Source organism: Eutrigla gurnardus (genome assembly GCF_963514095.1).
Source record: "Eutrigla gurnardus genome assembly, chromosome: 1".
Classification (NCBI taxonomy): Eukaryota; Metazoa; Chordata; class Actinopteri; order Perciformes; family Triglidae; genus Eutrigla; species Eutrigla gurnardus.
This window is the reverse complement of record NC_139915.1, coordinates 12,604,982-12,749,160: the sequence shown is the minus strand read 5'-3', so window position 1 is coordinate 12,749,160 and position 144,179 is coordinate 12,604,982. Positions and strand designations below refer to the sequence as shown.

Sequence of the window (144,179 nt, the reverse complement as noted above, 5' to 3'; positions counted from 1 at the left end):
GTTCAGAAATATAAAGGAAGTTATGATTGGCTGTTTGTTTGGGGCGCCCTCACCAATGGTAACCATAGCAACAGTTGTCAGTTGACAGTTGCTATGGTTTCCATTGTATTTCATGGGGTCTTTTGAACCATTCTTAGTCTGGCCCCTCGCCTGAGACCAATTTGCCATAGGAAACCATACCAGGAGCACAAAGTTCCAGACAACAGCCCTCAGGGTCATAGGGACACACAAACCTCTCCACCACGTTAAGGTGATGGTTCCCGGAGAGGTTTTTTGTTTTTAGTTGTGGGAAACCGGAGCACCCGGTGAAAAACCCACGTGGATGGGGAGAATATATTAATATATAATTTGGGGCCAAATTGGTTTGTTATAGTGGGGTAACCCGGAGCTGCCGGCGAAAAACCCACGCGACACAGTACAATTCACTGTGCCGCCCTTTTTTTTGGTGAATTTAGGATAAATCTACAGACCTAAAAATAAACAAAGTAGTAAAATAAAATGTTTTCCCTCCACAAGTCTGAAAGAAGACATGTTATGGAAGCAAGCTGTAGCGTTTCACCTCAGTTAAGTTTAGGTTAAGGTCAGGGGTTTGGGAAAATCATTTCTCAATTAGGGTCCTCATAACCAAATTGTTTAGTGTGTGTGTTTTAGAAAGCGAGTAGATATAAATTTAGGCCACGTCGGCCTCAAACAGCTACTGGGCGAGCGTCTTGTACTGGGACACCAGTGAGGGATCCTGCGGGGTCGACGAGCGTTCGGCTATTCCAGGTCGAACCACTTCCCTCCAGGATTGATCAGCAGCACATGCCTCTGCTGAAACGCAAACACACAACGCGATCTGTAGGCTATCTGTAGTTTGCAACCGCATTCGCATTTATTTATATTTGTTCAGAAATATCTGTGGAACTCAGAATACTTTAGTAAAACCTCGGGAAAATGTACACTTGCAGTTGCTTTATAAACATAAAGTATAAAATAATGCCAATATGTATATATATATATATAGAGAGAGAGAGAGAGCCAGGCGCCGCCGTTGCGCTCAACCGACTGCAAGCCCCGGGGCATGATGGGAAACGCCTGCCTCTCGCCTCATCTAAGAGCTGATTGGGTCTTATGACAACAAACAGCACGTTAAGTAGAAAATGCAAATTTCCTGTGTGAGTCGAATATTTAACGCTAGATCGTGGGCTGTTAGTCTCATGTTGTGCAATAAAAGTTCAGTCTGTTAACAAACATATCTCATGTGGTTGGTAATATTAATAATAATCATAATAACTATAATAAAATAGGTTATTGATATAGCCCATATCAAAAATACCCAGATACACATTTAATACAGTATACTTCGACAGCAGATACACTACTATAGTGTATAGTGTTTTATATGTATACATGAATTATATGTATACATTACTATTGGTATTTTTTTATACTTTATATTTTTATCCAGCTGTACATTTTCCAGAGGGGTTTCTAAATTATTCTGATTCTGATTTCTACAGATATTTATGAACAAATATAATTAAATGCGAATGTAGTCGTAAACTACAGATAGCCTACAGATCGCGTCTAACAGGATCACATGCCTCTGCTGAAACGCAAACACACAACGCGATCTGTAGGCTATCTGTAGTTTGCAACCGCATTCGCATTTATTTATATTTGTTCAGAAATATTTGTGGAACTCAGAATACTTTAGTAAAACCTCGGGAAAATGTACACTTGCAGGTTGCTTTATAAGTATAAAAATATAAAGTATAAAATAATGCCAATATGTATATATATATATATATATATATATATATATATATAGAGAGAGAGAGAGAGAGAGAGAGAGAGAGAGAGAGAGAGAGAGAGAGAGAGAGAGAGAGAGCCAGGCGCCGCCGTTGCGCTCAACCGACTGCAAGCCCCGGGGCATGATGGGAAACGCCTGCCTCTCGCCTCATCTAAGAGCTGATTGGGTCTTATGACAACAAACAGCACGTTAAGTAGAAAATGCAAATTTCCTGTGTGAGTCGAATATTTAACGCTAGATCGTGGGCTGTTAGTCTCATGTTGTGCAATAAAAGTTCAGTCTGTTAACAAACATATCTCATGTGGTTGATAATATTAATAATAATCATAATAACGACAATAAAAGAGGTTATTGATATAGCCCTTATCAAAAAAACCCAGATACACATTTAATACAGTATACTTCAACAGCAGATACACTACAATAGTGTATAGTGTTTTATATACATGCATTATATGTATACATTACTATTGGTATTATTTTATACTTTATATTTTTATCCAGCTGTACATTTTCCAGAGGGGTTTCTAAATTATTCTGATTCTGATTTCTACAGATATTTATGAACAAATATAATTAAATGCGAATGTAGTCGTAAACTACAGATAGCCTACAGATCGCGTCTAACAGGATCACATGCCTCTGCTGAAACGCAAACACACAACGCGATCTGTAGGCTATCTGTAGTTTGCAACCGCATTCGCATTTATTTATATTTGTTCAGAAATATCTGTGGAACTCAGAATACTTTAGTAAAACCTCGGGAAAATGTACACTTGCAGTTGCTTTATAAGTATAAAAATATAAAGTATAAAATAATGCAATATGTATATATATATATATATATATATATATATATATATATATATATATATATATATATATATATATATATATATAAAGCCAGGCGCCGCCGTTGCGCTCAACCGACTGCAAGCCCCGGGGCATGATGGGAAACGCCTGCCTCTCGCCTCATCTAAGAGCTGATTGGGTCTTATGACAACAAACAGCACGTTAAGTAGAAAATGCAAATTTCCTGTGTGAGTCGAATATTTAACGCTAGATCGTGGGCTGTTAGTCTCATGTTGTGCAATAAAAGTTCAGTCTGTTAACAAACATATCTCATGTGGTTGATAATATTAATAATAATCATAATAACGACAATAAAAGAGGTTATTGATATAGCCCTTATCAAAAAAAACCAGATACACATTTAATACAGTATACTTCAACAGCAGATACACTACTATAGTGTATAGTGTTTTATATACATGCATTATATGTATACATTACTATTGGTATTATTTTATACTTTATATTTTTATCCAGCTGTACATTTTCCAGAGGGGTTTCTAAATTATTCTGATTCTGATTTCTACAGATATTTATGAACAAATATAATTAAATGCGAATGTAGTCGTAAACTACAGATAGCCTACAGATCGCGTCTAACAGGATCACATGCCTCTGCTGAAATGCAAACACACAACGCGATCTGTAGGCTATCTGTAGTTTGCAACCGCATTCGCATTTATTTATATTTGTTCAGAAATATAAAGGAAGTTATGATTGGCTGTTTGTTTGGGGCGCCCTCACCAATGGTAACCATAGCAACAGTTGTCAGTTACATTTACATTTACATTTAGGTCATTTAGCAGACGCTAAAGTTGACAGTTGCTATGGTTTCCATTGTATTTCATGGGGTCTTTTGAACCATTCTTAGTCTGGCCCCTCGCCTGAGACCAATTTGCCATAGGAAACCATACCAGGAGCACAAAGTTCCAGACAACAGCCCTCAGGGTCATAGGGACACACAAACCTCTCCACCACGTTAAGGTGATGGTTCCCGGAGAGGTTTTTTGTTTTTAGTTGTGGGAAACCGGAGCACCCGGTGAAAAACCCACGTGGATGGGGAGAATATATTAATATATAATTTGGGGCCAAATTGGTTTGTTATAGTGGGGTAACCCGGAGCTGCCGGCGAAAAACCCACGCGGCACAGTACAATTCACTGTGCCGCCCTTTTTTTTGGTGAATTTAGGATAAATCTACAGACCTAAAAATAAACAAAGTAGTAAAATAAAATGTTTTCCCTCCACAAGTCTGAAAGAAGACATGTTATGGAAGCAAGCTGTAGCGTTTCACCTCAGTTAAGTTTAGGTTAAGGTCAGGGGTTTGGGAAAATAATTTCTCAATTAGGGTCCTCATAACCAAATTGTTTAGTGTGTGTGTTTTAGAAAGCGAGTAGATATAAATTTAGGCCACGTCGGCCTCAAACAGCTACTGGGCGAGCGTCTTGTACTAGGACACCAGTGAGGGATCCTGCGGGGTCGACGAGCGTTCGGCTATTCCAGGTCGAACCACTTCCCTCCAGGATTGATCAGCAGCACATGCCTCTGCTGAAACGCAAACACACAACGCGATCTGTAGGCTATCTGTAGTTTGCAACCGCATTCGCATTTATTTATATTTGTTCAGAAATATCTGTGGAACTCAGAATACTTTAGTAAAACCTCGGGAAAATGTACACTTGCAGTTGCTTTATAAACATAAAGTATAAAATAATGCCAATATGTATATATATATATAGAGAGAGAGAGAGAGCCAGGCGCCGCCGTTGCGCTCAACCGACTGCAAGCCCCGGGGCATGATGGGAAACGCCTGCCTCTCGCCTCATCTAAGAGCTGATTGGGTCTTATGACAACAAACAGCACGTTAAGTAGAAAATGCAAATTTACTGTGTGAGTCGAATATTTAACGCTAGATCGTGGGCTGTTAGTCTCATGTTGTGCAATAAAAGTTCAGTCTGTTAACAAACATATCTCATGTGGTTGATAATATTAATAATAATCATAATAACGACAATAAAAGAGCTTATTGATATAGCCCTTATCAAAAAAACCCAGATACACATTTAATACAGTATACTTCAACAACAGATACACTACTATAGTGTATAGTGTTTTATATACATGCATTATATGTATACATTACTATTGGTATTATTTTATACTTTATATTTTTATCCAGCTGTACATTTTCCAGAGGGGTTTCTAAATTATTCTGATTCTGATTTCTACAGATATTTATGAACAAATATAATTAAATGCGAATGTAGTCGTAAACTACAGATAGCCTACAGATCGCGTCTAACAGGATCACATGCCTCTGCTGAAACGCAAACACACAACGCGATCTGTAGGCTATCTGTAGTTTGCAACCGCATTCGCATTTATTTATATTTGTTCAGAAATATCTGTGGAACTCAGAATACTTTAGTAAAACCTCGGGAAAATGTACACTTGCAGTTGCTTTATAAGTATAAAAATATAAAGTATAAAATAATGCCAATATGTATATATATATAGAGAGAGAGCCAGGCGCCGCCGTTGCGCTCAACCGACTGCAAGCCCCGGGGCATGATGGGAAACGCCTGCCTCTCGCCTCATCTAAGAGCTGATTGGGTCTTATGACAACAAACAGCACGTTAAGTAGAAAATGCAAATTTCCTGTGTGAGTCGAATATTTAACGCTAGATCGTGGGCTGTTAGTCTCATGTTGTGCAATAAAAGTTCAGTCTGTTAACAAACATATCTCATGTGGTTGATAATATTAATAATAATCATAATAACGACAATAAAAGAGGTTATTGATATAGCCCTTATCAAAAAAACCCAGATACACATTTAATACAGTATACTTCAACAGCAGATACACTACTATAGTGTATAGTGTTTTATATACATGCATTATATGTATACATTACTATTGGTATTATTTTATACTTTATATTTTTATCCAGCTGTACATTTTCCAGAGGGGTTTCTAAATTATTCTGATTCTGATTTCTACAGATATTTATGAACAAATATAATTAAATGCGAATGTAGTCGTAAACTACAGATAGCCTACAGATCGCGTCTAACAGGATCACATGCCTCTGCTGAAACGCAAACACACAACGCGATCTGTAGGCTATCTGTAGTTTGCAACCGCATTCGCATTTATTTATATTTGTTCAGAAATATAAAGGAAGTTATGATTGGCTGTTTGTTTGGGGCGCCCTCACCAATGGTAACCATAGCAACAGTTGTCAGTTGACAGTTGCTATGGTTTCCATTGTAATTCATGGGGTCTTTTGAACCATTCTTAGTCTGGCCCCTCGCCTGAGACCAATTTGCCATAGGAAACCCTACCAGGAGCACAAAGTTCCAGACAACAGCCCTCAGGGTCATAGGGACACACAAACCTCTCCACCACGTTAAGGTGATGGTTCCCGGAGAGGTTTTTTGTTTTTAGTTGTGGGAAACCGGAGCACCCGGTGAAAAACCCACGTGGATGGGGAGAATATATTAATATATAATTTGGGGCCAAATTGGTTTGTTATAGTGGGGTAACCCGGAGCTGCCGGCGAAAAACCCACGCGACACAGTACAATTCACTGTGCCGCCCTTTTTTTTGGTGAATTTAGGATAAATCTACAGACCTAAAAATAAACAAAGTAGTAAAATAAAATGTTTTCCCTCCACAAGTCTGAAAGAAGACATGTTATGGAAGCAAGCTGTAGCGTTTCACCTCAGTTAAGTTTAGGTTAAGGTCAGGGGTTTGGGAAAATAATTTCTCAATTAGGGTCCTCATAACCAAATTGTTTAGTGTGTGTGTTTTAGAAAGCGAGTAGATATAAATTTAGGCCACGTCGGCCTCAAACAGCTACTGGGCGAGCGTCTTGTACTAGGACACCAGTGAGGGATCCTGCGGGGTCGACGAGCGTTCGGCTATTCCAGGTCGAACCACTTCCCTCCAGGATTGATCAGCAGCACATGCCTCTGCTGAAACGCAAACACACAACGCGATCTGTAGGCTATCTGTAGTTTGCAACCGCATTCGCATTTATTTATATTTGTTCAGAAATATCTGTGGAACTCAGAATACTTTAGTAAAACCTCGGGAAAATGTACACTTGCAGTTGCTTTATAAACATAAAGTATAAAATAATGCCAATATGTATATATATATATAGAGAGAGAGAGAGAGCCAGGCGCCGCCGTTGCGCTCAACCGACTGCAAGCCCCGGGGCATGATGGGAAACGCCTGCCTCTCGCCTCATCTAAGAGCTGATTGGGTCTTATGACAACAAACAGCACGTTAAGTAGAAAATGCAAATTTACTGTGTGAGTCGAATATTTAACGCTAGATCGTGGGCTGTTAGTCTCATGTTGTGCAATAAAAGTTCAGTCTGTTAACAAACATATCTCATGTGGTTGATAATATTAATAATAATCATAATAACGACAATAAAAGAGCTTATTGATATAGCCCTTATCAAAAAAACCCAGATACACATTTAATACAGTATACTTCAACAACAGATACACTACTATAGTGTATAGTGTTTTATATACATGCATTATATGTATACATTACTATTGGTATTATTTTATACTTTATATTTTTATCCAGCTGTACATTTTCCAGAGGGGTTTCTAAATTATTCTGATTCTGATTTCTACAGATATTTATGAACAAATATAATTAAATGCGAATGTAGTCGTAAACTACAGATAGCCTACAGATCGCGTCTAACAGGATCACATGCCTCTGCTGAAACGCAAACACACAACGCGATCTGTAGGCTATCTGTAGTTTGCAACCGCATTCGCATTTATTTATATTTGTTCAGAAATATCTGTGGAACTCAGAATACTTTAGTAAAACCTCGGGAAAATGTACACTTGCAGTTGCTTTATAAGTATAAAAATATAAAGTATAAAATAATGCCAATATGTATATATATATAGAGAGAGAGCCAGGCGCCGCCGTTGCGCTCAACCGACTGCAAGCCCCGGGGCATGATGGGAAACGCCTGCCTCTCGCCTCATCTAAGAGCTGATTGGGTCTTATGACAACAAACAGCACGTTAAGTAGAAAATGCAAATTTCCTGTGTGAGTCGAATATTTAACGCTAGATCGTGGGCTGTTAGTCTCATGTTGTGCAATAAAAGTTCAGTCTGTTAACAAACATATCTCATGTGGTTGATAATATTAATAATAATCATAATAACGACAATAAAAGAGGTTATTGATATAGCCCTTATCAAAAAAACCCAGATACACATTTAATACAGTATACTTCAACAGCAGATACACTACTATAGTGTATAGTGTTTTATATACATGCATTATATGTATACATTACTATTGGTATTATTTTATACTTTATATTTTTATCCAGCTGTACATTTTCCAGAGGGGTTTCTAAATTATTCTGATTCTGATTTCTACAGATATTTATGAACAAATATAATTAAATGCGAATGTAGTCGTAAACTACAGATAGCCTACAGATCGCGTCTAACAGGATCACATGCCTCTGCTGAAACGCAAACACACAACGCGATCTGTAGGCTATCTGTAGTTTGCAACCGCATTCGCATTTATTTATATTTGTTCAGAAATATAAAGGAAGTTATGATTGGCTGTTTGTTTGGGGCGCCCTCACCAATGGTAACCATAGCAACAGTTGTCAGTTGACAGTTGCTATGGTTTCCATTGTAATTCATGGGGTCTTTTGAACCATTCTTAGTCTGGCCCCTCGCCTGAGACCAATTTGCCATAGGAAACCCTACCAGGAGCACAAAGTTCCAGACAACAGCCCTCAGGGTCATAGGGACACACAAACCTCTCCACCACGTTAAGGTGATGGTTCCCGGAGAGGTTTTTTGTTTTTAGTTGTGGGAAACCGGAGCACCCGGTGAAAAACCCACGTGGATGGGGAGAATATATTAATATATAATTTGGGGCCAAATTGGTTTGTTATAGTGGGGTAACCCGGAGCTGCCGGCGAAAAACCCACGCGACACAGTACAATTCACTGTGCCGCCCTTTTTTTTGGTGAATTTAGGATAAATCTACAGACCTAAAAATAAACAAAGTAGTAAAATAAAATGTTTTCCCTCCACAAGTCTGAAAGAAGACATGTTATGGAAGCAAGCTGTAGCGTTTCACCTCAGTTAAGTTTAGGTTAAGGTCAGGGGTTTGGGAAAATCATTTCTCAATTAGGGTCCTCATAACCAAATTGTTTAGTGTGTGTGTTTTAGAAAGCGAGTAGATATAAATTTAGGCCACGTCGGCCTCAAACAGCTACTGGGCGAGCGTCTTGTACTGGGACACCAGTGAGGGATCCTGCGGGGTCGACGAGCGTTCGGCTATTCCAGGTCGAACCACTTCCCTCCAGGATTGATCAGCAGCACATGCCTCTGCTGAAACGCAAACACACAACGCAATCTGTAGGCTATCTGTAGTTTGCAACCGCATTCGCATTTATTTATATTTGTTCAGAAATATCTGTGGAACTCAGAATACTTTAGTAAAACCTCGGGAAAATGTACACTTGCAGTTGCTTTATAAACGTAAAGTATAAAATAATGCCAATATGTATATATATATATATATATATATATATATAGAGAGAGAGAGAGAGAGAGAGAGCCAGGCGCCGCCGTTGCGCTCAACCGACTGCAAGCCCCGGGGCATGATGGGAAACGCCTGCCTCTCGCCTCATCTAAGAGCTGATTGGGTCTTATGACAACAAACAGCACGTTAAGTAGAAAATGCAAATTTCCTGTGTGAGTCGAATATTTAACGCTAGATCGTGGGCTGTTAGTCTCATGTTGTGCAATAAAAGTTCAGTCTGTTAACAAACATATCTCATGTGGTTGATAATATTAATAATAATCATAATAACGACAATAAAAGAGGTTATTGATATAGCCCTTATCAAAAAAACCCAGATACACATTTAATACAGTATACTTCAACAGCAGATACACTTCTATAGTGTATAGTGTTTTATATACATGCATTATATGTATACATTACTATTGGTATTATTTTATACTTTATATTTTTATCCAGCTGTACATTTTCCAGAGGGGTTTCTAAATTAATCTGATTCTGATTTCTACAGATATTTATGAACAAATATAATTAAATGTGAATGTAGTCGTAAACTACAGATAGCCTACAGATCGCGTCTAACAGGATCACATGCCTCTGCTGAAACGCAAACACACAACGCGATCTGTAGGCTATCTGTAGTTTGCAACCGCATTCGCATTTATTTATATTTGTTCAGAAATATCTGTGGAACTCAGAATACTTTAGTAAAACCTCGGGAAAATGTACACTTGCAGTTGCTTTATAAACATAAAGTATAAAATAATGCCAATATGTATATATATATAGAGAGAGAGAGAGAGAGAGAGCCAGGCGCCGCTGTTGCGCTCAACCGACTGCAAGCCCCGGGGCATGATGGGAAACGCCTGCCTCTCGCCTCATCTAAGAGCTGATTGGGTCTTATGACAACAAACAGCACGTTAAGTAGAAAATGCAAATTTCCTGTGTGAGTCGAATATTTAACGCTAGATCGTGGGCTGTTAGTCTCATGTTGTGCAATAAAAGTTCAGTCTGTTAACAAACATATCTCATGTGGTTGATAATATTAATAATAATCATAATAACGACAATAAAAGAGGTTATTGATATAGCCCTTATCAAAAAAACCCAGATACACATTTAATACAGTATACTTCAACAGCAGATACACTACTATAGTGTATAGTGTTTTATATACATGCATTATATGTATACATTACTATTGGTATTATTTTATACTTTATATTTTTATCCAGCTGTACATTTTCCAGAGGGGTTTCTAAATTATTCTGATTTCCACAGATATTTATGAACAAATATAATTAAATGCGAATGTAGTCGTAAACTACAGATAGCCTACAGATCGCGTCTAACAGGATCACATGCCTCTGCTGAAACGCAAACACACAACGCGATCTGTAGGCTATCTGTAGTTTGCAACCGCATTCGCATTTATTTATATTTGTTCAGAAATATAAAGGAAGTTATGATTGGCTGTTTGTTTGGGGCGCCCTCACCAATGGTAACCATAGCAACAGTTGTCAGTTGACAGTTGCTATGGTTTCCATTGTATTTCATGGGGTCTTTTGAACCATTCTTAGTCTGGCCCCTCGCCTGAGACCAATTTGCCATAGGAAACCATACCAGGAGCACAAAGTTCCAGACAACAGCCCTCAGGGTCATAGGGACACACAAACCTCTCCACCACGTTAAGGTGATGGTTCCCGGAGAGGTTTTTTGTTTTTAGTTGTGGGAAACCGGAGCACCCGGTGAAAAACCCACGTGGATGGGGAGAATATATTAATATATAATTTGGGGCCAAATTGGTTTGTTATAGTGGGGGAACCCGGAGCTGCCGGCGAAAAACCCACGCGACACAGTACAATTCACTGTGCCGCCCTTTTTTTTGGTGAATTTAGGATAAATCTACAGACCTAAAAATAAACAAAGTAGTAAAATAAAATGTTTTCCCTCCACAAGTCTGAAAGAAGACATGTTATGGAAGCAAGCTGTAGCGTTTCACCTCAGTTAAGTTTAGGTTAAGGTCAGGGGTTTGGGAAAATCTTTTCTCAATCAGTGTCCTCATAACCAAATTGTTTAGTGTGTGTGTTTTAGAAAGCGAGGAGATATAAATTTAGGCCACGTCGGCCTCAAACAGCTACTGGGCGAGCGTCTTGTACTGGGACACCAGTGAGGGATCCTGCGGGGTCGACGAGCGTTCGGCTATTCCAGGTCGAACCACTTCCCTCCAGAATTGATCAGCAGCACATGCCTCTGCTGAAACGCAAACACACAACGCGATCTGTAGGCTATCTGTAGTTTGCAACCGCATTCGCATTTATTTATATTTGTTCAGAAATATCTGTGGAACTCAGAATACTTTAGTAAAACCTCGGGAAAATGTACACTTGCAGTTGCTTTATAAACATAAAGTATAAAATAATGCCAATATGTGTATATATATATAGAGAGAGAGAGAGAGCCAGGCGCCGCCGTTGCGCTCAACCGACTGCAAGCCCCGGGGCATGATGGGAAACGCCTGCCTCTCGCCTCATCTAAGAGCTGATTGGGTCTTATGACAACAAACAGCACGTTAAGTAGAAAATGCAAATTTCCTGTGTGAGTCGAATATTTAACGCTAGATCGTGGGCTGTTAGTCTCATGTTGTGCAATTAAAGTTCAGTCTGTTAACAAACATATCTCATGTGGTTGATAATATTAATAATAATCATAATAACGACAATAAAAGAGGTTATTGATATAGCCCTTGTCAAAAAAACCCAGATACACATTTAATACAGTATACTTCAACAGCAGATACACTACTATAGTGTATAGTGTTTTATATACATGCATTATATGTATACATTACTATTGGTATTATTTTATACTTTATATTTTTATCCAGCTGTACATTTTCCAGAGGGGTTTCTAAATTATTCTGATTCTGATTTCTACAGATATTTATGAACAAATATAATTAAATGCGAATGTAGTCGTAAACTACAGATAGCCTACAGATCGCGTCTAACAGGATCACATGCCTCTGCTGAAACGCAAACACACAACGCGATCTGTAGGCTATCTGTAGTTTGCAACCGCATTCGCATTTATTTATATTTGTTCAGAAATATAAAGGAAGTTATGATTGGCTGTTTGTTTGGGGCGCCCTCACCAATGGTAACCATAGCAACAGTTGTCAGTTGACAGTTGCTATGGTTTCCATTGTATTTCATGGGGTCTTTTGAACCATTCTTAGTCTGGCCCCTCACCTGAGACCAATTTGCCATAGGAAACCATACCAGGAGCACAAAGTTCCAGACAACAGCCCTCAGGGTCATAGGGACACACAAACCTCTCCACCACGTTAAGGTGATGGTTCCCGGAGAGGTTTTTTGTTTTTAGTTGTGGGAAACCGGAGCACCCGGTGAAAAACCCACGTACATGGGAAGAATATATTAATATATAATTTGGGGCCAAATTGGTTTGTTATAGTGGGGTAACCCGGAGCTGCCGGCGAAAAACCCACGCGACACAGTACAATTCACTGTGCCGCCCTTTTTTTTGGTGAATTTAGGATAAATCTACAGACCTAAAAATAAACAAAGTAGTGAAAAAAAATGTTTTCCCTCCACAAGTCTGAAAGAAGACATGTTATGGAAGCAAGCTGTAGCGTTTCACCTCAGTTAAGTTTAGGTTAAGGTCAGGGGTTTGGGAAAATAATTTCTCAATTAGGGTCCTCATAACCAAATTGTTTAGTGTGTGTGTTTAGAAAGCGAGTAGATATAAATTTAGGCCACGTCGGCCTCAAACAGCTACTGGGCGAGCGTCTTGTACTGGGACACCAGTGAGGGATCCTGCGGGGTCGACGAGCGTTCGGCTATTCCAGGTCGAACCACTTCCCTCCAGGATTGATCAGCAGCACATGCCTCTGCTGAAACGCAAACACACAACGCGATCTGTAGGCTATCTGTAGTTTGCAACCGCATTCGCATTTATTTATATTTGTTCAGAAATATCTGTGGAACTCAGAATACTTTAGTAAAACCTCGGGAAAATGTACACTTGCAGTTGCTTTATAAGTATAAAAATATAAAGTATAAAATAATGCAATATGTATATATATATATATATATATATATATATATATATAGAGCCAGGCGCCGCCGTTGCGCTCAACCGACTGCAAGCCCCGGGGCATGATGGGAAACGCCTGCCTCTCGCCTCATCTAAGAGCTGATTGGGTCTTATGACAACAAACAGCACGTTAAGTAGAAAATGCAAATTTCCTGTGTGAGTAAAATATTTAACGCTAGATCGTGGGCTGTTAGTCTCATGTTGTGCAATAAAAGTTCAGTCTGTTAACAGACATATCTCATGTGGTTGATAATATTAATAATAATCATAATAACGACAATAAAAGAGGTTATTGATATAGCCCTTATCAAAAAAACCCAGATACACATTTAATACAGTATACTTCAACAGCAGATACACTACTATAGTGTATAGTGTTTTATATACATGCATTATATGTATACATTACTATTGGTATTATTTTATACTTTATATTTTTATCCAGCTGTACATTTTCCAGAGGGGTTTCTAAATTATTCTGATTCTGATTTCTACAGATATTTATGAACAAATATAATTAAATGCGAATGTAGTCGTAAACTACAGATAGCCTACAGATCGCGTCTAACAGGATCACATGCCTCTGCTGAAACGCAAACACACAACGCGATCTGTAGGCTATCTGTAGTTTGCAACCGCATTCGCATTTATTTATATTTGTTCAGAAATATAAAGGAAGTTATGATTGGCTGTTTGTTTGGGGCGCCCTCACCAATGGTAACCATAGCAACAGTTGTCAGTTGACAGTTGCTATGGTTTCCATTGTATTTCATGGGGTCTTTTGAACCATTCTTAGTCTGGCCCCTCGCCTGAGACCAATTTGCCATAGGAAACCATACCAGGAGCACAAAGTTCCAGACAACAGCCCTCAGGGTCATAGGGACACACAAACCTCTCCACCACGTTAAGGTGATGGTTCCCGGAGAGGTTTTTTGTTTTTAGTTGTGGGAAACCGGAGCACCCGGTGAAAAACCCACGTGGATGGGGAGAATATATTAATATATAATTTGGGGCCAAATTGGTTTGTTATAGTGGGGTAACCCGGAGCTGCCGGCGAAAAACCCACGCGACACAGTACAATTCACTGTGCCGCCCTTTTTTTTGGTGAATTTAGGATAAATCTACAGACCTAAAAATAAACAAAGTAGTAAAATAAAATGTTTTCCCTCCACAAGTCTGAAAGAAGACATGTTATGGAAGCAAGCTGTAGTGTTTCACCTCAGTTAAGTTTAGGTTAAGGTCAGGGGTTTGGGAAAATAATTTCTCAATTAGGGTCCTCATAACCAAATTGTTTAGTGTGTGTGTTTAGAAAGCGAGTAGATATAAATTTAGGCCACGTCGGCCTCAAACAGCTACTGGGCGAGCGTCTTGTACTGGGACACCAGTGAGGGATCCTGCGGGGTCGACGAGCGTTCGGCTATTCCAGGTCGAACCACTTCCCTCCAGGATTGATCAGCAGCACATGCCTCTGCTGAAACGCAAACACACAACGCGATCTGTAGGCTATCTGTAGTTTGCAACCGCATTCGCATTTATTTATATTTGTTCAGAAATATCTGTGGAACTCAGAATACTTTAGTAAAACCTCGGGAAAATGTACACTTGCAGTTGCTTTATAAGTATAAAAATATAAAGTATAAAATAATGCAATATGTATATATATATATATATATATATATATATATATATAGAGCCAGGCGCCGCCGTTGCGCTCAACCGACTGCAAGCCCCGGGGCATGATGGGAAACGCCTGCCTCTCGCCTCATCTAAGAGCTGATTGGGTCTTATGACAACAAACAGCACGTTAAGTAGAAAATGCAAATTTCCTGTGTGAGTAAAATATTTAACGCTAGATCGTGGGCTGTTAGTCTCATGTTGTGCAATAAAAGTTCAGTCTGTTAACAGACATATCTCATGTGGTTGATAATATTAATAATAATCATAATAACGACAATAAAAGAGGTTATTGATATAGCCCTTATCAAAAAAACCCAGATACACATTTAATACAGTATACTTCAACAGCAGATACACTACTATAGTGTATAGTGTTTTATATACATGCATTATATGTATACATTACTATTGGTATTATTTTATACTTTATATTTTTATCCAGCTGTACATTTTCCAGAGGGGTTTCTAAATTATTCTGATTCTGATTTCTACAGATATTTATGAACAAATATAATTAAATGCGAATGTAGTCGTAAACTACAGATAGCCTACAGATCGCGTCTAACAGGATCACATGCCTCTGCTGAAACGCAAACACACAACGCGATCTGTAGGCTATCTGTAGTTTGCAACCGCATTCGCATTTATTTATATTTGTTCAGAAATATAAAGGAAGTTATGATTGGCTGTTTGTTTGGGGCGCCCTCACCAATGGTAACCATAGCAACAGTTGTCAGTTGACAGTTGCTATGGTTTCCATTGTATTTCATGGGGTCTTTTGAACCATTCTTAGTCTGGCCCCTCGCCTGAGACCAATTTGCCATAGGAAACCATACCAGGAGCACAAAGTTCCAGACAACAGCCCTCAGGGTCATAGGGACACACAAACCTCTCCACCACGTTAAGGTGATGGTTCCCGGAGAGGTTTTTTGTTTTTAGTTGTGGGAAACCGGAGCACCCGGTGAAAAACCCACGTGGATGGGGAGAATATATTAATATATAATTTGGGGCCAAATTGGTTTGTTATAGTGGGGTAACCCGGAGCTGCCGGCGAAAAACCCACGCGACACAGTACAATTCACTGTGCCGCCCTTTTTTTTGGTGAATTTAGGATAAATCTACAGACCTAAAAATAAACAAAGTAGTAAAATAAAATGTTTTCCCTCCACAAGTCTGAAAGAAGACATGTTATGGAAGCAAGCTGTAGTGTTTCACCTCAGTTAAGTTTAGGTTAAGGTCAGGGGTTTGGGAAAATAATTTCTCAATCAGGGTCCTCATAACCAAATTGTTTAGTGTGTGTGTTTTAGAAAGCGAGTAGATATAAATTTAGGCCACGTCGGCCTCAAACAGCTACTGGGCGAGCGTCTTGTACTGGGACACCAGTGAGGGATCCTGCGGGGTCGACGAGCGTTCGGCTATTCCAGGTCGAACCACTTCCCTCCAGAATTGATCAGCAGCACATGCCTCTGCTGAAACGCAAACACACAACGCGATCTGTAGGCTATCTGTAGTTTGCAACCGCATTCACATTTATTTATATTTGTTCAGAAATATCTGTGGAACTCAGAATACTTTAGTAAAACCTCGGGAAAATGTACACTTGCAGTTGCTTTATAAACATAAAGTATAAAATAATGCCAATATGTATATATATAGAGAGAGAGAGAGAGAGAGAGAGCCAGGCGCCGCTGTTGCGCTCAACCGACTGCAAGCCCCGGGGCATGATGGGAAACGCCTGCCTCTCGCCTCATCTAAGAGCTGATTGGGTCTTATGACAACAAACAGCACGTTAAGTAGAAAATGCAAATTTCCTGTGTGAGTCGAATATTTAACGCTAGATCGTGGGCTGTTAGTCTCATGTTGTGCAATAAAAGTTCAGTCTGTTAACAAACATATCTCATGTGGTTGATAATATTAATAATAATCATAATAACGACAATAAAAGAGGTTATTGATATAGCCCTTATCAAAAAAACCCAGATACACATTTAATACAGTATACTTCAACAGCAGATACACTACTATAGTGTATAGTGTTTTATATACATGCATTATATGTATACATTACTATTGGTATTATTTTATACTTTATATTTTTATCCAGCTGTACATTTTCCAGAGGGGTTTCTAAATTATTCTGATTTCTACAGATATTTATGAACAAATATAATTAAATGTGAATGTAGTCGTAAACTACAGATAGCCTACAGATCGCGTCTAACAGGATCACATGCCTCTGCTGAAACGCAAACACACAACGCGATCTGTAGGCTATCTTTAGTTTGCAACCGCATTCGCATTTATTTATATTTGTTCAGAAATATCTGTGGAACTCAGAATACTTTAGTAAAACCTCGGGAAAATGTACACTTGCAGTTGCTTTATAAACATAAAGTATAAAATAATGCCAATATGTATATATATATATATAGAGAGAGAGAGAGAGAGAGCCAGGCGCCGCTGTTGCGCTCAACCGACTGCAAGCCCCGGGGCATGATGGGAAACGCCTGCCTCTCGCCTCATCTAAGAGCTGATTGGGTCTTATGACAACAAACAGCACGTTAAGTAGAAAATGCAAATTTCCTGTGTGAGTCGAATATTTAACGCTAGATCGTGGGCTGTTAGTCTCATGTTGTGCAATAAAAGTTCAGTCTGTTAACAAACATATCTCATGTGGTTGATAATATTAATAATAATCATAATAACGACAATAAAAGAGGTTATTGATATAGCCCTTATCAAAAAAACCCAGATACACATTTAATACAGTATACTTCAACAGCAGATACACTACTATAGTGTATAGTGTTTTATATACATGCATTATATGTATACATTACTATTGGTATTATTTTATACTTTATATTTTTATCCAGCTGTACATTTTCCAGAGGGGTTTCTAAATTATTCTGATTTCTACAGATATTTATGAACAAATATAATTAAATACGAATGTAGTCGTAAACTACAGATAGCCTACAGATCGCGTCTAACAGGATCACATGCCTCTGCTGAAACGCAAACACACAACGCGATCTGTAGGCTATCTGTAGTTTGCAACCGCATTCGCATTTATTTATATTTGTTCAGAAATATAAAGGAAGTTATGATTGGCTGTTTGTTTGGGGCGCCCTCACCAATGGTAACCATAGCAACAGTTGTCAGTTGACAGTTGCTATGGTTTCCATTGTATTTCATGGGGTCTTTTGAACCATTCTTAGTCTGGCCCCTCACCTGAGACCAATTTGCCATAGGAAACCATACCAGGAGCACAAAGTTCCAGACAACAGCCCTCAGGGTCATAGGGACACACAAACCTCTCCACCACGTTAAGGTGATGGTTCCCGGAGAGGTTTTTTGTTTTTAGTTGTGGGAAACCGGAGCACCCGGTGAAAAACCCACGTACATGGGAAGAATATATTAATATATAATTTGGGGCCAAATTGGTTTGTTATAGTGGGGTAACCCGGAGCTGCCGGCGAAAAACCCACGCGACACAGTACAATTCACTGTGCCGCCCTTTTTTTTGGTGAATTTAGGATAAATCTACAGACCTAAAAATAAACAAAGTAGTAAAACAAAATGTTTTCCCTCCACAAGTCTGAAAGAAGACATGTTATGGAAGCAAGCTGTAGCGTTTCACCTCAGTTAAGTTTAGGTTAAGGTCAGGGGTTTGGGAAAATAATTTCTCAATTAGGGTCCTCATAACCAAATTGTTTAGTGTGTGTGTTTAGAAAGCGAGTAGATATAAATTTAGGCCACGTCGGCCTCAAACAGCTACTGGGCGAGCGTCTTGTACTGGGACACCAGTGAGGGATCCTGCGGGGTCGACGAGCGTTCGGCTATTCCAGGTCGAACCACTTCCCTCCAGGATTGATCAGCAGCACATGCCTCTGCTGAAACGCAAACACACAACGCGATCTGTAGGCTATCTGTAGTTTGCAACCGCATTCGCATTTATTTATATTTGTTCAGAAATATCTGTGGAACTCAGAATACTTTAGTAAAACCTCGGGAAAATGTACACTTGCAGTTGCTTTATAAACATAAAGTATAAAATAATGCCAATATGTGTATATATATATAGAGAGAGAGAGAGAGCCAGGCGCCGCCGTTGCGCTCAACCGACTGCAAGCCCCGGGGCATGATGGGAAACGCCTGCCTCTCGCCTCATCTAAGAGCTGATTGGGTCTTATGACAACAAACAGCACGTTAAGTAGAAAATGCAAATTTCCTGTGTGAGTCGAATATTTAACGCTAGATCGTGGGCTGTTAGTCTCATGTTGTGCAATAAAAGTTCAGTCTGTTAACAAACATATCTCATGTGGTTGATAATATTAATAATAATCATAATAACGACAATAAAAGAGGTTATTGATATAGCCCTTATCAAAAAAACCCAGATACACATTTAATACAGTATACTTCAACAGCAGATACACTACTATAGTGTATAGTGTTTTATATACATGCATTATATGTATACATTACTATTGGTATTATTTTATACTTTATATTTTTATCCAGCTGTACATTTTCCAGAGGGGTTTCTAAATTATTCTGATTTCTACAGATATTTATGAACAAATATAATTAAATACGAATGTAGTCGTAAACTACAGATAGCCTACAGATCGCGTCTAACAGGATCACATGCCTCTGCTGAAACGCAAACACACAACGCGATCTGTAGGCTATCTGTAGTTTGCAACCGCATTCGCATTTATTTATATTTGTTCAGAAATATAAAGGAAGTTATGATTGGCTGTTTGTTTGGGGCGCCCTCACCAATGGTAACCATAGCAACAGTTGTCAGTTGACAGTTGCTATGGTTTCCATTGTATTTCATGGGGTCTTTTGAACCATTCTTAGTCTGGCCCCTCACCTGAGACCAATTTGCCATAGGAAACCATACCAGGAGCACAAAGTTCCAGACAACAGCCCTCAGGGTCATAGGGACACACAAACCTCTCCACCACGTTAAGGTGATGGTTCCCGGAGAGGTTTTTTGTTTTTAGTTGTGGGAAACCGGAGCACCCGGTGAAAAACCCACGTACATGGGAAGAATATATTAATATATAATTTGGGGCCAAATTGGTTTGTTATAGTGGGGTAACCCGGAGCTGCCGGCGAAAAACCCACGCGACACAGTACAATTCACTGTGCCGCCCTTTTTTTTGGTGAATTTAGGATAAATCTACAGACCTAAAAATAAACAAAGTAGTAAAACAAAATGTTTTCCCTCCACAAGTCTGAAAGAAGACATGTTATGGAAGCAAGCTGTAGCGTTTCACCTCAGTTAAGTTTAGGTTAAGGTCAGGGGTTTGGGAAAATAATTTCTCAATTAGGGTCCTCATAACCAAATTGTTTAGTGTGTGTGTTTAGAAAGCGAGTAGATATAAATTTAGGCCACGTCGGCCTCAAACAGCTACTGGGCGAGCGTCTTGTACTGGGACACCAGTGAGGGATCCTGCGGGGTCGACGAGCGTTCGGCTATTCCAGGTCGAACCACTTCCCTCCAGGATTGATCAGCAGCACATGCCTCTGCTGAAACGCAAACACACAACGCGATCTGTAGGCTATCTGTAGTTTGCAACCGCATTCGCATTTATTTATATTTGTTCAGAAATATCTGTGGAACTCAGAATACTTTAGTAAAACCTCGGGAAAATGTACACTTGCAGTTGCTTTATAAACATAAAGTATAAAATAATGCCAATATGTGTATATATATAGAGAGAGAGAGAGAGAGCCAGGCGCCGCCGTTGCGCTCAACCGACTGCAAGCCCCGGGGCATGATGGGAAACGCCTGCCTCTCGCCTCATCTAAGAGCTGATTGGGTCTTATGACAACAAACAGCACGTTAAGTAGAAAATGCAAATTTCCTGTGTGAGTCGAATATTTAACGCTAGATCGTGGGCTGTTAGTCTCATGTTGTGCAATAAAAGTTCAGTCTGTTAACAAACATATCTCATGTGGTTGATAATATTAATAATAATCATAATAACGACAATAAAAGAGGTTATTGATATAGCCCTTATCAAAAAAACCCAGATACACATTTAATACAGTATACTTCAACAGCAGATACACTTCTATAGTGTATAGTGTTTTATATACATGCATTATATGTATACATTACTATTGGTATTATTTTATACTTTATATTTTTATCCAGCTGTACATTTTCCAGAGGGGTTTCTAAATTAATCTGATTCTGATTTCTACAGATATTTATGAACAAATATAATTAAATGTGAATGTAGTCCTAAACTACAGATAGCCTACAGATCGCGTCTAACAGGATCACATGCCTCTGCTGAAACGCAAACACACAACGCGATCTGTAGGCTATCTGTAGTTTGCAACCGCATTCGCATTTATTTATATTTGTTCAGAAATATCTGTGGAACTCAGAATACTTTAGTAAAACCTCGGGAAAATGTACACTTGCAGTTGCTTTATAAACATAAAGTATAAAATAATGCCAATATGTATATATATATATATAGAGAGAGAGAGAGAGAGCCAGGCGCCGCTGTTGCGCTCAACCGACTGCAACCCCCGGGGCATGATGGGAAACGCCTGCCTCTCGCCTCATCTAAGAGCTGATTGGGTCTTATGACAACAAACAGCACGTTAAGTAGAAAATGCAAATTTCCTGTGTGAGTCGAATATTTAACGCTAGATCGTGGGCTGTTAGTCTCATGTTGTGCAATAAAAGTTCAGTCTGTTAACAAACATATCTCATGTGGTTGATAATATTAATAATAATCATAATAACGACAATAAAAGAGGTTATTGATATAGCCCTTATCAAAAAAACCCAGATACACATTTAATACAGTATACTTCAACAGCAGATACACTACTATAGTGTATAGTGTTTTATATACATGCATTATATGTATACATTACTATTGGTATTATTTTATACTTTATATTTTTATCCAGCTGTACATTTTCCAGAGGGGTTTCTAAATTATTCTGATTTCTACAGATATTTATGAACAAATATAATTAAATACGAATGTAGTCGTAAACTACAGATAGCCTACAGATCGCGTCTAGCAGGATCACATGCCTCTGCTGAAACGCAAACACACAACGCGATCTGTAGGCTATCTGTAGTTTGCAACCGCATTCGCATTTATTTATATTTGTTCAGAAATATAAAGGAAGTTATGATTGGCTGTTTGTTTGGGGCGCCCTCACCAATGGTAACCATAGCAACAGTTGTCAGTTGACAGTTGCTATGGTTTCCATTGTATTTCATGGGGTCTTTTGAACCATTCTTAGTCTGGCCCCTCGCCTGAGACCAATTTGCCATAGGAAACCATACCAGGAGCACAAAGTTCCAGACAACAGCCCTCAGGGTCATAGGGACACACAAACCTCTCCACCACGTTAAGGTGATGGTTCCCGGAGAGGTTTTTTGTTTTTAGTTGTGGGAAACCGGAGCACCCGGTGAAAAACCCACGTGGATGGGGAGAATATATTAATATATAATTTGGGGCCAAATTGGTTTGTTATAGTGAACCCGGAGCTGCCGGCGAAAAACCCACGCGACACAGTACAATTCACTGTGCCGCCCTTTTTTTTGGTGAATTTAGGATAAATCTACAGACCTAAAAATAAACAAAGTAGTAAAATAAAATGTTTTCCCTCCACAAGTCTGAAAGAAGACATGTTATGGAAGCAAGCTGTAGCGTTTCACCTCAGTTAAGTTTAGGTTAAGGTCAGGGGTTTGGGAAAATCATTTCTCAATCAGTGTCCTCATAACCAAATTGTTTAGTGTGTGTGTTTTAGAAAGCGAGTAGATATAAATTTAGGCCACGTCGGCCTCAAACAGCTACTGGGCGAGCGTCTTGTACTGGGACACCAGTGAGGGATCCTGCGGGGTCGACGAGCGTTCGGCTATTCCAGGTCGAACCACTTCCCTCCAGAATTGATCAGCAGCACATGCCTCTGCTGAAACGCAAACACACAACGCGATCTGTAGGCTATCTGTAGTTTGCAACCGCATTCGCATTTATTTATATTTGTTCAGAAATATCTGTGGAACTCAGAATACTTTAGTAAAACCTCGGGAAAATGTACACTTGCAGTTGCTTTATAAACATAAAGTATAAAATAATGCCAATATGTGTATATATATATATAGAGAGAGAGAGAGAGCCAGGCGCCGCCGTTGCGCTCAACCGACTGCAAGCCCCGGGGCATGATGGGAAACGCCTGCCTCTCGCCTCATCTAAGAGCTGATTGGGTCTTATGACAACAAACAGCACGTTAAGTAGAAAATGCAAATTTCCTGTGTGAGTCGAATATTTAATGCTAGATCGTGGGCTGTTAGTCTCATGTTGTGCAATAAAAGTTCAGTCTGTTAACAAACATATCTCATGTGGTTGATAATATTAATAATAATCATAATAACGACAATAAAAGAGGTTATTGATATAGCCCTTGTCAAAAAAACCCAGATACACATTTAATACAGTATACTTCAACAGCAGATACACTACTATAGTGTATAGTGTTTTATATACATGCATTATATGTATACATTACTATTGGTATTATTTTATACTTTATATTTTTATCCAGCTGTACATTTTCCAGAGGGGTTTCTAAATTATTCTGATTCTGATTTCTACAGATATTTATGAACAAATATAATTAAATGCGAATGTAGTCGTAAACTACAGATAGCCTACAGATCGCGTCTAACAGGATCACATGCCTCTGCTGAAACGCAAACACACAACGCGATCTGTAGGCTATCTGTAGTTTGCAACCGCATTCGCATTTATTTATATTTGTTCAGAAATATAAAGGAAGTTATGATTGGCTGTTTGTTTGGGGCGCCCTCACCAATGGTAACCATAGCAACAGTTGTCAGTTGACAGTTGCTATGGTTTCCATTGTATTTCATGGGGTCTTTTGAACCATTCTTAGTCTGGCCCCTCACCTGAGACCAATTTGCCATAGGAAACCATACCAGGAGCACAAAGTTCCAGACAACAGCCCTCAGGGTCATAGGGACACACAAACCTCTCCACCACGTTAAGGTGATGGTTCCCGGAGAGGTTTTTTGTTTTTAGTTGTGGGAAACCGGAGCACCCGGTGAAAAACCCACGTACATGGGAAGAATATATTAATATATAATTTGGGGCCAAATTGGTTTGTTATAGTGGGGTAACCCGGAGCTGCCGGCGAAAAACCCACGCGACACAGTACAATTCACTGTGCCGCCCTTTTTTTTGGTGAATTTAGGATAAATCTACAGACCTAAAAATAAACAAAGTAGTAAAATAAAATGTTTTCCCTCCACAAGTCTGAAAGAAGACATGTTATGGAAGCAAGCTGTAGCGTTTCACCTCAGTTAAGTTTAGGTTAAGGTCAGGGGTTTGGGAAAATAATTTCTCAATTAGGGTCCTCATAACCAAATTGTTTAGTGTGTGTGTTTAGAAAGGGAGTAGATATAAATTTAGGCCACGTCGGCCTCAAACAGCTACTGGGCGAGCGTCTTGTACTGGGACACCAGTGAGGGATCCTGCGGGGTCGACGAGCGTTCGGCTATTCCAGGTCGAACCACTTCCCTCCAGGATTGATCAGCAGCACATGCCTCTGCTGAAACGCAAACACACAACGCGATCTGTAGGCTATCTGTAGTTTGCAACCGCATTCGCATTTATTTATATTTGTTCAGAAATATCTGTGGAACTCAGAATACTTTAGTAAAACCTCGGGAAAATGTACACTTGCAGTTGCTTTATAAGTATAAAAATATAAAGTATAAAATAATGCAATATGTATATATATATATATATATATATATATAGAGCCAGGCGCCGCCGTTGCGCTCTACCGACTGCAAGCCCCGGGGCATGATGGGAAACGCCTGCCTCTCGCCTCATCTAAGAGCTGATTGGGTCTTATGACAACAAACAGCACGTTAAGTAGAAAATGCAAATTTCCTGTGTGAGTCGAATATTTAACGCTAGATCGTGGGCTGTTAGTCTCATGTTGTGCAATAAAAGTTCAGTCTGTTAACAGACATATCTCATGTGGTTGATAATATTAATAATAATCATAATAACGACAATAAAAGAGGTTATTGATATAGCCCTTATCAAAAAAACCCAGATACACATTTAATACAGTATACTTCAACAGCAGATACACTACTATAGTGTATAGTGTTTTATATACATGCATTATATGTATACATTACTATTGGTATTATTTTATACTTTATATTTTTATCCAGCTGTACATTTTCCAGAGGGGTTTCTAAATTATTCTGATTCTGATTTCTACAGATATTTATGAACAAATATAATTAAATGCGAATGTAGTCGTAAACTACAGATAGCCTACAGATCGCGTCTAACAGGATCACATGCCTCTGCTGAAACGCAAACACACAACGCGATCTGTAGGCTATCTGTAGTTTGCAACCGCATTCGCATTTATTTATATTTGTTCAGAAATATAAAGGAAGTTATGTTTTGCTGTTTGTTTGGGGCGCCCTCACCAATGGTAACCATAGCAACAGTTGTCAGTTGACAGTTGCTATGGTTTCCATTGTATTTCATGGGGTCTTTTGAACCATTCTTAGTCTGGCCCCTCGCCTGAGACCAATTTGCCATAGGAAACCATACCAGGAGCACAAAGTTCCAGACAACAGCCCTCAGGGTCATAGGGACACACAAACCTCTCCACCACGTTAAGGTGATGGTTCCCGGAGAGGTTTTTTGTTTTTAGTTGTGGGAAACCGGAGCACCCGGTGAAAAACCCACGTACATGGGAAGAATATATTAATATATAATTTGGGGCCAAATTGGTTTGTTATAGTGGGGTAACCCGGAGCTGCCGGCGAAAAACCCACGCGACACAGTACAATTCACTGTGCCGCCCTTTTTTTTGGTGAATTTAGGATAAATCTACAGACCTAAAAATAAACAAAGTAGTAAAATAAAATGTTTTCCCTCCACAAGTCTGAAAGAAGACATGTTATGGAAGCAAGCTGTAGCGTTTCACCTCAGTTAAGTTTAGGTTAAGGTCAGGGGTTTGGGAAAATCATTTCTCAATTAGGGTCCTCATAACCAAATTGTTTAGTGTGTGTGTTTTAGAAAGCGAGTAGATATACATTTAGGCCACGTCGGCCTCAAACAGCTACTGGGCGAGCGTCTTGTACTGGGACACCAGTGAGGGATCCTGCGGGGTCGACGAGCATTCGGCTATTCCAGGTCGAACCACTTCCCTCCAGGATTGATCAGCAGCACATGCCTCTGCTGAAACGCAAACACACAACGCGATCTGTAGGCTATCTGTAGTTTGCAACCGCATTCGCATTTATTTATATTTGTTCAGAAATATCTGTGGAACTCAGAATACTTCAGTAAAACCTCTGGAAAATGTACACTTGCAGTTGCTTTATAAACATAAAGTATAAAATAATGCCAATATGTATATATATATATATATATATATATATATATATATAGAGAGAGAGAGAGAGAGAGAGAGAGCCAGGCGCCGCCGTTGCGCTCAACCGACTGCAAGCCCCGGGGCATGATGGGAAACGCCTGCCTCTCGCCTCATCTAAGAGCTGATTGGGTCTTATGACAACAAACAGCACGTTAAGTAGAAAATGCAAATTTCCTGTGTGAGTCGAATATTTAACGCTAGATCGTGGGCTGTTAGTCTCATGTTGTGCAATAAAAGTTCAGTCTGTTAACAAACATATCTCATGTGGTTGATAATATTAATAATAATCATAATAACGACAATAAAAGAGGTTATTGATATAGCCCTTATCAAAAAAACCCAGATACACATTTAATACAGTATACTTCAACAGCAGATACACTACTATAGTGTATAGTGTTTTATATACATGCATTATATGTATACATTACTATTGGTATTATTTTATACTTTATATTTTTATCCAGCTGTACATTTTCCAGAGGGGTTTCTAAATTATTCTGATTCTGATTTCTACAGATATTTATGAACAAATATAATTAAATGCGAATGTAGTCGTAAACTACAGATAGCCTACAGATCGCGTCTAACAGGATCACATGCCTCTGCTGAAACGCAAACACACAACGCGATCTGTAGGCTATCTGTAGTTTGCAACCGCATTCGCATTTATTTATATTTGTTCAGAAATATAAAGGAAGTTATGTTTTGCTGTTTGTTTGGGGCGCCCTCACCAATGGTAACCATAGCAACAGTTGTCAGTTGACAGTTGCTATGGTTTCCATTGTATTTCATGGGGTCTTTTGAACCATTCTTAGTCTGGCCCCTCGCCTGAGACCAATTTGCCATAGGAAACCATACCAGGAGCACAAAGTTCCAGACAACAGCCCTCAGGGTCATAGGGACACACAAACCTCTCCACCACGTTAAGGTGATGGTTCCCGGAGAGGTTTTTTGTTTTTAGTTGTGGGAAACCGGAGCACCCGGTGAAAAACCCACGTGGATGGGGAGAATATATTAATATATAATTTGGGGCCAAATTGGTTTGTTATAGTGGGGTAACCCGGAGCTGCCGGCAAAAAACCCACGCGACACAGTACAATTCACTGTGCCGCCCTTTTTTTTGGTGAATTTAGGATAAATCTACAGACCGAAAAATAAACAAAGTAGTAAAATAAAATGTTTTCCCTCCACAAGTCTGAAAGAAGACATGTTATGGAAGCAAGCTGTAGCGTTTCACATCAGTTAAGTTTAGGTTAAGGTCAGGGGTTTGGGAAAATCATTTCTCAATTAGGGTCCTCATAACCAAATTGTTTAGTGTGTGTGTTTTAGAAAGCGAGTAGATATACATTTAGGCCACGTCGGCCTCAAACAGCTACTGGGCGAGCGTCTTGTACTGGGACACCAGTGAGGGATCCTGCGGGGTCGACGAGCATTCGGCTATTCCAGGTCGAACCACTTCCCTCCAGGATTGATCAGCAGCACATGCCTCTGCTGAAACGCAAACACACAACGCGATCTGTAGGCTACCTGTAGTTTGCAACCGCATTTGCATTTATTTATATTTGTTCAGAAATATCTGTGGAACTCAGAATACTTTAGAAAAACCTCTGGAAAATGTACACTTGCAGTTGCTTTATAAACATAAAGTATAAAATAATGCCAATATGTATATATATATATATATATATATATATATAGAGAGAGAGAGAGAGAGAGAGAGAGAGCCAGGCGCTGCCGTTGCGCTCAACCGACTGCAAGCCCCGGGGCATGATGGGAAACGCCTGCCTCTCGCCTCATCTAAGAGCTGATTGGGTCTTATGACAACAAACAGCACGTTAAGTAGAAAATGCAAATTTCCTGTGTGAGTCGAATATTTAACGCTAGATCGTGGGCTGTTAGTCTCATGTTGTGCAATAAAAGTTCAGTCTGTTAACAAACATATCTCATGTGGTTGATAATATTAATAATAATCATAATAACGACAATAAAAGAGGTTATTGATATAGCCCTTATCAAAAAAACCCAGATACACATTTAATACAGTATACTTCAACAGCAGATACACTACTATAGTGTATAGTGTTTTATATACATGCATTATATGTATACATTACTATTGGTATTATTTTATACTTTATATTTTTATCCAGCTGTACATTTTCCAGAGGGGTTTCTAAATTATTCTGATTCTGATTTCTACAGATATTTATGAACAAATATAATTAAATGCGAATGTAGTCGTAAACTACAGATAGCCTACAGATCGCGTCTAACAGGATCACATGCCTCTGCTGAAACGCAAACACACAACGCGATCTGTAGGCTATCTGTAGTTTGCAACCGCATTCGCATTTATTTATATTTGTTCAGAAATATAAAGGAAGTTATGTTTTGCTGTTTGTTTGGGGCGCCCTCACCAATGGTAACCATAGCAACAGTTGTCAGTTGACAGTTGCTATGGTTTCCATTGTATTTCATGGGGTCTTTTGAACCATTCTTAGTCTGGCCCCTCGCCTGAGACCAATTTGCCATAGGAAACCATACCAGGAGCACAAAGTTCCAGACAACAGCCCTCAGGGTCATAGGGACACACAAACCTCTCCACCACGTTAAGGTGATGGTTCCCGGAGAGGTTTTTTGTTTTTAGTTGTGGGAAACCGGAGCACCCGGTGAAAAACCCACGTGGATGGGGAGAATATATTAATATATAATTTGGGGCCAAATTGGTTTGTTATAGTGGGGTAACCCGGAGCTGCCGGCAAAAAACCCACGCGACACAGTACAATTCACTGTGCCGCCCTTTTTTTTGGTGAATTTAGGATAAATCTACAGACCGAAAAATAAACAAAGTAGTAAAATAAAATGTTTTCCCTCCACAAGTCTGAAAGAAGACATGTTATGGAAGCAAGCTGTAGCGTTTCACATCAGTTAAGTTTAGGTTAAGGTCAGGGGTTTGGGAAAATCATTTCTCAATTAGGGTCCTCATAACCAAATTGTTTAGTGTGTGTGTTTTAGAAAGCGAGTAGATATACATTTAGGCCACGTCGGCCTCAAACAGCTACTGGGCGAGCGTCTTGTACTGGGACACCAGTGAGGGATCCTGCGGGGTCGACGAGCATTCGGCTATTCCAGGTCGAACCACTTCCCTCCAGGATTGATCAGCAGCACATGCCTCTGCTGAAACGCAAACACACAACGCGATCTGTAGGCTACCTGTAGTTTGCAACCGCATTTGCATTTATTTATATTTGTTCAGAAATATCTGTGGAACTCAGAATACTTTAGAAAAACCTCTGGAAAATGTACACTTGCAGTTGCTTTATAAACATAAAGTATAAAATAATGCCAATATGTATATATATATATATATATATATATATAGAGAGAGAGAGAGAGAGAGAGAGAGAGCCAGGCGCTGCCGTTGCGCTCAACCGACTGCAAGCCCCGGGGCATGATGGGAAACGCCTGCCTCTCGCCTCATCTAAGAGCTGATTGGGTCTTATGACAACAAACAGCACGTTAAGTAGAAAATGCAAATTTCCTGTGTGAGTCGAATATTTAACGCTAGATCGTGGGCTGTTAGTCTCATGTTGTGCAATAAAAGTTCAGTCTGTTAACAAACATATCTCATGTGGTTGATAATATTAATAATAATCATAATAACGACAATAAAAGAGGTTATTGATATAGCCCTTATCAAAAAAACCCAGATACACATTTAATACAGTATACTTCAACAGCAGATACACTACTATAGTGTATAGTGTTTTATATACATGCATTATATGTATACATTACTATTGGTATTATTTTATACTTTATATTTTTATCCAGCTGTACATTTTCCAGAGGGGTTTCTAAATTATTCTGATTCTGATTTCTACAGATATTTATGAACAAATATAATTAAATGCGAATGTAGTCGTAAACTACAGATAGCCTACAGATCGCGTCTAACAGGATCACATGCCTCTGCTGAAACGCAAACACACAACGCGATCTGTAGGCTATCTGTAGTTTGCAACCGCATTCGCATTTATTTATATTTGTTCAGAAATATAAAGGAAGTTATGTTTTGCTGTTTGTTTGGGGCGCCCTCACCAATGGTAACCATAGCAACAGTTGTCAGTTGACAGTTGCTATGGTTTCCATTGTATTTCATGGGGTCTTTTGAACCATTCTTAGTCTGGCCCCTCGCCTGAGACCAATTTGCCATAGGAAACCATACCAGGAGCACAAAGTTCCAGACAACAGCCCTCAGGGTCATAGGGACACACAAACCTCTCCACCACGTTAAGGTGATGGTTCCCGGAGAGGTTTTTTGTTTTTAGTTGTGGGAAACCGGAGCACCCGGTGAAAAACCCACGTGGATGGGGAGAATATATTAATATATAATTTGGGGCCAAATTGGTTTGTTATAGTGGGGTAACCCGGAGCTGCCGGCAAAAAACCCACGCGACACAGTACAATTCACTGTGCCGCCCTTTTTTTTGGTGAATTTAGGATAAATCTACAGACCGAAAAATAAACAAAGTAGTAAAATAAAATGTTTTCCCTCCACAAGTCTGAAAGAAGACATGTTATGGAAGCAAGCTGTAGCGTTTCACATCAGTTAAGTTTAGGTTAAGGTCAGGGGTTTGGGAAAATCATTTCTCAATTAGGGTCCTCATAACCAAATTGTTTAGTGTGTGTGTTTTAGAAAGCGAGTAGATATACATTTAGGCCACGTCGGCCTCAAACAGCTACTGGGCGAGCGTCTTGTACTGGGACACCAGTGAGGGATCCTGCGGGGTCGACGAGCATTCGGCTATTCCAGGTCGAACCACTTCCCTCCAGGATTGATCAGCAGCACATGCCTCTGCTGAAACGCAAACACACAACGCGATCTGTAGGCTACCTGTAGTTTGCAACCGCATTTGCATTTATTTATATTTGTTCAGAAATATCTGTGGAACTCAGAATACTTTAGAAAAACCTCTGGAAAATGTACACTTGCAGTTGCTTTATAAACATAAAGTATAAAATAATGCCAATATGTATATATATATATATATATATATATATAGAGAGAGAGAGAGAGAGAGAGAGAGAGCCAGGCGCTGCCGTTGCGCTCAACCGACTGCAAGCCCCGGGGCATGATGGGAAACGCCTGCCTCTCGCCTCATCTAAGAGCTGATTGGGTCTTATGACAACAAACAGCACGTTAAGTAGAAAATGCAAATTTCCTGTGTGAGTCGAATATTTAACGCTAGATCGTGGGCTGTTAGTCTCATGTTGTGCAATAAAAGTTCAGTCTGTTAACAAACATATCTCATGTGGTTGATAATATTAATAATAATCATAATAACGACAATAAAAGAGGTTATTGATATAGCCCTTATCAAAAAAACCCAGATACACATTTAATACAGTATACTTCAACAGCAGATACACTACTATAGTGTATAGTGTTTTATATACATGCATTATATGTATACATTACTATTGGTATTATTTTATACTTTATATTTTTATCCAGCTGTACATTTTCCAGAGGGGTTTCTAAATTATTCTGATTCTGATTTCTACAGATATTTATGAACAAATATAATTAAATGCGAATGTAGTCGTAAACTACAGATAGCCTACAGATCGCGTCTAACAGGATCACATGCCTCTGCTGAAACGCAAACACACAACGCGATCTGTAGGCTATCTGTAGTTTGCAACCGCATTCGCATTTATTTATATTTGTTCAGAAATATAAAGGAAGTTATGTTTTGCTGTTTGTTTGGGGCGCCCTCACCAATGGTAACCATAGCAACAGTTGTCAGTTGACAGTTGCTATGGTTTCCATTGTATTTCATGGGGTCTTTTGAACCATTCTTAGTCTGGCCCCTCGCCTGAGACCAATTTGCCATAGGAAACCATACCAGGAGCACAAAGTTCCAGACAACAGCCCTCAGGGTCATAGGGACACACAAACCTCTCCACCACGTTAAGGTGATGGTTCCCGGAGAGGTTTTTTGTTTTTAGTTGTGGGAAACCGGAGCACCCGGTGAAAAACCCACGTGGATGGGGAGAATATATTAATATATAATTTGGGGCCAAATTGGTTTGTTATAGTGGGGTAACCCGGAGCTGCCGGCGAAAAACCCACGCGACACAGTACAATTCACTGTGCCGCCCTTTTTTTTGGTGAATTTAGGATAAATCTACAGACCTAAAAATAAACAAAGTAGTAAAATAAAATGTTTTCCCTCCACAAGTCTGAAAGAAGACATGTTATGGAAGCAAGCTGTAGCGTTTCACATCAGTTAAGTTTAGGTTAAGGTCAGGGGTTTGGGAAAATCATTTCTCAATTAGGGTCCTCATAACCAAATTGTTTAGTGTGTGTGTTTTAGAAAGCGAGTAGATATACATTTAGGCCACGTCGGCCTCAAACAGCTACTGGGCGAGCGTCTTGTACTGGGACACCAGTGAGGGATCCTGCGGGGTCGACGAGCATTCGGCTATTCCAGGTCGAACCACTTCCCTCCAGGATTGATCAGCAGCACATGCCTCTGCTGAAACGCAAACACACAACGCGATCTGTAGGCTACCTGTAGTTTGCAACCGCATTTGCATTTATTTATATTTGTTCAGAAATATCTGTGGAACTCAGAATACTTTAGAAAAACCTCTGGAAAATGTACACTTGCAGTTGCTTTATAAACATAAAGTATAAAATAATGCCAATATGTATATATATATATATATATATATATATATAGAGAGAGAGAGAGAGAGAGAGAGCCAGGCGCCGCCGTTGCGCTCAACCGACTGCAAGCCCCGGGGCATGATGGGAAACGCCTGCCTCTCGCCTCATCTAAGAGCTGATTGGGTCTTATGACAACAAACAGCACGTTAAGTAGAAAATGCAAATTTCCTGTGTGAGTCGAATATTTAACGCTAGATCGTGGGCTGTTAGTCTCATGTTGTGCAATAAAAGTTCAGTCTGTTAACAAACATATCTCATGTGGTTGATAATATTAATAATAATCATAATAACGACAATAAAAGAGGTTATTGATATAGCCCTTATCAAAAAAACCCAGATACACATTTAATACAGTATACTTCAACAGCAGATACACTACTATAGTGTATAGTGTTTTATATACATGCATTATATGTATACATTACTATTGGTATTATTTTATACTTTATATTTTTATCCAGCTGTACATTTTCCAGAGGGGTTTCTAAATTATTCTGATTCTGATTTCTACAGATATTTATGAACAAATATAATTAAATGCGAATGTAGTCGTAAACTACAGATAGCCTACAGATCGCGTCTAACAGGATCACATGCCTCTGCTGAAACGCAAACACACAACGCGATCTGTAGGCTATCTGTAGTTTGCAACCGCATTCGCATTTATTTATATTTGTTCAGAAATATAAAGGAAGTTATGTTTTGCTGTTTGTTTGGGGCGCCCTCACCAATGGTAACCATAGCAACAGTTGTCAGTTGACAGTTGCTATGGTTTCCATTGTATTTCATGGGGTCTTTTGAACCATTCTTAGTCTGGCCCCTCGCCTGAGACCAATTTGCCATAGGAAACCATACCAGGAGCACAAAGTTCCAGACAACAGCCCTCAGGGTCATAGGGACACACAAACCTCTCCACCACGTTAAGGTGATGGTTCCCGGAGAGGTTTTTTGTTTTTAGTTGTGGGAAACCGGAGCACCCGGTGAAAAACCCACGTGGATGGGGAGAATATATTAATATATAATTTGGGGCCAAATTGGTTTGTTATAGTGGGGTAACCCGGAGCTGCCGGCGAAAAACCCACGCGACACAGTACAATTCACTGTGCCGCCCTTTTTTTTGGTGAATTTAGGATAAATCTACAGACCTAAAAATAAACAAAGTAGTAAAATAAAATGTTTTCCCTCCACAAGTCTGAAAGAAGACATGTTATGGAAGCAAGCTGTAGCGTTTCACATCAGTTAAGTTTAGGTTAAGGTCAGGGGTTTGGGAAAATCATTTCTCAATTAGGGTCCTCATAACCAAATTGTTTAGTGTGTGTGTTTTAGAAAGCGAGTAGATATACATTTAGGCCACGTCGGCCTCAAACAGCTACTGGGCGAGCGTCTTGTACTGGGACACCAGTGAGGGATCCTGCGGGGTCGACGAGCATTCGGCTATTCCAGGTCGAACCACTTCCCTCCAGGATTGATCAGCAGCACATGCCTCTGCTGAAACGCAAACACACAACGCGATCTGTAGGCTACCTGTAGTTTGCAACCGCATTTGCATTTATTTATATTTGTTCAGAAATATCTGTGGAACTCAGAATACTTTAGAAAAACCTCTGGAAAATGTACACTTGCAGTTGCTTTATAAACATAAAGTATAAAATAATGCCAATATGTATATATATATATATATATATATATATATAGAGAGAGAGAGAGAGAGAGAGAGCCAGGCGCCGCCGTTGCGCTCAACCGACTGCAAGCCCCGGGGCATGATGGGAAACGCCTGCCTCTCGCCTCATCTAAGAGCTGATTGGGTCTTATGACAACAAACAGCACGTTAAGTAGAAAATGCAAATTTCCTGTGTGAGTCGAATATTTAACGCTAGATCGTGGGCTGTTAGTCTCATGTTGTGCAATAAAAGTTCAGTCTGTTAACAAACATATCTCATGTGGTTGATAATATTAATAATAATCATAATAACGACAATAAAAGAGGTTATTGATATAGCCCTTATCAAAAAAACCCAGATACACATTTAATACAGTATACTTCAACAGCAGATACACTACTATAGTGTATAGTGTTTTATATACATGCATTATATGTATACATTACTATTGGTATTATTTTATACTTTATATTTTTATCCAGCTGTACATTTTCCAGAGGGGTTTCTAAATTATTCTGATTCTGATTTCTACAGATATTTATGAACAAATATAATTAAATGCGAATGTAGTCGTAAACTACAGATAGCCTACAGATCGCGTCTAACAGGATCACATGCCTCTGCTGAAACGCAAACACACAACGCGATCTGTAGGCTATCTGTAGTTTGCAACCGCATTCGCATTTATTTATATTTGTTCAGAAATATAAAGGAAGTTATGTTTTGCTGTTTGTTTGGGGCGCCCTCACCAATGGTAACCATAGCAACAGTTGTCAGTTGACAGTTGCTATGGTTTCCATTGTATTTCATGGGGTCTTTTGAACCATTCTTAGTCTGGCCCCTCGCCTGAGACCAATTTGCCATAGGAAACCATACCAGGAGCACAAAGTTCCAGACAACAGCCCTCAGGGTCATAGGGACACACAAACCTCTCCACCACGTTAAGGTGATGGTTCCCGGAGAGGTTTTTTGTTTTTAGTTGTGGGAAACCGGAGCACCCGGTGAAAAACCCACGTGGATGGGGAGAATATATTAATATATAATTTGGGGCCAAATTGGTTTGTTATAGTGGGGTAACCCGGAGCTGCCGGCGAAAAACCCACGCGACACAGTACAATTCACTGTGCCGCCCTTTTTTTTGGTGAATTTAGGATAAATCTACAGACCTAAAAATAAACAAAGTAGTAAAATAAAATGTTTTCCCTCCACAAGTCTGAAAGAAGACATGTTATGGAAGCAAGCTGTAGCGTTTCACCTCAGTTAAGTTTAGGTTAAGGTCAGGGGTTTGGGAAAATAATTTCTCAATTAGGGTCCTCATAACCAAATTGTTTAGTGTGTGTGTTTTAGAAAGCGAGTAGATATAAAATTAGGCCACGTCGGCCTCAAACAGCTACTGGGCGAGCGTCTTGTACTGGGACACCAGTGAGGGATCCTGCGGGGTCGACGAGCGTTCGGCTATTCCAGGTCGAACCACTTCCCTCCAGGATTGATCAGCAGCACATGCCTCTGCTGAAACGCAAACACACAACGCGATCTGTAGGCTATCTGTAGTTTGCAACCGCATTCGCATTTATTTATATTTGTTCAGAAATATCTGTGGAACTCAGAATACTTTAGTAAAACCTCGGGAAAATGTACACTTGCAGTTGCTTTATAAGTATAAAAATATAAAGTATAAAATAATGCCAATATGTGTATATATATATATATATATATATATGTATATATATATATATATATATATATATATATATATATATAGAGCCAGGCGCCGCCATTGCGCTCAACCGACTGCAAGCCCCGGGGCATGATGGGAAACGCCTGCCTCTCGCCTCATCTAAGAGCTGATTGGGTCTTATGACAACAAACAGCACGTTAAGTAGAAAATGCAAATTTCCTGTGTGAGTCGAATATTTAACGCTAGATCGTGGGCTGTTAGTCTCATGTTGTGCAATAAAAGTTCAGTCTGTTAACAAACATATCTCATGTGGTTGATAATATTAATAATAATCATAATAACGACAATAAAAGAGGTTATTGATATAGCCCTTATCAAAAAAACCCAGATACACATTTAATACAGTATACTTCGACAGCAGATACACTACTATAGTGTATAGTGTTTTATATACATGCATTATATGTATACATTACTATTGGCATTATTTTATACTTTATATTTTTATCCAGCTGTATATTTTCCAGAGGGGTTTCTAAATTATTCTGATATTGATTTCTACAGATATTTATGAACAAATATAATTAAATGTGAATGTAGTCGTAAACTACAGATAGCCTACAGATCGCGTCTAACAGGATCACATGCCTCTGCTGAAACGCAAACACACAACGCGATCTGTAGGCTATCTGTAGTTTGCAACCGCATTCGCATTCATTTATATTTGTTCAGAAATATCTGTGGAACTCAGAATACTTTAGTAAAACCTCGGGAAAATGTACACTTGCAGTTGCTTTATAAGTATAAAAATATAAAGTATAAAATAATGCCAATATGTATATATATATATATATATATATATATATATATATATATATATATATATATATATATATATATATAGAGCCAGGCGCCGCTGTTGTTCTCAACCGACTGCAAGCCCCGGGGCATGATGGGAAACGCCTGCCTCTCGCCTCATCTAAGAGCTGATTGGGTCTTATGACAACAAACAGCACGTTAAGTAGAAAATGCTAATTTCCTGTGTGAGTCGAATATTTAACGCTAGATCGTGGGCTGTTAGTCTCATGTTGTGCAATAAAAGTTCAGTCTGTTAACAAACATATCTCATGTGGTTGATAATATTAATAATAATCATAATAACTATAATAAAATAGGTTATTGATATAGCCCATATCAAAAAAACCCAGATACACATTTAATACAGTATACTTCGACAGCAGATACACTACTATAGTGTATAGTGTTTTATATACATGCATTATACGTTACTATTGGCATTATTTTATACTTTATATCTTTATCCAGCTGTCCATTTTCCAGAGGGGTTTCTAAATTATTCTGATTCTGATTTCTACAGATATTTATGAACAAATATAATTAAATGCGAATGTAGTTGCAAACTACAGATAGCCTACAGATTGCGTCTAACAGGATGTAACTTTTTCTATGACTTCCTGTCAAATCTTCGAAGGCCGATGGAAACTGTCCATGGGGAACGCAGCTTTTAGGCTCCGCCTTCATCTTGAACGAGCCCATTTTCAGGTTCTGTCTCACACGTATTGCCTGGTTTGTTCACTAGTTTCTTAACCAATAAGGTCGCTGTTGCTGGGTCAAGGGAAGTTATGATTGGCTGTTTGTTTGGGGCGCCCTCACCAATGGTAACCATAGCAACAGTTGTCAGTTGACAGTTCCTATGGTTTCCATTTTATTTCATGGGGTCTTTTGAACCATTCTTAGTCTGGCCCCTCACCTGAGACCAATTTGCCATAGGAAACCATACCAGGAGCACAAAGCTCCAGACAACAGCCCTCAGGGTCATAGGGACACACAAACCTCTGCACCACGTTAAGGTGATGTGCAAATTTCCTATTTGAGTCGAATATTTAATGCTCGATCGTGGGCCGTTAGTCTCATGTTGTGCAATAAAAGTTCAGTCTGTTAACAAACATATGTCATGTGGTTGATAATATTAATAATAATCATAATAACAATAAAATAGGTTATTTATATAGCCCTTATAAAAAAAAACAGATCACTTGCCCTCTTGAGCCTCTCCAGTTCGTCACGGATGGCCTTCTCCCGGTTGATGTGCATTTCCTTCAGGGTCTTTTGCCGTTTAAGTTGCTTAGTGAGCTCCATCCTAATGCTGTGGTCTTCAGCGTTGATTTTCTGCTGCTCATGCAGCTGTAAGCACAGCTGGTTGATGGTCTCCTCAGGGCTCAGTTGGAAACGAGGCCTCCTGCTGTTTCCCTGCTGCATCTTGGCTGCTGGGGTGATGGTTTACAAGGATGGTAAAATGTAAACTGCCTTTCGCCAAGGAACAGATGGACGAGAAGAGCAGACTGGTGGAGATCAGCCTGCTCCAGATGAAAAAGTTCTGTCTCTATCTGTTTGAACGTAGTTGAAATTTCGTTCTTCTCACAAAGTTGTTCAAAGTTGAAAATTCACTATCTCTCAGAAGGTCTCGTCTCTCCAAACTCCAATATCTCCCTGTTCGCCACTTACATTTATAGACTCGAGACATCAAAGACATCAAAGCACATCCTGTAGAAAAAAAAGAAAAACAAAAAAAGAACTTTCAGGTTTCCATGGTAACCGCTGGTCTTAAAAATGTTTACATTGATTTTTCATTGACTTCAGGGCCACACAAGTTCGCCATACTTTAACTTCCAAATGTGATTAAAAGTTTAAAACGTTCACAAGACTGTGGACTTTATTAGGTCAAACATTCATGTCGATGGTGCGTACGGTTTTCCCGATATCCCAGTTTGAGTTTGGTGAAGTTTCAGATGATATAATGGGTGTGAATGGCATGGAATCTTCAGCTAGTGTCGATATAATATAATATTTCCAACTCGCTCCCAATGCCAAAATTGTGTCTCCACAGATATCAGTTTTGGGTGAAAAAGTAGCAAAACTTGTGCCGGTCGCAGACATGTAACTAAAGAGTCCAACACATAAATATTTTGGTCAGAGATGCCTGGAGGTGAGAGGCTGAAAATCTGAAATGCACCAAACCCTACCAGCTCTCTAACATGTGGTCAAGCTCACATTCTTGACACTATACACACAAATTTAAAAATGAGTGTTCATCGAGGGGTCTTCACTGCTCAGGTCTCATATCGAACTGATAGGATTGGCAGTTTTTGGCCAGAGAGCTTTAAGTGCATGCTCTATTGTTTGCTTATTGTTGAGTATTCGATGTATCAGAAATTTAAAAAAGACAAAAACACAAGTTGCTGCTTCCGTGATGAATATTCATTTTTTTTCTCAAAAAATGATGCCAAGACCTTTGCAGATTTGTCAATGATCATATCTTTAGAGACTCAGCAATATTATGGTAAAATGGGGTTTGGTTTATTCAGAGGGAAAATCTTTTTTACAATACATTTGATGATTTTAGCAAAATTCATAACTATAAATTTAACAACATTTTGTTGTTTTCCTACTTCATAATTTGACGAACAAAAAGGCTATAATGGCACTTCATATCTGTATGTTTATGTTTGTGTCGTGTGACTTACCGCTGCCTCTTTTGTCATTGTTCTATTTGAACACTCAACTTTATAATGAATCTGTAAGGTTCTTCTATGATCTCCTATGACATCCATTTTTTTTTTGTTTCTCCCCTCTGGGGGACACAGCACCGGTTCAACGCTTCTTACTCAGACCGATGCTGTGTCTGAACCTCTTGAAGAGGGATTTCTTCTTCTTGGGGAGACTATTCTCCAGGCTTTTGACCAGGAGCTCCTCTGTGACTGGGAGGAGCTACAGTGTGGTCATAGATGCCTGGAGGTGAGCGGTTGAAAATATGAAATGCACCAAACCCTACCAGCTGCCCTTCCCTATCCGTGCAGCTGCTCACCGTGTGGATCGTCAGTGAGTGGATTGGAGCAGGTCGACCCAAACAGCTTCAGCAGGTAGAGTTGGGACCTGGAAAAGGATTGTTGGCCAGCAACGTACTCAGAGTACCAACTTAACTGATCCGATCTGAAAAGTCAGGGAAGTTCACAAATGCGTTAGAATCCGTTTTTGTCTGGATTAAACAACCGAGATATAACGTGTGAATATTTGAGGATTTATGTTTAGCTAAGCTAACCAGCTGCTGGCTACAGCTTCATATTTACTGTACAGATGTGAGTGCCGTCCATCTTCTCATCTAACTCTGCAAAAAGGAAGTCCAACTGGAAGTCTGTCTAAAACATACAGTATCTCTATAATCATTGATAGAGATACTGTCCAACTCAACAACTCCAAATCAGAAATAATACTGTTTAACCCGCCAAACTCCATCTCCAGTCCCATTAGCCTTGGTCCGTTAACCAGCAACATCAAGCCCACTGCCAGAAACCTAGGTATCCTCTTCGACTCAGACTTCACCTTCATCCGAGTCACATCAACAAAGTTGTTCAGTCCTGCTTCCTCCACATCAGAACCATCTCCAAAATCAAAAATATTCTATCACAGTCTGATTTAGAAAAAGTAGTCCACGCCCTCATATTCTCCCGTTTAGATTACTGTAACTCCCTCCTAACTGGCATCAACAACAAATCACTCTCCCGCCTCCAGCTGGTTCAAAACTCAGCAGCCAGGCTTCTCACTGGTTTTAACAGACGGCATCACATCACTCCGATTTTAGCCTCACTCCACTGGCTCCCAGTACGTTTTAGAATTGATTTTAAGATTTTACTGATCACTTTTAAGGCTCGTCAAGGTCTAGCCCCAGAATACATCTCAGACATGCTGACCCCATACGAGCCTGTTCGCAGCCTTAGATCCGCGGGCTGGTCTCTCTTAACTGTTTCAAGGCCGAGGCTCAAAACCAGAGGTGACCGTGCCTTCTCTATCAGAGCGCCTCGGCTTTGGAACGACCTGCCCGCGGAGATAAGGCTTGCTGAATCAGTGTCATCTTTTAAATCTCTTCTTAAAACTCATTTTTATAGACTTGCCTTCCTGTGATGCCGTCTTTTTATCTTTTCATCTTTTAATCCCATTATTTTTCTCTCTTTGCAAGCACCTCACAATAATTTACAAGCTAATAATAATTTCCTCTGTACATTTGTTGTTGTTTTGCTTTTACTGTATTTGTGTGTACTGTGTCAAAGCACTTTGTTAACTGCTGTTTTTAAAGATGCTATACAAATAAAGTTATTATTATTACTATTATTGAATAAATGACATGTTTGAGAAAAGAAATCACTTAGAAACTCATCAGTTAAATCACTAATAAAGAGGGATGGATAGGTCCCTCCTGTTAATACATGTATAATGTTGTGAATCTGATCTGTTCTCTACCGGCGACCTGTCCAGGGTGAACTGAACCCTGCCTTCACCCAATGACAGCTGGGATTGACTCCAGCCCCCCTGCGACCCTGAATACAGGACAAGCGGTAGACGATGGATGGATGGATGGATGGATGGATGGAAGGAATTCATTTTCAGATTGGTACTTGGTCAAACATGAAAAGAGACATCTTGCAGCCGGGATGCTTCTTCCAGCCTCCGCTCCCTTAGCTGGAGCTGCAGTAGAGTGCTCTCTAGTCTGTTCCACTAGAAGTCCAGTCTCCTGACTAGGGCTGCACGATTCTGGAAAAATGTGAATCGCGATTTTTTTGCTTAGAATTGAGATCACGATTCTCTTGCACGATTTTTTTCCACAAAATGTTTATTGCACTGATTAACTTTGACAAAACAAAAAAACGTTTGTTGCCCTGGCAGAGGCATAGTAGTAGTTCTATCATTGGAAGATAAGTCATTTTTACCTAATACGTGTCCACAGAGGCGATTTTAAACGCGAGTGGACGCGCCGCTTCCCAGTATTGCACGCTTGGTGGGCTGCCACAAGAGGATGATTGACAGGGGCTCTCCTTCATACAATCACGCGCACACTTCATGGCTGCACCTGATTGGAGGATCGCTTTCACAGCTGTCCTGTCTGCTGCGGAGTTCACGCAGACCAACATGGCGGCTCGTTTGGAAACTTTCTCTTATTTTACGAAAATAGTTCACTGAAAGGTGTTTCTGAAAACATTTTAAGCGAGAAATAAGCTATGCAGTTGCTGAATCTGTCTTTATTTTGGATTGACAACATTCAGTTTAGAAGATTTTCGCGAGCGTTCCCGAGGCGGCGAGTCGAGCCCGGCGCAATGAATGGGACGCGGGGAAACACCGCTGCCTGTGGACAGGACACGTACCTTCACTCTTTTCAAACACTCAACTGCAGGCGGCTTCCTCCACTGAATCACGTGTTGTAAAGACGCTTTACCATAGGTTGAGGGAGGAGGCAGCGGCAGTGCTGCGTTTGGGGGCGCTTCAAATATGTGGCGCTTTGTGATGCAGCTCGAGATATAAAATGCTTCAGAATTCGGATTTTTTAACGATTTTTTTTGCAGCCCTACTCCTGACCCTCTGAATGCATCCTGTGACGTGATGGACGTCGTTAACAGTGTCTGGTGTGTGAATATGTTGAGGATCAGTGGTTTGAGTGTCCTGTTTGTTTTTACCCCCAGATGGACCAGCGCTTCCTGTGGACCAGCGTCTTCGTTCCCGACCCCAGCCGTCCCGGCCGCCCTTGGCTCATCCTCCAGAGGATCAGTGTTGGCTCACACCCCGTCACCCCTCAATCTTCTTCCAGCTCCTCCTCTCCCTCAACTTCAAACTCTTCTTTTTCCTCCTCCTCTAGTTGCTCCCCCACGGTCCAGATGAAGGAGGACCAGTGGACCCGCATGCCGACAGCTCATCCCACCAAGATCAAGCTGCGGAGGTTGAGTACCTCTAACCAACCTCAGTCCTCCAGTGGGGTTTTAGAACATAGCTCCCCTAAACCACCTGAGGGATCCAGTGGGGTTTTAGAACATAGCTCCCCTAAATCACCTGAGGGATCCAGTGGGGTTTTAGAACATAGCTCCCCTAAACCAGCTGAGGGATCCAGTGGGGTTTTACCACGTAGCGCCCCTAAAACATGCAAGGTGTCCGATGACGTTTTAGAATGCAGCACCGCTAAAATTCGCAAGGCGTTCCGCACACGTCGGCCTTTATGCAGCGGCCCTGACCCCCAATTTCCACTGCATACGTCTCCGCTGCGTTGCGTCTCCGCCATGCCAGCGGAGCAGATACGTTTCACTTTAGTCTATGGGTCAATCCCCACCAGGTCCGCTGCTGCGTGTCCGCTCAGCTCCGGCAGTCCGCTGCTCTCCGCAACAAATACGGAGGACTTCTATTTCTGGCGGATGCCGGACCACGGCGCAGCAATTCAGCACAGAGCAAATATAGCGAAACAGGAAGTTCGGTACATACTCAACAATAAAACATCCGGTTACTTTTCAAAATAAAACACTTGTGTTAATAAAACCTCTTGACGACGGATCATATTTCAGGAAAGTACATCACAAAAACGTCAGAATGGGCGGGGCCAGGTACGGAGTCAACAGGTCAGAGGTTTTCAGAGCAGAGGCGGGTCTTCCATGGTGGCACGGGGGGGCACGTGCCACCCCTGCAATCTGATTGGCCACCCCGCGTGCCCCCCCAATGGTCATTGGCTCGTTGGTAATGTCAATCATTGTGTAAAGTTCGCTACACACACGGCGCACGTTAAAACGGAAGTAGATGTGAAACCTAAAGTGACGACCGTGTTAAGGACTCATGAAGGCTTTCATTTTCGAAAAAATACAAAGGAAGTAGCTCCGTGGCTCTGCGGTAATGAACTCGTTTAACTTCAACAGTCGGACTTTCTTGCAACATGATGCTTCGGTAACTTACCGGGTGCAACGAGTTAAGGTAAGAACAGAACACTACAGGTTCTTTAAAACTGTCGGTCACAAAAATGTTTTGCCAACTTCTGTTAAATTTGCATTAAAAACTGCTCTTAAACAACACGACGATAGGTGTGTTTTACTTTAGTTAGCTCTCCACCTGAAAAAACGTCAACACATCTCTCCACTGTTTCAGTAACGTTAGCATCTGTCGTGTGTTTTGCGACATGAATTAATAGTCAACAACAGAGTAGCCTATCATCATTGCTGCTACTGTTGGTACAGTGCAAATAACATGCTTTTCCTTGTGTTTGTGAACACGTTTTCAATGTATAGCCTACTACAGTATGAAACGGAGGCAGGGAGATATCTTCGATTTCCTCTCCAAGAAGAAAATTAGCAGGGAAAGTGCAGGTGACCAGGATGAGAGTCAAGCTGAATGCAGCCAGGCAGAACAGGGTCAAAATTCCCAGGGCCAGAGCCAGACCAGCACTCATGGACCTCCAGGTGAAAATACAGCCAGTACTAGGGAAAAGCTTTAAAATGTGTGATGTGTTCTGCACAATTTTACAGTTATTCTGTGAATTAATGCATTTGATACCTCCTTTTAATACCTAATTTTAAATCACAGTATAAAACTGGCGCTATGAACTGTATATTTGTTAAATATCTGTAATTCATGCTATATATTATACAACAAATAATCATGTACACTTGATTAAAAATTTAAATCATGTATGTGCCATTAAAAATAAAATTGATGTAGTGTTGACTGTGTCAATCAATACTTTCAGACGCACAAAGGCAGAGGACTGATCCTGATGATGCTGCTGAATCGGATGACAGCTGTAGCAGCTCCAGCAGTCACAGCAGCTCCACCAGCAACAGGAACCTCCCAGTTCATGCTACTTTTGTGACACCGAAAGGTCCCGAAGGTAGTATATTTATTAAAAATTCTATTAACTTATCACCAGCAACATGTGAATTACTCTTTTTTTTATTACTTGCCTGCTGAAATGCTGTTGTCTCTTAATGTATTTAAAAAGATAAAGCTTGACAATCTAAATCTTACTTTGAAGTTGTCATTGCATAATGATCCAACTCAACTTTAAAAAGTTATAGAAAATATTAAATATCTTTTAAAAATGTACTTAATAAAAAAATTCCAGAATCCACATGTTTTCATATTTGTCAGACATTGGCTGTGGGAACAAGAACAAAATCATATTTTTGCCTTTAAATGTCTGTTTGGATCATGAGTAGTACTTTCCAGACTCATTTTGTATTTATTTTTGATATTTTCAGACATTTCTCAAACCAGAGCTGCTGGCCCTGCGCAACCTATCCTGAAGAACTTTCCCCGTACTCAGCAAGGACAGGGTAGGACAAGAGCTTTCAATGCTTCCTGGTATAAAGACTACACCTGGCTCGAATATTCCCAGTGCAAGGATAGCACTTTTTGTTTCGCCTGCAGACATTTTTCGCTGCCCTCTGTTCCGGAGACAACATTTAACTCCGCTACTGGCTTTTCAAACTGGAAAAAGGCCACGTTTAAAGATGGAGGTTTCCGCTTACATGCCAAAGCAGAGCACCATGTTAATGCCATGATGGCATGGAAGGAGTATCAGAGGGGTGTTGACAATAATGCATCTTTGCTCCAGGCAATGGACAAACAGTACCAAAAAAAGGTAGAGGAAAACAGGAAGTATATCAAAACAGTTGCTGATGTTTTGCTATGCACAGCCACTCAGAACATAGCACAGCGTGGCCATCGGGAATCAGAAGACTCAGGAAACAAGGGCAACTTTTTGGCCATTTTGGAGCTCATAGCCAAACATGACCCCTTAATAAAACAGAAAATGGAACATAGCAATGCCAAGTACACCAGCAACCATATTTAGAATGAGATTTTAGAGGTTTTAGCAAGCATGGTGAGAAAGGACATTATTGATGAGGTAAAAGAAAGTGGGGTCTTCAGTATTCTAGCTGATGAAACAAAAGACTTAAAAAAAGCGGAACAGATTTCATTAGTTCTGAGGTACTACTACAGAGGTACAGTGCATGAAAGCTTCATGCATTTTGAGCATGCAGACAAACTTGATGCCGCTGGGCTAACTGAAAAAATTGTTAATAGCCTGCAAAAGTATGGTTTAGAGTACAGAGAACAGCTGGTGGGGCAGGGCTACGATGGGGCTTCTGTAATGAGTGGTAAGCACAGTGGTGTGTCTGCACGGATACAGTCCCTGGCCAAGCATGCCTTTTATGTGCACTGCAATGCACATTGCCTAAATTTGGTTATTGTGGACACAGTCAGAGCAGTACCAGAAGCGTCATGCTTTTTTTCTTTGTTGCAGCGCCTTTATGTGTTTCTGTCAGGTTCCTATGTCCACCAGAAGTGGCAGGACATACAGCGCTCAATGTATCCGAAGGATCAGCCTCGAGAGTTGCCCAGACTCAGTGATATTCGGTGGGCTTGCAGATATTATGCCTGTCGAAACCTAATGGACCGGCTTCCAGCTGTGCTACAAGTCCTTCATGACATTGATGAGGAGAATAATGGAGACAGAAGTGTAGAGGCATGTGGATTGCGAGGGCAGATAAACCTAGATTTAATTTCCCTTCTAGCAACCTTTAAAAGAATTCTCGGAGATACAAAGTTTTTGAGTGATATGCTGCAGTCCTCATCATTGGATCTCGCCAGAACAATTGACCTCATTGAGGCGCTGCAGGACTCAATGTTAAAATACAGGGATGAATCATCTTTTGACCAGCTGTGGACAGAAGTCCTAAGCATGGCTCAGCAGTGCAACATCAGCACAGAGAGAATGTCTAAAAGGCAACAAAAAACAAGCTCTGCTCTTAACGACACAGGTCAGCGTTACAGTGGCATCGGCAAGGATTACTTTTGTAAGACTGTTTACTATCCAATCCTAGACCACCTAAATGCTGAGCTAGAGAGACGGTTTTCAAAAACCAACTGTGATATGATGAGAGGGATTCAGGCACTCAATCCTAAAAGCAAAAACTTTTTAGAGGAGGCTCCTTTGTTTTTGTTCCGAACCATTTATGAGACAAACCTGGAGGATCTGAAGCATGAGCTCCACCAAGCTAAGCGGATCTTGAAGAGAAAGGAGGCAGCTGGAATGAGGAATCTCACCAGTTTGCTGGAGTTTACAGAGTTTGTGGAGCCATTTAAAGAGGTCTTCTATGAACTTTTCAGGTTGTGCAAAACTGCTTTGGTCCTACCTGTAAGCACAGCTGCATGTGAACGCAGTTTTTCTGCACTGAAACTGATCAAAAATCACTTGCGCACCACCATGAACAATGAAAGACTAAGTGATCTTGGAGTGCTAAGTGTGGAGTCCAAGAGAGCCAAGGCCTTGGATATGGATGAATTTGTAAGGTTGTTCAGCAGCAAACACGGCAATCGCAAAATACAGTTATTTTGAAGTGTCAGCACTTCCCAAATGAATAGTACTGTACATTGAGTTTTACTTGATCTGATTGTGATACAGAACAGAAAATTGTTTATAAAATGTAAAGAGCTGAGAAGTTATTTTGAAGTGTCAGCACTGAGCAGTACATTGAGTTTTACTTGATCTGATTGTGATACAGGACATAAAATTGTTTACACAATGTAAAGAGCTGAGCAGTTGTTATTGTCAATTTCACTGTGAGAATTTGAGTGGCAGTGCTGTCCTAATTTCATTTTGATGTTGTTGCTTAATCTTAATAAAACACAGAACACTGAGCTTTTTATTCTATTTTTTGAAAATTCTATTTCACATTTTAATTTTATTTATTTTTAATATCATGGGCTCTTTTTTTTTTTTCTTTACATTGTTTCAGTGGTGTTTAAAACTGATTACTAAACAGAACTGCTATGTTCACTGTACAAAGCTTTTCCCCCCCCTCGTTTCTGTTACTTTTGGGCGGCCCCCCCAGATTAATTGTCGTTACCCCCTGTGCCACCCCACAAAAAATTCTCTGGACCCGCCCCTGTTTCAGAGTTCTTTAACTGCAGTCTCGCGCGATTACGTATTATCGCGAGGTCTCGCGACTTCACAGTCGTTCTACCGGACTGCGCCGTGGCGGACTCAAACGCATCCTGTGGGGATTGCCGGACGGCGGACCGAAGCCGGATCGGAGACGCACCGCAGCGGAGACGTATGCAGTGGAAATGGGGCGTTAGCCGACAGTTAGAGCAGTTAATCAAACAAATGTCGCTCAGCAAAGTCCAGACTCTTCTCTGTTCTGGCGCCTCAGTGGTGGAACGAACTCCCGACCAATGTCAGGACAGCAGAGTCATTTGCCATTTTCCGAAAAAGGCTCAAGACTCACCTGTTCAGACTTCACCTCGACTCTACATAGCATGACCCACTAACACCCTCCCTCGACCCACCCCCCCCCCGCAAAAAAAAAAAAAAAACCTTATAGCACTCAGATCGTAGCACTGTTGCTCTTGAAGTACTACTTTACTCAGATGAGGACCTAACACTTGTTCTATTTTTAGCTCTTACTGCATCGGCAATGATACGTCGTGGTTTCTTTGTTTCCTTCTTTTGACAAATGTACTTATTGTAAGTCGCTTTGGACAAAAGCGTCTGCTAAATGACCTAAATGTAAATGTAAATGTAGAGCATGAGGAGTTTGATCAAGGGGATGAACCGGTTGGCAGCAGGTGGCGTAAGAGAGCTGCTGACCCTGCAGGTAAGCCCCCAGGTAAGAACTCTTTGTCAACAATTCAGTTTTTCCCTGATGGAATTGAGTTGAATTTATTTGAATGGATTTTTTGTATATATTTGTAATTAATATTTTAATTGATTAATTTGAATATGTTTGAATTGCTTTATTTAATTGATGTGTATTGATTTATTTAAACATATTTGAATTACTTTATTTGAATTGCTTTATTGGTTGATTTGAATTGCTTTATTGATTGATTTTAATGACTTTATAGTTATGTACTAATTGGAATCAAATATTTTTGAATCGCTTTATTTGAATCACTGTGCATTGATTGATTTAAACATATTTGATTCCCTTTATTTGAATCATGTTTAATTGATTGCTTTGAATCCAATCTCTCCTGAATGAGAAACTGTTGTGGACTTCAGGTGGATTGGATGAAAGGCCTGCTGTGTGGAGAACTGTGTCTTTGTCGCTGCTCAGACTCAGTCCGGGTGTCTGCACAGAGGGAGTGTGATCTTGGGGGAAATCGTGAACCTCCAACGTGTTACGTCCTCCAAGTGAAGCTCCTCTTTGCAGAGAAGGAAAAGGATGGCGACACCATGTCAAGGAGGTCCACATGTCTGTCGACACCCACCCGAGACCAAGAAGAGAATGGAGTGACCTCAGGACCTCCACACTGATAAGAAAGGGGACTAATTAGTGGTCAAGCTGGCATTGCAGCACTACACCCATCACAGGGGTCCAAAACGGGAGGAGTTATAGTGTTGTTAGTCTTAGAGGGAGGTGCATTAAAGAGGGGAGGAGAGGAGAGGAGGAGGAGATGAGGAAGAGGAGGAGAGGAGAGGAGGAGGAGATGAGGAAGAGAAGGAGAGGAGAGGAGGTCCAGGAGGAAGAGAGGAGAGGAGGGAGGAGAGGTGATGGAACCCTCTCATATAAGGTATATATAAAGGTAAATATATATTTAATAACTATATCCTAATGAAATGGGTAATTCATACATTTACCTTTATTCTGTTAAGATTTTACCTCCACTTCACCATGTCTGTTTTTGTTTTTTTTTTTGTAGGAGAGAAGAGGAGGAAAGGAGAGGAGGAAAGGAGAGGAGAGGAGGAGGAAAGGGGGAGGAGGAGGGCACGTTTGTACCCTTATATAGAAAGGTGAGTATCATTTTATTTCTTGTCATCACAATTCATTTTGTGATGAATAAAAAAATTGGTTATGAGATTTTCATAAACTCCCTTTTTCTTTTATTTGTCTTTTAGAGAGAGGAGAGGAGGAGGACAAGTGTACCCTCTAATATTACAGGTAAATGTAACGGTTACCACAGGTAAGTATGTTGATGATATTTTACTATTAGACCAGTATCAGTAAGATACAGGAACGACTGCAGAGCCTGAAAGCCTGTGTCAGCCGAGATACCACACACACACACAAGTGGATGGTTTGAATTAGGGTTGGGCGGTATGAGCAAAATCTTATATCAAGGTATGAATAACTTCATATCATTGTAACGGTATATATCACGGTATGGATTTTCCCCCTGTATATTCAATTAATGGCTTAAAAATAACCATACTGTCGCATTTGATCATTTTCCTCTTTTATTTTCATTTTCTCACAGCAGCATAACATTATTTTAAAGAAAATATAATAAATAATAAGCCACAATGTGCAAATGTCTGGTAAACATTTGAACTCCAGCTTTAACTTAAGCTATAGTGTGTGCGCAAATGTAAACAGAGCTTTATAAGAAATAAAAAAAACGAATGAGAAAAAGTGTGCGTCGTGCTGGCCTCCGTTATCTCCCTCCATCGATGTGATTTATTGTCATCTAAATCACAACATTCACTTAAACATATAAATGGAATCATAGAATGTATTTAAAACTCACTATTTATATTTTTAACATATTAAATCTAATTATGCTTTTTTTAACTGCACTGTAAATATAACATTTTTAATTAAACATATGCCCTTTAATATATTCACCTTTTTTAATTGTTAAGATGAACTACACAGTCCTTATGTATTCATTTCAAACATATTTTAACCATTAAATGACAAATCAATCACATCTTACATATAATCAGTCAAAAGAGCAAATACTCCCTCAATAAAATAACTTTTACCTCAAACAACTAAGTACAAGGCACCTTTAATGGTGTAAAACACTGTTACTGCTCTGCTTACAGTGCTAGAACTGCAGCTATCTTAACCAAAGTAGTAAAGAAACATTAGCATGACAATGCAAAATTAGCTCGCGGCTAGCGCGATTAGCTCGCGACTAGCGCGATTAGCTCGATACTAACGTAATTAGCGATCTTTTTACACTCATTCACCACAACTTAAAATGATCTGTAGCCTATCTGTATCTGCGTAGTCTCGCGTACTCTTGGTGACAGTATCACAACTCCGATTGGTTTTTATTCATGGATAAAGAGCAATACGATCACTTCAAGGAGTCAGTCAACACAGCCAACATGGCGCCTGCATTAGCATTTCTTACCGGAGCTAAAGCCCGCTAACAGAGGCGTTCCGTTCCACCTGAATCTTCATCCTGACTAACGAACAACATGTTAACAGTCTGTACCAGGGGAATTATGGTGAATTTCTGGTTTGAAGAGTGTATATTCCCTACCGGGAGTTCTCAGTTGGTGAGCTGGGTGCTCTCAGGCAATATCTTCTGCCGAAAAGAGAGTTAATACCGGCTGAGACTTTTACTCATAGCGGACGCGCCACCCTCTGGTTGGCCAGGGAACTGCACTATTTCGAACAACAAGCTCAGAAACCCAGGTGGGTTACATAAATATCTTGTTATTAGACAAATCCATCCATCCATCCATTGTCTACCGCTTATCCTGTTTTCAGGGTCGCGGGGGGGCTGGAGCCGATCCCAGCTGTCATTGGGGCGAAGGCAGGGTTCACCCTGGACAGGTCGCCAGTCTATCACAGGGCCAACATAGAGACAAACAACCATTCACGCTCAAATTCACACCTACGGCCAATTTAGAGTCAACAATTAACCTATCCCTATTAGACAAATGAGATGAGTAATTCACCTTTATTCTGTTAAGATGTTAACTCTTCACCTTGTCTGTGTTTGTTTTTATAAAGAGAGGAAGAGAAGAGGGGTGGAGGAGGGCAAGTTTTATATGGAAAAGATGACTCTCAGTTAGTTTGTCGTCAACACAACCAATATCATGATGAAAGATAATCTGAATATTCATTCATTCAGATTCAAATAATGCTATTAAATTCCTCTCACTGCCAGTTGGGACAAAAGCAGCGCCCTCTAGCTTTAAGGAAGTTTGCTTTTATTAAGTTGACCTTTAGTATCAGCTGATGTTAAATGCATGCTCTTTTCTCATCTGTAGCTGTAGTGAGGCTCAGTCACTAACGTTACTTTCCATTGAAGGGGTTGAATGAGAGGATCCACTGTTTACCACTTGCATATCATTTGTCTGCAAAGGAATACAGCCAGATGGCTCCTGGGAAACAATGTTCTGGTGCATCACTGCTACCGACTGGAATGGAGTCTAAACTTGATAGCTAAAAGAAATGTTGACCTCTAGACAGATTAAGTGACCAAGAATGCAGCTAAAGTTAAGAGCACACTTAGGCCCACTTTTCAAAATGTCATTTAATCTAATGCAAGTTGAAGCAGCGTGTCGTGCTCGGCTGTCTCTTCTCATGTGGCCGTGTCAACGCTTGTTTGTTTTGAAGTCTCATCCATGTCTTGTTCTGCATGTGCAGAGTCGGCTGCAGGCTTTTAGTCCCAGGAAACAGGATCATCATCTCCACCATGAACACCACGCTGGTCTGGATCTCCACATGTGTGGCTCCATCAGCATCCTGCATGAGTGAGGCAGTCAGATGGGCACAAGCTCATTTTTACACTCATTTAAATACTTCAGTCTTTAAGTTGAAATGTATCTTTTCCACATTTTACTGCAATAAACATGTTTTTCATTGATACAATATTATTGACATTAGTTTGACATTAAAATCAGCATGTCTTGTGTGTGTTGACATTAAAAAAGACACATGAGGGCACAAAGTTTGTGTTTCCAGTGTTCACCAATGGAGGGCGCTGCAAACTCATATTACATCAACACTGCAGCACCATGACCAGACAGCCTGTAGATATTAAAACACTCACTTTAATTGACTTTATTTTTTATCATATAGTTTAGTGTTGAGCCACACACGAGTATTTAACGTGAATCCTGCATCAAAGCTGAATTAAACTTATGTAAGTTAGACAATTTCATTATTTATCACTGAGGTGAACGCATGGAGCTGATTGGTCCCCCCCCCCCCCCCCCCCTCTCTCTCTCTCTCTCTCTCTCAGGCTTAAAGAAAAGTTGAACTCGTCTGCTCTCAGAGTCAGCTGTAAATGGATATGAAACCTCACTCTTATTTAAAATAAAATATTTAAATCATAAGAAAAAGAAGCATCTTATTTGCCGCTTGTTGTCCGTGGAGGATCAGGACTCTGTTTGAATCAACAGGGACACAAACAACACCACTCAAAGCCTCATTTCAGCTGCCTGAGCTCCTTTTTATTAATATCTTGTGGTAATTAATCTGGACTGAGTGGAAATGCAGCAGCCTGAAACCCAACGGACAACTCAGCAAATATCGACAGAAATACTGGATCCGGCAGGTAAAATTCAGTTTGATCCTGATATCTTACCGATACCTTATTGGAATTTTCTAATAACATTTGAATTGAGTAGAATTCGAGTATTGCAATACTTCTTCCACCACTGTTTCCTTTAGCATTTAAAAAAATCTGTAATAATTATCAGAGTTCATGCACACTAGAAAACTTCATTGATCGGGGCTCTTAAACAAAAACAAAATAAATAAATATCTTGCAAAATGTTGCTGCATAAAAATAGCTAATTATGAATTGAGTACATGTACTTTTGATCCTTGGAGTATATTTTGATAATTACTTGAGAAAGACTTTGATTGCAGGGCTTTTACTTATATAACATTGTGGTACTGGCACTTACGTAATAATCTGAATACTTTCATGATAAGGACTATCATGATATTATTTCAATAAGAGTAAAAAGTATTTAGTAAGGCTAAGAGAGGCATGTGATTCAGAGGGTTCAGGAGCTTTTGAATGTAAGAGGTTCTCCTGCCATCCATCTGTCCTCAGTTCACTACGAGCGTCGGAGGAGAGGGGCTCTGTGGGTGACCGTGTCCCTGCTGGCTCTGGCTCTGGTGGTTCTGGTTGTGGGTCTGATCTCTGCCACTCGCACAGACAACGTGCCTGTTGCTGGGTATTACGCCGGCATCACCGTGAGTGTCGGTCACCTTCTCAATCCCGACACTGAGAAAGCATTAATGTCACTAACTCCTTCAAACACTATGTATGATTTTGAGGTGATGGTGTGTTCTTTTGTTTTAACCTCCTTCTTCCACTTTGATCTCTTTCAACCTCCAGCTGAGTTTTGGAGCATTTCTGGGTATTGTTGGCATCCACCTGGTGGAAAACCGCAGACCAATGGTGAGTCTTTTCCTCTCACTCTCAAGTCATGATTGCAAGATCTCAATAAATCCATCCCATTTAACTCCTCTATCATCCTCATGTCGGTACATTCCCATAAGCCGGATGACAATGTCAACTCGTAGCTTTGGTAGGACAGCACAGATGCCAAACAGTGTGGATCATCGCAGGCACACTGATAAATGTACATGGACAAGCAAAGTCTTGTGGTCGTTCTCATGATATGTGCAGGGCAGTAATATTCTTCGTGACAGCTCCAAACAAACACATTTAGCAACTACCTGCTGAAGAAAGTGGAGCAGCAGCTTAACAAGAGTTGGAAAACAAAACAAAAACATATGGAGAGTGAATATTGGACTTCCAACCTCCAAAAGACTGCTCGATGCGTACATTTGCTTACAAGTACTTTTTAAAGGTGACAATGTGTATTAACAGCTTGTTCTGCTGCACCCAAGTGGCCAAAAACAGAGGATTTTGCAGATGTTTAATGCTTTGGAGAAAGCATTAAACGTGATTGTTGGCCCTCTTTTGTTTTGTTTACGATGGCCGCTTGAGTTGCGCTCTGCCTTCTATTTTTTCTCTCTCAAGGTGACTTCAGCTGTTTGAGTTTCATAATATTCATCTTCTAAAAATGAGGCAGTGTTCCTGGAAAACGGGACATTTATACACGCAAATTGGAGGATTATGTTACAGACGTTGCAAATTCACTAAACAGTTTTATAGGAAATTGCTCTATTATGAGCCCGAAGCAAATCAGATTACTCGATGGCGGCCGTAATGTGTTCTTGGTCCTTGTGCCGGGTCAGAGTACGAGACTGGATTTGTGGTCGGGGGGAAGGGAATGTGATTGGCTCTGGATTTCTACGACAAGAGGGGAAATTGCATTAGCATTGGTCAGTTACTGACAGGGCTGCATTATTTCAGACAGGAACACAGGTATAATACCATCAACGTGCCTCTCTGAACAGCAGAGACACTTACAGGTAGACTGAAGAGCTGAAAACATTTCTGTGACTCCACAACTCATGAAGAATGAAGTCAAATTAGATACTCCAGTTTGAGACGTTCAGACTCCTCAAAAAGGAATAAAACTGAAATCTGCATGAATTGACCTCAGTCAAGGGGCCGACAAATGCAAATGCTCAGCAGCCCTAGTGGAGACCAGCAGCTGAAACAACTCCTCTCTGTGATCCAAGTAGAGTCAGTATCGCTTTCTCAGGCATGAAACCCAGGACTGAAGAGGACACCAGTGACACAGAAACATTAGCAGTCCTGGTATTTCATCCGTGGATTAGTCCTAATTATTGTGGTTTTGGAAAAAACGTTTGTGAGTTGACGAGAGTACAGTACTATCATAGAAGTTACTCGATGACTCACATCTACAGTAGTAGGCTACATTTATATAGAATAATAGAATAGAATTACTTTATTAAGACTGGGGAATTATTTTCACACAGCAACAGTGGGTTGGCAAAAAAAAAACTTTGTACAACATAACATAAATAGAAAAACAAGATATATACAGTGTATATTTCCCTGTAGGAATACTTCATTTTCAGATTTTGTTCAGGTTTCGAGACATAACGCCACCGTGACCAGGATTTTAAAGGTTCTCTCTCTGACAAGGCTCCTACAGGTTACTTTTCAAAATTCCATATTGTTTTTTACTACTACTTCATATCATATATCACGATTGGTTGTCAGACACTGAAAATGTTTATTACTGTCAAAACAGACTATTTATTTATCACACACAGTATGTCTTCTGATAAATTCACTGTCATGTTGTTGAACTCTGGATAAGAGAGTATGGAAAAGTGTTTGTGTAAAATATATTTAGAATTTCATGGACCATACGAGCAGTGTATTTCATGGCATTTGGAGCAGGCATCCAGCGCAGCTAAACTATTTACCACTGTCTGAAAGAGCGAGCCAAAGTGGGGTTCATGTTGTCATAAGAAAGTATTAGGATGATGTGCGGCACAATGACATTGGACTTGATTTGTCTATGACCATCCTTTCTATTCCTGTTGGAAGTACAGATGTTCACATTGTGCATTGTACTGTTTAAGCACTGCAGCTCTAATGAAATGCTGCATTGAACTTGTCTGGGTTGGTATTCATTTATTTATATAAGCTACAGTCCCAATCTGCTGGCTATTATCTGGCAACACAATAGCGTAGGCTTGGTAGTCAATGTAACACACATGTTAACAAAAAACATTTATTTGCATAGTAAATACCTACCTGATGTGTCTTGTTATAGTTGCTCATGAATTTGTAGTCATTGCGTGACTCCCTTTGTGTACACCATGGCAAACAGGAGGGCAACCATTTTTTTGACCGCAAATAAGGATTGAAGCAGAATATTTCATTATAAAAGTTATTGAATACATTTTGACTTTTGGGCTTCACAAGCTGTGTGCTCACTACTTCCCCAAAACATGAATCTTAGCTACAATGTTACTGTTTATATCACTTAAAGACATAAAGAGTGTAACACTGGAGTAGGGGCGCTACTCATCCATCCCTGTTTTTGTTAACTTCATTCACACTAGCAGGAGATCTGCACTGCTCTGGAGTTATTGGAAATGTTTGTCATGATCATTTCTTTTGATATAACCTCAATTGTTTTTAAGCTCAATAATTAGTCATGTTTTATGGATCCCAGAAATTCTTCTATTCTGAATATAAGATTAGTTAGGGCCGGGGAAAAAAATATCAAAATAAGCATCACTTGTCTGACAAAAAACAGAGTCAACTATTCCATCTTGTCTTCGCTAGTTTTTTTTTTTTTTTGCATGAAGGTTGTCACTGCAGTTAAGTCATAAAATAAAAGTCGACAAATACATTGTCAAACTTTTCACTGACAAAAAAGTTCTAAAACCTCAAAATTCCCAATAAATGACCTGTGGGCACTGCTTCATATGTTAGCAGTCACAGCCAAACGTGTTACCGAGGAGTGTTATGTCAAAGATACTTGATAGAATATGCCACATTACAAGATCCGCCAATGGATTTAAATGTTCTACACTTCCTGTGGCGTGGTCATGAGACGCTGTTATCTGGATTTGTCTGTTTTCAAATAATATTTACAACATATGTGTGAAAAATGGGTCCAACATTGACTTTAGTGAATATTTTTTGCCATAATCTGTGTTCACGTTCACTTCTTCCATTGGTGTACAGACTCAGGACCTGCCACTAGTCCCCTAAAGGGGCGGTTTTACAAAACCCATGTGACAGATGGAAACTGGCTCCCGGTGTTGGTGTTCTGCTGTCTCTGGTTACGATCACCAATCACATCGGTTAGACCTTTTATTCCTGCAACCTTAAAAATGAAACATGCTGGTGGAAAACAACCGATAAAGCATAAATATGACCTAATAGTCCTCATCACACTGTCAGTGTCATGATATCAGGTGTAGCTATGCAGTAGCCTTATTCAGGATTGATTTTAAAACCAGTCAACTTTAAACTGACAAAAACGAAACAAACAAAAAAACAGACATCCGAATAGTTTTTATATGACTTTACAGGCCTTTAGAAACACTTTACAGGCGCATCACAGCACATATTAACATTGTCCTGGCATGATAGAGATGAACCTGTCACCATGGCTGTGGTATATTGTGAATATTTCATGTGGCATCCAGGGTGTCGCTGTCTTATGTTACTACAGTGTAGCGTATCTAATCCGGTCTTCACCGATCCTTAGAGCTGTTCACACAAGCGTCTCTGTGTAAATGTGAATACATCCATCCTAGCTCAAAATAAAACATCACACAGATAAAGACCATTTAGGAATACTTTCTGAAGGCTTTTTGAGTCCTTGCTGTGCGTGGCTGTAAACGTGAGAGCCTGTATCTGTCTCGGCATCGCTCCCCCGTCTGTGCTTTAAACTTTAATGGTGAGATTGCTGCGCCGGCCTATGGTGACCCTTATGAGGCACATGTGGCATGATGTTCCTCACACAGGTGTCTTCTTCCCATCCTGGGTCTCAGGCTCGGCATGTAACCCGAGAGCCGGCTGGCAGAGCGAGGTCGCTCATTAAAGAACAGCTACTGTAACCAACGTGCCGACAACGCGACGGACATCTGAGAGCACCTTTCTTACTTCCTCGTTCTCGCAGGCTTTTGCTGCTCTGACCTCGTAAAGCAGATGTTGTTCTCTCCGCCAAGCATAAGCCTGTGGGAGGGGATCATGCATTTTGTTGTGTGTGGGTGTGTTCGTGCATCTGTCCGTCTGTCCACAGCTAATCTCTACTACTGGACACTCCAACCTAATATTTTTTTTGTCCTCAGTTATGACTCTATGCTTAAAGGAATACTTCACCCACAAATTGCTATTTGGATACTTGTGTATCAATTACTCACCCTGTGTTACCTTGAATTCTTAAAATACAAGTTTCTAACCCTAAACAGCAAACAGATTTATACTGCATATTGCTATAGTTTAATTAGATTATTGTGGCCTTTTAATTCTGAAATTGCTCTGTACCCGAGTGCATAGGCCTAAATGACTTGATTATACTTAACCTGAGTAACTCATCAGATTCGTACTCTGGTTTTTCGAGTAAATATGTAAAGATCACTAGATAGCATGTGGGGTCACACAGTTCTACAAAAAGTGAGACTACATTTTTCTAACATCTATCATTAAATATCTACAAAGTCTTTGACATGACTTTGGATATTATTATTGTCAGGTTTTTTTAAGGATACATGTTAAGTTGGTGGTTCCACCTAAACTGTTGAAATGTGTCGTGTGGTTAAAAACATAGGTGAGGTTTTCAGTCATAAACACAGACATTGTATTTTTGACTGAGTGAGAGAACATCTATTGATTTAGCCTACACATAATAAGCCCTATAATATTAAATAATTTTGCAGACGACAAAAAAATGTCACCCATAATAGAAAACTTGTGGGAATAAAGAGGAAGACAAATCTAGCACCTGTAATTTTCCACCACACAGATCAGCGTTAATTTAGCTTTCTAGCTGTGTCCTTTTGCTGAATGGGAAACATATCTCTAGATTTTAGTGTAATAAGACATTGTGCTATTTGAGGCACGTTGCTGGTAAAACACTAATTTGTGCTCATCTCTTCGGTAAATCCTTTCAAAATCGTAATGACTTGAATATCGACACTTTTCATTTAGTCTTATCTTGTCCTCCAAAAGGATCGTGGAGCATGAAATTCTGTCCTTAAACTGCCCTCCTACCTGCACTCCCCCTGCTGCTCCAAAATCAGGCTTCACTGCCCTGACACTTCTTTTCTTTATTTTCTTGATTTCTTTATGACTAAACGCTCCATGTAGCTCGTGTTCTTTGTTCTGGCACTGTCTGTATATTGCACGGTGTCGTCCTTTGGATCACCTTGAAGCTTGGAAAGCAGAACGGTGAACCTTTAAGGGCCATATTTTAGCCAACTATTTTCTCATTAGCAGCATGTCCAGCTGTGGTTGTGATTGGTCACCGGACCACTGAGCAGGGGAGAAGACCTTGAGGCGGTCAGCGACTTTACTTACATAACTTGATGGGTATCTTTACTGAAGCTATAAAACTCTGCCTTGTGTCGTTATCTCTTCGTCACTAATATATCCTGGAACACTTCCATCATGTTTGTCTAATCTCTCTGTTTTTTAGTACTTAAAGCGGCTATAGTGGATATTTTTTCAAATGAGTTGAATTGCTGAAGCCACAGAGCTTCATCACCTGAATCTGAAGCTCTTCTCACAGTCTCAACTCATCGTGAAGCTGTCCAACCCACAACTTTAGTGTCATTGTCATAGCTTCATATTCAACATCAGCAGGCAGCTGTTTTCAGACAAAAACCCACTGTGCACTACCTGCTCAGCACCAAAAGACAGACAGGCAGTTAGCAACTACCTGGTGGACATAGTGGAACATTAAAGATCCAGATATTTCCTTCAGGAGTTGGTAGAGACCAAAAACAGAGTAAAAAGTAGTTATTATTGGCCTCACATCAAATGGACACAAAAATTACTCCAAATGAATTAGAATGTTGCTTGATATCTGCTAGTAATTGTAAATAAGAAACTCTTTGCTAACAAGTTCACTATATCAGAGGTGATGATATATCAATGTAGTTTTCTAAACTTGTTTCTGTTGCCCCCAAGTTATTGCTGGTTCAAGTAAAAGATTAGCCTATAAGGAAAAGTACTTAATTTGAAATCCTACTGATGCAAAAAATACAGAATATTGACCTCTTGCAGGAGGGGGAGAGAGAGCTCAGCAGTGGCAGAGTGAGCTAGGATGTGAATGAAGAGAGGGACCTTCATTAAGTTAGAATAAAACATTATTTTCAGATTGTTTCACAGTGGTTACGTTCTAAAACGCAAATTATCACGTCAACATGTCCTCACAAACCTGCTGGAAGGTGCCGGATTTTGAATGAATGCTTCATCCTTCTGTGGCCTGCCTGCTCTGTCTGTGTCACATCAGTGATGTCTGTGAGACTCTAATGATACCCAAACACAGAAAAATAATAAAAAAAATAAACTATGGGCAGGGCGAAGATATAGACATCTTCAGGCTTCTAGTCGGTCATAAATCATGATTAAGACTTATTATTTCTATATCAGTCTATATATTGTTTTTTAAACCTCAGTACTTAAATATAAATATAAGTAAATATACTTACTAACCACAAGTCATTTTGATATTTCCTCACCGACTAGACTCCTGAAAACCATCGACAGTGTGTCCGCGAGTCTTTAATCTTTTACAGCAATTTGATTTTTCTCTGCTTCAGTTGCATTAGGGGAGATTTGGGGGTGTAGGTGACAGAGTGTGAGGTGTTTTATGTGCTGGCAGCTGGTGCTAAGGTAATGTGAAGTAATGCAGTTGTCAGGCTCTATTGTCTCTGCCACTGGCCTCATCTCCCACTTGCAGCCCATAAAAGCAGAGTCATTTAAACCGCTAATGAAGTGGAGAGTCTGGGCCAGTGGCAGATAAAACTCACCCAGAAAAAAAAGCGTATTTTCTAAGCCCGGCTCTTCGTTCATTTTGTCCAGGGAAATTCATTTTAAAATTGTCATGTTTCTGAATTGTGTTATTCTCACATGTACAGCTAGACATTTCCTATATAACACTTGGCCAAATACGTTCACTTAAAATTAGCCTCAAGAAATCTGACTTGTCAAGTAAACCTCATCAGTTTTAGACATAACAGCATGATATTATGCAGGCATGTTTTTAGCTTCATCATTGGTAGCTCCAAAACCCAAGACTGGACTACCATGCAGGAAAATGGTAACCTACCTGAGGTTGTTTAATGTTAATTTGGTTGATTTGGTTTGATTACAAATTTGCACCAGTAATGTACAACATTGCACCAGTAATGTGTCTTGTGTTATTATTAGGTCATTATTTGTAGAGGGGCAATGATTTAAAATGTAGTTTGAAGACATTTATTTGAATTTATATTGTGCTCATAGGTTGTATATTTGTGCATTTGATTCATTTACCAGAAATTGACTGACACACTGAAAGAATGAGGGATTTTATTTATTCATTTGATATTATTTCATAAATTGTTATAGTAGGAAAAGCATGGATGTTACTTATAAAAATAATGATGCAGCAAAATAGAATACAGCTATCATTATTGTTATTATTAATGTGTGATTTTCTTCCTGTGACATGTCAAAATGCTTCTCATCTCCATCCATGTTCTGGGTAAAAATAATATAATTGTTGTATTTTTTAATATCATTGGTAAAACAATATAAATAATCAAAATGAAAAAAGAAAAATACAAGAATACAAACATAAATTCATCCTGAAAGTATGTTTTTAGAAGTTTTCTTTCAAAATTCAAAATTCATGACTTCCAATTGCTGTTCTGAATCCTATAAATAATCATTTGTGCTTCTTCCACTTCATCAGCATAATTCAACCAGAAAAGATCTCGAAGGAGTAAATACATTCTGTTGTGATCTGAGGATTTTACACACAAAGGAAAAGAAAAGTCTGCAATGAATCAAATAACTCACTCGTGTGGATGCAGGATCATTAGATATACTCTAGGTTATAAAACGTACTCTACCATTTAACTTTTTATTGCTTTTGGGACAAACTGCAGTATCGCACCTACCGTTAGATAGATAGAACAGAAGTGTGTTCAAGCTCCTGCTTCAGTGCAGCAGGTTCGGTCCTGAAGGAGCGACTGAAGAGACCGTAAACGATGCTCAGTGATAAAGTTCATGATCAGACATCTGTGCTGGGCTGGGCTGTGTGTGTGTGTGTGTGTGTGTGTGTGTGTGTGTACTATCAGAAAGGTATGTCTGTCTTACACTAAAAACTACATGAACAGAAACAGATTTGAGGATATTGATCAGTGATCAGATTCTTGTTGTTAATTTACAGAATTGTGTGAATGTGTGAGAAAGGCAACAATATGGATGTGTGTGTGTGTATGTGTGTGTGTGTGTATCAGATTGGGAGAATTAGATTGACCTTGCTGGTACAAAAGGCCATCCCTCTGTCCTGTATGACGCCTCTGTGCCCATAAATTTACCCACAAAGCACCTCTGTGTTGGCAGAGGAAACAGCCGTATATTTCCTTTATTGTCCTGCAGTGCAGATGCTGCAGATGACCAATCAGGACGCACACACATGCAGGAAGCTAACATGCATCCGTGTGTGTATGAAGCTCATGAAACGACATGAGACTTTGTCTTTTACATATTCATTCATTCGTACACACGCTGGTGTATTCATTGATAAATAAGAATGAATAAGAAACAATTATCAAGAACTCAGGAAAATTCAGTTGATTCTGTGAGAAGAAATACATGTTTACATAATACATGTTTTTATAATGACTCCTGGTTCCTGTAATCATTTAACTTTATCAAAATAAATACAATTCTGATCATACAAACATTTTCATAAGTAGTTGTTTGCTAAAAATGAATTATTACCTAATCAGATTGCCAATTTTGTTTGTGGATTTATTTTCCACAATACATTTTGAAATTTTTGAAATTTTGTTGTGTTCAAATAAACGCAAATGAAAACACTGAGTGTTATTTTTAATCTTTCTTCCTAAATGATTTCCCTACACCCTCTTCGCCTCTTTAAGCTGGTGGCAGCAATCATATTCATCAGCATCGGAGTCATCGCCTCTTTCTTCTGTTCCATTGTGGACGGCATCATCGCTTCAGAGTTCATTGTAAGTATCACATGTGATGTCATGTACATTATTTGCCTGCACTGAAAAGAAACTAATTAAATCTGTTATTGTCTGAACAAATACATATTCACACATCAAATTGAATCACACATGTGAAGGTCAACAGAACCACAGACACATAGAAAGATCAGGGACTTTGCAATCAGACAGAAGTGTCAGATGCTGCAATCATGACACCAGACATGTAGACCAGACAATCTCATCTCTGTGTCCGACCTGCAGAGAGCTGCTGGGGAATCAACAAACAAGGGCTGATTAAATGGCCAAGTTACCCAACTTTCACTGAACACTCTTGTATTGCAAATTATTTTATATTTTTTATTAGAAATACTAAATATTTATAGTAAATAAACACAAAATATGCAACAAATGAAGACGGACAAACTGTTCCAAAACTACCACCTTTAACTATTTCAACTGATAATTGATATTTCCCTTGCTATGGCCTGATATATATATATATATATATATATATATATATATATTTGTTCACAAACCTGGATTTGTTTGATGGGAACGGGAAATAAAGAGAGGTCAAAAAGGTCATTGCTGCTTACTGATAAGCAGACACAAACTCCTCATCAGCCTGATGAATTTTAACGAGCATCTTAATGAGTCTGAACCAGGGAGTTTAAAAGCTGGCACAGCGTCACTGATATTGATCAACAGTGTAATCAAACCCTCTGCAGAAATATTTATTTTGTGCTCATGGGACGGTAGAATTCATATTTATTGCACCATCAAGCTTTGGACAATGAAAATGATTATATTACCTTTCAGAATATATAAAGCTTGGTGAGGTTTAATGCTGTAGGGTTTGTAGTTTCCAGTGCAGTGGACGTTGAGCAGCCACATGTTGTAAACCTTCTACTGCAGTGACACAGAAACAGGAGGAGGATGGACAGAATAACACAAACCAGGGCTCAGGCAAAAAACAAGTGCATAATTGAAACAAGAATAATAATGGAAACCCATTTGGATCAGTTATGGTGTGAGACAAGTGGATGAACGTGTCCATCCTATATCAGGTTGTGTGATTCAGCATTACTGTGGCCCTCTCCCCTTCTAACACAGGACATAAGGCCCTTGCAGGAGGACATGTGTGACTTTTACGCCAGTGGAGCAGGCTACGCCTACGACAGCTACTATACGGAGGTGACTCATATGTTGTTTACAGACTATATCACTGCTTTACATGAAATGGTGTAATTGATGCTTTAAAATGCATTTTAGGTTAATTTGAGGACTATCTTGTGTTCATGCAGCCTTTTGGGCTTATCTGAAAAATTCACAAAGTGTGTACTGACACCTAGTGGTCTAATGACGTTACTGCAATGAAAGCAACAACATTCATCGAGTTAACTTTGCATCATATTCTAACCAAATTGAAGCTCTGGAAATGAAACATTGACATATATAGCCAGTGTTTGTCCAGCTCCTGCCTATCTGGCTGTTCTATCCGTGTTCACAAGGTTGATATACTTTATTCAAAATGATTAAAACGCTCTGAAAGCCTCTTTTTTACTCGTCAAACCTCTCGCGCTGCAGGTGACGTGCCGTTCGTTTGACAAAGCGTGCAAGCTGAAGCTGAGGAGCAACACCTGCTACTGCTGCTACTTGTACAACTGTGCAAGGTGAGATGACCACCAGCTGTTGGCATCTGCTTCTCTGTGTGTGTGTGTGTGTGTGTGTGTGTGTGTGTGTGTGTGTGTGTGTGTGTGAATGCAGCTCATCTGGGATAAACACAGACCATACAGCAGTGCATGTTTTAATCTTAATTACCTTCAATTTGCACGTTTTCATTTCAACTTTCTCCCTCCAGGCAACAACTCTTAGCTTTATAATTGAATCTTACTGGAGTCAGGGTTCCACTCACAGTGAACCCGTTCATCTAGTTTTAGTCAGTTATGATGTTGTAGCGTGTGAATGCAGTAGAGAGCGGTGTGAGAACAGCACCCTCGCTTTCAATGCTGGCAGAATTCACAGACTCCACTGTTGGAAAGTCCCTCTCGGACCATGTGATTTTGGCACTTTCATGCATTAAAGAGGTTCCAATTCTACAGCCAACTTTCAAATCCTGGATGTTGAGTTTTCCATGAGCTTTGGAGCACACACCAAAGAGGTAGAGCTTTCCAAAACCCCCCCCCCCCCTTTGCAACTGTTACCACTCAGTTATTAGCTGATGAATGGCTGCCTGAACGTTTTCATAAAGTCATAAAGTGAACACGAGCAATGGACCGATGAGGAGATTCTTTGTTTTCTTCCCTCCATGGAAGGTTGGAAAAACCCCCGTGATGTGTGGTGGAGCTTGGTTGCCATCGGCCCCTTTGATGGCAGACATTTTTTTGACTGTGGTTGAGCTGCTCTTCATTCAGCATTACCTGGCACACTGACCTGCTGTGACAAGTCAAAATGTCTGCATGCTTTGAGATTCATGGAAAGAAATATAAAACCAGAGTCATCCATACCATCTTGGGAGTTGTACTGACTCCCGCTCTCTTCGTCTTCCAGCATAGAGTTCCACACACAATACTACGAGTTCACCGGGGTCAGCAGCTGCTGGGACGTGATCCACCTGCACCGTCTGCTGTGGGCCTCGGTGGTGCTCAACGTGCTCAGCTTGTTCCTGGGCATCATCACCGCCGCCATGCTCGGAGCGTACAAGGATTTGGTGAGCAGGGGCCCGAAAAAGTGAAACTTGGGGGTGCATCTTTAGATTTAAGACAAGAATCCCTAATGTCTGTTCCTTGTGTGTAGACCAAAGGATCCTAATCTCCAACACTTAGACCTAGAGCTCGTTTCAAAGCTATCAAAGGTTGTGTTTGTAACTGAACGTGTGCTCTGCCTGAATCAGATCAAGACAGTTCCTGAATTGCAAAGTCTATGAGATTCAATGGTCAAAAATGATGCATCAATTGAACGCCGTGTTGTATGAAGGGATAAATGTTTTTACATTATACTATCATCTTTATTCTTCTGATCTGTTACCTGACCAAAGCTTTGTCGGAAACATAATACTGATTTGTGTTAGAGTCACTTCCTCATTCCCTGTTGCTCTGGCATGAGAGTGTTTTAAAGTTGTGGCAATCTTAATGGTCCTGATTTTACGGGCTGATCATACTCCATTACCTCTTATATGATGAAGTATATGTGTGTTTCATGTGTAACTACACTCACGAGCATTTTGACGGTTTGCTGCAGCAGAAACCGACTCCTCCGATGGCTGCTAGCCCCACACCGCCACCCCACATCCTGTACAACCCGTCCCAGCCCATGGTCACCTACGCTGGCTTCTGCCCGGCAGGACAGAACCTGCCCGCTTATCCCAACTATCCAATACCTCTGCAGGTAGAGACCAACACAAACAAACATTTTCACTCAAGGATTCTAATTTGTCCAATGCTTTGGTTTATGATTTAATACCTGTAAAAGTAACAATATTCCCATCAGCCTCAGTTGTAATTTTGCTTATTATTAGCAGGCTAACACAATTAAGAAAGGATGTTGACATGGTGTATATACTTACTAAACATCAGCATGTTAGCAGTGTGATTTTGTTTTGTAGCTGAGAGCACCGTTACTGAGCCTACATACAGTTTCACAGCATGTCTGTAGATTCCTATTGGACAGGAATAAAAACCATGCCTCACAAAAAAATGTCAGTAATTAATGTGGGTATCTTTGGCTCTCCTTCTGCATACTGATCCCAGTTACCACTCCCCCTCTCTTCATCTCTCCCACAGCATAACAGCAGCTTTCAGCCACCTGCTACACCCCAGATGATCCCTGAGGGAGGCCCTGCCTCCAATTCCTGCTTTTCCGAGGAGAACCAGAACCAGCCGCCCTCTCAGGCTCAGCCACAGCCCCAGGGAGCCAACCAGGAACCAGGATGCTACATGCTGACACCCAATGCTCCTGTCCTCTATGGATCCACCTACAGCCCCTTCGAGAAACCGCCACCTTACGCCTGCTGAGATCTGAGAGAAACATCTGGGATGCTGGAGAAAACAAATCTTGATCTGGTCAGACCGAATGTAGCACAATACATTTCATAGGTGACCTTGTAGACGGACACTCAGTGAGCTTCTCGACTACTCTGTTCTAGTAGAAATGCTACATTTGACGTGGTAGCACTAAGGAGGTATACTGATTGATCAAGATGTAGTGTGACTCTATAGACATGATTAAGTCAATTCATGAATACATTAAAGGAAACTATTTGGAAAATGTACTTTATAGTTTTTTCCTGAGTTAAATGGGAAGATTGATACAATTCTCATCAGCTACAGCCAGCAGCCGGGGAACGTAGCTTAGCACAAAGACTGGAAACAGCTAGCTTGGAACTGTACAACAGAAAAAAACTCACTAATTATCACCTATAATTGTGTTTGTTGGATCTGCAAAAAAAACAAAAAAACAACTTAAGTGTAAAGTGGTTATGTGCAGGACTAGTTCAAGGCGGCAGTTGCCATCTTACTCTTAATAATATAGTAAATAAGCGAGTTTTCCAAAATGTCAAATGTTCTTTTTAAACTTGAAGCTGGTCTGAAGAAGTATATGTATGTATAATAGTACACCTTACTGTGATCTGATGTTTCTGTTCTAATTTATGTAGATTGGATTACAGGTCTTGTGTATCGTCTCACTATACTAAACTACTGAATGAGCAACTTAAAGGGCTTTCTTGAAATGAGAACCGGAGAGTAAATTATGCTGATGTTGATGTTATTTAATTTAATGTTAGTGTGAATCATTTAATGTGCACTTTAAAGTCAATATACTGTATATATTATTGATGATGCATGTTAACTGCTATGGGATGGGATTCTGTAGCTGCTATGAAATGTAAAATTTATTAAAGAGGCACCTTTAAGAATATGTATACTCCCTGATGCATACAAATACATGTGGTTTAAGGGCTTCATCAAAATCTCACATCAGAAAAAAGGAGGAGTAGAACATTTTGGGATGTTGTTTATTTGCTTGCGATAGTTAAATAAGAAGATTGATGTCTTTCAATGTCGTGGGTCGCAACAATCGTCTCATCTCAAGAAAGGGAATAAGTGTATTTTCCCAAAATGGGCAACTTTTCCTTTAAAATCCCTCATTTTGAAATATCACCGGTACTATTTTTACTCTAGCACTAGGTGTTTTCACTGCATTGTTTCACCTTAAAGTGAGACCACATAAGTAGATCATACAATTGTTGCTCTTACAAATTCATAAGGAATCAAATTATTATTATTATTATTATAATACTCAACTCAATACAGTCGAAAGAAAGTTATATTGGAAATAGCTAGCACCTTGAGTTTCGAACATTAACAACATGCCACGCACTGATCAACAGATCAAAAGGTTATCCCAAAGTAACGACACAGAATTCAAAGGCGTTTTTTGAAAATACAATTTTACTCTATAATGTTCATACAACTGCTTTTATTTTTGTTTTTAAATAGGATTTTCACTGTTGAGGAAAGTTAAAACTCAAAAGGCAGACTCCTCTCAGCATTAAACACATACTGGCAGTTAAAGTGAAAAATGAGAAGTTCAACATACAACACATGATAAAAAAAAAATAATAATAAAAAAAAAAACAATAACTTGTCAAGCTCTATATTCTGGCATTCATTCATCAGAAAACTAGAAAATTATACCTTACAGAGGGAAGTAAAATAACACTGGAGCCCTTTTGGCATTCTCAGTCACAATGCTCCTGACATTCTTTGTTTTTATTGTCTTTGATTTGCTCAGCACCTATACAATCATACAAATAAAAAATAAATGTATGATACTTTGATCCATGGCTATTGCTCTTGTAGTTTCCCAATTTGTATTTGGAGAAAATCATTGTGTAGGAAGCAGATGAAGTTGAGAGACTCAAATTACCGTTTGACTTTAGATCAACTTAAACATGCAGAAAACCTCAGTGAGCATAAGGTAGTGTTTTTGTTTTCTGTCTCCTATAAAGCATTGTACAGTCACATTATTTACATATTCAGTATATTACAGCGCACTCTTTTTACTTTCAGTAGCTTGTGTGGTGCGTTCAATGCAGTGCTCACTCTTTCTCTCCTCTTCATGGTGAGGGCCCCTGTCTCCCCTGTGCTTCTGACACTAATTTATCATCCTCAAACCGGTATATGGCAGGTATTAAATGTTAGCGGGTGATTCTAAGGGGAAGAAGGGGCATTTGTGATGAAGTTAGTGATTGAAGATGATTGAGAATCAGGGTGTCAGTAAGGTCTTTAAAAGACGGTAATACTCCAAAATGCAAACGTGGTAATGCGTAGTGGATAAACTGCAATGAGTACAACATTTCATTAGGAAGCGTCAGCTATGTTTGTGTGTTACAGTACTGCACCTATGTGAAATAATTCCTGTTAGATGGGAAGCTGTTGTGAAGTTTGGGTTGGTTGTTCTGAGTAGGCACATGGTTGATTTTTAAGGCTGCAGGCAGACATGGAGTGCTGCTTTAGTCAAGAGGAAATCAAGAAAATGGCTTCACACGCAGTCCATCGCTACCTGCAGCAGTGTGCAAGATTTTCTACAGAACACAAAGTTGTGTCTAATACTATGCCTCCCCTGCTGTGATGACAGAGGGGATACAGCTCGTTAGGAGCAAATACGATTGATTTAGTCCCCAATCAACCTCTAAAGTCATTTTGCACCAAACACTCATGAAGATCTGAGCACCAATTCACATATTTTCTCTGAGTAGGGTACCTGATGAAGGACTATTTATCTGGTCCCCATTTCTTTCCATTTCATCAGATTCTACATGAGCACTTGATTATTTCAAGCTTTGTGAGCGTGGGCTTTAGATGGACTGGATGTAAGCAACATGACTACAGTTCTATCAGCTGATTTGCTGCAGCGAAGAGTCACAAAGCCTAAAAAAGCTCCAGTAAGATCTGCATCTAAGCACAGGAGGCCAAGCGTAATAGGCTGACGCAAGACCAACCATTGGACATCGATCTAGTTAAGGCCCAGTGTGTTCTTGTGGGCTTACAAGGCTGTGGTACATGGGCAGTTTTTGAGGCAATGTTGTGCAGCCTTTCTTTCCATATCTTCCGCCTCATACAGGGGATTTTGCTCATTGGCTGACTAATTGCCTTACTGAGTCAATATACTGACAATACTGTAAAAATCCCAGCAAATGCAGCAGTGTCATCACATGAAAAGGACAGGGTGATCCTTTGGCTAAGGCTCCATCTGAACCACGACAACTGGCCCAGCTTTTTTTTTTTTTAAATGTATTTCATATATATTCCAATCTAAACATCTCCCCACTGGTCAAAGCTTTTATAAATGTATTGGAAATACTCCTCATTGCCTCAATGAACTGCTTATGGATCAATTTTGGCAGAATAATGCAGTGGTCACTGGTGAGAGTCCAGCAGGGGGCAGGAGTGTGAGCGGATGTCATTGTGTTTGTGGATGGCCTGGTCCAAGTCCAGAGACTGTCCATTAACACTGACCTCCATACAGCCGCTGTAGGGCGCCGACACCAGCGTGGACACGAGAGGAACATCTGAAGGAAGAAATGATAACATGTGATCCAACAGTTAACAAGACAGACTGTGGAAGCCCTAAATGAGACCTAACCATGCGTGTGAAAACAGTATTAGTCTGTGTGTTGAATCAATCAGACATTCATCAACACTCTTTAATAAAGTATTCTCATTAAGCTGAACAATTCTTTCCAGTTAAGGGGAGTGTTGGATCCTGAGTCATGGAATCAGCTATCAATCACTGTAAAAATGACAACTATGGATCATTATTAAGGTTTCTATTTACAGTCCAAGAACAAAGTGAGCCACTCATAACTGGCAGGAATTTTGCTGAAATCACCTCACATGAATAGCCATAAATATGTGTGTGTGTGTGTGTGTGTGTGTGCGTGTGTCATACACCCTACATACACAATGTGCATGTGTGTGTCCTCACCAGGGAGGCCTCCTATAAAGGTGCTGGACTGTGACAGGACGTCCATAGGTATTTCGGTGTCTTCACTACGTCCAGCATGACCATCGACCAGCAGCAGGGTTTGGTTGCCTGAGATCGTCACCTGGATTTCATGACTCTCACCGTCACACAGGGGGGCAGGAGAGCTGGCAATGATGACATCACCTACAGAAACCAGAACAAACTGAAGACACACAAAGCACAGTTTTGAGATGAAATACAGTAACACACACAGACACAGGTTCAGCGTTACAGTACTCACATCTCGCCATTCTTCAGTGCCGGGATGATAGTCAGCCAGAGTGATGGAGAGAGGGACTTTGTCTTGGTGAACAAGGGCAAACAGTATTCCGATCGCAGAAGTTGGACGCAGGGTCAACCGCACACTCATGTTCTGTGATTCTAATGTAACAATGACAGGATGTGAGAAAACAGCAGGTCACAAAACGATGAGGCACACGGTTGACAAAACCAGAAAAATATATACATCGACTAACGACTTCAAGAAGATGCCATTAGACGCAGATATGAAATACCCAGGCATGCTTTGCACGACACCCCCACACATGCACACACTGCACCATAGCTGATATTGAAGAGAGCGAAGCCTGTGCCGGGGTAAAACGCTCCAGGGTCTTCGGTGCTGAAACACTGCATGTTGTCGTTGGACCGAACGGTTTCTTGTATGGACGTATCTTCCCCTGTCAACCACCGCCACTCCTTCATACAGCCGTCCAGACGGGGGTTCACCTACGTGATAAACACACCAGTTGGGAAATGAGTAAAGAACATCTCCCTTTGGTACGTAGTCAAGAAAATACACAAGCACATACAAATAAACACCTGATTGACAAGGCCGTCCTCTCTGAAAGGGACTCCTCCCACGGTGAGGTTGAGTTCATGCATGCCCTTCTTTAGTGTAAACAGATCACCGTTTACAGCAATCTTCATGACGGCCTCCCTGTCGATCTTTATCACTAGACTCCGGCCCTGCTCCTCCACTGAGATCTGTGAAGAAACAAAACATTTAAAAGAAGATTTCAATGAGCTTAAGACGCTCATTTACAGATAATATATTGCTCTTCAAGACAGAAAACTCCAACCTTTCTCCACTGGCCATCATTGACCCTGGGTCCGCTGCTGGTGACCCTGCTGACAGTGCCGTACTTCAGCTGCAGCTCTAGCTTCCCATGATGCATTGCCAGCACAATCCAGGAGCTGTTTAGGTGACCTCCAGCAAAGAAGATCACCCCCTCAGGGTCGTATGTGCGAAGGTCAAACTCGGCAGAAAAGCTGAGAGGTAGGGGTAAGTCAAAAGAACATCATTTTAAATACAAATTGAAAAATACAAACAAATATATGAACAACATTTTTTGATTAAAGCCCAAATCTCAAATTTATTTAATCTCATTGCTTGTAAAAACAGATTTATATCATTGAATGCACACATATCCACAAACATGCAGCTGGTTAGGCAACATTTTTTGAGTTTGATTCAATTCCACGTTCCTTCACCATTCGTTGACGAGTAATCCTTCACACATCCGTACGTCACAAGTGAAACGCGCAGTCTTATAGCTGGAAGAGCCTGCTATTGGTAAATGGAAGAGTCCATTTACCAATGTATCTGTCTTTTTAGTTAAGGTGTGATGTGTTTGTTAGGACCTGTTAGTCAACGGTTGATGAGGTTCAGCATCAAAACAACAATTTTCTCACCCAGTTTGAATCCTCCTGCGAAAACGCAGCCTCACCACTGGCACGCCGCTGAACATGCGGCCAAGGTAGAGTGAACGAGAGTTCCTCTTCAGAGATGGTGACATACAGGGAGTGATAGGCTGTGAAAACACAAACATAAACCTGGAGATAACACATGCCGCTACTTACATGAGAACGAAGACTTCAATAAAAATGATTTAAAATATCAACAATAAAGTTTGCAGATCACATTAAACAACACATAGCTGAACTATGCAATTGCTGGTTAATATTTGCCACAGTTCATGTATTTCACCTTACAGCTCCTGAGGTCCTGGCCCAGCTTCATGCCATGTCGACCATCACAGAAGCAACGGAAACTCCCTGGAGTGTTCAGACACTCCTCTGCACACACTCCCGCCTCACACTCATCCACATCTGACGAGCAACAGAGCACATTGAAGAAAAACAAGATAAGGAGAGATGAACCTCAGGTCATGTTCAAGTTCATGAAGTTATCAGAGTCCCATCTGTGTGGGAATTTTAAGAGGATCTTAAACACATCAGTTCCACAAGGACTACAAAAATATCAGATGTCATTCCTGTCAGGGAATGCAAACAACACTTGAGTGAAGTGCTCTTTGACGTCGCCTGGGTGGAACCTCCTTACTCCATATATAACCGTACATGGCCATGAGAAGGTTGGCTATAATAAACGTTAATTCTCAGAGGAGGGACACTGAGGTTATGAAAAGTCTGGTTTCCACTGCAGCGAATATCAGGCGCACAAAGTGATTAATGACTCTGGTTAAAGTCTGTGAATTCTTATTCAAGGTTTTTACCAACAGACCTGATGTTGTGGTTATTAATCTTATCATGTTATCCTATTACATACCAAGATAGCATGTTTTATACTTTGGACATACTTCCACTCCCTGAGTATTAAAGTTTAGCAGTTAAGATGCATAGAAATAACACATAGATACGATAAAGAAATAAGAACAATTCATTACTAATTGGGAACTCTTGGGAAAACAATATGTCATTTGTTGAACATTAAACAGTATGTAATATTATATTTGTACTTTGTGGGCTCTTACCATTCACTGTATTAAAGTCCAAGGCTACTGGAAGACAAGGCTTGGTGATGATGCAGTGATTGCATGTTTAAAGCATAATTGCCTTTAAGATGACTCCACAATGTGACACTCTTCCCTGTAAACCTGTGGCATGTATCATTGTGTGTTCTTGTGTGAATTCTGACTACAGCGTTTGAGCTTCCTATCAATTTTACTTTTATAACCATTTCTGACCTTACCACATTTGAAATCAAAATGACACTCTATAAGCAATAACAGTTAGTACCAAGCAAAAGCAAATAACAGGGTCACTGTGTATTTATGCCCTTAATGCATGGAGACGGTGACCTGTTACCTAGTTGTACAGAATTTCTCCAAATGTCTTTGCATTCCTTTCCTGACCCTACAACACAGCTGCATCAAGTCCTGCTGAGGCTGAAGCTCCTCGGTCAGTTCTCACGAAACTATGTGTTTGTGTGCCTTTGTGTGTGTGTGTGTGTGTGTGTATACACACTTACCAACACAGCTCTTGGTTTCATTATCGTACACATAGCCGATGTCACACAAGCAATCATAGCCGCCCTCCGTATTCTCACACTGCACTGTTCCACACACGCCTGGGTCCTCACATTCATCCACATCTGAAAGAAAACAACAAATGGTCAGCTGGACAGGTCAAAGTCAGGGCAGAGGTGGTGTTCTTTCCTAATCCCTTAACTAAACCATGTATTCGACCTACAACAGTGCCATTGGATTACCTCAACCACATAGACACTCACATTCAAAATCCTTGCAAATTAATTTGCAATATGTATACAACAATGAGTGCAAAAATAATGTGCAAAGTTTATTGCAGTTCATTTGTAGCTACAGTATTGACATGATTGCAGTTCAATGATGTGCTTACCGTTACAGATGTGGCGTCCTACCAACATGTAGCCTTGGTGACAGGAGCAGCGGTAACTGCCCATAGTGTTGTTGCACTCATGGTCACACCCTCCATTTCTCTTGCTGCACTCGTCAACGTCTGCAAACAGGGTGACGATACAGTCCACATGAATGCAGGAAAAACATCATCATGGCCTGTGGACAGCCGTTTTTGGGTCATGTTAAGATTAAGGTAACATTGCATAGTGTGAATTGCCAGTTTGTTACAGTCAGACAAGCTTACTTGAATGTCCTATTGAATTTGAATTTGTTAAACGCCTCACAAATAACTGACACACTATGTCACTGTGTTGCAGCTGAGTGTTTAGGAGGAGTGTGGTCATCCAGTGGAAAAGGCTCCGACCGAGTCAAACCAAATCTGTTCTGGTTTCCTCTCGCAGTAAGGTGGCAGGATGAGTCACAGTGGAAATGTGTGGAATGGTGGCCCGCTATAAATCAACATGTTTCCCTCTCCCGAACTGTGTGTATGTATGATGTGTGTTTTCCCCTTCCTGCTTATACACTGAACATGTGTTACATTTCCCTTGTAAAAGTTGAGTCCATGCAATAACTTCAGATGCAAGCATCTCCTCATATCTATAGACAGTAACTAGCTTTGACCTCTAATGAGACAAATAGGTTCCTTTTGTGGGTTTCTGTACATGCAGTTCATATTGACCTAACACCCATTCATTAATGACATTGTTAATATCAACAGCAGCAACAGTCGGATATCAAAGAGGCATGCCAACAACAGCAGCTGCAACTCAAGGGTAAAAGTGAAACAGAAACAACAGAAGTAGAGTTTTGCAAGGTCAAAATAACAAAATCTATGAAAATATTTGACAAATTGACACTAATGAAAGTGACGGGAAGCCACTTTAGGAGTTGTCTGTCTGAAGGAAGGTTACAGAGACTTTGTCCATCTGTCAAGAGACGCTGGAGATGACGCACAGTGACAGTGCAAAAATTCATCCTCTGCTGAGCTCTAGCACGCACTGTCCAACAATAGATCCTCTCTCACTTTCCATAGCGATGACAGTACCTTTCTCACATCTGGCTCCTGCCCATCCTGTGAAACAGTGACAGAGAAAGTCCCCCTTTTGGTCCTCGCAGCGCACCGTACCTCTGGCATTACAGGGAGAAGGAGAGCACTGGTCTGGAATATCTTCAAGTGAGACAGAAAAATATACAGACAGACACAGAGGAAGATTAATATTGCTTTAAAAATCAGATCTGAGCAAACAGGATGCATACAATGAGTGTAACTGTATATTGACACCCGACAGAAGAAGGGCATCTCGAACATTCTGCATATCAGGAGTTCAATATAAATAGCCTAATGCTGGCTAAGCCGTCCTGCCAGAGATGCCCTAATTCTAACCTTCAAAGCATACTTGTCCTCTAGCTCATCAAAAACAAAATCAAATGGAAATGAAATGTATCTATTTGTTTTCTACTTTTAGACACTTCAGTTTCATTTCAGCTCTCTCTCTCTCTCTTTCACTCCAAGCTTGTGAAAGTGAGCACATATGTAAAACCTCTCCATGTACTTTCCTTTTCCCAGAAGTGGAGTTTGACTGCTCGACAAGTCTGGGCATGTTAGCTCAAGGAAAAGGACAGAGTTTGTTGAAAATTTGGGGGAAGAGGAGAGAGTTGAGTTGTGAAACTGTTTGTGAAACAAACAAGAGGTCTTACAAAAATGTTACCTGTAATCTTAAAACAAGTGTTTTCTTTAAGCTACTGCCATGCCACCATGCATCCATGGTGCATAACTCGGTTAAATAATCTCAAAATACAAAACATATTGGTCATATCCTTGTATAGGAGCAATAACTACCTTACAATTATGCCTGTAGTTGTTCAACATTTGAGTCTGAGTGACTTGTCTTCATCTCTTTCAGTGACCGCAGACTCAAGCTGTGTTATGGACTATTAAAAAAGCATTAAAATATCAGTTTCTATATTGGTACATCCTGCTGCTGTACTGTGTGTCCCCTTCTAACGGTAGCCTGCAAATTTATCAGACCAATTTGAACAAAGCTCCTGGTTAGAAATCGGCTGGGGTATATGAGCAAGCAGGGTTACTGCTGCAGGAGCCTCACTTGTTTCCACTGCTTAGCATTTTATAAGTCCCTTAACAGCATGTCCACATTTGATTTAATTTAGTAAAACACACTCTGTGGCTACCAGAATGACAATTGGGTAAGCCCTCATAAGTTTACAGAGCAGCAACAAAGGGAACAGAACCAGGGTGGAGTGGGAGAATAGACACTGTCTGCTGTGCTTTGCTTTGGTATGTGCAAATATGAACACAAAACAAATCATTCCATAACATGCCATGTTTGTAAAATGCTATATCCAAAATATTCCATAAAGGGAATTAGTTGAATGCCATGATCGATCCCACACCACCAGTCTGCACTGAGGCAGGAGACATTTAGGCAGAGATTTGCAGCAACGATAAAGAGAAGTGGTGACAGAGATATAGCTGGTGAGCTGCCGTGTCATGATGCTGCAGCTGAGTCATAGACCCCCCCTCCCCATCCCCCAGGTTCCTCAGCCAATAGCAGTAAAGCCAGGTTGGTCTCTTGTATCCTGATGCAGCAGAAATCCTGTGCTCCACTCACGTCAGAGCTTTTTTTCCACGTCACTCCTCTGCTAAGCCAACTCACGAAGACACTGGTGCTTTCACCCAGTAATAATGATTGAGTGAGCGAGTATGTGACGACTGAAGGGGTGTGTCACTCATTCACCAATCTGCAGCATCACTTTATCAAGATGCTGCAATGTTACTCACAGATACCGGCGCTCACGCACGAATAGCACACTCAGGCTACTTCAAAGTCACGGAAGCAGTGAGGGGTGTCACGCAGCAAAAACTGGAATGTAGTTGCTAAAGAAATGCAGCACATTTTCATCATCTTTCCTTCTTTTTTGCTTTTCAGCTTACAGAGTGCACGTGCCAGTGCAATGCAGACCACGATACTGCAGTGCAGCCCAACCCCACATTACAACTAGGTGTCTCTCTCTGGATGTGGTAATACACAGTTAATAGAAAGGCAGAAAGGAAGAATGAGGAACAAGTCCACGGTTCTGCCATTGAGCTCCCAATTTAAGTGGGTTGACAGACAAGAGGACATGAAACTTACTGTGAACACATGTTATCAGATCTTTCCTTTTTTCAACATCTCCAAACTTATCCACACAGGCTGGAAGAAATGAAAATGAAAACAGAGATTAAAAAACACTATCAGTCTTCATCAGTCAGATGAAGAGTATTAGTCAGAATGACAACTTACCTAAATACTTGGGATAGAAGTAGTCCTAAAATAGGGAGAAGAGGTAGAAAGAGAGGGAAACAATTAGGTGGGCGTATAAACAAAACATCTAAACAGAACGAGATAATCTAAATAAATGCTGATGTTAATACTTGACATTAACTTGGATTTGTTTTGGTTTCATTCCTGATCTCTGTGCTTATAATCGTGGGAGTGAAAAGAGACTTATAAACGATCACTAATTTGGACATTTGTATCAGTGTGTGCATATAACGAGTGGAGAGAACTGACAATATGATTACTCTCTAATCTGTGTGTGTGCTCTCTTTAATGGGTGCGGCCTTTGCCAAAGGCTCCCTGAGAATTCTCTGCATTCCAGATCGTATTAGCATCCCTTCTGCCTCCTGGCTGCAGTACTCCTCCACATGTAGGTCAAAATTGGGCATTGCCTACCAATAGAAAGATTGGATCTGGTTGGGCAGAGACTTGATGCAGCAAACTGAGGTGAAAATGTGTCTCCTCGCTAAAGATAGGAACATATTGCACAATATAATATAGCCTTATTATTACCCTGATTTTCCGGAACAAATTATTTGGAAAATTCAGTCACATTTGGCTAAGATGCAGTGTGTTCCCAAAACTAGTTCATTAACTTATATACTGATGCCTTTAACTTCAGCTAACAAGTGAGGGACCAGAAATGTGGCGTGATCGCGTGCGGCCAAAGATACTCATGAGTACCCAGGAACACCCACTCCCTGCAGAGCCAGAAAGCTGCAGCACAGGAAAATGCGGAGTCAGAGATGGGCACTTTCAGAATGAATAATGCAGCTATGAATGAGACTGCAGCTTTGTGGCGTGTCTTGGTAAAAAAAAAAATTATAATGGTGATGCAAGTCAAGCTGATTCAAACTCAACTTGGAAAGGATTTCACCTGACTTCACCTTTTCCTCTGAACTCAGCTCAACTTCGCTTTAATCCTCCATCAGTTTCCACGTCTGTCTATTTAGCTAATCTGACAAGTAATCTGACTCATCGATTGCCTCATTCACTCCCTCGCCACCACAATTCCTACTGGCATAACGTCAAGATTAAGAGCAATCATTAAAGAGCATAACATCCACATCGTTAACAAACGCACGCAGTTTAAATTTTAATCTGAATCGCTCACTTCCAAATCAGACAAACAAAAACATTCAGCAATGTCAGTATACTTGATGCTGTTCTTGACACTTTAAAAGGGGTTTAAGCAAGAGTCTGCACTGAAAATGGCCAACACTATAATTTAGCTTGCTGAGTAATATTCATATGTGCAACACACCGCGTACAGGCGTTTGATAGCTGATGTTCCACGTTCTCTGAAAAGTATGTCATTTATATCTCTGGAGCATGCTGGCATATTCAGCACACATAGTACATATGCAATAGGCGTATGTATTCACATGGATGTAAAGGCTAATCAGTGCATTCATAAATGCAGAATGGAAAGTAGTCCGCAGTAAATATTCCTGAACACACACAGTGTGGTGTATTTTTGTTTGTTGGTCAACATCGAATAGTAACGTTGTTCAATGAAACACATTTCTCAACCAAAGTTCAACAGAAAACAGCTAATCAGCTCCCAAAGAGACCTATCCGAATCAGGGGAGTTTGTTTGCGCAATTCACATGCATTTGAGCACAGGGATGATTAAGAATAGCCATCTGTAGACATAAAGCAATAGAGATGGTGAGAACAGAGACTGAGCTTCCCATATTTGGCATCCCATAAGCCAAGTAGCTCTCCAGTAGGTAGGGACACATTTTAGCAAACTTAATATATTTGAGCTAAAAAAGAAGACACACAAATGATGTGTAGGGATAACAGTGTCTTCATTGAAACCGTATTTCATAAACTCAAGCTTAGTCACACGCTGACTCAATATCTGTCACAGAAACGAACAAAAGGAAGACGAAAACAAGTTTTTAATATGGGAATATTATGTGCTGATATGTGCAGCTACCAGCACTCTGGACTTATTGGAGCATGAAGACCAGTGGCCCAGACAATGAATCACTAGTCTACCGTTGCATTACAGAGTCATCAATTCACAGTCAATATGATCACGATGTACACAGCCGACCTCGCAGCTTCATGTTCTCTAACAAATACAGGATGGCAAAAACTACAGTGTTGGGTCCATTATAACCGGTAAACGTGTTTTAATTAGTTAACAGACAAAGCTCCGTTTTTAATACCGCAGCACCTCAGTGGGGAAGAAGAAGGTGTGGTGTTGTGGTCGTGTTTTGGTGGCTGCATGCCACCATAGACTGAAAACCACAACTGTAATGGTGGTTTGGTGCCATAATACACTCACCGTCTCCGGGTCGTTTTCAAAAACTTCTCTGGCCTCCTCTTTGGAGCACTTTTCCTCCACACACTCTCTCTCCAAGTGTCCTTGCTTTGTCTCCTCGAAAACTTGATTTGCTCTCCTGTGTCTGCTCAGAAACTGGTTAGCCTGTTGGGGAGACAACGAAACTAAAACGAGAAAAGAAAGACACCCCAAAACACATTAGTTCACATAATGGAACTGGAGAAGGTCAAACATCTCTGGATTTAAGCGCTATTTTTGGCTCCACAAACGAAAAAATTTCAGAGACGTTGCGAAACATCTACCGCCAAAGCTCCGTTAATGACGCTAATAACACGCATCATCATTCGCCACAACACAAATGTCAAAGGGGGCTTAGCGCGCTAGCTAGCCACCTAGCATATAACTGTTTACTTACTGCTGTCGGACCAGCGGACAACCAGCAGGACCAGCAGCGCTGCCGATGGAAGCGACTTTGTCGGGGTCAGCCGCATTGTTTAACCGCTGTGTCTGCGCCAAGCTTGAGAAACTTTCTCTAGTCCCGTCCAGTAGTCTCTCAATGCCACTCTCTCTGTCTCTCAATGTCACCGAGCCGAGGCTAACGCGGAGCGGAACACACTGCAGGTATTCAGGTACTTCCGACCGTTGCCTCCTAACGTTTTGGATGTAAAACCGCCGCCGAGGACCCTTGCGACCTAACCGAAACTGTGGCGGCTTTCTCTCGTATATCGTTCACAACAGAGAAATTAAACGGCTGTCCTCTCTATGCGGTGCAGCACGTCCCCCATTGCGGTCTGTGCTTTTATTTTTGATTTGTAACCCTCCTCTCTTGTGTTGAGCTCTCTCTGGCGGGACTGTCAGCACGCCTCTGCTGCTCCAGGAGGGGACTGTAGAGCTTACCGTGCAGGCAGCAGTTTGTAACGATGCATCCCTCCCTCCCCCGGTGTGTGCGTGCGCGCGTGTGCGCTGGTACACATTATCGCCCAGTAAAACAAATAAATAAATAAAGCTCACTGGTGTGCTTTATTTACCGGATTGTGTGCTGTTTCCAAGTGATGGAAGAAGTATCCAGATGTATATGTATGAAGTAGCAATGGTAGAGTGTTTAAAAATAATAATAATATAAATCAGCTGATCGATCATCTGATGAGAGGCAGTGTGATGTACCTGAAAAGGTTGCCGCATTATACTTGTTTAAAGTGATTTCTTAATATTACTGTTGATGCATGGTGTCTTTTTAAATATGTATCTTAAATCTGTCAGACTGATTTATCGACACCATTACTGAGGGGTATGAAATACATATTTTGTAATACACATTAAACAAGTATTGCAATGATCTCCCAAAACGTAATGGGTGACATAAAAAAGTTATGGTGCAGTATGCTAATATTGAGTGAATATGATTTTCAAAATAATTTCCCAGGTTGGGATTTATAAAGTACATCTTGTGATGTATATTTCCGCAGCCAAGTATATCAGGTGTCATGGCAGCTAACAGTGCTGACAGAGTTGAGAGCCATTTTTTGCCCAGGTAGACATAATTCCACTATATATTTACATCACAAATCATTGTTTGATGCCATGTTAATGCACCTTTAATGGAATGTGCTGTGAACATTTCCATCCATCCTTACAGAAATGGAAGAATCCTGACTCCTCCAGTCCGCATGCAGTATGGGCAAGATACTGAACCCCAATCTGCCTGAAGGCCGCCGACGTGTGAATGTGTGTTAATGACTTGGTGCATACATCGGGTGTATGAATGTGTATGAATGGGTAAATAGAATGAATGTAGTGTAAAGAGTCTTGAGTAGTCGAAACGACTATAAAAGCGCTTATAAATGCAGGTCCATTTACCATCAAGTGATGAAAAAACTGTATTTTGTACTCAGCTTGTTGCGTCACCAAGGACTTAGGAAAGATGGGTTGGCCACACAGGCTGTGGCAGAGGGCAGATATGCACATTCAATGTTGAAACTCAATACTACAAGTTTGCTTGGACCAATTTTATTAAAACAAACATTGAACATCTACATTTTAAGTTATACATTACAGATGGCTTTTTTTTATATACAAGGTGAATTCTTCTAAACACGGACCAACCAGGAAAACCCTAAAGATGAGGACAGAAATTAGCTGAGAAATACATCTGGCAACAACCATGGTAGATTCTGGGAACAATAAACTGATAAACCATGTTTATAAACATTACTAAATCAATGCTAGCCCCAATAAGGGATGCCATTTAAAACAAGAAAATGCTACCGAACTGGATGGAAAGCCTGGAGGCTAAGCTTTCTCTCCTGTGGTTGTTACCACCACAACCAACGACCACGATGCCTCGTCGTCTCCAAGACGTTTACTTCCCACGAGACCAGAATTGAATTGTATTCAGAGATAGTACCATGATTCAACAAGAGGGGAAAGATGCAGGTGGTCTCCAAGCCTGGTCAACAGTGACCATTTGTTAATTTTTCTACACAAACATAACCACCTCTTGCTCAACACATGGTATGTGTGCTACAGAGCTCAGCTCTTTTCAAACATTTCTTGTAAAACATTTAATTAATAGCAACAAACTACTACACCTATGTCCCCCCTGCTTGCTCACAGGTAAGTCAGCTTTCGTTGTGCCTGACTAAAAAAAAAAAAAAAATCAAAAAGCTCCCTGGACAGGAACAATAATACTGTATGGATGAAAAGCATAAAGAAAGCTTAAAATGAACCCATCAGAGAAAGTCGACAAAAATGACGTAATTCTACGTGTCTCCTCTTCTTGTCACTTCTTTCACATTCCCTTCCTCCCTCCCATCTCCTCTTATATGTTTCCAAAAATATCCCAAGAAGTGGCCGCTGTGGGATGTTGCCTGGTGTCAGGGCTTTTTTAACGTGTCGTTAATTAGGGTCACTTTCTGTGCAGGTGCGGTGCTTCAGGGTGAATCTCAGGGGTGGACACAGGAGGACAGGAATGGGACTTAATACTGTTATGTTTGCTGAGAGCCTCGTCGAAGTCCAGCTGCTGGCCGGTGACAGTGATGTCCATGCAGCCGTGGTAAAAGGCCGTCACAGGGGTCGCCAGCAACGGGACATCGTCTGAAAGACAGAGAGGGACCGTCAGGGAAAATGACAATAACAAGCGATGGTGGATACTTTAAGTGTTATAACACGCTACACAATAAAAAAGACACACATTAACAGGAAAAGAGAGATGAGAAGGGCCTTCATGTAGTTTAGATTTAGCAAAACATGGACCATCACAATAGAGAGAGATGAGTCACAACCTTTTGACTTAAGTTTGAAACACATTCCCCCTCACCAGGAGAGACTGACTTTGCTGAATTAATGAGAGTTTTTAGCCACGGCTCTCTGGATTACAATACTGGTCTGTTGGTTCACCATTTTAGTCCAGACTAAAATATCTCCACAACTCTTCATCTCAGATTCTGTTCAGACATTTATGGTTCCAAGAAAATGTCTCCTAATAACTTTGGTGATACACCGTCTCTCCTCTAGCACCACCAAGAGGTTGACACCTGGGCTTAATGGAGATATCTCCACAACCATTGCCATGCATACATTAATATCCCTCTCAGTATGAATGGTTATCACTTTGAAACCTCTACTTTTAATCTAGCGCCATCATCTGGTCAAAAATGTAAATATTCAATATTTGGGATCATGAACAAAATCCTGCAAAACGAATAACATTAATGTTTCCCCCACTGTACTTGTGTTTAGCACTAGATAGGAAATGCTAACAACCTAAACTAAGATGTGACGACAGTAAACATTGTACCTGCTTAACAACACAGTTAGCATCATTACTGTGAGTATGACAGCATGCTGACAATAGCATTTAGCTCAGAGGACCACTACACCAAAGTACAGCCTCAGAGCACAAGAGGATATTCCATTTACCGGCATGAGGAAACCTCTCGAAAGCTTTCTTATAAATAGAAGAGGACCGGTTGGTATTCATACTGGAATGATTATTGCCAGGAAGCTACGACCTTTAATAGTGACCATATATAGCTAATTCATAGCTCATACTCATCTTCAAAAGAGTTACTTTTATACATTGACTTACTACTTTAACTAACCTGGTATCCCACCAATATATGTACTGATGGGGTTCTGCATGGTACTGTTGAGGTGCTTCAGTGCCTCCTGCAGGGCATCAGACTTCATGTAGGTAACAGTGGAGGAGTTGGCTGAGATCTGGATTTCTGTGGGAGTCACATTCAGCTGCACGGTCAGCCGGTCAGGGTAACACAGCATCAGTGAGTCCAGGGTCGCCACTGAGACGCCGTCCAAGAACACCTGCAGGTTCTGTAGCATCGATGACATGGCAACATTTAATCATGTGTGCTTGTGCAGAGGTGCACACATGCTTAATCCAACAGCAATTTGTTGAATGAACTCACAGCATCGTCTTCTCCCTGCGTTACAACAGCGACAGACAGGGGGACTGTGTTGTTGTGGACGAGAGCAAAGAGGACACCTGTGCTGCTGGACGGACGTATGTTCATCTGTATTTCCACATTCCAGCTCCCAGATTCACCTACACATACACATGGAGAAACACACATACAAAGCTAGTACATCCTGTCGCTGCCTTTAAACCAAGTCCCCATGCTCAAACCTACTAAAGCCATTTTTATAATATTTTTAGGTACGGTGTACTAACAACAGGAAATGAGACAAGACAGAAAGGAAAAACAAATATGAGGTCATGGGGAAGTCATTCTGTCAAGGCAAGATTACCTCATACAAAAAGTAATATCACACATAACAACATACAGTAATTAAGAGAGATGTGTCTCACTGCAATTGTTTAACAATGTTGACAAAGACGCTGACAGTGGGGCAGTTTTTCCGTAGCCAATGTCTCCTAATGGCCTTTTTACTTGCCACCTAAAACTACATTTAGTCCCCTGTGCTGTGGCTGCTCAATGCTCCAAAATATAATTTAGGATGCCATTTAAGATGGCTCAAATGCAGAGGACAAACTTTCCTATAGGGATTAATAAAGTATAACTTACTCACTGTAGTCAATGTTGAAGTGTGCCAATCCTGCTCCAGTGAAGAAAGACCCTCGTTCCACATATACAAAGCAATGTTTACTATGCTTCTCCTGGATGACCTCCTTTACCCCAGATGCGCCCTGATTCATCAGGTTCCACCCCCGGATGCAGCCGTCGAGTCGAGGGTTTATCTAATGGATCAATGGACGCACGAACTCAGTACGCTGGCTTGAAACTTGTCCAAAGTAAATCCTGATACATTCATTCCTCTATGTTACTAAGGGGATGTGATAAGATGTGGTTACAGGTCAAAAAGCAGATGGTTCATTGCGTGTGCACTCATTCAGACGACCTACTTACAGGTTTGATGACGTTGTCAGTGCGGTTGGGCAGACCAGCGATGTAGACCTTGGTCTCCAGTTTGCCATTAACCGAAGTGAAGAGACTCTCAGGGCTGTTGATGCTCATCACGGCTTCCTTACTGATCTTCACACTGATGCTGCTCTCCAGTTCATCCACAGAGATCTGCGTGTTTCAAACAGTGTATCGTCATGACTCTCTCAGTGTATTGTCACAGTTTGACACCAGAGCACACATTTACCCACAACCCGCTTTCCATCAGTTCAGTTTGATCAATTAACACTTCAGCTACCGCAACGTTAGCCATAACGGAACAAGAATTGAACGTGAACAGCTCGATCTTACCACGTGCCACTGTCCATCGTTGATGGCTTTCCCTCCACTGGTGACCTTGAACGTGTGCTGGTTTTTGAACTGGACTTCAATGCGACCACCCCTTAGCCCCAACATGAACCATGAATCCTGTGAGGACTCTGCATACAGCACAACTCCCTCTGGGTCAAATGTACGGAAGTCAAACTCCGCTGCAAACCTAGGAACAGAAAGACAGAAATGTGACGTTACACACTAATCTAACTCCAACTATGTGCGAATGTAATTGCATTGTCTAGCCCAGTCCCTTTTCCGTGCATCAACAGACTTGATTCATTTCAGTTTGGTATGACAGTCAACTTCTAGAGGCCTGGGACTTGCTTGATACGTTTTTGTTTGACATTCGCTGAGATGGTGTTGAAGCTGCGTCTTCAGATGATTGATACTCATCCATTCAATCTTGAAAACTACAAATAGTGCTCTTTCTGACATAAATATAAGGCTATGGCTTGCTATTTGTTATATTTTGTGCTTAAGGGTTAAAATACACAAAACACTTATGATCTTTTAAGAAAAGGAGTATGCTAGATTTTCGTGACCCTCACTTTGTGTTCTCTGGCAGACGGTAGAGCAGAAAGATGACAGGAAGGCCTGTAAACTGCTCCCCCAGGTAAAGCATTTCAGCGTGTCTGTAGTCATGCAGGTCCACACAAACAGGGATTCTTTCACAGTTGTGTTTATCCTCCGCCAAACGCAGACGCCGACGACCATCACAGTGGCATGCATAGCTGCCCACTGTGTTTATACAAGTCCCATCACACCCGCTGATCTCGCACTCATCTATATCTGCAAAGACAGAACAAGAAACATTCACAGCACTGATCTTTTTAATGTGTATGGCAGCTTTTTCATTGAAGGTGTGTGATTACTTATGTGCGCTGCAGTGGGATTCAAACATACAAAAAGCGGGTTCATTACTCAGATTTGTCACCTGTTGGACTATACGACTCAGGAACAACAAATCAAACTCTCACCATTGCAGGTCCTGGAAGTGAAGTTATATTTGAAACCCGAGGGACATTGGCATTCAAACATGCCCGGTGTGTTGACGCATTTAGCCGGCTCGTTACAGGTACTAGGGTACAACAGGCATTCATTGATATCTGGAAAACAGCAAATAAAGAGTGAAAATGTGACGACACATATATATGATAGAGATTACAGTAACTACAATTTCTTATCATTCAATTTTGGAGCTTTTAGACACCATTATGTTTTTGCTACATCATCATTGTGCAATAATGCAGCCGGAGGCAGAGAAGAAATCAGCTGCTGAAAATGATTTGCTCTCTTGAGATATGTTGGTGTCAAATCTAACTGAGCAAACAAGTGAGAAGTAAACGTGACCGTTGTGTGTGAACAGAATACAGTTGAGGAGTCAACTCAACAATAAGCTTTTTGCCAGTTTCCTTCAATGTGGTGCAGAAACCAGTTTTTGATAGAAGGAAAATAATCCATGACCAGCTTGATAATGATCTAACAGCTTACATCATTTATAAAGCAAACATTTGTTCCAGAAGCTCGACTGAATAATTCCTACTGCTCTTTTTACACTTTTGTCCAACAAAATAGGTAATTTGAGGATATCATGTAAGGCTTGGGGAAAATGTGAGGGTCATATTTCAATTACTGACATGTTATGCAGTAAGAAATGAATGATTCCATTTAAAAATCTCTGACAGATAAATAGAAAATAATGACAAATTGCAGCTACCTTGAATACTCCTAATATAAATGGTAATGGATTGTGTGGTATGCTTTGGAAAATATCAATGACTCAACATTCATGTATATTGTGGGATATGTATTGATGTGTGTTCTTCCTTAATCTCCGCAGCCAATCCAAAAAACAAATTTACCAAACTGACTCACTCCATGTTTGTGAAGACTTTGTACTCAACAAGCCTTAACACACACCGAGTGAACTTCCCACACAAAAAGGAGGGACAGATAGAAATATGCAGGAATGAGGCAACACGCATCTATAAACTATAAACAAGTTTTAACAGCTTGTGATGTGAGACCGGTGAAGCCTCTTTTCAGATGTTAAAAGCTTTTCATATTCTGTTACATAAGAGGTCACCCGAGGTCAGCTTTAGAAATAACAAATGGTTCCAGCCCCGAGGACAACAGCTGGTCAACAGCGTTCTTGTTACAAAGTTCTACATAAGAAAGAAGTTATCAAAGGAATAATAAACCCTGTAGAAGTGTTTGCTCAGCTGCCTAGAAGCACTATATGTCTGTCTTCTATAGGAACAGTAACACAGCTGGATGCCTTCAAATATCTGATATAATAACAAATAACACACACACAGACATAGAAGTACATTAAAAAGGGCATGAATCCGTACCTCTCTGTCCTTATTGTAGTTTAGCTGCACAAATTGCAACTGAAATGAATAGTCTTACCCACACAGTTGACGTTGTCATTGATGAAGTAGCCATCTTCACACATGCAGTGGAAACTGCCGGGTAAGTTGTAGCATTTTTGGTTACATCCCGCTGGAAACTCAGGATCTGAACACTCATCGATATCTGCCCATCACACAACAACATCTATCAGGTTCATCAGTTTCATGTTGAATTATTAGCTAAAGACATTGGTGGAGGGTGTTGAAAAAAAAAAAAAAGAACAAGTGTCTGTGCACATTAACAATACATACATCCCATATGATGTATCACAACTCACCGTCTTCACAGCGCGGCCCCTTCCAGCCGGGTTTACATTCACAAGTGAAGTAGGCCTGTCCGTCCACGCAGCGCTTTGAACCCTCCCTGTAGCACGGAAACGGCGTGCACTGGTCACTGATCTCTGCCACGCAGGAAACAGTTGTGGGCACGCACACACACACACACACACAAACACACACACACACACACAGGATGTTAATGAATGCTTTAAAGAAAGAATTTCACAGGGGAAGTAACCCTACAGACTAACTGATGAAAAGCCCCTCACCCTTCACACAGGTGCGCAGGTCTGATGGGATAGAATCCGAGTTGGGGTTCCTGATGCCAACGCGGTGTGAACCCAGACAGGCTGCAACGAAGAGTCGTCTTTAACACAAGAGGCTAGTAAAGCAAAACATGACAAGCAAACAAGATGCACAAACGATTCTAACTTACCAACATATTTGGGGTAGAAGTATTCCTGGGGAAAACAACAGGCAAGAGTGTTAATAAATTGATATGCTGCTTTTTAAATTATACTGAAGGGAAATGTAATGTATCAAAGTTATAGCAAGAGATCTAGACCTACAGAAGGAAATTGTTTGATATCGAGTTATGTTTCAGTAAAATGTCCTGTGAAAGCATAAGGAAAATGTTTTGGATTTGGATTATCTGCTATTTATTTACATGTTATAGATCTGGAACCAGGCCACCCTGCCCTCAGGGCCCCAAGGCCAAGGGGTTGCTGCTTTTCTCTTACCGTCTCTGGCTGGTTCTCAAAGATCTCCCTGGCCTCCTCCTTGTTGCACAGCTCCTCAATGCACTCCCTCTCCAGGTTGCCCTTCTTGTGCTCCTCAAACAGAGAGTTGGCTCTCCGGTGCCTTCTCAGGAATTGGGAGGCTGTGCTCTGGCTCAGGACTAAGGAGAGACAAACGGACGCAAACAAAAAGCTGTCTTGTCATTGTCAGCGTGGTTTGTCTATGAAAACAATCACACCTCGTTTAGAGCAAGTGATGCATCTTATCTTTAACCAACAAACCAGTGATCAGCCTCACATCTGAATCAGAATCAGCTTTATTGGCCAAGTAAGTGTGAACATCAGAAATTTGACTCTGGCTTTATGTTGCTCTCAATACACATACACAGAAATAAATAAAGCAAGGATAACAAACTGAATAAAAGGTAAGCATAACACTGGTATGTACAAATATATATATATATATATATATATAAGGTATATGTACAGCACAGGTCTGAGTGCAAAAGGTGCATATGTGATTAATACAGCTGGACACATGCAGCTACATTATCACAGCAGGAATTCAAGTGCTCATGACAGATGGCTGATGCCTGCATGGATACTGCGGACAACCTAATTACTCTTCTGTGAATTGGCTTGAGAAAAAAGAAAAAAAAAAGCCATTGCGAAACCGTTATTTCCCAGAAATGACCCCTAATTATTGCAACAAGGCGCACATGTTGTCCAAGGAAGCATTGTTTCACGGTGTAGAAAGGAGTCATGACCCCCTCACACGTTTTTTTTTTTTGCTTAAAAGCTTATACGAGTCCTGTAACCGTTCCCGACTGGTCCCATCCAGGCTGAGAGGCTGCTTTCAATCAGAGGCATGACGCGAAGTAGACCGTAACAGGCTGTCCCGTGAATCAGCGCAGGGTTCAGACTGCAAAACCGCAAAAACCCAAACACTCACATACTTACATCGATAAGCATCGACGAGTGTCACGAGAAACACGAGACAAGCCAAGGATTCCCAAAGTGCCCGTTTCTTCCTCCACATAGTCGAGCCGTTCTTCTCGCTAGGCCACGGTTTGGCTCGGAGTAAAGACTGGCTGGGCGCAGGAAAAACTTTATTCTTCCCGAAAGTGTTTTTCGTAGAGAGAGAGAGAGAGAGAGAGAGAGAGAGAGAGAGAGAGAGAGAGAGAGAGGGAGGGGAGGAGAGCTGCCAGCTAGAGAGCGCTGCTACGCACTCACACACACACACACACACACACACACACACACACACACACACACACACCGTCCGTGTTCAGCGTTACCACGCATGATGCTGCTGCTGAGTGTGTAGTAAAACCTGAATAGCCTAGCATCACTACACTCGAATGAAAGGGGACAGAGAAATGACAAAACCAGTGACACACAGTCAGCCGCCATATTTCCCACGTTCCAAAGTCAGGGAATTGCGCTGTTGCTAGGTGACACCGTTCCTTGCTGTCTTCTTTAACGTCACATTCATTTTAAAGTATCTATACGCGACTGTTTCCATTTCCTGGTACTTTACCAATAATGACGACATAAGAAGCACATCCCTACTTGAGTAGAAGTCTGAGGTACTTGTATTGTGGTGCTATAATTTTAACTCCATTACATGCAGAGGAAAATATTATACTTTTAAACGTAACTACAATTATTTGATAGCTTGCCAGATATCATTCCAATAGATAAACAATATACATTTAATATATGTTGTAGCCTATTATAGATAAAGTAATTCAAAGACACCACCTCTACCAGCTGGTGTCTTTTTTTGTTTTTGTTCACCATTCAAACAGACTGGCAGAAGCACAATTAGGCCTACTTATTGCAACTATTATTACATCTATTTGCAGTTGTTAGCAATAACCGGATGATTCACCACAGTGGGACATAGCTTGGCATCATTCAGAAGGTATTTGCAATGTAGATGTACATTTGTCATGGAAGGAAAAGCAAAGGTGGAAGTCATAATAATTAAAACTGGTTCCATTTGTCCCAGTAAGCCACACCAGCAACATGCATAGTCATTTGAATCCTACCTAGTCCTTTTCTGATATGTCATCGCAACATTTATGATGTGGAAAAAGTTATGAGCAACAATGAACACATAATATCTTCCTAAGTCTATCGTCTGACTTAATTCAACACAATTTCTTTACTAATGCAACAAAATGAAGCTCTTGATATGACTAACAGACTCTGGAGATTGCAGAGTTGCAGCCAGACACGGACTGATGAGGAGGAAGCAGGAAAAGTTAAATGATTTATTGTTGAGAATGGCTTTCAACCTGAGAGTCCGAGGGAAGGCAGACAGGTAGTGGGAAGCAATTGGCAGATAGCAGGTTTAACCAAAACTCAAGGAAAGCCAAACCACTGGGAAGGAGAGATAGATGTAGGCAGTAAAACGACACATGACACATACAACAAAACAAACACAAACACGCGTGACTGAAAGAAGGGAAGAAAAAAACATGAAACAGAAAACAGAAATCTCAGAGAATGCCGGAATGAAAACCAATACAGACGACGAAACACAGGCAACCCAAGAGAACACAATGCCAGTCTTTAAAGGCACGACTCCATTCGGTTCCCCATAAAAGACTGAGGCCATCCAGACAGACGACACATGACTAGAGGCCGACTCTTTAACAAATGACACAGACACCACATTTGCATTAATATTGATTTCATTTAGTTATTCAGGGGGGAAAAACACATCACATTTTCACCATTCATTCAACTGTTTTATGTACACATATAACAGGCTTATTTTAATACTTTTAAAATATTTGTACAAAATACACTGTTCTCCCTTTTATAACGTGTGTTTCTCTGAAGAGGAATTTGACTGCAAACGGTCAGCAGATGTGCGTTCATAATTTGATGGCCTTACTGAGGGGGCTGTTACTGTTATTGCATGCTGAAACACCATTATTGCATAAGTCATTCCTCTGTGGGCTTCGGGTATCTGGCATTACCCCACCGACTCTGCCGATGTTTTCGGGAAAGGTTTTGCTGAAAACGATAATAAATATGATGGCCAAGTTAGGGATGCGAGACGGCGCTGTTTGGTGGCTTATACTTCAGTCCGAGTCTCCTCGCTCTTGGCAAAAAAAACAACCAAACAAAACAAAACATGCAGTGCTCAGTTTCATAAACCTGAGGAGAGTTAACTGGTGGAAACAAACACTCGTCAAAGTTTAGAGGTCACAGCAACGCTGCTCTCTTAATGTTGCATCGATGTTACTACACATTACATGAGTGGGGAGATTATATTGGCAAAGGTTCCTTGAAAATGGAACAGTGGTTCTATACAAGAGAAAAGAGGAGATACATCATATCAGGCCAGAGAACAGTAACAGTGTTTCCACACCACAGTCTTTAGTATAATTACAGGCAGTGATTTTTGTCTTTTCCAACAAGTGAGACTCTGCCTTTTCCTGACCTGTAACACTGGGGCAATTCAATTGGCAATACAACCCATCATGTCAGTCACTCATGCACACACTGACAAATGCACGCTCACAAACAAGCATATACGCACAACACACACACACACACACACACACACCTCAGTCATTCGAACCAGATACACAGCGAGATTTCTGTATAACAAGACAAAGATAGAAAACAGAGTCAAAGAGTTGAGAACCTTCCTTATAGTTCAACCCATTCGACAAAGAAAAAGACGTCATCAGAATAATTGCTTGACTGTTTTTAAAACAGTATAGGTTTATATATATATATATAAACATTTTTTTGTTTGTTTTTCAAAAGAGAATTTTATAAAAGTCATGACTGGCACTGTTTGGGATCCTGTGATCACGGGAACACCCATGAAGACTCATAACCGGGTACTTGATTTTTAGAAAATACAAAATTTGTTGGGGCTTGTAGTCATCTGGTTGCACACAAGTGATTGCGGAGGCTACCGATGCTGTGACTACAACTATACTTCACATGCACTGGTTTTGGTGCCAGCGAGTGCTGATTAATATGAACGAACCAATGAGAGTGGTCGCCTTTGGGAAGCGTAGAACAACACAACAATAAATCCTGTACCTTCAACAGATTCTGGGGTTGCTGACCGGTAAGATTACCAGCAGGCAATTGCTCAGAGGAATGCATATAAATAGATTTGAAACGACAGGCTGCAGCTTTTCCAAATTAAGACAGAAACTCAGAAAAAAAATAAAAAAATAAAAACAACATCATTAGGCAGCCAACAGTGCAACACAAGCAGTAACACACTATCCATTTCACAATCATAAGTTGAGACAAGACTGGTTAAAATGTTAGTATATCAGTTAAAAGCTAAACAGGGTTCTTTTCATTGAGCTGTCCTGACATTAAAGTCTCTGCTCTGTGATGATTGAAGGAACAGTTTCTCTTTAATGCCCTTTATGCAGAGCAGAACACATTCATCACACCTGCATGCAGTGTGATGGTGTGTTCTGGATCTCAGCCAAGGTGAAGCTCAATTACTGGAGGGCGGGAACAAAATGGGCATCACTAATATTTATCCACGATGGATGTGTGTGCATGTCAACCAGGGTTGGACAACCAACAGGGCGAAGCGGGCAACATAGGCCCCAGACGTACAGGGGCCTGAACGTTCTTTGTTCAGCACATGGTAATTAGTTAGTGGTCATTTCAATAATCACAACTGTGTTTTATGCAACCTACAGAATGTATACACTCACTGGCCACTTACCCAGATTTGGAATTTGTGATATTGGGCTAATAAACCTGACTTGACTTGACCTGTACAGTGAAATGTAATCCCGCCATGAAGTCGACTTTTATGATGCCGACGATGTTCAGTCATTTTCACACCGTCATAGACGTGTTCATTAAGTTACGTATTTATTTACGTCACTAATATTCAGTCACAATCTGAACATTTTAAACTTGGTTAACGCTGAATTTATGGCAGAGCAGAATTGCAATAGACCAGTGTAACTAATAAAGTGCCCACTGAGTGTATATTGTTACCAATGCATGTTTCATTTCACAATTGACAGATTTTGAGAGTCAACAGGGGCCCACACAGCACGCACATGTTTCGCCCCGAATGGGTTCATCTGGCCCGGCAGTTGGACATTATTTAATTTCTTTGTTCACAAATGAAGATCAAATGGAGTTAAATTGAATAGCCACTAGTCTTAAAAGAGAAGCTGCGACTTGAAAAACCCATGAAGATACCGAAAAGGCATCCATGGGTTCGTCTGACTGAGTGTCAGACGTCTCCAGAAGAAGCTATTCCTTCACCCCATGTACTGGTGTCGCAGGAACATGATATCCAACCGCAACAGAACAAGGCTTCAAATGAAACATGAAAGCTTGATGATGTGGATTAAAAATGATGGAATGACACTGATAGATAACATTGACAAGATCAAGCTCTTGGCTGCGCAATCCCTTCTTGTGTGCCCTCCACCTTCACAGCCTTCCTGAGGAGGTTGGGTACAATACAAAACTAAAAAAAAAAAAAAAAAAACATGGGGAGGGGAAAAAAGTCCTTCCTTCCTTCTGGAGTGAAATACAATGGAACATTTCGACATGTCAATTAAAAACAACCAAATACAAATCAAACAGATAAAAATACGATTTTGAAAGTGTGCTGCGAGGCTTGTTCATCCACGGATTTGGAGGCGGTTAAAGTGCGTGTTGGTCACTGTCAAAACTGTCCAGTGAAAACAATAGTTTGTTCTCTGGTCACATCACAGAGAGGAGACCCACATAGATGTATGGTATGATTATGTCTTATTTCCTGTCCCTCCTTTCCTCCACAGCTGTTCCTCTATTTTTCATGCTGATCTGAGGTCTGTTCTCCAAAGGTGGAGTGATGCATCTCTATTTTTCCTTAAAAATGAACACATAAGCCAGTCAGGTGACACTTGTTTCCAAAACAGCATGCTGCTTCCTGATTCCAGAAGTCTTAAAAAAAAAGTGAAGCATCGATACATTGCATTGGAAATAAGTGAAATCATCTCACCTTTAAGACTTGTAAAAAAAATATTGTTTAAGGGAAAATAAATATTTAAAACACAGAGCATTGTTAAGGTGGAGGTTTTTGCAGTAAAGACAAATTATGCTGGTTCTAGGCATCACAGAAACAGTACTCAGGGCTAGATGGAGTAGGTGGAGCTCTCTGATTGCTGGCGGATGTAGCACTGAAAACTCTTGTCTCCAATCGGATGCTCCCTGAGGAAACAAAGAGAAGGATGGTGTTTATTTGCTGGCTGGAGGTTTCAGAGTGCTAAAATTACAACATAAACTACAACATCTTCTGTCCAGATTATCAGGTGCTGAGCAGAGCCAAAATCAGGATGCCAATAATATGGTATTTGAAATGTTAAAGGTGCTTCATTTAATCTCCAACATACTGTACTATTGTGGACCTGCACCACCTGCTGGCCCAAAGGGGAAGTTGATCGGCATTGAACTAGATTTTACACCGAATGTTTCTCCCTCAGTTCTCAGTCTCCGCTGCTTTTTTATATACAATCATTTAAGCTTTTAACAAAACCTAATCCGAGCTACAAGCGTGAATAAACAAGAAGGCACATACTGGCTGCCTATCTTTGTCTTCTTGAACTTGTCACGTTTGTACTTGGTGTGCTGCTGCTCCAAGGTCTGCACGGCCGAAACGACCAGTTTCAGGGTTTTGTAGGTCTCCTGGGGGTCATCGATGACAAAGCTGGAGTACTCCTCCTGTTCGGGCCCGTCATACACAGATTTACTCCCGCAGGCCTCTGCACAGGAAGATGGACAGGCAGCAGAGTGAGAGACGGAACCAAAGGATATGCTCGCAAACACCTAAAATCACTCGGCGTCTGACCTTGCATCTTGATCAGTTTGGTCATGTACGTGCTGAACAGGGAATAAATCCTCTCGGTCTCTCTGTCTCCATCCACGTCCAGCTGGATATTCGCTGGGAGGCCGCTGAAAACAGACACACAAGGGACGATGAGGCAACAGAAGCAAAGGAAAGGAAATCCGACGGCGGATGGATTTTTGGACACCTACCCAGTGCAGGGCGTGCAGCCAGGGGCCGCGTCTGCTTGGAGCTTGCAGCAGAGCCAGTGGCCGTTGAGGTAAGCTGAAGGATGGTAGGTACTTAGGCGCTTGCGGTTGCACTGGCTGACTTTGGTTAGGATGTCGATCCAGTCGCGAGCCTCCACGCAGTTGTTGGCCTGGATGTAGAGCGCCCGCTCAGGTTGAATGACCTGGAACATCTGGAGGAGGGGAAAAGGGATGGCAAGTGAGAGAGGAATTGATAGACTTATGAGGAGGAGTAGGGTTTGGGTCCAAAAGTGGTCATGGTTTTTTGGGGTCCTTACATTTTTCATCTTGAAAGACTCCTCCTCTAGCCTCTCCACCGCCAGAATGTTCTCTATAGGAATGCTGCACAGCGCCGTCTCACCTGGACATCCAGAAGAAACACATCCCACATGAGAAAGGACATAAAGGATGGAACCGATGGAGGATTGTGTAAAGTGTTATTAGAGGGAATGGACACAAGCACGCACAACTGCAGGACCAGACGACTGTAAGCCGACCCTGAGAGACCTTTCTTTCCCCGTACCTTTCGTTTTGTGGTAGGTGAACTCGTGATTGGTCAGGCGAAACCATCTCTTCTTGAAGTTCTTCATTCCAAACCTGTTTCTCCCTTGCGCCCTCTTGATCATAAATCTGAAGACAAATGGAAATACCACTGAAAGCCTTGCACAGATGAGCTCACGTTGCACAGAAATAAATATATCACAAATATCACATTATGTTTTATTTACATGGCTTAATGCATCCCTTACATATGTCTACAGTGCACTAACTTAAAGAGTATACATTAATGCATAAAATCATTCACAAACACCATTTCATTCTGGTTTAAAATACTCCAGTGCAGTCATTAGTCTACATTCATCATTATTATGTTAACATGCTTGCAGTTCCTTGTGCTCATCGCTGCTGCACATGTTAAAACACGTCAGTACAGCACTCATAGACTCAACAGTCTATGAGTCAAGAAGGATGCGTCAGCACAACAAAGCCACCTGTGTTTTTGCATATTTTATCCCATTATCTAAATTGCTACAACGCTGTCGATAAATCCTTACTTGGCTTTTTGCCAAATCATAACACAAGGTTTCAGAGTGATTTCCTTTCAAACAGCCACTGAGTTTCCTTTTTGTTTCGGGACATTATGAAAATCGCTTGCAGAGACTGGAAACCCGAGATGGCAAATCCATCACACTGAACAATTCATGGCGTGTTTATTTTTACGTCAAGGCTGTATTATCATGTCATGTGGTAACGCAGTCGCAGACGGGGAGGGTTGCCTCTCCTTGGTGTGTTGAAGGACGGATGCCCACTTTAACTGTTTTAGTCATTTTATAAAAATTAAACTATTCTTTGTGTAATGTGGTCCTACCAATACATTTGAAGAGTTCACATTGATTAATTGAGCAAACACTTGCAGTTGAATCCATAATGAAAATAATCCACGTTAAACAAGAATGTTCAGATTTGCATACTTTTTTAAAATACATCCCAAAACTGTTGGATGTAGCGCCCTCAGTTTGAAACTTGTTTACCTATAAATCAATAAATGTTTGCAGAAATCAATTATGATGGATAAGCCACTATGACTGATTATCAATCTCAAGGAAGTTTCCAATCTCTGCAAGTACACGGCAATAAAACAAATGGAACCGCTGATGACTGTAACTTTAAATCACTCTAAAAGCTGCTTTGTCAAATGTCTGAAAGGTGATGTGAGCTACAGCCTGGACTTTTAATGGGCTAAAACATGTGAAACCACCGGTATGGTCCTTCAAGGGAGAGTAAACACCAGGATGTCTTGGTTTTGGAGTTGGAGGGCCATGGCATACAGGAAATATGAAGCACGAGGATAATAAACACCAAAGGTAGGACTCTCCCGCTGGAAACTTGGCCACTAGCGATAGACAAAGGGTATATAGGGTCAAGATGTGGGTGGATATGAGATCCAAGAAATGTTTGTGGGGTAAACAATCCCTGCTGTCATTCTCACACCAAGCATATCTGGCATGGTGAGGATCCAGGAGGGCAATCGGCACTAGTGAGGGCTTAAAGGCGTAACGGCTGACACTTTACTTTATACCATTACAGTCAGTCTGCCACCGTGCGGAGAGACTCAAATCCATCACTTGGTGTCAGACAGTAACGGACAGGTTGCTTCTATATGGGACAGATATAAAGTAAAGCGCAGCAGCATCTACGATAGCGCGTGATGTCGGTTGGAGACAAAACAGCCGTCTTGGATTGAGAGGTTACGGGGCAAACACAGGGGGTCACAAGGGCAAAGCCTTTATATAGAGAAGCTCTTACCTGCCCTTCGTGCCTTTTGACCCCTTCCCATCAACCCTCTTTATTGTGAGTTTTACACTCCTACGCCAGGTAGCAGAAACAAAAGAGGGTGGGGGTGGTGATGAGCGAGGGCGCTGGCATAACTAACGTCGACTGGAAGCTCTCCTCCCCTTTACAGCCTCATCAGAGATGTCATCAAGACAACAGCCCATGTGCGGTCAGGGAGCGCTCAGTTTACAGGCCGGGGTTTACATCCGTACTGTAACGGTTCACTTTGGAAATGAATCAGACCACGAGGGCACATCAGCTCCACTTTAGTGACAACTGAAAGGACTGGGCTGACAATCTGGGAAACACACTTATTTGCTTTCTGGCAGAGTTGAATGAGAAGATTGGTACCATCTCTCAAATGTGTGAGTGGCATCCATCTTTTCATCTAATCCTCAGCCAGAGAACGGATACTTCCCGAAATGTTCCTTTAAGTTAGTGGGGACAGTTAAGCCTTTAAGGCTAAGACGACCTTAATGTGGTGAAATAAAGAAAATATTGAAGGACGGCCACATCACCTGAAACTTCATTTAACAAAATCTCAAAATGATCATTTATTCATTCTCTAAATGAATCAAACACAACATATTTAGGATTTCTTAGCAGTGTGTCGTTTAGATGCTTTTTTTGATAATTCCATAAATATCAGCTCATCAATAAACTGGCTCCTTACCCCTCTTTGAGCATGATCGGTGTTTCAATACTCTTCTGGTCCCATTTGCCAGAGGTGGAGATGAGGTCCAAGAACTGTGGAGGGAAATAAAGGATGTTATAAATCAATATTTATATTAACTGTGCTGCTAGCCCTTCTCATGCCACATCCACGTAACTCCAACTGTGAAAATCACGTCTTGCCACCCCTCTTTCCACTCTTTCACTTCTTTTTAAACCTTTCATTAGGCATTCATCGGAGCTTCCCTTCAGCTGACATACGAAAGAAAGGGAACATTTTCATCCTGCATCTGCCCACCAGAGATGTATAGCACATAATAAGGAACGAAAGGGAAACACTCACATTCTTCACAGCGTCTGCATATTTCTGTTCATTGAAGTAGTCGTAAAATGCAGCCATGTAAGACTCTTTGAAATTGGCCTTGAAAGGAATAAAAGTATGGGAAGAAAAAGTGACAGAGAGAGAGGAAGATTAGCCAGTTTTGTTTCACTTCAAATGTTTTGGACTGAAATACAAGTGAAATCTAGGTCAGTTACAGAATGAAAATAGAAAAACGCTTTACTCACAGATTTAGACTTGGCCAGACTTCCCAGTGTCTGGATCGTCTTGGAGATGAGGGTGAGGGTTCGAGAGGTGGCGGGATCCTAGGCACACAAAAACACATCAAATCCAAATTTGAAAAATCAGCTATCACCCTTGACAACATCAGAAAACGCACTGGTTGTGGGGCGAAAAAACAGACATCATTTGAACATTAAAAAAAAAAAAAATCAGGATAACTAAACAAACTCTTCTTTCATGAATGAAAGCTCAAACACTTTAAGCAACAGATTTTCAGAGGAACATATGCATATGCATGTATGTTAGCGGACTCACCGGATGGTGCGGCCTTAGATGGAACAAGTTGGGGGAGAGGATGGCTGGAGCAAAGAAACGCAGGAAAATAAAACTGCTGACTGCTGTGTATCGGACATCTTGGTCAACTAGACAGCAAAAAGAAGAGCAGAACCCTTGGTTAAATGTATCTAAAACATCACAGATAAGTCTTGAAGAAGAAAAGCAGATTTGTTCAATGAATTATATGGAGTTGTATAATCTATATATGACTGCAGTGCCATATGACGGCCAACAGGAGGCAGCCCAGTATGTGACACTGGGTGTACATGCTCTGTACTCCACACATAACCATAATGCGTGTGTGGGAGGCTTAAGTGTTTGCAGGTTTGACACAAATAACAGCACAAGAAGAAGTGTCCTTGGACATCTTGCACATCCTGTTCTTTATTGTCCATTTCCTGTTCCTTAATAGCAGCTTGCTTTCTTTCCTCCCTCACTTGAAAGTCATCCAGGGGGTGAGTTACCTTGGAAACGGGTGGCCGCAGACTCTCTCAAAGAGAAGAAGATATCACACATGACAGTGGGACAGCGAACGCCGGAGGTGGTGATAACGTTGAAGATACGGTCCACATACTGCCGGAGATTTTCCTGGAGAGGGGAGGCAGGGCAGATGTGTCAGATAACTCACTGAACGCACACGCGCACACACACACACACACACACACACACACACACACACACACACACACACACACACACACACACACTTCATACCCTGTTTGTCTCCAGGTTCTCCGATTCTTTGAGCTTGACCGGGTCGATTTCACAGGATTTGTGTTCCGTGCAGATCTGTGAAGATTTAAAAAAAAGTACTGAACCATCCATTGATAACTGATATACTGATATATGTAGGTGCCAGCCTACAGACATGTGATATGAATGGAATCTATCTCAGTGTCATACCTCATCGATGATGGGTTTAAGCGTCACTTGCAGATAGTGCATCCCTGCCAGCTTCATGGTCTCATCGATGCACTTGGAAGTGAGCGAGTTTCCCCGGAATATGGTGTTAGGGTCCCTACGCACAGAGAGAGACAGGCTGTGTTTTTACTGACAAACCAAAACCGCAGCTGAATAAACAACACAAGAGTACTGAGACTTTATTCATATCCATAATAAATGACATTATTGTTGCTGCCTATGTGTTTTGTCACAGGCAAAACAACAACCCGATGACCTCATTTCTAGAATCACATTAATTCCTATCATTTGAGAATAAATCTGCACCTGATTTAGAAGTGAAATGACTGGCTTAGATTGAAGAAGTGTGCTCATAGTGTTGGTAAGATATATATATATCTATACACCAAAGATACAACAAAGTATCTGATCTGTCTCCCTCTTCTGAGATAAATACTGTATAACAGAAAACAGAATTCATGTAACAGCTGGACGGTCCGGCACAACTTAATCAATTCAATCGTGACACGTATTAGATGTGTGGTTCCAGGGAAAAGAGAACAGGCACTCACTGCGTGCGGTTGACTTCGGCGTGAGCGATGGCGCTGATGAAAGGCACAATCTTGCCGTAGTGAAGAAACAGACGCACGAGGGGAATGGCGGCTTCTTGTTTCTCTCGGCACACCTCCCCCAGAGTGTGAGCTGTGGACGCCGACACGGGCTGGACAGAGAGGTGCGGGGGGTAAACATGTAGCATTCAAACAGGGATGCTGCGGCGCGCCACGTACGTCCGAGCGGAGCTGAGACACGTACACAAACCTCTACATTAGCAGAGTGCAGCAGCAGCTCTCGGAGGGGAGTGTAGTGCTCGGAGGGGAAGACGTGGTCCTCGGTGTAAACGATGTTCAGGCGCAGAGAGCCGAGCTCTTCTACCTTCACGGACTTCCCTCCGTTCTCTCTGGGCTGGAGAAAGTACCTGAGGAAGAACAAGCGAGCAGATCATAGATCAGACTGTGCTGTTAAATACATTTGTTTCATATTTGTACAATAATAACTACATCAAAAGGAACAAAATATTTGTTTTTATTCTACATTTTTATTTAGAAATTTAACAGTTTAACAATGAGATTCACGGTTAAATAAAAAAATCATACTTTCTACATTTTAAAGATGAAATGAAATCCAACAGTGAAACATAGAAAGAAGGGGGGGATTACCGTGCCACTGAGTGCTGGAGGGAGCTTATTATTATTATTTTGTGCCGAAAAGAAAATATCCCTACTAAGCTGTTTACATGGCTAACGAGAAAATTAATATGCTGTTTCACGTGACTCTGCAGTTGCTCTCTGCTCTACAGAGCATGTAAGCGTGTTTTGTGATTTTTGGTTTTACAGCCCACAACTTCATTCTCACTTCGGCCTGTTGTTTCCTCTGACTCGAGTTAGTGGAGACGAAAGCCGAGCTAAAATATTGCCATAAACACGACTCTAATACGACAGTTGTTCTCTATCTACTCGATATGTTACGAAGCAACTGTTGGTCTTATGACCTTTATTAGGCCACAATATGTCAATGTTGTGTTTGAAGCTTGTCCAAAAATAAAACCAATTAATCAAGGTTTAACTCAGATATCAAAATGTACAAAATTGCGTTACTGAATGTCTTCTCATTGAATGTAAGGGAATGGTTGTTCTACTCTGTATGGGACTCCACTGACTGCCCAATCATTTATTGTCAGATTTCCAAAGGAGTGTTCCCATCAGGTTCAGTCTTCCAAAGGAAATCAAACACAAAAACAGGGTCTGTTGGTTCAGCAGTGTTGGAAAAGTGAAATCGACCACGGTTAAGTAAAATCCTTAAAGAAGATCTCTTGTCAACGTTGATGGTTGTTGCTACGGCAACACATACTGGGAATGTCGACCGACATCGACTATGAAATCAAACCCACCCAGGCCCAGCAGGGTAGAGTACAGTGCTTGATCAGTGGGGGAAAAAAAGATTTAAAAAGACCCAAAGTGACTGAATGTGTGTGTGTGTGAAAGAAGATGATGTTCCGTCATGTTCCTCTCACCATGCGTCGTGTACACCAGCCTGACCCAGCGCTCGCAGGGGAACTCGCACCCCTCCCAGGAACTCATCCCCAAACTTCAGGTTGCTGGCGTTCCACAGATCCACCCTGAACAGAGAACACAATGTGCCGCTCAATCACGGGAGAGGTTTTCAAGTTCAGCCCTGACACGCTGTCTTCCAAAGTCTCACCTCAGTGCCAGCTTGTCGACATCCTCCTCCTCGACGTCAAACTGTCGCTTCGTATAGCTTAGTGGCCGCGTCACCTAGAGACGGAGACACAGTAAACATTTCACATAAAAACAAGCAACATGGTGGAGGAGAGACAGAAGACTGAGACTATACACTATATATATATATATATATATATATATAGTGTATATATATACGCCCCCATGATGTATGTATGTACATATGTAGGGCTATGCATATGTACACATAGCCCTACATACATGACATGTCGTCTATATCAGACAAAGAAGATTCATAAATAATGAAAATGATGGTAAGTTGCAGACGTAGTTAGGTAAGTTTCATTGACTCATCAGAGTCACTATTCCATTGTAAAGCATACAATGCCCCTTTGCATTGTGGGAACCTCACTATCTGGCAGATATGGATCAAAAAGGGAGATCAGACTCTGGCAGGTGTGAGAAAGTCGAACCCGAAACAATAAACAAAACAAAAAAGAAACACAATACTGAAAATAGATAGATGGCATGTGTTTCTGTGTGCGGACGTGGGCCTCAGAGGGGAGCTGGAGGCAGAAAGCACCCCAGGGTTCTGACGGGTACAATCAATGGGCCAGATTGTTTGGTGGTGGTTTGTCCGAATCAATCATACTCTTGTCCTGCTGTCTTCTAGTGCTGCAGCGGGAGGCCAGGGGGAGGGGCGGCACAAAAATGTCTGAGCAGAGAGGCTGGCGAGGGAGGGGTGAAGGGGGCAGTATGAAAGGGAGTTTGTGTGTGTATGAAAAATATCTATAAATATATATATATATACTCATGAATAAAGATACATGCAAACTGTGGCAAGTTTTTAAAAAGACATTCAGAGAAAAAGAAAATGCAAACATACGTTATGTTCCCAGTGGATTTCGCAAATTTTTCGGAACTTTTAACACTCAAGAATGACGGTAGTAATGACATAAAAGGGACACTGTGAGTGTGCGTGTACAAATATGAAGTAATTATAAACTTTTGTGACATGTTTTTAACACTGCATTTCCAGGTCAAAAGTGGAAGTACACTTGGGAGTTGATTATATTATATTTATAGGAGCAAATAGACCCGCAGAAAAAGAGAAACATCTTCTCAAAATATTTCATGCAGTGTTTTACGACTTATTTTGTAACTGAAACATAATAAATTCTACAGTCATTTCAAATTTGTCAATGAAAATCTTAAGATTTGACCAAATTTCATGGATCGAATTGTTGTATTTCATAACACTATTCAGTTATTCATACAATGTGTTGGCCTTGTAGACACACACACACACACAGACACACACACGTTTCTCAAGTGTTACTTGGACCACAGCTTATAGAAGTCAGGTGGAGTTGAGCTGGAATTACATTACGTCACCAAACATCATGAACCAATAACAAAGATAAAGGTGTTACTTAACTAACCCGAACATGTGCAGCAAAAATAATAATAGCAAGATCAAAGAGATGAATCTTAGTTTAAAGAGAGGGGGTTTAGCAAAGTACATATGGTTGTATTATTACGTATACATACGTTTGTCCATGTCGTGGGTTTTTTAACTCTCACTATGTCTCTAGCTTTGACTGATACACAACACGAACACACATCTCGAGGAACAAAATCATTTTGGAAAAAACACACACACAGATATATTTACCTCAAAATAGAAAACTTCCTCAAACTGTGGATTGTTGGTTTTCCTCTTCACTTTGGTCTTCTTGGCTTCCGACCTGACAGCAGCAGAGAGGCAGAAGGAGATAAAAAAACCTTGTGTTTATCCAAAGTTAACACGTGACAAGCGAAGCTGTGTATGTTGAAACCACGTCCGACCCCGTGAGGGCTCTGACCTTGACGGTCCTAGTAAGGAGACAGCAGCGTAGGGATCACATTGGCCGTTGACGATTGGAAGACCTTGGCACTCCAACACCCTTTGTGGAAAACACACACAAAAGACGAATGAATGAGCACACTAGTGTACACAGGACACACACATGAAACACAATAACCTAATGCTCACTTTAATATCTCCTAAATGTCAGGTGTGACGGTGCTGAAACTGGAACGGTAGATATGAGCTTCTTACGAGGTGCTTTTACCGTATCGTCATTAAGCTAAGCAATTTCTACAATGCTAACGTAGCATCTACAAAAATGCACATCATCTGTGGATATTTGTTCAAAATAGACTTTTATTTCAGTCATTATTATGCCAGATTGAGGGATAATGTATTCATTACATTTGAAAAGATGTTCATGTCTAAGTGAATAAAAATCTCAATAAATATGTTTAAAAAAAAGCATGGTACCGGTCTGTGTCCGATTGACTGAATATATTTTTTTTTACTGACAAAACGCTAGTAGCATCACATCAAGTAATCCAGTCAACCTCCCCATTCCCACAGACATGAAACATCTGGTCCATTCATACTGTAGCTCACTCCTACGCTCCAAGCCCCTTGCTAGAAGATTTTGGGGCCAAGAGCTCTGAGAGTTTTCTCCGCATGTCAACAGGGCCTCTGGAGTCAGTGTTAGGTGTGTCTGCAGCCTTTTATGTCAAAGAAGCACAGAAACAGAGAGAGGGACAGATGAAAAGAGATGAAGGGAAGTCATTCTGTTGGAGCTGTTGGCGAAGAGCTGTGCCAATTTTAAATCTGGTGTGATCCAGCAAATACAACCGGAGACCACTTGAGAGAGGCCCGAGTAAAAAATCAAATAAGAGGCATAAGGGACCATATTGAGACTTCTCCGAACACGTGAGATAAAGGAAACAAAGCTCAGGTAGGATTTAATCCTCACATGTGATCCTGCAGAAGCCTCTCTGTTCCTTTTCTAGCTCTCATTCATGGACATGCATTTATTCAATTCAACTTTATTACCTGTCTGCTGTACCACTGAACGGTCTTGCCATTCAAAATACCTCATATTAAGTGGCCGCTCTTTTGTGCACTGCAGCAGCTGATATGTGCATTTGTTTCACCAATTGTCACACACTTTTATACAGATGTCCTAATGTATTATTTACACTGAGTGTTTCGCATATGCTCATTCATACCCCTTACTATAATAACAATAAGAAAAATTTCAATACACCCAAGGACACCTTACAAAACATGAATGAAAACATAAATACAAACAACACAACAAAAATATCAATAGTAAGTATTGTATATTTAATTTGACATAACCGTCTTCAAATTGCTCATATGATACAAAGTAGGCGTACGGAAAAAAACATAAAGGTCAAATATATTGACCAAAAGGTGCAGAGTTGAAGTTCTGATCTATTCGTGTGTCGATGACATCATGCTGTAGGGGATTAGCCTCCAAACAGGACAGGACACCCAGCGGGACAAATCACTTCCTGTGTGTCACGGTGATTCACCACTACTCACACCGCATGATGAGTTTCACAGCAAATCACAGCGCTGCCCACAACTCAACTGAATACCCACGCAACAGCTTGCACCATCCTGCTGACACACGCACACACACACACACACGCACACACACACACACACACACACACACACACACACACACACACACACACACACACACACACACACACACACACACACACACACACACACAGGTTCCTAATAAGGAATAAGGAGAGGGCTGGGTTAAGCATCACTAATGCCAGAGCGCTTCCTGTCCAGTAAGCTTGTTTATATAACCCATGCTTGGCCTACTATCCAGCCACCATCCCTCTCCCGCTTTCCCTTTCTCTATCTCTCTCTCTCTCTCTCTCATCACCACTGTGAGTTCCGACATGCCAGACACTAGACTTGTTTGTTTTAGTCATCATTACTCATATTAGGTTAATGTGCTTCTTTTCGAACGCCCACGTAACCTGTCAAAAACAATTGGGCTCAAACGAGAAGGAAAAGGATAACACCACCGTGCCAAAAACCACACACAGAAACATGGATGTGATTATGAGTCCGTGTCACTGACGGTTGCACTACTTTAAGGGAGTCAAATATTCAATCAGAACAGTATCTTCCATAAGAAAACAATGCATTTAGTCATAAGATTTCTTCTTCTCAGGTGACAATTTGGGTACAAACCACCAGTAACCCACACTGTAAAAAGTGAAAGACTTACATCCAAAATATTATTACAAAGGGGACCTTTTCTGCCACAAAGTCTGTTAATTTTGGAGAGCTTTGTAGCTCTAGGGGAAGCTGTGCAGAATCTGACAAATCACCTAAAGTGGATGTCAGTTGAGTCAGTTCTGAAACAAATCTGAAAATGACAAAAATCTGGAGGTGTGGAGTTAGAAAAGGAGGGGGACCTGTGCAGCCACTCCTCATCTCTGCTTATGACTGGTACTGCGAGGCTGCGTGGATTACACCCTCGGATCTCAGAGTGAACTGTCGGTGGTTTCAGTGGTTTCAGTGGTTCTGTTGCGTTGCAGCAGCATGTTTTCACAAGAAAGAAGAATGTGTGAAATGAAAAAGTTGATTTCCGATTCAATGTTTTTATGACGTACAGTAGAGTACTGCTCGAAAAAGGTTCACACATGCATTGAAAGTAGAAGTAGTTGTTATGCAAAAACTGGCCACGGAGAGTTCTATATTATTTGGTTATCATTACTGATGCATTATTGTGTAAGTAGTATTTCACAATTGTACTTGTTGGAAGAAGTTCTAAATGTAACTTAACTGGTGTCGTTTTTGTACTTTTTTCATTTTTGTTGCTATTCTATTTATCGTATCGTGCATGTTGAGGAATACAATACAATTTTGGGCTGATCCTGACTCAGATTGTTGGATCAGGTATCAGTGACAATGGGGCAGACGTATATCAAATTCAGTTCTATGTATATATCCTATATATACATAGAACTGAACTTTAATTCCTGTACACACACACACACACACACACACACACACACACACACACACACACACACATTTTTGACCAATGTGTTGCTGTATTACAAAAGGTCTACACTCAAACTGTTCATTCATCATTTTATAATAAATACCAATTCAGTGAAGTTGAACATGCTTCCACACAGTGAGGCATACAGCTTATTGATTAAACACTGGTATCGGATCCCTACTCGTTATTTGCTGATACCCAGAGCCCAGGTATCAGTGTCAGGAGTGAAAAAGTCGGTTCAGTGCATCCCTAGTGCCTGTTGCTTGAAGGCCAAATGCATTTTAATGGAAGGCACACACACAGTTGGCCTGCAATAAAATGATAAATAAGATTTCCTCTCTTGCCTGAAGAACGTTTCTTTCAAGCAGTCAGTTGGATCTGTAGAGCTGAATGGACGCAGCTCTCTCGAACACGTGTCTTCCTAGAGAAATCTGACTAGATGACTCCTGCTTAAGCTCCTTAGCCACAATGTTCTCTGGGAACGGAGCCACGCTGGCTCATCATCACACTTTACTGCTGCATGTTACAGAGAGCTGGAGAGCAAAAATACACACACACACACACACACACACGCATGGAATAATCCATCCAGACCATAAGCATATCATTGATCAGTTGCAAACATTGGAGTTCACACATCACATGAGCATACAATCACATTTTACACACACAGCAACACGCACACACTCAAACAATGTCATACGGGCATATTTACAAGCTAACGACATCCACGGTATATTGATTCACAGATTTTAAAAAACAGATTTATTCTGAACGTAAAGCTCCAACCTCCTACAAGCTCACTGCCTGTCAAAGCTGTTGCCAGGCAACAAGCCATGCACCTTGGAATGAGAGTGAAGCGTGTTACATTCAGGGTTCCTACACCTTTTCCAAAGTCAAATTCAAGCACTTTTCAAGCATTTCAAAGTGCATTTTCATGCTTTTCCAGCACCGTACAGCTGTGGTAAATTACATATTTGTATACACAACAATACTCAGTAGTCAGTATTATTATTGCACTTGTTCGTCACATTAAATGAGATATTGTCCTATAAACAACCAACATGATGTTTTGAGACAGCTTTTTACAGAAGGACCACAAATGAAAGGAAAACTAATTCCACTAACAGATCAACAGAAATATAACCAACTATTTTGATAATCTGTCATTAAAAGTCATTTTTCATGCAAAAATGTCAGAAAATGCTGTTTTCAGTCCCTCAAATATGGAGATCTTCTTTTCTCTGTGTAATATCATCATATGTCATCACATAGAACATACATTTCAAGCACTTTCAAGCACTTTTTTCTAAACTTTCAAACACCACGCTAATTTTCAAAGATTTCCAGCACCCTGCACATTGGGTAAATGGCATTACCTTAAAGAAAACACTACTTCCTGCTACTTCCTTACTGGTTCAACAGCAACTAGGCATACGAGTGCAACATTCGCTATTGAGTATCCTTCAGTGAGTGAACAAGGGAGTGATTTTCAGTTTGCTCTTAAATGTAATCGATAAACAGCAGCACCATGTATCAAAAGACAAAGTGGACACCACCACGTGTGTACACAGCTCAATGGCATGTTCCGGGTAACCGTACTCACCGCCGTGTTAGGCCAACCTCAATGTTGACTTAGATCTACAAAGGCTGTACTTAGGCACAGCGGCCCTTTGAGCTGAATTCTAATACCAGGATGCAACGGATGCAGCCTGAACGCAGCCCAGAAGTCACATTTTTGACCTCATGGTGACGCTAGAGGAAAGCTCAGGGGATCCCCAAAGTCAACAGGATACATCCTCCGAGGTCCATGAACGGCTGCACACAACGTTACGGTAATCCATTCAGTCTTTTTGGAGATATTTCAGTGAGAGTAACACGGACACGAAGCTGTGAGATCCCAGTTCACAGAAAACTGGTGTTTCTCTGTAAACAGCAGAGAATCAATCTATGGAGGAAAGGATTTTTTCCTTCTCTTTACATAAACAAGTTATTTTTTTACGTGTGTGTGTATGTGTGTGTGTGTGTGCAGTCTCACCGTGTGGCTAGTTTATGGTTGATGACTCCGCTGTCTGTGATGACTTCACTCAGACGCAGCTCCAGGTGCACTTTTCCCTGCAGAATGCACAGAAATAGACACTTTTTTTTGAATGCACGCACGTTTTCATTTGAATGTTCAAAGCTCTACAGAGTGCTAATGGACACTTATACAGCGTCTGTATAACACCGGCGCCCACCACACAGCCAGGTGCCCAGTGGCAGGTGGGACGGTCACTGACCAGCGTGAAACCATGCTGTCATCATGTTCTTCATGTGCGTGTGAAACAGAGTTGACGCATTCGACACTTTTCTGCTGAAAACAACGGCCAACTAAAAATGTTTTTACACCTGTTGCTTGATGATTATCTATTCCTCCCGATGAATAACCCAACAGGTTCAACCATTGGTCTCAACCCATAAAAAAAATGTAATCCTACGGATATGTGAAAACACATGATTGAAGATCCAGTGTTTCCACAGTGCTCTTACATCTCATTGCCAGTATATGTAGTCTCCTCACCCAGTACTACCAAAAATGTCAAATTCAAAACGTATAGTAATATCTCGTATGCACGGTGAGTACCGATCGGAAACAATCATTCTTCTTTGAGAAAATCAAAAACGTGGAGGGAAAACGCAGCATTCCTCCACCAACAGAGACGCTGTATGTTAATAGCTGCGAGCCTGAGCGTCATGCTGAAGTTATTTCCCCTCTCTGAAGTGATTGGATTAATGACATAATGACAGTGTAGTTGTGCAGCTGTCTAGAAAAGCACCATTAATTAACAACATCAGTATGCAAACTCACAGGCGTCACTCTTTCTGGCCAATTCAGGCAGAGGGAACAAACACACACACTTACACATGTGCACACGGGCCAAACAATGTGTCCTTTATTGAAAAGAGAAGAGAGACACTCTATCTTCCTACTTCATTTGATCCGTCTCCCTCGCTTTCTCTCTTCGCTCTCATTCTCTCACACATCCTTCCTCTCCCCGGCTCCTTGGATGAATGTGTCTCTGTTTCAGATCCCTGCTGCAGGGCTACACACACCCATCTGTCTGCAGATGTTACTGTTCACTGTGTCTCCGACTGAGTGTGTAGTCCTGTGTGTGTGTGTGTGTGTGTGTGTGTGTGCGTGTGCGTGTAGTCCTATGTGCTTGGTGTGTGCATACGTGTGTGTGTATGTGTGTGCGTGTGTGTGTGTGTGCGTGTAGTCCTGCGTGCTGGGTGTGCTCATACGTGTGTGTGTGTGTGTGTGTGTGTGTGTGTGTAGTCCTGCGTGCTGGGTGTGTGTGTGTGTGTGTGTGTGTGTGTGTGTGTGTGCGTGTAGTCCTGCGTGCTGGGTGTGTGCGTACATGTGTGTGGTATGTGTGTGCGTGTGTAGTCCTATGTGATGGGTGTGTGTGTACATATGTGTGTGCGTGTGTGTGTAGTCCTATGTGATGGGTGTGTGCGTATGTGTGTGTGTGTGTGTGTGTGTGTGTGTGTGTGTAGTCCTTTGTGCTGAGTGTGTGCGTATATGTGTGTGTGTGTGTGTGTAGTCCTATGTGCTGAGTGTGTGTGTGTGTGTGTGTGTGTGTGTGTGTGTGTGTGTGTGTGTGTGAGCAGTAGAAATAGTAGAATAGTGGAACATGCTGCACGTGTTAAAGAAGCATGTAGGACAAGTGAGGGGAAAATGCATCAACTGGATAACTGGAAGAAAAACAAAAGCTACTTGTCTCTACCTAGAGGGCATTTCCCCAAACTTAGGTCAATTATTCACATGTGTGTAACATTACATTCACTTTATAGCTTGTTTACAACTTGCCGTGCATTGTGCAGACTCCCCTCCACTTGTTGCACCGTCACAGTCAGCAGCAGACGACAAGCAGCGATCTCAACACACGACAGCCAGTTATTCTTAATGTTCACACTAATGTTTGGCTGTGCATTTGGTTTGTTATTATTAATATTCTCAACAGCAAATCTGAATCACGACCACGCCACTCAAACACACACTTTGCTCTCACAGCCGGCCGCCATCCATTCATGACACACGTCCATGGAGGAATTAGAATGAGCTTGAGCAAAGCTCTCTCATCGGCCGATCGCAAACTCAGGTGTGACGGAGGTGAACGGATGGGGTCTAAAGTATAAACGGAGAGCCGGGTGACTTTGACCCTGCAGGCTCAGGTGTTTCAGGTGCACACATGCTGTGTTTGTTTGGCTTCAAACATTAACATCCGGACACACCATCACATACTAATACAAATGTGGTGCACAATGGGAGGCATACCTTCATTTTATTTTAATAATAAATAAAAAAATGTTCTCTAAACCAGCTAAGTAACATTATCATATACTAGATTTAGATTTTTATTTATTTCAAAATGAATACAGACAGTTAATATGGAAAATAAAATACTACACAACTAGAAAGCACATATATATATATATATATATATATTCATGGCAGCTTAAAAGTTGTTCTGGGTCAAAGTGGAATACGCGACATGATTCTGTTGTTCACTAACTGCTCTCTAATACAAGCCTGTACCAAATAAAGGCCTTTCTGCGTCACACATTGAGACTTTATGGAAGCCTTACTCTAAATATTGCCGAAACAAACACAGTTGTACATAAAAGCCTGAAAGAGAAAATAATCAAACTGATCTGAGCAAACATTCGACACCAGCACATGTCGGGCTGTACTAAAAAGTATCCCGCCAACTATTAAGAGTCTTGTGGTTTCTGCGGAGAAACTGTTAAAACAAAACTGGAGGATCTGATAGTGAAGAAGATGAAAAGACAGAGAGAGAGAGCTTTGTAAAGTGTGTGTGTGTGTGTGTGTGTGTGTGTGTGTGTGTGTGTGTGTTTTCTCTCTCTGTACTGACCTGCACTTCTGAGTCAGCACTGACAGGTTGTAGCTGGAACCAGGTGTCTTTGCCGTGATATTTCTGCAGGTCCTCTTTCTTCACTGCAACCTTGCCTACACACACACACACACACACACACACACACACACACACACACACACACACACACACACACACACACACACACACACACACACACACACACACACAACATTAATACACAAAGACAAATGTGCTCAAAACATGACCTGCATGTTCAGATGCAAGCTTCGACAAACACATTATGAACACCCACACATCTGCTGTCAATCCACACGCCACGTCTCTTTTTTTGAATGCATGAAGGCACCCGGGGCAGAAATCTCACAACGTGTACTATCAGTGTCCCGGATATGACCCTGTCAACAAGTTACTTTTGTGTTGACAACACCCACAAAACCACCCCCCACCCCCCACCCCCCACCCCACACACACACACACACACACACAGGAGTTGTTGATCATACAAATCACACCCTAAGAAAGATTTTCCCCTTAGAGGTTGGCCAAAAACGCACAAAAAGAAACCCATTAATATGCGCACTGACACGCCCAATGCCACTGATAAAAACATCCTCACTCATCCAAACAGACACGCACCTTTTGAGCACTAAAAGTGAGACTATAAAGTGACCTGAAAGGAATAATTCCACAATTTGTTAAATATTATTATTGGGTTTTCTTGCAGAGGTTTCCCATTACAGTCAGCAACCGGTTAGCTTAGCTTAGCATAAAGACTGGAACCTGCTGGCCCGGTTCTGTCTGAAGGTGACAAAATGCATCATCACCTCTAAGAGCACACTCATTAAAACATCTTGCATGTAATCATCCGAATGGTTGTTCAGATCCACAGGTTTGATTGGCTGATTTAATCTATTTGACAAACGCACACCTGTGATCACAGCAAATTTAAATATTTAACTGTTAAATATTTCAAGACAGAATATATTTATAGTACTTAAAATGTTTTGGAGGTAAATATTTAACAATGTGATAGTTGGTAGACTCCTGTTTCGTTGCTGTGAAAGCACTAAAATGCTGGGTTTGAATCATTTTAGAGCAGCAACCAACATCAAGACAACTCGTTTCACTTTAACAGCTGATCCTTTTGATAACGATGAAGGACGATCGATAAAGATTTAGAAAAAAAAAATGCATGCCACAATTTCCAAAGTGCAAGTTAGAGTGATCTATAACAGAAAAACAACAGATCTCGTTTTTTTTTTCCTTGATAAAAGATTTTAAATAATCAATCACTTAAAGGTCACATTTGTTTTTATAGTTTGAAATCCTGATTACGGCAGAATCGCCTGCGTGAAAAGGCAGAGGGATTGAGGGATTGCCTTCATGCGGCTGATAATCTAACATGCATGCATGTAACAAAGCACAAAGACTCCACTTAATCTTCATATAGCAAATAGTTGTTTGCTGACAAAGTAATGCTTAGAATTTCAAATTGAGCGACTTTAAATCCAACCTGTGGTACCAACATTTTAATGCCCTTTGAAAGTTGCTGTAAGCATTTCTATGGAAAGTGGTTAAAGTATAAATTTGACCTTGTACGTGACGAAAAAAAGTCTGAAAATGAGAGTTTTCTAAATCAACAGAGTGCTACTACTATTTCAGACAGAGTTGTTGCTTTAGCTGCTGTAAAACCACACTGAAGCCTGTAACGTGAGGTTAACTGCTCACTTCCAAACACTAATCATAAATCAGGGAGGCCACGGTGAGGCGGAGTGAGGCGGAGAGCAACCGTTTACTCACCAATAATGGAGTCCCTCCTGAAAACGTCCCTGTCGAAGATGTAGAAGGAGAGGTGTCTGAAGCTACGTGGGATCTCGCAGTAAAAGTCCTCCCCGTAGAACGGACTGGAGGTGAGAGCAGACACAAGGGAAACTGTGATCAGAGAGTCCTCGGGTCTCATTGAAACACAACGGTAGTTTTACACGTTTGTTGTCAAAGACGAGTTGTGAGGGGAAAATAAGGAGACGCCATGTCCACCCAGCTGGTTAAAGTGATGGTTCGGAGTGAAATGCACCCTAGGTCATTTCCACCGTGACATCCAGACAAATACCCCCTCAGAAGCATTTTTAGCCCGCTCAGGATGAACCCAGATCCCACTTTGATATGGCGAAAGGCGGAGAGCTCTGCGTCCAACAGCAGCAGCAGCAGCTGCAGCTTCTTCTCCGGCCAGGAGAAAAACATCGACACCATGCTGCTGGAGGCCCAGGCCTCATCACTGCACCCGGGAAGGGAGGCACGGGAGAACCAGGACCAGGACTGAGCAGGGTCGAGATCTAGTCCCTGCTGCAGTCAAATGAGAGGTTTTCTGAACGGGCTCGGAGGCTGAGAATCACTACCACTATTGTCCACAGGGATTGCCAAAATCGACACAGCATGACAGTTCCTCATTGTAGCTTTAAGGTGTGATAATAAAAGTCTGAGTATGTTCAACACGCTCTCCTGCCTCGACCATAACATGTGACAGTGTTGTTCATCAGTCTTGATTTTGTCCCTTGGACAGATATGAAGTAAAGATCACATGCATTTACATTTTGCCATGAGTCATGTGGAATCCACAAAACAATAACAATAGGCCTGTTTGTGACTATTGGCTGGAGGGTACATCAACTGCCATGCTCTGCCTTACCTAAACAGTGGACAAAGCTAAATGACAGCAATGAGCATCTCGTGAGCGGAGCCCTCAGGGGGGCCGCTAACAATGACTGACTTCTTCTGTAACTCCTCAGACATAAAGACACACAAAGGGCTGGGTGGATGGATAGGCAGGCAGAGGCATGGCCGCCTTTATATGCAGTCCTACAAATACAGGAACCTTAAATGAATGTAATTCAATTTGGTCGACTCTGTGAGCCGGAAGGATCTCACTCGTTTCCTCTTCAACCCGAAGAAAGATGTGAAACCGCTGGGCTGTGTAATCAGTGTAGGAAATCACAATCTGTTCATCCATGCAGGATCTTTAAGTAATACTATACAATATGTACAGCATAGCTTGAGATGAAGAGACTTGACATACAGTCCTTTTTTCATTTTTTCTTTAGTTTGACTTGATATATAAACTAATGCATTGTTTAATCTGCCATCTTATAAAGTCAGAGGGAATTACAGGACGTGACGACAACCTGCTTACATGTTTATGTCATCGCAGCCTTAATTTGATACTGATGAGAAAGTGGCTTTCATGGTTGCACCTCTCTGTAACTACAGACTGAGAGGATGGCAAACAAAACGGGTGGAGGGCCTCTCAACGTACCAAAGGGACTTCTCGATGATCTTGGTCCTGAAGACCTCTTCTTGGTCCAGGTTGACGGTGCAGTAGCAGTCCCTCATCCTGTTTGGCCCCGGGTACGGAGGGATGTTTTTTGCTTCCCCTGCACAACGAAAAGAGGGAGTGGGCCGTTATTATTAAGAAACGCTGTTGTAAGCAGTAACAATGAATTTATTCAGGCACGCTGCTGCAAGCGATCACTTATTTATGAACACGGAAAGCATGCAAAGTTAAAAAACAAATGGCATTGTGTAAATTCACACCTGTTTTAGCTTTGAATAATCTGACCGCCGCACATATAACCAGCTCACCTTCTGCAAGGGTGACTACTTTCACACCGGAAGCACAAATATTAAGCCATGCTCTCCGAAAATGTGAATGAGTGTGTGTGTGTGTGTGTGTGTGTGTGTGTGTGTGTGTGTTGTCAGATCTGTGAATGAAAGAATCTGCGTGGGACATTTCCTGAATCCTGCAAGTTCAATCTGTTCATCGTGTGTGACAGATAGCACTCCCTTTGACAAGAATGTGGTCCAACCACCCACGAACACACACACACACACACACACACACACATACAAGACAAAGGTGGTGCACCATTCAGTCCCTCAGGAGCGATACGTTCTCCTTTATGAAGCCATAGATCCGTGTTAGTCTGTTAACTCTCTTCACTTATTCGGTTGGATAGGACCCGTGGGACTCTGTAGTCTAGAGTGACACGTGTTGGTGCAACATTGTCATTGTTCGCTCCGTCATCCATTCAGCCGGCACCTCGCACAGTTATTGCAGACCTTCAGGGAGTAACTTCTGCACCATGGCAGCATGAGCCTGTGAGGGTGATGCCGTCCACAAACATCCTCCACAACCCGATTGATTTGTGACCCCGTCAAATCAAGCAATGCTACAATTATATTGTTTCTTCTTTTTTTCAAATTGCCAGACAATAAAATATACGACACAAGGCAAAAGCGGCCAATAAGGACAGTGCCCTCCAATTACAGTTTATAAAGAACAGGCAACAACATTGTCAGGTATCTCCGTGTGCGTGCGTGTGTGTGTGTGTGTGTGTGTGTGTGCGTTTGAGAGTGCAAGCAAAAACAAACTCTACAATAATAATAATGACAATAGTACTAAAACTAATAATACCACCAAAAACTACAAAATAACAGATTCAGGGGGGCACCGCCAAAAACCAAGCAAGGTTCTGCCTGGATGCTCCAGAACGGGTCAGCAGGGTCAATCCTGCAGGGACGCCCCACTCCCCCCCTGCACATCATACCAGACCATCTCACAGACAATGTTTTTTCTTTTCAGTTCTTTTAATTTCAACAAAGGTTATTTTTTGGGATGGATTGGTCCAGCTATGGGTTGCCGCCAGACCCTTATATGAGGTGACTGGCCCATTGTGGACTTGATCTATTAAGAAAGACTACCTACCCCACGGAGGGGGCTGTCTATTAGGGATCACTGTATATGATCATACATATATCATATATCACTGTATCTTTTGGGGTTATAACGATTAAACACCTCATCTTTCATAAAAGTCAATCATCATTTCTACAGTCATACGTTCATAGAGAAAAGAGTCTGCTTCATGGGAACTCCGAGGAGGGAAAGGGCAGAAAGTTGACCTTACATTTGACACTAGTTAACTAAAAGAGCAAAAAAAAACATAGCTTCAGATGATGTTGGTCATTTTTCCTATCAATATATCTGCACCTCGTGGGATTTCGCAACTTTCAATTAACATGGAACCGGTTTCAGACCGAGTTGGTATTGCAACAAAGAAACGGAGGGAAAGGGAGGTGAGTTATCACATTAGTCATGCAGCACGCTCTAATATGCAATTACACTGTTGGGATACAACCTGTGATTTATTTACACAATGGTAGGCTTGTCCTGCAGCCATGAGTTCAATCAGTTCAGCAAAAGTCCTGCACTGTAATGTTGTGAATTTAACAGCTAGACCTCATTATATTTTTGTAAATTGTGAATAGTTGTCGTTGAAACCAATTGTTTTCTTTTTATCCTAAGATACAGCTTAGAGCTCCACCGCCCAAACACATACATGAGCCGCACCACCGGTTCTCTCGCTTACATCTTTCTGCATAACAGTGAACGTAGGCACCGTAGTCTACTTGAAGTCAATCCCACACACATCGACCTGCTGCCATCAAAACTCAACAGTGCACTAAATAATCCACAGCTGATCATTGTCCCAAGGAATCCACTATTTACTCGTGTTTGAGTCATATTTGTTCAAGACCTGGGTGTGAATGCCGGGTTGTCGGTTTTGGCAAGTTTCTTCATACTGGCAGCTTTAAACAGCGTTGTTACGATTTGTTGACAATAACATATATAATATGTATATAATATATATAATAAAAATGTCAGGTGTATTCTTTTGCTCTTCTAAACAACGGCTTGTTAGTACTAGAAAGTCTTTGTAAAATACGTCATAGCCAGTGAGGAAAGAGAGCCTATCTGGTATTTATCTACCTTTGATCCATAATTCCACAAAGAGGATAAATATAAAACCATGCCAAGACAAACAGAGGCGATCTCTCTCTGTGGGCTTTGTAACACAACACAGTGTTATGACCTCTCCTCTGGCGGCTGGTTCACACGGTATGTGGATCACAACAACGACAATCATTCCCAAATTAAAAAGACACCCGAGATGTAAAACTCAAACACGCTCCACTGCCTTCGATTTGTTGTCGCAGAATCCGACCCTCGTCTGTGTTTGTGTGCGAGAGCAGAGCGGTGACGTAAGTCTCTCGTATCTCCGTCTTCCTCCCTTTATTCCCCCTACATTTATTTGATCTCCCTCCGGCATTCATTCACTTCTCCTGCTCCTGAATTCCCTCCCATCTCTGTTTTCCTCCAGCTCTCGTTCGTTACCTCCGAGGACCCTTGATTGGATTGCACCATACAAGTCATCCTAGTAACCAAAACATCATGGGATTACCACAGATTACGTGTGTGTGTGTGTTTAATGACTCAACTCCCAGTGTAAAAACAAATCTCTGTGCTCTGTGCCAAAACCTCACTACTAGACAGCTGAAAAAATCCAATACATTTGAATTTTGTTTGTTTTAATGCGTCAACGTGCATCACACACACACACTGCTGACCTTTTCCCCAACCCTCTTAGATTGATGAATGCAATTTCTGCGTTTTCCTAGCAGTCAGAGGTTTCAACTCATGCATATATGGTATTAAATTCAACTTGCAGGGACTTGAAACTTACTTGGGATAAACAATCCATCACACTCAACATCTTTTTGTCTTCAATTTCTGCATTTGTCTTTTTGTTTCAAATGGATGTACAGTGATGCGGGTTAAAAGTTCTCTGTGTGGGTGGATCAAAGTACAACATCTGAGAATTTCCCACCAACCGGTATATATATTGGCGTATAGCCTGAAACGTACAGTGAGTAACAAAGAGAGTGCCATCACAAGGTTATTCTTGAACCGTAAAATGTCAAACTCAATACACATGTTAGTCATGACACCTTATTACCAAACTGAAGGGATCTTCAACAAAACAATATGGATGGCACCTCGGTGCAATAAAAAAAAAAAGCGGGGGCAACTGGAAACATCTGTGTGGGCCCATGATGAGACTGCAACATCCACCAAACAAACAGAAATGGTATCTCTCCCTCATTGACTTCAACATCCACGCTCACAATGCAATCGGAAATTCATAAGGATAAGAAAAGATGCAAAAGTTATCGCTCCTAAGCAGCATTGACCTGGTAATTAGCACATTTGCAGATACAGGGTGACATCTTGCAGCTTCCTGTGTCGGGGAGAAGGAAGTGCAGGGCACTAGTCTTTCTGGATGAGTTGATAAGCAGCAGTTTGGCAGTTTGGGGGAAGTTCACTACAACAGCGAGGCTTTTGCTTGTGTGTGTGTGTGTGTGTGTGTGTGTGTGTTTATGTTTGATGGAGAGCCAGTCGAGTCACAAAAGAAAGGATAAGACTCTCCAGCAACCTGCCATTCAACGCGTTAGATTAAAGACTTTATGATGAAACTAGAGGGTGTAATCCTCCGTCTCAGCATGTCTATCTTTCTCTCTCACTTTCTCTTCATTGTGGTCTGTGCCGCCACTTTTCTTCTTTCCTTTTTTTTTGTCTGAACCCACACGTTTTTTTTTGGTTGTTTTTTTTATCTATGTAGGGCTTGTGTTACATCGTCCCTTTCGTTTTCCTTTTTCAAAATTAGCTGTAACCTGATTTCACTTTCCTCTATTTCTGGTTGCTTCCGGATTTATTTATTTTTTTTAAATCTCTCTTTCTCTCTTTTACTTTCTCCAGAGGGCTTCCAGCATTTTCTCTCTCCTTGAGATTCAAAATAAGCAGAACATTTTAAAAACAACAACAACAGCAGCAGCCTTTTCTTTTCATCAAGCATCACTGCGGCTGCCCTTGGAGAATATCTTGCCCTAGTATCTGAGCAAAAACACAGTGCAAAGACACACACTTTGCACGAACGCTACGTGCGAGCGTTGTGATGGCGTACACGAAAAACCTTGATTAGAGCTGCAGAGAGAAAATGATGACGGGAACACCCCAAAGAGAGTGAACAGGAGCGCATCCCCACATCATAAAACGGTCAACTCCTCCACCTCATTCCTTCAGAGGAAAAGATGGAAGAAACGAGGAAGCGCGAGTGATGGAAGCAACGTGATGGACTCGGTGAATGTGCAGCTTTGCTCCGCTTCATCCTCTGTGGACTAGTTTCAGTCGGCCACACTCGTGGGTCCAGTTACAGCCGCTCGACTCGTCATTCTAATCTTCTCCGACATGACCATGTTGAGGATAGAGGGGCGTGAATGCTCTCAGTGGCTGCGTGCTCGACTAGCAGGCCTGAGAAACACAGGCTTTCAGGAAAGGAAGGAGGGAGGGGGGTGTCGGTGAGGAAAATGCAAGCAGTGTACTCAATCAAGGGGGGGGAGAGGAGGAAGACTGCAGGCGGAGAGAGAGGGAGAGAGAGAGAGAGAGAGAGAGAGAGAGAGTCAGTCAGATAGAAAACTGGAGAGTGGTTAGCTTTTGAGAACAGCTACAACAGGAAATGAGATGAGGGGAAAGGAATTTCAACTGGATCCAAGATGTAGTTTAAAAAGCAGTGAACAACCCAGTTACCCCTGAGTGTGTGTGTGTGTGTAAGAGAGAGAGACAGAGAGAGAGAGAGAGACCGTGAGAATGGAAAGAAGGACTGAATCTTGTAGAGAACAATTTATTATGCTACAGTTAATACTCAGTTCCTTTGATGGTCCAAATTAGAGACTTGAAACAAGAACTAATACAAACTGTAAGTTATTTGTCTTTCTGAAAGTGACTAAACATAAAAATATAAAAACACTGCACGCACACACAAAAAGACGTCTATGTGTCTTTGTCTCACAGTAAAATGATGACGCTCACTGACAGTGTTCAGATCACAAAGTCAAGTCTTAAAATCTTTCTGCTGTGATTTCTTTTAGTCCTTGCTGTGGGCCAAACTCTAAAACTCTAAAAAATGATGCAACTCGATAGTGTGCTTTGTGAAGCGTGCACGTATTTCAAGCCCACAAACAGCACCGGCATTTGTCAGAATTGCAGGTCAAGTGATGTCCAGCGGCACAAAAAGGCCAAATACAATTATACCATTTGTATTATGGACAAATACAAAAAAAACTCACTGTAAACCATTAGGACCAATAAAAATATGAATGTCTGGGAAAGCCAAATCAATAAATCCATTGTCATGCGTTGGCAAAAGTGCAGAAGCCTGAAAAACGTCTTCACCAAATGTGCCTAATGAGCAACTTCCATTTAAATGAATGGGTGTCATCTTGGCCTTCAGTTTTCTGATAGGGTTAAGCTCCAGTCTGTAACACAAAATGTCCCATTTAAAGATTGAACACCAAACCCAGATATCCTGACAACACCTGCGGATGTGTTAACTGCAATAATCCAGGGAGCACGCTCGTCACAAGGCCTAAATATCACACCACTGAAACGAAAAATAAGCAACACCATCACCAACAGGCAGCCACATTTACCCACTCGCCCATCCCATCCATGGAAACCCTGCTTTCCCTCTGAAACGTTCATTTGGCCTGCATCATGTCAGTATCAAACCCTCACCCACTTGAAGGCTTCAATGGTTCATTCCTCTAGGGTCAACTTGCATGTCAGTAGCAGAGTTCATACAGAGAACGTTTTCACAACTGCAGCACAATCCACTCCTCCACCATCCAAACATGTTCCTGACAACCACGCCGGCTGAGAGACACAGCTGCAGATCTGTGAGGAGTAGCTTAAAGGTCAGATATGAATGACCCCACCCTGTTAGACAACATGACATATATCACACAGCGACGTCAGTTAGCTCAGCGACGCTAGATGGGCTAAACAGTAGCGACGCACGCTTCTTGACTACATCATTTATCACTCTAATAATGTCTTCTGGGTTCGAACAAATTTAGTCAGCACAAATTTGCATTCGTAACACTGGTGAGTCAGCAAACAGTCAGTGTTGATACTTCTATTGCTCTTATTTAACAGCTGGTTTGGTTTATAAGCTGGTCACAGCAGCCAAAGTACCGACACTTTTACATGCAATGCTGCATACAAGTCGTCCAGCGGCTGTGCTGAAGTTGAGCAGCATGAGGAGGAACAGCGTGGAGAGGAAAAACAAGGGGGAGTTTCAAGTTAAAGACTGAACGCCACGGAACCAGCGTTCAGTTACTCATCAAACTCGCTCTCTGTCTAATGTTCAAACAGACTTCTTTAGTCTCAATGGAAAACTTCATGGAAAACTTGAGTAACACAAAAGGGCAAACGCAGTGAATTAACACTGTGTGGAGAAGATCCTCTTTAAAACCTCAGGCTCAGAAAGCCGGTGCGTTCGTTCAGGACGCGAGTGTGATCCGTCAGATCAGTGTGGCGTCACGGTGGAGTTAGAAGTAGAGGAGCTGGATTCACAGCTTTTCATCCTGGCCACTTTAACCTCAGCCCCTTCCTCCAGTTTCCTCGTCCATTTACATCCAGTGAACACTGTTAAAGATGTCAAAGGAGGACAACTCTCCCCTACATGCACTCGCAGCGTGAGGGCTTGGCAAACACAATGGTGAGGTGATATGATATCTTTTGCAAGCACAGGAAAGGCAGAGTGGGTTGTGTGTCGGCCCTGTATGTGGCAAGCTGACATCGCCTGTGTTGCCAGAGCAGAGTAACGTTGTTGCAAAACCCCGATTTAATCAGCGTCTGAAAGAGCCATTTTCCTACGCTGCTTTTCACCGCTCTTTTTGTTGCAATTTCGCTTTTTCACAACACAGCCGCAGTATGGTAACTCTCAGATACTTGACACATGCGTTGCTCTCTCTCTACGTGGTGAATGTTTTCATGCTTATGTCATTGACAGCAGGTAGAGGTCATCCCGGGGAGGGATCGAGTCCACTTCTCCTACGGGGCACGTGAAGGACACCCTGAAGGAGTGGCACCCTTGGGTGCAGCCCTTTGTTTACCCCTGCTGACCCTGCATGCTGGGCCTACGGTGTAACTTGTCCACTGTTCCTGGTACTGTGTTCTCGTGGAGGGCACGTTAGCGAGGAGAGCGGGGAGAGCCGCTGCATCAGACCCGGATTATTCCACCAGCCTGAAGCTGACCGGAGTTAAAACACGGCCTCCATCTAAACAGTCAACACACGTGTTTACAGCAAATGACTTTCCCAGAGAGCTGGCCTTCTAGGACAAAATGGAGAACTTGCCACATATATGATTGTACGTACACAGTTAGGGGAGGCATGGTGACTACTTCCACCCTAAGACGCACACACGGCCTTTCATGATGCAATCATAGCCTCATACGATGCTTGGTTTATTTTTCTTAATAAATAAATAAAAGCAAAAAAATAGCAGGAGTCCTTCACATACAAAACAAAGCATTCCTCCCCTGCCTTTCCCCGTCACACCGTGTCTCATATTCAGTCTGGACAGGAGGAAGTTTGGAAACCTCTGTTGGCCAGTTGTCAAGGAAAGGGGGGGGGGGGGGGGGGCTCAACCTGGCCCAAGCTGCCTGAATTCATCTGCCCACTTTTTTGTTTCCTCTTCCTTGAACACTTTACCTCCTACGGACAATATGTATTACAATTATGTAACGTGTGTGTGTCCACTCACGCTGTCGACTATTACAACAGGGCAACAGCCTTAGCAGCGCAGGATGAGTAGCTTAGCCTCAAGTAGCTATTCTCTGCCATGTCACATGGTACCCAGCACACAGTGAACTACGGAGGGACCTAAACCTTTAATTTGGGATTAAGCAGCATTGTAAACACACACCAAAATCAAATTCATTAAATCGTTGAATTCATTGTGACACATACGTATGTACCATCACTCACGGGCAATGGGCTTTAAAGGGACAGCTGATCATGAAATAAAAACCCATTTTTTTCCTCTTCCCTTCCTCAGACTTTGTTGGGATCAATCGTAACTATGGTTGAAAGAAAGTAGTCCCTACATGAAACTATTCACAACAACCTTTTGCGGATATTTGACTAGCCATGTCTGAAAAGAGACATTGCTGTTGAGTTTTTAAAATGTACATGTTTGGTATGTAAAAGTAGTCCCATTATATTGAAGAGAAGGCAGGCATCACCACAGCCGACATCTCCAAAACAAGGCAGCTCATATTGATAATATGTATTTTTGATTTGGGGTGAGCTGTTCCTTTAAGTGAATTAACTAATTTGTACACATTTTCCAGTGTTCCTAATGTTTCAAAGTTTGTCACACAATGCTTCTAGCAGTGACAGAGAAATCATATTCATTCATGTGTTGTTGTTAATTAGTACAAAGTCCCGACTCCAGCTAGACAGAGGTATCACTGCCCTCCTCCAGTATGTGAGACACCACCTCTGTCCCTCGCCATGTGTCTCTCCCTACATCTGCTTTGCATTAGCTTGTTGCCATGCAGGAAAAAACACAATTCTTTTGTAGTCTATTCCAGCTAATCAGGAAGTGAACTGGGGGTAGTTTCCTGTTTCCTGTGCTCACCAGACAGAACGGACTTGGGCCCGGTAGCCCCGGTCGCTTTCCAAATCTTCCGTGTTCCTCCAGGAAACTAACGAGAGTCATCACCTAGTGGAGCATAACAATGATAAGTCTAGGGCCCTATGAAATCCGTCTTTTCCAATTTTTTTCCAGATTCCGTTAGATTTTTCCCAAATTCTGTGTTTTCCGTTTGAATTTTTCTAAATTCTGTGTTTTCTGTTTGAATTTTTCTAAATTCTGTGTTTTACCATTTTAGAGCATTTGTTCCATCAAATAATAATAATTCCTTTATTGTGGTCCTTTATGGTGTCTAATCATGTGGTTGATGAATCAAAATCACCGTGTTTGAAGTCAGCACATCTGTCGATCCACTCGCCGTTATTTAAGTTTCACATTCAGTTGTGTATCAGTTCATTTCTGAACGTTTCTGATGTGAGATTCTGTTTGTAGCTGCCCATCACACGGATTCTTGCGGGTCCAGTCATTCATGTTGAAAAGTTAGAAAAAACGTCTTCGACATGACTGTCACTGCGTGTGTCTCAGCCCCAAACAAACAGAGGAGAGACGCTGGATGAAGCGGTGTGCACGTTAATTACACTAAAACAGAGTAGATACTCTCGGCAACGTGTTTTTTCTTCTTTTCTTTCAGCTTATAATGTTAGAGAAAACATAGATTTTTCATAAATTGTCTGCAGATTTTGACAAATTCCACGGAATTCCCCGTTTTACAATTGATTCCATTTCATTGTGAAATTCCGAGATTCCGTCCGCGATTACCGCATCGCGGAAATCATAGGGCCTGAGATAAGTCCTCTCTCTGTCGTCTACTGAGCTCCGGATGAACAGCCACTTTGATGAAAACAATGTGATGCAAGGATTACATAAACCCCTTTTAGACTGCCTTGTCGTTGTGGGAGTATTCCGTCTTGTTGTCAGTCTAAACGCTCGTCGAGGCGGAAAGGCGTAACAGAATATTCCGCCTCTGAGACGGCAACGGAGGTCGGTTATACGCCTCGACATGTTCATGATGCACAGCAACTTCGCTTGCGGTTGAAGAGTCGTGTAAATATGCATGCATGACGAGCAAAAGTTCACCTTTCGTAGTTGTTTTGATGCATCGAGCTTATCAGATTTCCTACGCTCATTGAATACGTAACACGGCCGACGAGTCCATAGACGAGACCGCGGCCACGCTGTGTGACGTCACTCGTTCCGCAACGCCAAAGTTCTATCTAAACGCTCTGGTTTGTGGCATATTGTGACTCGCCTTTCCGCCATTACGCCGGAATCGTGTGTTTAAAAGGGGCTATAGACATGACAGGAGCAGAGCGCCGTGGGGATCAGACTGACAGTGCAACTGCTGCTAGGTAACCACACAGGGTAAACTCTACTGTCATTACTGCACAACGTGAACGAGGACGGAGGAAAGTCAGGAGTCCAGGCTTGGAAATGACGGCAACATAAACGCTCTTCATCAGGTAACGTAAAGAACAAGTTATGACCCTTTTAGAAAGCTTGGAAATATTTAATGTAACATCACGTTGACTTGAAGGAATAAAACAAAGTATATTTACTCAAGTATACTGTATGTCAGTTACTTGTACTTAGGTGTTGCCACATGATGCCACTTGACATCTTGACTTCACAGCAAGTTACTTGTTACTACTGTATTTTTTTTTTATTATTGATTATCTCATGATCATTTTCCTGGTCAATCATTTGTCTAGAAAACATCAAAAAATAGTGAAAGAATGTATGCAACAAAAGATTAGATAGTTATTTTTATGATGATTTTCTAATTGACTAGTCGTTGCAGCTCTGACAGTGAAACACTTCTTACACATGAATGCATTGGTAATAATTCAGTATGGTATAATAACTCACAAGGGGCAGTTTTCTGCATTAAGTACTTTGGTTTTTGATACTTTATGTACATTTTTCTTATACTACTGGACTTCTACTTCACTACCATTTTCAAAATGAGACTTTTTCATCAACAACAAATTGCTGGCGTGATTAGTAAGCAGGGTTTTATCTAGATGTCTGTGGCGATGAGAGGTCCCCAGCTCATTCCGTTTTCATTCACAGGAACTTCACACTGCTGGCTGACTGAACATTCATTCAAAAAGTGCAGCAATTGAAAGAGGCCTTTGTGATTTAACGCTACAACTCTCCCCGGGCTGCAGGTCTGATTATATCATCTTGCTGGGGCCTGACTATTTGATCAACTTCGGGTGGTTCTCCCTCCAGCTGTTTCCACACAATTTGAACAGCAGGTAAACACACAAAACAACCTCGTCGAGTCTGCTCAAATGTCTGATGCCGGCTGGAATCGTCACACGGCCCCATAGCTTGTATGTTTGTTTGTTGCCATTTTTTCGCTCTGCTCATCCGTCCTGTCACATGTTTGGAGTCAAAACAAACTGGACAACGGAGCCAAGATGAAAACTCCAGCAGACGCTTCCAAGCGGCCATGTTGACCAGAGATAACAGTCCAGAGAAGACAGAGGACATGATTGTTTGATATTAAAAAGGAAAAAACCAACTGCAGGAACGATTGCTTCCCTTTTCATAATGATCGTCAATTCACCATTTATATACTTTTCCAAGCAAAACTGACACAAATGTTCTTATTCCAGCTTCTGAAATACAAAGATCTGCATCTGCATGTTCCCCCACAGTATGTTTATTACTGTTGATATTATTATTTAATGACATGACATACATGTGGTTGTAGTTTCCATTGTGTAATTACTACAGTTTCTCTGAAATAAATCAAGATGAACAACAGGCATGACAAAAACACAGTCTGCCATTGCAAACCGTATACTCAGCCTCCTCATGGCTCCATTCACCAGATATGCATGCACCACATGCCTCCTACAAACCAGAGTAGTCACTGGAGACCAGCTAGATATCTAAAAATAGAGATCTGGACTAACAATCAATAGCTAGACAGTTAAGCATAAAGCTGTTTGGAGGAGGAGGGGGGAGCGGGTTACAATAACATGAATGGGTGGCAGCAACTAAGGTGTAATAAAGGTTGGTGTGATCTAAAGTGTCTAGAAAAAAAGGCATCTGGATCTATGCAGCTGTGGAGCCTTTATTTCGCGCAGCCTGTTAAATCTCACCCAGCAGTCCCAGTCCGGACCACCTCTCACATACATGATCCGGATTCTGATGCCAGCTGCCAAATTCCCACACGGCTTTGAATCTCGATTACATTTTTACAATTTGCGGTTTACAGCGCCGAGAGGAAAGCGTGTGATTTGAATTACAATAACAGCAGGAACAAGATAGATCCGTGCCCCCCCCACCCCCCCTCCAGTCTGCAGCCCCCGCTGCCTGCCTGGCCCGTTAACATGGGGCCATCCATTGAGGCGCTCAGACTGGGGGGTAGGGATTTTTTCTTCTTACCTATTTTGATTTTAACGCTCTGGAAAACCCGGAGACCTTCCTCCTCTACCGCCATGCTTTCCCCGTGGCTCTTTCCCTTCTGACGACTAGATACAGACAGTCCTCCACGGTGGTCGCTCCCGGCCTCTCCAGCGCACGGATAATTCGGGGCTTTTGCACATCTATGCTCCTCGGACAGCGATCATACTCCGGTCCCGATCACTGCTTCTGCTGGCTGGTTGAGAACGAGCGGGCAGATTGAGCTTCAGTGAGTCCCGCAGCAGCAGCAGCATCGCCAGAGGGGGTGTGGCTCCATACAAAAAAAACGCCCACACATGTGTATGGAGGGTGATCCGTGCCACCGACAATAGGAGGAAGTTGTGCCATTGAGGAAACTGAAGAGCGATGAAGTCCCGCCCACTCTCCATGACATGTAATAACAACTTGTAATAACAACAATTGTATATAATAATGATATTGCAATAATAATGCAATAATAATAATTAATAATATTATATAATAACAGCTGCAGGATGATTAGCAGTGTTGCCACGCAGCAAGAGGGGTGCAGGTTCAAGTCTGGGTTCAGGTTTCTTCTGTGTAGAGTTTGCATGTTGTCCCCGTGTTGGTGTAGGTTGGGCACAGTCCAAGGGGTTAATTGTTATGAATGATTTTTGTGCTGCCGAATCCGAGACAGTGGTACATCTCTTGGTAATGCCCTGTTGTCTCCGCCTCTTGGGATTCCAGGATGTGTAATGCAATTAAATTGTTTCCAGCTCAATTTTTACTGGGTGGTTTAAGAGAGACAAGCAATTATATCATTAATCTAATTATTTAGAAGGCTGGTAAGAATCTACATACCAGAACCTACATATTGTCATATTTGGATTACATCTCTTCTTATCTCTCCACTCCTCTTTGACATTAATCACCCCTCACACCTGGCTTCAACGTTTCTGCTCCTCTTTGGCATCAATCACCCCTCATACAGGCCACAGCCTCATGAGAATGGCTAGACTCTGAATTGACAAGAGCTAGCTCATAATTTTGAATGGTTTCAAATATATAATTGTAGCTGCTGGCAAAGCTAGGTCACCATGCTCGTATACATCAACAGTTTATCTGTACCTTTCCTCTGTGAGAATCGGGGATGCATCTTAGCTTTCAGCGTTACTCCCTTTATGGGCCCCACATGCAGCACCATTGGGCCTGACTCTACGGGAGATCTCCAGATCAGTTTCGTACAACAAACAGACTGCAGATGCAGCAACAACAACAACAACAACAACAGCTTTAAACTGTTATTTCTGTGGAGCAAATGATCTATTGCTGTTCCCATGATCTGAGCTTTACAGGCTGTAAACGACTTAGGATTAGCCTCACTTCAATGTCAACTACTGTGCAGTAATGGACACTGCCAACCTCAGGACATGGTGCACAATAATATGCTTTAAAAGTGCAACACAATGACATGTTAGGCCTTTACAGGGAGAGTGATCAGACGTCAGCTTTGGCTTCGGGAGCATACATTACATCGACCACTTTGTTTAATGCAGCAAAATGTTAATTTGTGTTGAGTCAGGGGATTTTTGTGTTTTACAATTGCATGGCCTTACAGTGATGAAAAAGCGAGACAAAATGCACGATGAAGAAATGAGCGCCATTTTTGTAGAAGATAATTACGGGTGGAGTTTTTTTTTGTCATTTTGTTTGTTTGCATTGATAATCTTTGTTAAAACATTCTGCACAAGAGGGTAAGCGTGCAAATCTCTAAACATAGAATGATCATCCAAATGTTATGGCCAATAAATTGTTATTGAATGGTCAAATACGTGTCCGTCTCTCAAAGTTAAACAATCATAATTAAAAATGCTATTCATTCATAACTTTTACCAGCTATGGTCCGACGAAATGAGCTAATGGAAACAAGGCGATTTAAGAGCCAAAGGAGAAATGTTCATAAAGTCATTCTGAAACGGCATTTCAAGAGCAGCTTCCAAGAGAAACAGGATGAACAGGCGGGACATTACGTTGGGAGGGATTTGATAGTTGAATGGATTAGCTCACACTCTAGCTCTGGCGTAGTTCAAGATTGATTTATGGATAGATGTCATGATATTGTTTGATGGGATGTAATTTTGTTTTACGGGGAGAGGAAAACATTGGATTTTTATATTAAATTACAGAGAAATCAATTTTCTGTTTTTCTTCAGCATAATATTGTCAATAGGTGCACAGTATGATCTAAAAGGGATGTCATCTAAAAGGGTGAAAAGAGCATTTTTCATTTCAGTATACATATAAAAGGCAGTCATAAAACAAGACAGCAATAATATGGAAATAATCAGTTTGACCTTTTTTGCTGATGACACTGAACTCGGGCCAAATTTCACAGATGGAGAAAGGACAAGGTGCCTGCTCGGAGGGAGGGATGTCTGGACAGGGTTTAACGTTCATTCAGGTGAAAGACAGGATCGTCATCGGCCCACACTTGAGCCTGTTGGCCCACGCCTCTGAGATCACCATGACCACATTCCTCAAAATAGCCCGACTCTGGTCTGGAGCACTCTACAAACCCAGCTGGCCAAGCCCAACCCAGCAGAGATGTGGGACTGGTAGAACAGTGGGACAGTCTCTCTTCGGTTCGTTGCAGTGCTTCTGCTGCCAGCTAAAGTGTTGGGATTAGCTGTGACTCCTTTAGAACGGCTCTAAATCTAATGAAGGTATGTGTCTCATTGCTGCTGTCAGCCTACCTTCCTCAAGGAGAGACATGGCTCCACACAGCAACAAGCCTGACGTGCAGAAGTGAAAGTAATTAAGTACATTTATTCAAGTACACATTCAATCTTTAATTTTCAGCGGTGGAAGGTAACCAAATACATGTACTGCTATTGTACTTTTGAGGTTCTACTAGTTCAATCCAGTTTTTCCCCAATCTTTTTTTGTGAACACTTATTAAGAAGCAAGTGTCCAGTTGAGGCTTTTGGTATATATGTTTGTGAGTTGTCAGCAGTGCCACCAAAGACACACATCCCCACTCAAATTCTCACACTGTTTCATTTAAATAGATCAAGGCCAAAGCAGATAACATTATCCAATATTTCACAAAAAAAATAGCAAAGATTACAAAAAAAACGATTGATTTTCAGATTCCACAAACCGCTTTATTGTAACAATTTTCGGTTCGATAATGTTGCTCGAATGTTGCTTAATGGGTAGGGCTAGTGTCTTTTCAATCTGAAGCTTTCAATTATATGATGCTTAATGAATAATAATGCATTCAATTTGAGTTGTATTTTGCGAGTAATATCTTAATCTATCTAAAATCATAATGAATTTATAGCTGTTTGGGGCCCTCTCAGTTAGGGCCCCTGAGCCCAGGGTAAAGTCCGGTGTTTCCCCCTGTAAACCAGGCCGTAGGTTTATTTCAGTGGTGTTTCTGAAGGAGAGTAGCCGCTACTTGTGCGTGTATGACGCAGCCATGTCAGGGCAGGTGTATTGCAGGGCTTCCAAAAATATGCAGTGTTGGTTGTGAAATTGTTTGCGTGGGCAATTCTCAAGAGAGCTGCATGCAGCAGCAACAGAGGGCATGCAGTCAGTCCATTCTGAAATGCTTTCAACAGGCACTGCACGAGCAAGGAAATAATGCTTTAAAGACGTTTTTAACGTGCATTTATTTCTGCATAACTAAAGTGACTACGCCCTGTGGTAAACCACCACAAGCCTGGGTGTGTGTTGCATATGTGTGTGTGTGTGTGTGTGTGTGTGTGTGTGTGTGTGCATTAATGGTATAAAAGAGAGAGAAAAAAAGCCTGACGTATCTCGAGCAAAAATATGAACGTGAATATCAAAATATGCGTTCAAGTGTAAGCATCTGGGCAAGTGTTTGAATATGTTTGTGTGCTCTAAATCTAATGAAGGTATGTGTCTCATTGCTGCTGTCAGCCTACCTTCCTCAAGGAGAGACATGGCTCCACACAGCAACATGTGTGACAATGCAGAGCCATTGATAGAAAGAGGAAGAGAAGGCAGATGCTGACTCTAAGGAGATTAGTGAAAGGATGCTCACTGTTGTTTTATTCTGCACAAGCCAACGACGGGAGCAGTGTCTGAGGGCGTTGGCACACTTAAAATAACTGCACACTTACCCTCCCTGCCTGCTTGTTCTTTTTTTTTTGCAGTAGCACAAGCACCGTAACATACAGTGTACATGTGCACGGAAATGCGAAAGAGACAGAGAGCTCGGAGGTGAACAGATGGCGATTGACATGTGCAAAGTTAATCCTGGTATTATGGGGGAAAAAACAATACATGCTTGTCTGCTTGTGTGATATATATATATTTATATATATAAGCATGTTGATCAGGTTTGTTGAGTTGACTGTTTCCACCCTCCTCCACTCTCAATGCCACATCTGGAGAAATTAAAAATACAAGAAGCAGAAATCATGCTGTGCCGTCCTTTCTCCATCCTTTCAGTTGAACCACAAATCCAAACATGTATAAAAACACAATATTTGGTTAATCTGTGTCTCTGATTGTAAACGAAGAAAAAATAGATAATTTAAAATAATAATTTAATTTAGGAATGATGATACGTAACCTTCCAAACCTCTTAAATGCATGGAAAAACGAGTGTGGGGTACAGTTGCATGTTAAACTTGTTTGAAAGGTAAATCTTTAGCCATAAATGTCCATTATGTTGTCCGAAAATATGGTATGAATCCACTTTTAATTGCAGTAGCAGCACTGCCACACTTCACAATTAATTACTTTAGTTTAGTCAGTAAACCCTGATGAGCAAAGAGTAAATGAGTGACTGTAGCAATGATACAACTATCAGTATTATACCACCACCTAGTGTGCACAATGGGCCATTGCCCCAAATACAGATTAACAGGATGGAGCCAATAGTCATAAAGACTGGCCTGTAGTTGTATAAGCCAGTCTAAATGTTGCCCTTACACTGGACTAATGCAATTTAGATAGGTTCACATGATTAATCATTTTACTGTATCTTTAATTTATATTATATTATCAGTAATGTTCTTTTCCTTTTTTGTTTGGTATTGCTAGACCCTTGGCTATATTTACACAGTAAAACATGTCCTTGTAAGTGTTGCATTCTTCCAGAGGAGAGCAGGCGAAATAATCGCAAATGAGTCCCACTTGAAATACTCAGACACTTGATGGCTTTGTGCAATGGATGAATTTAGACGTGTATCTGAAATCAGATCTTGATCTAAAGTGCTGTCACATATACTACGGTATTCATCTCCGTCACTCTATCAGGTGAAAGCTCGCAGTAGAGTGAAGGAGATGTCAATAAACGACTATTTGTACACGCTGACACACTGCTGAGGGGACAGTCAATCAGAGTGTGTGCAGACCATGGGTGAGCTGCTGCACGCTCACTTTTCTGTGCATTATCAAGAATTTGTCTGTATAATGGTCCTTATATTGAACACAAATTCAATTTGGATCACACTAGCACATGGTGAACTTGGGGCCTTCTAGTCATCCAGAAAACTAATGGTCCTGGCTTTTACTGCTAGATAAGCCTTAGGTATTATCAGCAAAATACTGTAATGCCATCTAAAGTTGAAAGCCTGCTGAGGTTTCACAGAGAGAGAGAGAGAGAGAGAGAGAGAGAGAGAGAGAGAGAGAGAGAGAGAGAGAGAGGGAGAGGGAGAGGGAGAGAGGCTGGCACTGCCCCTTTAAACAGCCCTACTCTCCTACTCTTCGTCACTCACCGTGTTGCTCTCTTTCCCATTTCGCCGCTTTGTTTTCATTGTCGCCCTTTCGACCATGGCTGCTCATTTTACCGAAGAACCGTTTCCCTTTCACGGGCTGCTCCCCAAAAAAGAAACCGGCGCCACGTCTTATCTCACCCGGTTCCCCGAGTACGATGGCCGAGGGGTGCTCATCGCTATCCTCGACACCGGCGTGGACCCCGGGGCCCCCGGCATGCAGGTACCGCTGACCGGCTGCCTCACGTTAGCTCCGGACTAGCCGGTGTAAGCTAGCAAAGCTAAAGGCCCGACTCATTCACATTCGTGCTAATTAGTAGACAGTTACACAACGGCAACAGCTAACGTGCAGGTATTACTCGCATGGCAGCCAAAACAAAACGCAAAGAAATGTATGGCAAAGACATTCTCCTGCTGCCAAAGTGAGCTTTGGTGCTAGATTAATTTACAACTGAATAACGGTTAGTTAGCTAGTTGGCAATGTCTGCTAACATGTTAGCCTGACAGCTAACAGCTGAATTCGTCCGGTTCAGCTTTCCGTCAATTTCCTCAGTCATTTAAGTTTGCCCTGTGGGTGTCAAGAACAATAGTAGTAGAGAAAATAATTGATTATCGGTCAGTGAACCGTGACGTTAGGTGGTTACACGTTTACTACTGACAAGTCACTCTGGGATCTAACCTGTCACTTTCCATGCAGTGTCAAATGTCCATATGTCAGTGTAGCTAGCTTATTTGTCACATCATCGTCGATACATTTAGGTCAACAATCTCTATTCAATGTCAAGCCACCTTCCTTCAGACGTGCTTAAAAAGGGCAGAATCTGAATCATTCAATGTAAATACACAATATGTATTTACATTGAATGATTATGTTTATTTGTTTAAAGGGGATGCAATGCTGTTGCAAGACATTGGAAGTGTATTCACTATTCAGGGTGATCTGTATATATAACTTAAAATGCAAATTAAAAATGTCCCTGGTCAGGACAACTTACTATACACGATGCAATACTGTGCACCTAATTTCTGTATTGACTCTTGATTGTTTTTCTTCATTACTGCTTCTTTAGGTCACAACTGAGGGGAAGCCGAAGATCATCGACATCATCGATACAACAGGCAGCGGTGACGTGAACATGACCACGGTGGCAGAACCTAAAGATGGGACAATCGCTGGCCTCTCTGGTAGAACCCTTAAGGTCAGTAGAGACACCAATAATAGCTGTCAAATAGGATATATTCCATAACTGGTATTGTCCTACATCTGAAATCATTTTTCATTCATTCTGTATGGTCACTTTTCAAATCTAATTATATTTGACTATATCATTAGAATTAGTACACATGTTTTTTTTTTAATATATTGTCTAACTATTATGTCTTCCAGATCCCTCCTGCCTGGGTCAATCCTTCAGGGAAGTATCACATTGGAGTTAAAAATGGCTATGAGTTCTTCCCTAAGGCTCTCAAAGAAAGAATACAGGTAAGAAGAGATTACATTATTACTGTACTAGGCTTGTCACGGGTCTGATTTATGCAACACTAAGGTAGCCTCTCTCAATTGCAGTGTTTATACAGAGAACAGATTTATAGTAGTACAACAAGAGTGCATATTGTGAGAATCCAGTAGTACAATGAATAAACTCTATTTGTGCCTCATTCTGTGTGGATGTTTAAAGGTTCTTTTGTTGTACTTTTGTCCATTAGAAAGAGCGAAAGGAGAAGATGTGGGACCCACAACACCGAGCAGCACTAGCTGAGGTCTCTCGTAAGACAGAAGATTTTGACCTCTCTCACCCAACACCATCACAGGTCAGACCTACGTACACACAGTAATGTAGTTTTCCTAATCTGATTCCTCTCTACTCTCAGTGTCAAATGTATCCCCCTGTTTCCTCTCTTCAGATGGAGAAGTTGCAGAAAGAAGAGCTGCAGAGTCAGTCAGAGCTGCTGGCATCACTAGAAAAGAAGTACAGTGATCCTGGTCCTGTATATGACTGTGTGCTTTGGCATGACGGTGTCACATGGAGGCAAGCGATCCTAACTTTTTTCCTTTTCACATGATATTTTAAACCTTTTGTCTACTACCGTTTAGCAATACTGTATCTATCCTTCACACTGTCCTTCACTGTTTGTTCTTTTTAGGGCTGTAGTCGACACTTTAGAGAGTGGAGAGCTGTCTCAGTGCACTGTGCTTAGCTCCTACAAAGAGACGCAAGAGTATGCCACGCTAGGAAATGCTGAGATGCTTAACTACTCTGTAAATATATATGATGAGGGAAACACACTCTGCATCGTCACCAGTGGAGGTGAGGTATCCCAAAGCACATGATCTATCTCCTCTGAAAGCAAGTCTTCATATGATTCAGTCAGTTAATGCAAAACATGTCCAGTGTAACAATAGACAATAGGTAATGGCAGTGGTTTTCAAACTGGGGGGCGCGCCCCCTAGGGGAAGATATTATTTTAAAAAGTGGGTGGTATATTGTGACTCCTCCATAAATGATTACACATACATTTTCATATTTATGCATTATGTTCATGGTCTCTGAATAACCAGGAATTAGAAGAAGAGTGTTTCTTCAATACATTTATCATATTTTCTGATATTTCTTTTTGATTTATTGAATTTTGATTCATCAACCACATTAGACACCGTTTGATGTGTGAATTTTTTTTTTATCGACAAAGGCGGGGCCCTGCAGAAAAAGTTTGGGAACCACTGTGTTATGGTATCTTCACCAGCAAAGCTGCATAGTGTGTAAAAGTCCACAGCGTGTTCTCCAGTCTAATATGTTGATGTATTTTTAAAGGGGCTCATGGGACACACGTGGCAAGCATTGCAGCAGGATACTTTCCAGAGGATCCTGAGCGTAACGGTGTGGCCCCCGGTGCCCAAATCCTGGCTCTGAAGATTGGAGACACCCGCCTCAGCACCATGGAAACAGGCACAGGACTCATACGCGCGGTATATTATCCAGACAAATATAGATTAGCAGTTTGCCTACCTTTTTTATGCTTATGATAAATTGTTTTCTCTTGCTTGTCACTAAAAGATGATTGAAGTCATCAACTACAAGTGTGACCTGGTCAACTATAGCTATGGGGAAGCCACCCACTGGCCAAATACAGGGTAAGTATTGCAACGGGGTGTGATTGTATGGGTTTTTGTTTTGTGTTACACACTGTCACTAACTGGCTTAGGGAATGTGAAAAGAGCCCTATTCGCCTCGGTCTTGTATTCCCAAGAGATATCTAATAATTTGTAATATTTGCTAAGGTCATCTGTGATCTTAATCCCATGCGTATCTGCCATGTCCGGAATTTGCCGTGTAACATTAATCCATGCGAATAGAACTAGAGAGGGAGTCCATGCAAAATTATACACCTTGTGGTAAATGTCGGTTTACCGGTCCAGTCCGGTGTTTGACTTAATATCAAACCGGTTTGCAGCACTACTGGAACCCCACATCTCCTCGGTCCACCGAACCCTGAACAGCGGCTGCAGTACGTCCGTCCCGTCCCGTTCGCTATTCGCAATGCATCGTGGGAAACTTCGAGTGCACTATATAGGGAATAGTAATGCTCACTAAACATTTGGACACCACTACAAAATGGCGAACTCCCTTTATAGTGCACTATATAGGGAGTAGGGAGTTATTTCGGACACAGCCTGAGTTGGCACTGGGACCAGTATTTTTAGCTCGAGGGCCCAGGTGAGCCGAATCAGCTGATGACCCTCCCGTGTCACTGTGGGAGGGGTATAACACTGTCTCTTATTTATGTCAATTTGTCTTTCAGGAGGATTTGTGAGGTCATCACAGAGGCTGTGCAGAAGCACAATGTTATATTTGTTTCAAGTGCAGGAAACAACGGCCCATGCCTGTCCACAGTCGGCTGCCCAGGAGGAACCACGAGCAGTGTCATAGGTACTTATGAGGATTTGAATTAATCCTCCAATCAAGTGATAATCATTCAAGTATACACCCTCAGACTGCATGTAACTGTACATGTAAAAAAAGCCAAAACATAAATAAATTCAGTATGTACAATGTTCTAACAACATCTGCAAAACTGATGTATGCAGCAATGATCACACAGACGTTAGCAACATTTGATATTGTAGCCTATTAATTAATAAATGATAACGGCTTAAATATGGCTGTATAATTCTCATTAACATTATTCCCAGCAGGAAAGCTATAAAAAACACATTAGCTATAGGAATAGTTGGTAGTGTTTGTGATATTAAAGTATTTTACGGTATGTTTTATCATGGAAATTCCAGTTACAATGATGGTTAAAAGCAAACAAACACTGTGTAGCCGTAATACATATGTATTAATTTTCTTTACATTTTGCCTTTATTCTGGCTCTCTTCTCCTTGTAGGAGTTGGTGCATATGTGACTCCAGACATGATGGTAGCAGAGTATTCCCTGAGGGAGAAGCTGCCTCCTAACCAGTACACCTGGTCGTCCAGGGGCCCCAGTACAGACGGGGCCCTGGGTGTCAGCATCAGTGCGCCTGGCGGGGCCATTGCATCGGTACCCAACTGGACTCTTCGTGGTACCCAACTGATGAACGGCACGTCTATGTCATCCCCTAATGCCTGTGGCGGCATCGCACTCATCCTCTCAGGTGTGTCCAGAGTCACAGACTCATACTAGATGTGGGAATATATTGTATGTATGGAAGCATGCACAAATGCAAATCTGAGGCTAGTGTGGGGTTCTTGTATGATTTTAAAGGAATGAAGCAGAGCGGGATCCGCCCCTCTGTTCCTGCGGTGAGGAGAGCGCTGGAGCACACAGCTCAGAAGGTTGATGACATCGAAGTGTTTGCACAGGGCCACGGGATAATCCAGGTAACTCTTTTTGTAACAGTCTTCTTTCATTTTTATCTTTACTTAAGTCTTTTGTTATCTCTTTACATATGTCAGTTTTCATCCAGTATTCTCTTCCTCTCAGGTGGACAAGGCATTGGACTACCTCACTCAACATGCCTCTTTACCCACAAGCCACATAGGCTTCTCAGTAAGTGTGGGATCACAGAGAGGCATCTACCTCAGGGACCCAGCCCATATTCTTGCACCCTCGGATCATGGAGTAGGAATTGAGCCCGTCTTCCCAGAGAACACAGGTACTCTTCATACTTATTAGCGCCTAGGTCACATTTGCAGCATTTTAATTTAGTCTGGACAAATGTTTTCATCTTATATACCATTTCCCTTCTTCTAACATCCACCACAGGAAACGCTGAGCGAATCTCCCTACAGCTGCACTTGGCGCTCACATGTGCCGCCCCGTGGGTCCAGTGCCCCTCCCATCTAGAGCTGATGAACCAGTGTCGTCATGTGAATGTCCGCATCGATCCTGTGGGACTGAGAGAGGGAGTGCACTACACAGAGGTAGGGACCGGAAAGAGAGCAGGATAAAAAGATGGACTATTAATGTTAATGTGGTCACATTGAGCGTGTGCTTTTTTTTTTTTTCTTTTTAGGTTTGTGGATATGATACAGCAGCACCTAGCTGTGGCCCCCTATTCCGAGTCCCAATCACAGTCATTATCCCCACCAAGTAAGTTCTTACATCATATTGGATTTGTTTCTGTCACTCTTCCAGCAAGAGGTTTGCGTGCTTGTGTGGCTCTGACAGCACTCTCTCTTTCATGGGATAGAGTGACAGACGGTCGTAATCAGGAGGTGTGTTTCCCAGACGTCCACTTCAGACCGGGTCAGATCAGACGCCACTTCATCACTGTTCCTCAGGGAGCCTCCTGGGCAGGTCAGTACAGCGTGTGCTTGAGGAAGAACATTGCATTGCATTAGTAAAGCATATTGTCTTAAATTTTAAGTTTGGCCTCACTTATTTGTTAAGTGGATTCTCAGCAGGGATGCAGTTGTTTTAGACCATTTTTGCACTTTAGTTACGCTTGTTGGAAAACTTTTTCCTGCACTTTAAAAAATGTATTTGCTGCGTCCCTTGGTGTTAGTGTAGGCTGTTTCTTCCCATACTCCTTCTGCCTTGGTGAGTTTTGCTGTCAAATTGATGTATTCACCTCTCTGTCCTCATCACTCTATTCCAGAGATCACACTGACCTCTCATTCGGGAGATGTGTCATCAAAGTTTGTTCTCCATGCGGTGCACCTGGTCAAACAGAGAGCGTACAGAGCTAATGAATTCTACAAGTTTTCCTCACTGTTGGAAAGAGGCTCACTAACTGAAGCTTTCCCTGTGCTGGTATGTATATTTTATACTATAAATATACTGTTATAATATGTTTAATTGACTGGGAAATAATTTTGTATATATTGTCAGCAAAATAAGTGTCTGGAATGGAAGTCACTTAAGCTCACTTTTACATATAAAAATTACATAAGGGTGGACTCATTTTCTCGTCTGCTCTCCAGTCAGGAAGAATAGTCGAGTTGTGCATTGCACGCTGGTGGGCGAGCCTGGGTGACGTCACAGTAGACTACAGCATCTCATTCCATGGACTCAACACTTCCCCATCACCCCTGCACATAGTAAGAAGAGAAAATACTATCAGATTAGCAACCCTGATTAGTAAACTTCAGTCAGTTCTGTTTGTAACCCTTGTTTTGTCTCTGCACAGCATGCCTCAGAGGGAGTGACCAGTTTTGATGTGTCATCTCCTCTGAGGTACGAGGAGGTGTCCCCCACTATCACCCTCAAATCATGGGTTCAGCCTCTCAGGTAACTGCACACTAAAACACACAATTGCAAATTTTGCTGTTCCACATCAGTGCAGTTCCTAGTTCCATCCCTCTTATTGTTGTTTTTGTTCTAGGCCCTTAAATTCAAAGATAAAAGCCCTGGGATTGAGGGACGTTCTGCCTAACAACAGACAACTCTACGAAATTGTCCTAACCTACAGCTTTCACCAGGTACTGCCCAAACATCAGAAACACTCTCCACGAGAGGAAAACATCTTCTGTTTTTGTTTTTCCTATGCATTCATAATCTTCTTTTGCTCTATCCTCAGCCTAAGAGTGGAGAGGTCACCCCCAGCTGTCCCATGCTGTGTGAGCTGCTGTATGAGTCTGAGTTTGACAGTCAGCTCTGGATGCTGTTTGATCAGAACAAGAGACTACTGGGCTCAGGGGACGCCTATCCACACCAGGTACACTTGGCTGCATTTTAGAGCTCACCCCTAAGATTACATGTCTGTCTGTCTTGCTTCCTTCCTGACTGACTAACTGAGGCCACATTCACACTACATACGTACGTTGATGGACCGTTGCCGGACAAGGGAAGGCGTGTCTGGCCCATGGGAGAGATGCCTTTGCAGACGCAGTCAACTCTGATCTTGATCCGATTGGCTGACGGATCCTTCGGCGCCTGAAAAGTTTTCAACTTTTTCAGGCAAGCCATGCAACGGAGCAGACCCACAATTCATTTCGGCATAATGTGCCGCAAGCCCGTGCAGAGTCAATGAGATGCATCAACGGAACGTTGTCGAGTGAACGCGGACTGACTGACTGACTGATGGTCGGACTGGGTAAAAAGGATAGGTTCCTGGTGTGAACGTCATGAACTAACACATCTCCCCTCTATCTGCTTTACATCCGCAGTATTCTCTGAAACTGGAAAAGGGGGATTACACTGTGCGTCTGCAGGTCCGCCATGAGCAGTCCAGCGAGCTGGAGCGCCTTAAGGATCTACCGTTTGTGGTTTCTCACCGTCTGTCCACCACACTCAGTCTAGATGTCTATGAGTCACAGCGCGCTGCCCTCATGGCCAAGAAGAAGGCAAACTCTGTCACCTTTTGCCCAGGTGCCATACATCCCTTCTACGTCACAGCCTTGCCTGACGACAAGTGAGTCAATTTGGCGAGGGGCTTTCAGTTTGTATTGTATGATCTTATGGAAGGGCTTATCATATATTTTTAAGCAAAGAAAACCATAACGTTCTACAGAATAGCTGAGAGATTACAGAAATAAAATGATTACTTTTAATGTATTTACGCACAGTCCTCCATGACACGATAGCACTGAGGAAGAGTGACAACTGTAGATCCTTTCAGACTCCCAGATGGTCTACAGGGATATATTTCCAAGCAGGGAATGTTTAGGTATTAAACCTCAAAATACTAGAGGGTGAGCTCAAAGGTCAGCACTGATGGAGAAGTGAATGATTGGTATAAAAAGCCTTGTATGAAGAAATATTTCAGTTTTTGTTATTGTGTTCCATTTTGTTTTATGTCCCTGTCTTTATTCTCTCTATAATTGTTTTTCTCCCTTTGTTTGTACCTTTTCTTCAGGATCCCAAAGGGGACTGGTCCAGGATGCTATCTTTCAGGTTCTCTCGTTGTCCCCAAGAGCGAATATGGCAAGAAAGCAGTGAGTGCGCTTAATTGTTGTTACCC

The 144,179-nt window shown here is 41.3% G+C and overlaps 5 protein-coding genes across 9 annotated transcripts in view; 2 read left to right on the top strand and 3 right to left on the bottom strand.

The window, feature by feature from the left end:
* The first annotated feature begins 53,543 nt into the window (after positions 1–53,543).
* Positions 53,544–69,107, top strand: tmem255b (transmembrane protein 255B). The gene is made up of 9 exons (XM_084019292.1): positions 53,544–53,747; positions 54,255–54,397; positions 54,543–54,605; positions 63,719–63,808; positions 64,904–64,984; positions 65,378–65,463; positions 66,341–66,500; positions 67,031–67,177; positions 67,573–69,107. The coding sequence occupies exons 1-9, from the start codon at positions 53,684–53,686 to the stop codon at positions 67,801–67,803; spliced, it is 1,065 nt and encodes a 354-aa protein (XP_083875418.1). The 5' UTR covers positions 53,544–53,683; the 3' UTR covers positions 67,804–69,107.
* Positions 69,108–71,089: 1,982 nt separating this feature from the next.
* On the bottom strand, positions 71,090–82,007 carry gas6 (growth arrest-specific 6). Of its 2 annotated transcripts, none has more exons than XM_084019202.1 (15): positions 81,548–82,007; positions 81,136–81,296; positions 78,801–78,825; positions 78,651–78,710; positions 76,544–76,666; positions 75,479–75,598; positions 75,090–75,212; positions 73,809–73,930; positions 73,514–73,632; positions 72,901–73,090; positions 72,641–72,805; positions 72,334–72,547; positions 72,060–72,199; positions 71,780–71,981; positions 71,090–71,363 (listed from the first exon to the last, which is right to left on the bottom strand). In XM_084019202.1, the coding sequence occupies exons 1-15, from the start codon at positions 81,621–81,623 to the stop codon at positions 71,212–71,214; spliced, it is 1,992 nt and encodes a 663-aa protein (XP_083875328.1). In that variant the 5' UTR covers positions 81,624–82,007; the 3' UTR covers positions 71,090–71,211. The 2 variants fall into 2 exon arrangements, with proteins under 2 accessions (XP_083875328.1, XP_083875329.1); XM_084019203.1 differs by having other exon boundaries at positions 72,379–72,547; positions 81,548–82,006.
* A 1,122-nt stretch (positions 82,008–83,129) lies between these two features.
* pros1 (protein S) lies at positions 83,130–91,476 on the bottom strand. Its single transcript, XM_084022936.1, has 14 exons — positions 91,276–91,476; positions 90,319–90,476; positions 90,015–90,039; positions 89,848–89,928; positions 89,578–89,700; positions 89,298–89,423; positions 87,863–87,991; positions 87,434–87,674; positions 86,862–87,048; positions 86,517–86,681; positions 86,179–86,347; positions 85,557–85,693; positions 85,233–85,461; positions 83,130–84,225 (listed from the first exon to the last, which is right to left on the bottom strand). The coding sequence occupies exons 1-14, from the start codon at positions 91,352–91,354 to the stop codon at positions 84,038–84,040; spliced, it is 2,037 nt and encodes a 678-aa protein (XP_083879062.1). The 5' UTR covers positions 91,355–91,476; the 3' UTR covers positions 83,130–84,037.
* A 1,523-nt stretch (positions 91,477–92,999) lies between these two features.
* On the bottom strand, positions 93,000–130,304 carry rasa3 (RAS p21 protein activator 3). Of its 2 annotated transcripts, none has more exons than XM_084019168.1 (24): positions 130,062–130,304; positions 117,579–117,696; positions 116,069–116,172; positions 114,284–114,378; positions 111,406–111,482; positions 106,326–106,406; positions 106,136–106,208; positions 104,462–104,535; positions 104,274–104,378; positions 103,016–103,178; positions 102,775–102,923; positions 102,206–102,320; positions 102,017–102,091; positions 101,767–101,890; positions 101,282–101,388; positions 100,972–101,049; positions 100,748–100,825; positions 100,406–100,479; positions 97,922–98,028; positions 97,677–97,759; positions 97,363–97,571; positions 97,175–97,278; positions 96,905–97,088; positions 93,000–96,537 (listed from the first exon to the last, which is right to left on the bottom strand). In XM_084019168.1, the coding sequence occupies exons 1-24, from the start codon at positions 130,114–130,116 to the stop codon at positions 96,462–96,464; spliced, it is 2,508 nt and encodes an 835-aa protein (XP_083875294.1). In that variant the 5' UTR covers positions 130,117–130,304; the 3' UTR covers positions 93,000–96,461. The 2 variants fall into 2 exon arrangements, with proteins under 2 accessions (XP_083875294.1, XP_083875295.1); XM_084019169.1 differs by having other exon boundaries at positions 103,022–103,178.
* Positions 130,305–135,786: 5,482 nt separating this feature from the next.
* Positions 135,787–144,179, top strand: part of tpp2 (tripeptidyl peptidase 2) — a 15,481-nt gene continuing 7,088 nt past the window's right edge. For all 3 annotated transcript variants that reach the window (XM_084019926.1, XM_084019925.1, XM_084019924.1), the window contains exons 1-22: positions 135,787–136,013; positions 136,861–136,989; positions 137,178–137,273; positions 137,498–137,602; positions 137,696–137,820; positions 137,936–138,099; positions 138,604–138,758; positions 138,847–138,923; positions 139,592–139,719; positions 140,181–140,429; positions 140,540–140,655; positions 140,759–140,930; positions 141,041–141,198; positions 141,291–141,367; positions 141,468–141,574; positions 141,876–142,030; positions 142,201–142,317; positions 142,407–142,507; positions 142,602–142,698; positions 142,797–142,934; positions 143,386–143,630; positions 144,075–144,153. In XM_084019926.1, coding sequence (XP_083876052.1) covers positions 135,849–136,013; positions 136,861–136,989; positions 137,178–137,273; positions 137,498–137,602; positions 137,696–137,820; positions 137,936–138,099; positions 138,604–138,758; positions 138,847–138,923; positions 139,592–139,719; positions 140,181–140,429; positions 140,540–140,655; positions 140,759–140,930; positions 141,041–141,198; positions 141,291–141,367; positions 141,468–141,574; positions 141,876–142,030; positions 142,201–142,317; positions 142,407–142,507; positions 142,602–142,698; positions 142,797–142,934; positions 143,386–143,630; positions 144,075–144,153 — 2,955 coding nt within the window. In that variant the 5' untranslated portion in view covers positions 135,787–135,848. The remainder of the gene's footprint in view (positions 136,014–136,860; positions 136,990–137,177; positions 137,274–137,497; positions 137,603–137,695; positions 137,821–137,935; positions 138,100–138,603; positions 138,759–138,846; positions 138,924–139,591; positions 139,720–140,180; positions 140,430–140,539; positions 140,656–140,758; positions 140,931–141,040; positions 141,199–141,290; positions 141,368–141,467; positions 141,575–141,875; positions 142,031–142,200; positions 142,318–142,406; positions 142,508–142,601; positions 142,699–142,796; positions 142,935–143,385; positions 143,631–144,074; positions 144,154–144,179) is intronic.

What these genes read in the sequence shown, in the direction of transcription:
- tmem255b (XM_084019292.1), top strand. Translation starts at nt 53,684, where the DNA reads ATGCAGCAGCCTGAAACCCAACGGACAACTCAGCAAATATCGACAGAA. An exon ending in TACTTGTACAACTGTGCAAG is followed by an intron (nt 65,464 to 66,340) that starts GTGAGATGACCA and finishes TTCGTCTTCCAG; the next exon opens with CATAGAGTTCCACACACAAT. An exon ending in TCGGAGCGTACAAGGATTTG is followed by an intron (nt 66,501 to 67,030) that starts GTGAGCAGGGGC and finishes GGTTTGCTGCAG; the next exon opens with CAGAAACCGACTCCTCCGAT.
- gas6 (XM_084019202.1), bottom strand. Translation starts at nt 81,623, where the DNA reads ATGCGGCTGACCCCGACAAAGTCGCTTCCATCGGCAGCGCTGCTGGTC. An exon ending in AGGAGCCAGATGTGAGAAAG is followed by an intron (nt 75,599 to 76,543) that starts GTACTGTCATCG and finishes CCCTGTTTGCAG; the next exon opens with ACGTTGACGAGTGCAGCAAG. An exon ending in ATGATGGCCAGTGGAGAAAG is followed by an intron (nt 72,806 to 72,900) that starts GTTGGAGTTTTC and finishes GTTTCTTCACAG; the next exon opens with ATCTCAGTGGAGGAGCAGGG.
- pros1 (XM_084022936.1), bottom strand. Translation starts at nt 91,354, where the DNA reads ATGTGGAGGAAGAAACGGGCACTTTGGGAATCCTTGGCTTGTCTCGTG. An exon ending in ACTCGTCGATGCTTATCGAT is followed by an intron (nt 90,477 to 91,275) that starts GTAAGTATGTGA and finishes GTCTCTCCTTAG; the next exon opens with TCCTGAGCCAGAGCACAGCC. An exon ending in TGACAACGTCAACTGTGTGG is followed by an intron (nt 87,992 to 89,297) that starts GTAAGACTATTC and finishes GCTGTTTTCCAG; the next exon opens with ATATCAATGAATGCCTGTTG.
- rasa3 (XM_084019168.1), bottom strand. Translation starts at nt 130,116, where the DNA reads ATGGCGGTAGAGGAGGAAGGTCTCCGGGTTTTCCAGAGCGTTAAAATC. An exon ending in AGGAAGTTTTCTATTTTGAG is followed by an intron (nt 104,536 to 106,135) that starts GTAAATATATCT and finishes CTCCGTCTCTAG; the next exon opens with GTGACGCGGCCACTAAGCTA. An exon ending in ATCTAAGGCCGCACCATCCG is followed by an intron (nt 101,050 to 101,281) that starts GTGAGTCCGCTA and finishes TTGTGTGCCTAG; the next exon opens with GATCCCGCCACCTCTCGAAC.